The sequence below is a fragment of the Patagioenas fasciata genome, chromosome W, assembly GCF_037038585.1.
Source record: "Patagioenas fasciata isolate bPatFas1 chromosome W, bPatFas1.hap1, whole genome shotgun sequence".
Lineage (NCBI taxonomy): Eukaryota > Metazoa > Chordata > Aves > Columbiformes > Columbidae > Patagioenas > Patagioenas fasciata.
This window is the reverse complement of record NC_092559.1, coordinates 50,036,017-50,180,195: the sequence shown is the minus strand read 5'-3', so window position 1 is coordinate 50,180,195 and position 144,179 is coordinate 50,036,017. Positions and strand designations below refer to the sequence as shown.

Here is a 144,179-nt window from a genome sequence, read left to right as displayed (position 1 = left end):
TCAAATGATGGTGAACCCATATCAGCATCAGTTGCTGGTTGTAAGAAAGTCACTAGAAAGACTACCCGTGCAGCAGGTGATGGCACAGGGCCAACATCAACTCAAGAGGCATCATCATCAGGACAGGGTGGAGATGAAGTGACCACCACTCGGTCCTTTTCTCCAGGTGAGCTGAGAGATCTGCGAAAAGACTTTAGTCGTCGTGAAGGCGAGAATATTTTAACCTGGCTGCTGCGATGCTGGGACAATGGGGCAGAAACAATTGAATTAGAAGGTGGTGAAGCCAGGCAGCTGGGATCTCTGTCAAAAGATTCCACCATTGATAGGGCAATTTCAAGAGAGTCTAATGCCGCTACTCTCTGGACCCGACTCCTGGCAGCTATGAAAGTCAGATTTCCCTACAAGGAAGATTGTATATCCAAGTTAGGGAAATGGAATACTATGGAGAGAGGTATCCAGTTCCTGAGAGAATTAGCTGTGCGAGAGATCATCTATCTAGGACCAAACAGCCAAGAGGGGACAGACCCAGATAGAATCAATTGTACGAAATCTATGTGGCGCAGATTTGTACAAAGTGCACCACCTGCATATGCTAAGTCATTGGCAGGAATGGTCTGGTCGGTTAGAGGTATACAAGAAATTAATGAAGTGATTGAGCAGCTCCGGTACTTTGAGGACAGCCTTGCTGGTTCTCTACGGGCTTGTGTCTCTGCTGTGGAGAAACTGTGTGAAAAATCTGATGACCGGTTTGAAAAGCTGTTGCAAGAAATCAAAGAGCTCAGAGAAGACACGTACCGTTCACGACCTGCACAAACCTATGTTTCAGCTGTTAGGAGAAGGCGTTTCCAATCTTGAGAGAGAGGGCAGAGACAGCCCACAAAAAGAGGTTCACTGTGGTTCTTCCTACATGAGCAGGGAGAAAACATGAATAAGTGGCATGGAAGGCCTACCTCAGAACTTCAAGAACGAGTACGTGAGATAAAAGGAAAAACTCCTAGGAAGGTGGCTGCTCCAGTTTACAAAAGGAGCAGAAGAGATTCTGATGCTCTTGAAGGAACCTCTAATTCACACCCAGAGACTGTGCAAAACAGGAATTAGAGGGGCCCTGCCTCCAACCAGGTGGAGGAAAGGGATAACAGAGTTTATTGGACTGTACAAATACTATGGCCTGGTACAACACAACCCCAGGAGTACAAAGCTTTAGTGGACACTGGTGCTCAGTGCACAATAATTCCTTCTAATTATAAAGGAACACAATCCATCAATATTGTTGGAGTGACTGGGGGATCCCAGGAACTGACTGTTGTAGAGGCTGAAATGAGCCTAACTGGAAAAAACTGGCAAAAGCATCCCATTGTGACTGGTCCAGATGCTCCGTGCATCCTTAGTATAGACTACCTCAGGAGAGGGTATTTTAAGGACCCAAAAGGATATAGGTGGGCATTTGGTATAGCAGCTGTGGACACTGAGAAAATTGAACAGCTGTCTGATTTGCCTGGTCTTTCAGATGACCCTTCTGTTGTAGGACTGCTGAGGGTTGACGATCAGCAGGTGCCAATTGCTACCACGACGGTGCATCGCCGGCAATATCGCACCAATCGAGACTCTTTGATTCCTATCCAGAAGCTGATCCGTCAATTGGAAAGCCAGGGGGTGATCAGTAAGACTCGCTCACCTTTTAACAGCCCAATCTGGCCAGTGAGTAAGTCTAGTGACGAGTGGAGACTAACTGTAGACTATCGTGGCCTGAATGAAGTTACACCACCACTGAGTGCTGCTGTGCCTGACATGCTAGAATTGCAATTTGAACTGGAGTCAAAGGCAGCCAAGTGGTATGCTACAATTGACATTGCTAATGCATTTTTCTCTATTCCTGTAGCAGCAGAGTGCAGGCCGCAGTTTGCTTTCACCTGGAGGGGCATCCAGTATACATGGAATCGCTTGCCCCAGGGGTGGAAACACAGCCCTACCATCTGCCATGGACTAATCCAGACCACGCTGGAGCAAGGTGAAGCTCCAGAACACTTGCAATATATTGATGACATCATTGTATGGGGCGACACAGCGAAAGAAGTCTTCGAGAAAGGTGAGAGAATAATTCATATTCTTTTGGATGCTGGTTTTGCCATAAAACGAAGCAAGGTCAAGGGACCTGCACGAGAGATCCAGTTTTTAGGAATAAAAGGGCAAGATGGCCGTCGTCAGATCCCAATGGATGTGATCAACAAAATTGCAGCAATGTCTCCACCTACTAATAAAAAGGAGACACAGACTTTCTTGGGCGTTGTAGGTTTTTGGAGAATGCATATTCCTGACTACAGCCACATTGTGAGCCCTCTCTATCGAGTGACTCGTAAAAAGAACCAATTTGAGTGGGGGCCTGAACAACGACAAGCCTTTGAACAAATTAAGCGTGAGATAACTCATGCGGTGGCCCTTGGACCAGTCCGAACTGGACTAGATGTTAAAAATGTGCTCTACACCGCAGCCGGAGATAATGGACTTACCTGGAGCCTCTGGCAGAAAGCACCAGGAGAAACCCGAGGTCGACCCTTAGGTTTTTGGAGTCAAGGATACAAAGGATCTGAGGCCAACTATACTCCAACTGAAAAGGAGATACTAGCAGCATATGAAGGAGTTCGAGCTGCTTCAGAAGTGATCGGCACTGAAGCACAGCTCCTCCTGGCACCTCGACTGCCGGTGCTGAGCTGGATATTCAAAGGGACGGTTCCCTCTCCACATCATGCAACCGAAGTTACATGGAGTAAATGGATTGCACTGATCACACAACGAGCTCGAATTGGAAGTCCCAACCGTCCAGGGATATTAGAAGTGATTACAGACTGGCCAGAAAGGAAAGACTTTGGGATGTCTCCAGATGAGGAGGAAGTAAAACGTGCTGAAGAAGCACCACCATATAATACGCTTTCAGAGACTGATAAGCAGTATGCACTGTTCACAGATGGATCCTGTCGTCTTGTAGGAAAATATCGAAGGTGGAAAGCTGCTGTGTGGAGTCCCACACGACAAGTTACAGAAGCCACTGAAGGACAAGGTGAATCCAGTCAGTTTGCAGAAGTGAAAGCCATCCAGCTGGCTTTGGACATTGCTGAACAAGAGAAGTGGCCAATACTTTATCTCTATACTGACTCATGGATGGTAGCAAATGCCTTGTGGGGGTGGCTACAGCAATGGAAGAAAAGCAACTGGCAACGCAGAGGTAAACCCATTTGGGCTGCCACACTGTGGCAAGACATTGCTGCTCAGCTAGAGAGCCTGCCTGTGAAAGTTCGTCATGTAGATGCTCATGTGCCTAAAAGTCGAGCCACCGAGGAACATCTAAACAACCAACAAGCGGATCAAGCTGCTAAGATTAAAGTAGCTGAGGTGGACTTGGACTGGCAACATAAAGGTGAACTTTTCCTAGCTCGGTGGGCCCATGATGCTTCAGGGCATCAAGGTAGAGATGCAACATACAAATGGGCTCGTGATCGAGGGGTGGATTTAACTATGGACACTATTTCACAGGTTATTCATGAATGTGAAACTTGTGCCGAAATCAAACAAGCAAAACGGTTAAAACCTGTATGGTATGGGGGGCGATGGTTAAAGTATAAGTATGGAGAAGCTTGGCAGATTGATTATATTACACTTCCACAAACACGTCAAGGTAAGCGCTATGTACTTACAATGGTGAAAGCAACCACCGGATGGTTGGAAACATATGCCGTACCTCATGCTACAGCCCGAAATACTATCTTGGGCCTTGAGAAGCAAGTCCTTTGGCGGCACGGTACGCCAGAAAGAATTGAATCAGACAATGGTACTCATTTCAAAAACAGTATTATAGACAATTGGGCCAAAGAACATGGTATTGAGTGGGTATATCATATTCCATATCATGCACCAGCCTCTGGGAAAATTGAAAGGTACAATGGTTTGTTAAAAACTACACTAAAGGCACTTGGTGGCGGAACCTTTAAAAACTGGGATTCACATTTAGCAAAAGCCACTTGGTTGGTCAACACTAGGGGATCAACCAATCGAGCCGGGCCTGCCCAATCAGAAATTCTACGTACTGTAGAAGGAGATAAAGTCCCTGTAGTACACATGAAAAATATCTTAGGAAAGGCAGTCTGGGTTACTCCTGCCTCGGGCAAAGGCAAACCTATTCGTGGGATTGTTTTTGCCCAGGGACCTGGCAGCACCTGGTGGGTGATGCTTAAGGATGGAGAAGTTCGGTGTGTACCTCAAGGGGATTTGATTTTAGGTGAAAATATGCAATGCTGAACTGTATGATGTGAATTGCCACACTAACAATGTTTAATAAGTGTCTTTCAGATCAAGACAATGGTGATGAAACCAGAGCTAGCTTCTTCGAGTGGCGCCCGACACCTTCTTCGAAGTTGGTGTCCTTAACCCACAAACACTGGTCATGAGATGCACTTGTACCATTTTTCCTGCCCTGGGAGACTGTTGAGACAAAATGAACTTAATGAACTTTTCAAAGGATGGTCGACTGATTAATTACTCCTGTGTATATATGTACATATGTATATATATATATAGTAGTAGTGATTAATTAGATTGTATTGATAGATTGTATTGATAAGGTTTAAGTATTCAGTGAATGTCATATTATAAGGGGTGGAATGTCCTGGTTTTGTTAAAAAACAAGTTTCTCTTTTAGTGAATTTGCCTGTCAGCTAAGCCTTCATATTAGCTGCATTTTCCTGGAGAACCCAACACATGTTTTGGTTAAACCTAGCAATGGAATGCAAACTTATTGATAAGCACGGATGGACATCTCGTGAGAGGGGCAACGAGAAACTGGTGATCGAGAGACTGACCAACGGTGTATAACATTCCATTCACGTGAATACTTCATATAAAAGTGGGAGATCACGAGGATCTCGCCCCTTTTGCCTTTTTCCCTTTTTTTCCTCATGGCTGACATTAGGAGAGGACCTTGCTGGTCGTCCCTGCGAACTGAGGCCTAGTGAGAGACTGAATCCAGCTCTGGTTGGCTACAGAGTCTAATCCAGGACTTTGGGTGCTGGCTCTGCAGTTGCTGGGACTTACAATATTGGTTTTGTATATTTTGTATTATTTTCTCTATTCTTATTAGTAGCCTTAGTAAAACATCTTTAACTTTTCCAGCTCTCTTCTCTCTGTCCTTCTTTCCCTCCCGATCGCCCGTCCTGAGTGGGAAGAGGGGAGAGGGAGGGGCAAAAGGGGGAAGTTGGGGGGAGAGGAGGTTAACAATACATCTGCCAGGGTTTGATTGTCACCCAGCAATCTTAACCCTCGACATGGTCCAACTTTCATAGGTGCACCAACCTATATTATGGAATCGTTCTATCTTAATGAATTTTGCTCTTGGCAACTTTAAGCAATCCTCTTTTTTTTCCCTGGCGTTCTCCATTTTTCCTGTTTCTTTACCCATTGTTCAGCTGGCACTTGCTCTATTTTAGTGCGAGATTCACACACTATCTTACCAGTTTTGTTTATTTCTGGTAAGGTCGTAGATATTATTCCCTACTGTACTGGGTCTTCGTCTGATTTCAGGATGGGAAGGCAAGCAGTGATGCTACTGGTATTTTGAGTCAGTGCAAAGTCTCGAATTAGTCCTATCATCAGATTCTCTGCCTGATTCTGCACACTCTGCACTACCTGTGGCTTTTGAGTGCTTTTACTATCTCCTATAGCCCTTTGTGACCTACATAATCGTTCTCCAGCAACTTTGCAGACTAGAGTGGCACTCTCTCCCTCAGTCACCACATATGTTCCTCTTTTAAGGGGTATTTCCATGGAAGCAAGCAATTTAGATATATACGCTACCAAGAACACAACACGATAATAAAAATTAGACATCCTGCGGTGTGATCTTAAGCGTGGTAGGACCCACTATTTGTGATTGCCACACCCTTGGGACTCTTTTCACTCGGGTGTAGTGTATCCAGGAGTCTATTCCAACAACCTTAATTGCAGTAAATGTAGTTAAGAGTACTTGATAGGGTCCGTCTCAACGCTCTTTTAAGGGTTCTTCATTCCAAGTTCTTATATACACCGTGTCTCCAGGCTCTATATCATGTATCGGATTCTCAAGCGCTAGTGGGCGCTTCCACACTAGTGCGGATCTGAGTCGATTTAGTGTCCTGCCAAGAGACAACACATAATTGTATAAATCCTGATTACCTTTTACATGTACACTTGGATTTGGCTTAGGTGATTCATATGGTTTGCCATACAGAATTTCGTATGGACTTACTGACATTCCGCTCCTAGGTTTAATTCTAATACGCAACAACGTTATTTGTAAGGCCTGAGGCCACTGAATTTTTGCTTTCCTGACAAATCTTGCTAAGTTGCCTTTTTAGGGTTTGATTCATTTTCTCCACCTGTCCACTAGACTGGGGTCTCCATGGGGTATGTAACTCCCATTTAATTCCCAAACATCTGCTGACTTCCTTTACCAATTGTGCGACAAAGTGTTGTCCCCTATCAGATGATATTCCCAGTGGTACCCCAAATCTAGGGATTATTTCCTTTAGTAACCATTTTACAGTTTCTTTTGCCTGGTTGGTGCGACAAGGGAAAGTTTCTGGCCATCCTGAAAAGGTATCTACCCCAACTAGTAGATATCTAAATCTTCAAGTTCTGTGGAGTTCCGCATAATCTATTTGCCAATAATCTCCGGGTTGTATGCCTGTCTTAATTTTCTCCATTTCTATTTTTCTTTTTACTAAAGGATTATTTTTCAAGCAAATTTCACACTTAGCTGTAATAGACTTTGCCATTGTTAACATCTGGACCGAGATAATTCGTTTTCTCAGATATGTTACCAATGCTTCTGCACCCCAGTGACACTTCTGGTGTTCCGTCTGAAGTATTCCTCTCATAATAGTGATTGGCACCACTACTTGTCCATTGGTGGTTACATACCACCCAGAATTATTCTTGCTGGCTTTTACTAAACTTGCCAATCTCTCATCTTCTATAGAATATTTAGGTGGCTCTGAAGGTAATAAATCAATCGCTCTTACCTTCTGGAAGACAAGACCCACCATTGTCCAAACTTGTCGTGCCACTGATCGAGCTGTCTGATCAGCAAGCTGATTTCCCTCAATAATTTTCGATGTTCCACTTTGATGAGCTTTACAGTGCATTACAGCAACTCACAATGGTTTTTGAACGGCATTAATCAAGTTTAGTATTTCCTTCTGGTATTTGATCTTTGTTCCTTGAGAGGAGAGCAATCCACGCTCTTTCCAAAGGGCTCCATGCACATGAACAATACCAAACACATATTTTGAGTCAGTCCAATATTGACTTTCTTGTCTTCACTGAGCTCCAATGCCCTAGTTAGAGCAATCAACTCAGCTTTCTGTGCTGATGTGTTTGGTGGTAGGGATTTGGCTTCAATTACTGTTTTGACAGTAGTAATCGCATATCCTGTGTACCGCACCCCACTCTCCACAAAACTACTGCCATCAATAAAAAGTTCCCAATCAGTCCCTTCCAATGGGGTATCCTTCAAATCGGGACGACTTGCGTGGGTATATTCAATGACTTCCACACAACCATGTTCCAAATCCCCTTCTTCAGTTTCTGCGCTTAAAAACACAGCTGGATTCATTAGGTTAGTTGTTTTTAAGATTACATCATCTTGTTCTGTCAGAATCGCTTGATATTTCATCATTCTACTTGGGGAAAGTCAATGGCCCCCCTTTTGTTCCAATACCGTAGTCACCATGTGGGGTACAAATACTTTGATCTTTTTCCCCATGGTCAATTTCCGAACTTCTTGGATTAGTATTACTGTAGCAGCCACCACCCGCAAGCACGCCGGCCATCCAGCACTTACCGGATCAAGTTGTTTAGAGAAATACCCTATGGGCCTTTTCCAGGATCCCAGTCGTTGGGTCAATACTCCTAAGGCAAGTCTCTGTCGTTCATGTACGAATAACGGAAAATCTTTACTTAAATCAGGTAGGCCCAAAGCAGGTGCTTGCATTAAAGCTTGTTTCAATTTTTGGAAAGCTTCTTGTTGTGGCTTTCCCCACACTAAGGTCTTATTCTTCTGTGCCTCGTATAAAGGTTTGGCAATAAGTCCATAGTCCATGATCCAGAGCCTGCACCATCCTGTCATTCCTAGAAAAGATCTTAATTCATGTAAGTTTTGTGATTCTGAGATAGCACAGATAGCATGCACGCAGTTTATACCTAATTTTCGCTGTCCTTGAGAAATCTCACATCCTAGATAGATCACAGTCTCGGATGCAATCTGAGTTTTATTTTTCGACACTTTATATCCATTAATTCATAGTTGATTCAATATTTCAATTGTTACCTGGATGCAGAGTTCTTGTGTCTCAGCAGCAATCAGAATGTCATCCACATATCGCAGCAACAAATACCATTGTCAGGGAATTGTGATATGGCCTCTTGTAGTCCACTCCTCGAGCTCTTTGGCTAGTTGATTCCCAAAGATAGTCGGACTATTCTTAAATCCTTGTGGAAGGCGCATCCAGGTTAATTGGGTTTTTCTTCCATTGTGTGGATTTTCCCATTCGAAAGCAAATAACTTTTTACTTTCCTGGTCAAGGGGTATGCAGAAGAAGGCATCTTTTAAATCAAGTACTGTAAACCATTTATATTTCTCTTTCACAGATGTTAACAAGGTATATGGATTTGCAGCTACTGGATATATATCCTTAGTGATCTGATTTATTGCTCGTAAGTCATGAACTAATCGATAGCTACCATCAGGTTTCTTTACTGGAAAAATTGGAGTATTATATTCTGATTCACATTCTTCTAGAATTCCATATGTCAAGAATTTCTCAATCAAAGATACTATTCCTAGTCTAGCTTCTAATTTCAGTGGGTGCTGCCTCAACTGCACTGGTTTAGCATCTTCCTTCAGCTCCACTTTCACAGGTTGGGCTGTTTTTGACTTCCCGGGTATGTCAGTTTCCCATACTGTGGGAATCACAGCTTCTTCTACTGCCTGTGGTATTTTTACAATTGGATTTTCTTTTAATAATAAAATTTGTCCTACCTTTGACTCCAGAATTTTCATTACCAAATTTCCATCTTCAGATGTTATTATGGCATCTAATTTAGTCAGCAGATCTCGTCCTAAAAGAGAGACTGGACAATCTGGGACATATAAGAACTCATGGGTTAGTTCCTTTTCTCCAAAGCACAAGTCCAAGGGTTGTAAGAATGGCCGTACCTCTTCCTTCCCTGTGGCACCAACAATTGTTGTAGCTTTATGATCTACCGCTCCCTGTAAGGAATTCAGTACAGAGTAAGTAGCCCCTGTGTCTACTAAAAATTTTACATCCCGATCTCCCACTTGTATTGTCATTAAAGGTTCCTTGTTCTGGGTTTCCACTTTCGTACCTTCATATAGTCAGCTGTCATTACTGTATTCCCCCCACACCATAGTCTGTACTGCATTTCCTACTGCATTGGATACCTGACCTATGGGGTTCTTAAGGATTGGGCATTCATTCTTCCATTGCCCTTCCTGCTTACAATAAGCACATCGATTTAAGCCAAGTCTCACAAAGGGTCCCAGGGGAGTTCCTTGGGTATTCCATAAAGTGCATCCCCGACCTCCTCCTCGACCATTTCTAACTCCCCTACCACGGACCCCTACTCCCCTGCCTTGTCCCTGGATCAAAGCTAACAGATTTTGCTGGTGACATCTCGATTGCTCCTTTTCTCTATTATTGTAAACTTTCCAAGCTGTTTCTAACATTACATCTAAGTCTCTTAATTGTGCACCCTCTAGTTTCTGCAATTTCTTTCTAATGTCATCTTGAGACTGTCCCAAGAAAATTAAAGCTAACTGAGTTTTTGCCTGTTCTGTTTCTATATCTAAATCTGAATATCTTTTGGCAGTTTCTTTCAATCTTTCTAAAAAGGCTGAGGGAGACTCGTTCTTTTCCTGCCTTACATTATATAATTTTGACCAATTCATTTGCTTCGGCATAGCAGTTTGAACGCCATTCAATAACCAATCCTGATACCTCTGGAGATGGCATCCTGTATTATAATCCCATCGGGGATCTTCTTTTGGGAAGTTCTCATCAACATTGCCTTCTACTTTCCCATTCCAAATATCTTCTCTCACTTTATCCCTTGCAACCCATATAACCATATCCTTTTCTGTAGAGTCCATTAATGTATCCAAGATCACTTGTAAGTCATCCCAATCAGGATTCTAGATCTTAATTATCATCTTGATCACTCTTGCAACCCTATCTGGATTTTCCCGATAAGGGCCAGCTGATTGCTTCCAGATTACTAGATCCCCTGGTGAAAACGGGACTTTTACATAGACTGGTTCTCCCCCCACACCTACTGCCTGTCACAGGGGTGCTATTACATTTGAGGATCCACCCCCCTTTTGAGCTTCCTTTTCCCTGTTTCTAGTTCAGTGAGACACTGGTGTTACCGTTATACCTTTTACACCAGTCACTACCTCCTTGTCATCACTTGAATCATTATCACTATCAGTAAGAGGCATAGGCGCAGAGGGTCTAATTGATATCGTTTCCTCAGAAGGCGCAACATCGAGACACAGTAAATCCATCTTTAAATCATTACCACTGCTATTTTCCATAGCCAAACATGTCATGCATTTCTTTTCTGCTGTACATCCCATACATTTATTTTCATCGTTACTCTGCACTAACATCAGTTCGCAACCCTTCCTCCAACCATGCTTTTCTTCAAGGTAGAAAAAGAGATCAACATATTGTACCTCATCCCATTTTCCTTCCCGCTGACAAAACGGCATTAGCTCAACAATAATTTCATGATTCAGAGTGTCCTCCAGTGGCCACTGAACTTCATTAGGTAATTTATACTGGGGCCACCAATGGGTACAATATTCGATTAACTTCTTTTTATGCATAGACTGTCCAAACCCAACCTCCTTCCAATGTTTCAGTAAAAAATTCAATGGCGATACATTTGAATCAGACATATTATCAACACAAATACACAAACCAAACCAAACCAAATGCCGTGACTGCAAAGGTTTCCCTTTGTCTAATGGATGGCGCCTAGGCTTTACCTCGGGAGCTCCCTGCCCAACCGAGCGTGGCTTTCGCTGCATCTGACCGGCAGGCTACCAAACCAAATATTGGGTACCCAAATAATAAAAGCACCTTCTTACCAATCAGAGGTCCGTCAAGAGCAGCGGAGGGTCGGTCGCGTCCGATGCGCTCCCCAAGAATACCTCGGTGCTAGCCGGAGCAGGATCAAGACGCAATCTGCCTCAGCAGTGCTCACAAGGTCCCATCTGGGTCGCCAAAAATGTTATCAAACGAGACACATAACCACGGACGTAGTTATATGCGGTGCTTTTATTTCAGCGCTGGGAAACCAGGGGTTCGCACCCAAAGCTGGTTTCTACAACTGATTCAGACTACACCATATTTATACAATTTGGTCACATCCATATTCATTACAGTTCTTGACAACCATTAGCATATTCCACACCTGTTCTAACACAAGCTATCTATCTAAGTGATGCTAAGTAACATTCGCATGTTTATCAGTTATTTCTCAGTTACCTGTTTTAAAAGAATATGTCATAAATCTATCTCAATTTTAAGAATAGGGTATGGTTACTAAGTACAAAGATTCTATGGTTACAAGGTCTACTTATACAAAGATTCTATGGTTACAAGGTTGGTTGCTACCTTAATGTTCTCCTAAACTTAGTAAGAACCTTGGATACAGCATCTTAGATACAGCTTACAAAAATTAATTCAACTATAACAAGGAGGAAAGCTTCTCCCTATCTGGTAAGGTGATCAACCAACACTAGTATGTATTTAATTTGACCAGCTACAAGTAAATCAACTTGAATATTTTGAAAGAGTTGTAAACTTGGACTCTGCCCTCCTGCAGGCTGCTTTTAAAGTGCCTTTTTATTTATTCTTTTACAAACCACCCATATTTCACAAATTTGCTTGGCTATAGTATAAATTCCAGTACTATGTCACACATTGCTTGTGTTCCCCAATAACTCTCCTGATGTAAAATTGCTAATACCTCCCTCACGATTTGCTTATTTAACATTTCTCTACCATCTGGGAGTACCCATTTCCCACTCTGTTCCCTGGCTCCTAATTCTTGGAGGACTTCTTTTTATTTTTCATCAAAAACTGGAATTTCCTGCAGGGCCAGGACCTCAAGTGTGAGATAACTTAGAGTTATTACTTCAGGTTTTAAGGCTGCTTCTCAGGCCATTTCATCTGATAACCAATTTCCCCTGACACAAAAGGCGTTTCCCCTCTGATGTCCATTAACATGTACTACAGCCACTTCTATTGGTGATATCAGATTACGTAACACTTGTCCAACTTGGTTCTTCATGAACCAATCCTTTCCCTGTGCTATTAATTAGACCACATTCTTCCCAGATTTTCCCAAAGGTGTGCACTACTCCAAATGCATATCTAGAACCATTACAGATGGTACCTTCTTTTCCGTCTAACATTTGCAGTGCCTGATTCACAGCTTATAGCTGGCATGTTTGAGCTGACCAGTTATTAGGCAAACTTATTTCACTGCTCACACCTTCAGTGACGGCACACCCATTGTGTCTTTTCCCCTGAATTACCCTTGAAGACCCATCTATGAAGAGGTGCAGCCCATTGTCATCTCTCCACAGGAAAGCAGCAGGGTTTAATTTCCTGCTTTCTTTCACCAAAAGAGCGGTTACTGCTGCAGTTTGCACACACTCTGGCCAACTTCAAGACACTGTGTCTAAGAGCTTAGATAAGTGTGCCACTGGTTGTCGCTTCTCCCCCAAGCCCACTTGCTGGTGGAGCAGTGTGAGAGGCAGAACAGGCCTCCACTCTGTGCAAGCATTGCTCAACAATAACAAAAACATCTCTGTATTATCAACACTGTTTTTAGCACAAATCAAAAAACATAGTCCCATACTAGGTACCACAAAGAAAATTAACTCCACCCTGGCCAAAACCAACACAAACTTCCAGGTAATATAATAGCTTTCAAATTTTCTTGTCGCCCCCCAGGCAGTAACTGTGTTTCCACACCCAGAGCCTGTAAAATATTTTTCTCTAATAAATAAGCTGGAGAATCTTCCACTAATATATTCCTTCCCCATACACTTTTAATTCTTATTATCACAAATAGGAATTTATTCTTAATCGTCTCTCCTTCCCCCCGCTACCCCATGTATTACAACTCTTTCTTCAGTTTTAGATCTTTTTAGGGTAGAATTTAGAAGGGATAGGGTAGCTTCTGTTTCTACTAAAAACTAGACCTCATTACCTCCTACTTTACCAGTTATATGCCCTTTTGCGATTTAAACAAGTTTCCCCCCCAAAAAAAAGAAACACCAAAAACATTTTCAGCCCCTCTCCTTTAGTCATTTCTAACAGTTGCCGTCTTAGGGGTAAATATCCCAGATTTCCACGATAATAGCATTCAATTTTCTCTCATTCTCTCACTTTTATCACTGACTTCAGTCTAAATCTTCTGCATTTTTTTTTCCCTTCCAATCTTTATCTTTCACTTGCAAATTCCTAGCTAAAGCTGCTGCTAACAAATCCATCTCCTTCAACTTTTCGCTTCTCTTCCCGACCATCATACACAAACATGACCACACTCAGAATTTTTGCAAATTCTTCCTGCCAACCTGGCACATGCTCTCTGAAATACTTCCGTAGATCCACAAACACACTTGCTACCAGTTCATTACGAAGCCTTCCAAAAATCTTCCCCAGTCGGTGCTCCTCTGGCTTCTGTCTACATTCCTGCACTTCAGTTCAATTCACTCTTATCTCCTCAAAAGCTGGAAAGCTTTTATCAGATTTTTAACCACTGTTTGGCAATTCTCTCAATTTGTTTGATTATTAGAATCTCAATTAGAATCAAATTGGGGCCAGGTAGTTCCCCCCTGTCTGTAGGGTTAGTTCCGCATTCTTTTAAAGGACAGACCAACTCTCTCCATAACAGGTTAACATCATCTCAGGATGGATTATATCCTGAAAAAAATTAGAAAATAATGATGCACATCGATCCCCATCTTCCCTTAAGAGTTTGATTTCCTCACATAATCAAATCCCCAGGGTGCCAGGGGTGATGGGTGCACTCATGTAACACTGGAGGGCATTCACATGTACATCCCCCACCTTTCACACTTCTTCCCCTACACACACACACATCTGCTGCTGGCTGCACTGCAAAATAACTTTAGCAATCCCAGGGTAAAGCCCGGCAAAAGCAGTAAGGACAACAAAGACAGTTGGGGAGGGAATCAAGAGGTGATAAAGAGAGTGTTAGTAACAGAATCAATTTTACAAGATGTTCCCTTCTGGAACAGGTGCAAAACTGATCTATGCAATGCAAAACTGATTTATCCTTTGCATATTGTGTTTTACCTAATAAGGGATTTGAGTATATTCTTATCTTATCAACCTAGCATTTATCTTAGCCCAAATATGCCTAGAATGAGAAGAAATATACACAGTATCTCTGGAAATTAAGCTAGTCAGCAGTTATGCAATTATAGAGTAGTGCGCATGTGCAGTACCCAAAGGTGAAAAGGACAGAAGCGATGAAGACTACTTATTTCATCCTGAAGACCCCCTGAAAGACCACCAGGGGACACTGTGTATGATCAAAGTAATTCCAAGGTGTTGCAATCGATGTTGCAATAAACGTTGAGTAACTATTACATATTCTAATGATCCTAAATGAATATATGAATATGTATGTGAATGGACTGTATAAATACTGTGCAACTTAAACTGACCGCTGAAGCCAGCTTTGGGTGCGAACCCCTGGTTTCCCAGCACTGAAATAAAGCACCGCATATAACTACGCCCGTGGTTATGTGTCCTGATTGCTAACAAGAGCAGAGGACAGCTCTGCAAGCACCTTAGTTAAATTACTCTCAACTGTAGTTAAAATTCCCAATTTTGCAATACCTCGGCCCAGGGCATCCCCTTTTCTATGCTGAGTTTTATTTCCCATCACTAAAAAATTCAGGGAGACCCTCCCGTTGAGTCACGAGGTTCAGAAAGGACCCCCTTGCTTGCTAAACTCCTTCAGAGAGGAGTTTAGGTGTGGGTGGATCCAGTCCTGTTAGCAATCAGGACACATAACCACGGACGTAGTTATATGCGGTGCTTTATTTCAGCGCTGGGAAACCAGGGGTTCGCACCCAAAGCTGGCTTCGAACAGCTGATTCAGACCATACCTTATTATACAAGTTAGTCACATACATATTCATTACACCCCTGACAACCATTAGCATATTCCACACCTATTCTAACACAAACTTCCTATCTAAAAGATACTATGATTATCAGTTATTTTCTATGGTACCAACTTTAAAAGAATATATCGTAAATCTATGTCCACCTTAAGAATAAGGCTCGGTTACAGTTACCTGCCTTATAAGAATATACCATAAATCTATGTCAGCTTTAAGAACAGAGTTTGGTTACTGATTACAAGAGTTCTATGGCTACAGGGCTGGTTGTTATCCTAATATTAATTCAACTGTAACAGATCCAGCGATATTCAGGGAAGACCCATCCTGTCCTGTTCCATGGAAAAAACATCTTGTAAGGTTGATTACTATCAGTCCCAGTCTCAGATTTGGTCAACAGTTTATGTCTAAAGGATATTTTCCCATTCTCAGAAGAGACTTGAACCCCCTTTTATGTGCACTTTACACTGATCAGGCCACACACTTAACACTTATAAACATGCTGCAGCAAGGGGGGGACTTGAACCCACCCTGGTATAGAGGAAGATTTAAACCCCCTACAGTTTTGGTTTTTTGTTTGTTTGTTTGTTTTTTTAATGTACCAATTTAGATCTTTGCATAGCCAATTGTCATTGGATCCATATTTTGGCCAGAATACCACTCTATTATGGGCTATTTTGTCCAGACAAAACACAATACTTTATCATTTTCTATTTATCCTTCCTTTTTGTACATCACACATTTCCCCAATACCTTAACATCCTCCCTAAAGGACTGTATGGAGGAATGTTATCATTTTTCCTTTACATTTCCCATTCTGAGTCCCGAGGCTTCTCCTTCCGCCTCATCCCTCCTCTCAGAATGCCCCCGACCACCAAGGCAGTACTTAACAGTCTGTTTTCTTACCTTGGTCTGTGCACAGAGTTGTCTGGTCACTTGTATTGTGCCTACCACTTTTTCCTTTCCCCTATGGTTTGCAGAGATCCACCTTTTTCAATACAGCCTCAGGATTTCTGTCAGTCTCTCCTGGAGTCCCAACTGATGATCCACAGGGCCGTTGAAATCAACGGGGCACGCCTTCCTGTCCTTTGGCGATAGGGACCCTGAGATGATGACGTTTCTCCTGGACGAGCCCCCAAAATCTGTAGGAAACAATTATTTTGCAAATATAATAGGCCCAGGCAGGATCTCTCGGCAAAGCATATTTTAATAACGATTTTGCAAGACCGGGTGTTCTACCTAAAGGTAGGCACACCTAATAGGGCAAAAAGCCCCTGCTTATATCTCCCCAAAATCCCGGCCGCAATTTCCCTCCCCTGTTCCCCATTGGTTGGGTACTTCAGGGTTTACAGACTATCCCGACGCACACAATACCCTTCCCCTTATCAATCTGTTTAAGATATGGATTCCTGGTAGTTTGGCTACACTTCCCCCTAAATTATCTTATCAATACAGGTATCGATATGTACACAGGTGTCAGTACATATTCCGGGAAGAGATTGTGTATTACATTAAGGATTCATAGTCCGATGTCTCTCAGTCCTTCCCCCCTAAATTAACTTGTAAATACAGGTATCACTATGTAGACAGGTATCAGCATATATTCCGGGAAGAGACTGTGTATTACATTAAGAATTCATAGTCCGATCTCTCAGTCCTTCCCCCCTGCTGGGGTCAGGCGCCAGGTCCTCAGTTATGTAAAAACAACAGTTCTTCATTAAATGTTCCTTACATCAGGTAAAAATTATCAGCGACAGACAGGCTATTTTAGAGCACACTGCATGTACTCCAAAATTAAGGAAGATTTAATATTTTCCACCTTTGACTGATCTAGAATGCCATTATAACCTTAGCATTTTTCAGTTTCGTTCCCTTCAGATAGAGCAAAGTGTCGAGGGTTAAGATTGCGGGGTGACAATCAAACCCTGGCAGATGTATTGTTAACCTCCTCTCCCCCCCCACTTCCCCTTTTGCCCCTCCCTCTCCCCCCTTCCCACTCAGGACAGGCGATCGGGAGGGAAAGAAGGACAGAGAGAAGAGAGCTGGAAAAGTTAAAGATGTTTTACTAATGCTACTAATAAGAATAGAGAAAATAATACAAAATATACAAAACCAATCTTGTAAGTCTCAGCAACTGCAGAGCCAGCACCCAAAGTCCTGAATTAGACTCTGTAGCCAACCGGAGCTGGATTCAGTCTCTCACTAGGCCTCAGTTCGCAGGGACGACCAGCAAGGTCCTCTCCTAATGTTGGCCATAAGCAGAAGGGAAGGAAAAAAGGGATGAGATCCTCGTGATCTCCCACTTTTATATGAAGTATTCACGTGAATGGAATGTTATACACCATTCGTCAGTCTCTCGGTCATCAGTTTTCTCGTTGCCCCTCTCGCGAGATGTCCATCCGTGCTTATCAATAAGTTTGCATTCCATTGCTAGGTTTAACCAAAACATGTGTTGGGTTCTCCAGGAAAATGCAGCTAACATGAAGGCTTTAGCTGACAGGTAAATTCACTAAAAGAGAAACTTGTTTTTAACAAAACCAGGACAGCAAAGCCAGTTCCTATCCCAGTTCCCTTGAAGCCTCAGCTCTGGTAAGGCAAAATAGCTTCCCATGAACACAGATTGTGTAACACATACACAGACCTAATGTAATCAACATAATAGCACAGAAAGTGCAGCAAGAAGAATCTCCAGTTCAGGGAAGCACATATTTGCTACTAAAAACATTTTCTCAATAGGAATTCTCCTTGATTTGGATATAATTAGCTATTTTCTAACTTATGAAGTAGTTTACTTCACAGTCTTTCAACTGTTTAACATTATTAAGTTTTTCAGTTGTGTGAAATTTTACAGAGAAAAGTGTCACATTAACAGCAGAAGTTAAAAACTTTTATCAGATTTAGATCATAGAATATCTTGAGTTGGAAGTGACTCCTAAGGATCATTGAGTCCAACTCCCTACTCCTTGCAGGACTGCTTAAAACTAAACCATATGACTAAGAGATGCTCCTTGAACTCTGACAGGCTTGATACCATGACCATTTCCCTGGGGAGTCTGTTTCAGGGACCGACCACTCTCTCAGTGAAGAACCTTTTCCTAATTTCCAATCTGAACTTCCCTTGACACAGCTTAATTCCATTTCCTCGTGTCCTATTGCTGGTCACCAGAGAGAGGAGATCAGCACCTCCCCCTCTGCTGTCCCTGGGGCAGTTGCACATCCCCCCCTGAGAACTGGTGGGGCAGTTGCACATCCGCCTCTGAGAACTGGAGCCTTCTATGGGGCAGTTAATGGCTCTTTTGTGGGACCCAGAGTCGGTTGACAGGGTCGTTAGCAGAGGAGGGGCCCAGAGAAACTGAGCAGCTTCTGGAATGCCCACAGCCAAATCTGATCAGACTATAAAAAAAGGTTCCCGCAGAAGATTCCCTTTGTGTGATCTTCTCAGAGCAGCGGGTCTGCTGAGCTGGAGTTCTCCCCTTAGACGGGAATGCCGTTGTATGGGAGTTGCGGAAGATTGGGCGAGGAGGAGAAAGGTAAACACGCTCAAGTGACCCACAGCTGGAGTATAAAGAAAGCACATATATCACATTAATTGTTTTACTGACCTTGTGTGCTTGACAAGTAGAACCTCTGTGTGAGATAACATAGGCCTGAGAGAAACCCTACAGTACCTTATCATGTCTGAGATTCCTGCTTTGTTTTGAGAAAGAGCAGAGCACAGCAAGAAGCTGCGTCTGCTCTAAGCCTTTAAATATAGGTGAGTGTAGCCGGCCTAACGATCTTCCAGCAGGGCTAAACTTATCAGCGCCTGCGTCCCCGCTTACGTCACCTCTGCCTGGGAGCTTAGGTGAGGCTATGGAGATCCCCCAGTAGAGAGGTAACTAAAATAAAACTTGCTCTTTGCAATTGCATTTGTGGTCTCTGGCTCTTCTTGCGACGTGCCTATGCTTGTGCACACAGTCGTCTAAGGAAACTTCCCGGGATTGGGAGTGCCTCACCTCCTCGTTTGGGTGAGTGATAATTTACTGGATATATCCCTGAATAAGTCCTTGCCTGACCAGGCGAGTGATAGTTTACCCTGGAGTCAGAGGGCTCTGGTTTGTTTCTTGTGAGTGTGTGCATGCACGCTGTGGATCCTCATTATTCTCATTTTGTTGCACCCCAATAATCTCCTCAGCTGATATCCAGACCTTTATGTTATGTTGTCGGAGTGCTAACTAATTGTATAAACCCTGTTTCTAATCTGTTTAATGGCTGCACTTTTCCGGTCAGAATAAAGTCAGTTTTAGAACTTGTTGTCCACCTAAAACTAACTTTGGGGTGCCTCCGTGACAGCCCCCATTGAGGAAGTTGTAAACTGCTATGAGGTCACCCCTCAGCCTTCTCTTCTCCAAGCTGAACAAGCCAAGTGACCTCAGCTGCTCCTCATAAGTCTTGCCCTTGAGACCTTTCACCATCTTGATTGTTCTCCTCTGGACACACTCTAATAGTTTGACTGAGGTGCCCAGAACTGCACAGAGTACTCAAGGTGGGGCTGCACCAGTGCAGTGCAGAGTGGGACAATCACCTCTCTCGACCGGCTAGCTATGCTGTGCTTGATACACCCCAGGACACAGTTGGCCCTTTCGGCTGCCAGGGCACACTGTTGACCCATATCCAATTTGCCATCAACCCAAACCCCCAGATCTCTTTCTGCAGGGCTTCTCTCCAGCCTCTCTTCCTCCCATTTGTACAGATAACCAGGATTGCCCCATCCCAGGTGCAGAATCTAGCACTCGCTCTTGTTATATTTCACACAAAGGTAAGTTTTAAAATTATAATTCAAACAACTTTGTTAAAATAATATGAACTCATAGCTCTACCACAGCAGGTCATTAGGTGTGTTCCAGAGCTGTCATGTAAGTTGCAGCAAGGATTCTGGAAAAACTACAGTGTTCAGAGTTGTAGTGGACAGGGGGCTGCAAGACAGGGAAAAAAAAAAAAAAGTAAAACTTACCTGGTTCTAAAGTATATCAGTGATAAAAACAAGCATTTTATTTTCTTGTCTTTTCCTGAGATTGTTTTGCACTTGGAAATTGCAGCTATACAGAGAAACAAATATTTGCAGACTCCAATACCTACAAAAAAAGGTTGGTAGAAAACTGGATCCTGAAGATTTGAAAAGGACTGCTATCATCCTGTATCTGAGTTGGGGCTGGATTTTGATAGCAATATCTATAGTGCAATTATGTTCTATGCCATTACAACATCTTACCTCCTAGTGGTTTTCACTGAGTACAGATCAAGATAGAAGATGATGAAGTTACTACACTAAGTTTGTTTGAAGGGGATGGAAAGGAACAAGGATGTGATTGCACCACCTCTTTTCAATTAGCATTTTTCTCCAGAAACAGGAGTGAGAGCATGATGTGCTCTTAAAGTGTAGCTTGGAAACCAAACTACCTCATGCTTTTCTGGAGTCTGGTATGGAGCTGCATCATCAGGAACTTCCACTGGAGCCCAGTGCTTTCATGGGTGTGCTTCTGCTCTCTGCCTCTCTTCCCTGAGCAGAAGGGCAACATGAAATTGCTCTTTCATTTTACAGGGACTCTGAATTAGAGATGACTGAACAAAATATGTGTATGCATATATACAGTGAGTCAAATAGCTACATCAATGCAAATGCAGTTTTCCATAGCTGCTAGGCATACAAGAATGTATGGAGTTCTGTATTTCAAGGTGACTTTTCTCTTTAACTGTAATCAAGAAGATGGGACAAAAATCTGCCTAAACCGTTCCTTCTGAAGTAATGGAGAAAGATAAATGTTGTGTCTATATTTTAATATATTTTATAATCCAAGTTAATCTCAGATTAAAAAAGAAAAAACACAGAAAAATATTTTGAAACAATTAAAAAAAAAAGGAAATAACTAAAATGAATTAAAATATAAGAATATAGTATTTTAAAAATACCTCCAAACCAATAATGCAATGAAGCTGAACAGTTATAGATGAGGAGTTGTAAGATAAAGAGTGCAGAAGCTCTAGAAGAAAATTCCTTGAGATCTGTAGCATTTTTTTTCCTTTGCTCTTAAGGAATGATAAAATTAAGTATTAAGACTTTTACATTCTGCACTCTTAGGTATACACTGTCATGGATACATCCAACAGATGTATAGTGTTCAGAGAATACCAATAACCATGTTTGAAATCCTGATCTTGTATCTGGGTGGTGTAAATGTTGTGATACTTTTCAACTTCAGTCCATATTCCTCCAGCAAACCTGTTGCCCAAAGCCCTGGATTAATGGCCTCAAATAGCCCTTTTCTGTAGGCATAATAACAAAAAGTAAAGCCTGTTTCTTAAGGAAATTGAGCTGTTCTTAGACCCTTAGGCTGTATCTCTACTAGTGAATTAAATATGCTCAGGGATGTTTCCTAGACAGTAAACCCACCAAAAAGCACAGAACTGTGCACATCTCTGCTAGCAAAACCTTTACTTCCTTCAGAGATCACCTGCTGCAGATGGATCATTGAACAAAATAACTCCTGAAGGGTACTGAAGAGACAGGCTGGTGGGAGCAGGGCACAAAGCATGTGGGGCGATCCTAATAGTTTGACATTATGGATGACCATGTGCCAGCACCATTTAATTTACTGGAAAAGCAGAGAGTATGCTGTAAAAATATAAGTCACCATTTCCTACAAATCTATACTATTTGATCTTTGAGATGGTAAGAAGGAAGGAACCCCATCTGTGTATTACCGGCATCACTTACCACTGCTAATCACATTGCTTGTTCAGATACCATGGTTTTGAGGATTGTAGTCACAGAACAGACATGCAAAGTAAATTTTTAAATCCCCTAGTTTTATCTGTCTCCCTGTGCTTTAGTTTTCATGAGTCCAAGTAATACAGCTTTCTGCAGTACCGACTGGACTTCTGTATAATGTAAGAAAGTTAGACTTTTTTAAAATAGTCTTGGTTACTTGTTGGAACGATAAAGGACTCAGCACTCCGATTCAATGTGAATCACGCCAAAGCCCTTTATTACAGAAACATGTCTCCTTATATACGCAACTATTCTCTAATCACGAATCCACGCTCCAAGCATGGATTCGCTAAATGAGTATCATGGGCAGTCCACACGCTGGAGCCCCACCGATGATAGGTCCGACGACTCACGCCATGCTGAGGCCCTGTTAATGAAGAAACGCCCCTCTTTCTCACAGCAGATTCTGTTCTCAGCTTCTCGAAGTGGCCTTGAGATTCCTTTGGGCCTGACTAATTCAACAACATATCTCCTTCTATCGAAACCCCTTCACAATTCCCCCTTTTTGTTCTTGAACTAGTCAGGCCCCTTAAACAGCATGCTGAATCGTCTTTGAAATACACTGCAACATAGGACACGTGATTAACAACATAATTACAATTACATATAATGTAGCTAAACCTTACTTAATAAGATTAAACAACTATCTGCTTATACTCAAACCTTCATATCATATATAAAACCTTAATTCTACTTATGACAACCTTACCAATGCACTATTTTAGAATAGTCAGACAACTTAATACAATATATTCTCTTAAATTCCTAAAAGATCTATAACTGCGCAGTTTATAGAGTAACGTACTTAATACCATCAGCATATGCTAATTATTGACTTAATATCTTAAAACTTATATTAACCTATTCATATGCTAATTATTGAATTAATATCTTAAAACTTATATTAACCTATTCATATGCTAATTATTGACTTAATATCTTAAAACTTATATTAACCTATTTAAAAGATCTATAGCTTAATCTTGATATCTCTTTTAAAACCTTACCAGTTGCTAAATTAGGTTACCATGGTAGAAATATCTTATACTTTTACCTTATCTATGCATAGATTATCTAATTGTAATATCACCCTTTTGGAACTCTTACCGTCTGTTCAAATTAGCATTATCTATGGAAGGTACCTTATCTGTTTACTAATAAGCTTTTAGACCACTGGGTCTAAGAGCATCTATAACACTGAGTAAGAATTCATGGTTTACATTTGAGACAATTCTCACAACTTATCTCCCTCCTGTCCTTCTGCATCTGTCGAATCTTTGTTGTCTTTATTCAGCCATGGCTTGATCCATTTCGCAGGAATCCATTTTGATCCTTGGTCTGTAATGACACAAGCATAACCCTTTCCCCAAGTTATTAATTGGAAAGGACCCTCCCATTCACCAGTAACTCCACTGCGTATTTTGACCTGACATTTATTTTCTCTAAGGTCTGTCAAGTGTCCTTTTAAGCTTGTTCCATGACGAATCATAGGTGGAATGTCGAACCCTTGCGGAAGGCGTAAAAAGTTCAAGACATATAATGTTTTGCTTAGTCTGTCATGTGGAGTAGTACAGTCAGTTCCCCCTTTTTGTTTGTCAAGCTGATGCTTGAGAGTTCGATTCATCCTTTCTACCAAGGCCTGACCAGTAGGAGAATTTGGTATCCCTGTAATGTGCTTAACACCCCACAATTGAAAAAAGGTGGCAGTAGCTTTGGCAATATAACCAGGTGCGTTGTCTGTCTTGACCTGTGCAGGAACTCCCAAAGCTGCAAAAGCAGAACGTAAATGTCGTTGCACATGTGAACTAGTTTCACCAGTCTGAGCAGTGGCCCATATGGCAAAAGAATATGTATCAATAGACATATGCACATACTTCAGCCTGCCAAATTCAGGGACATGTGTAACGTCCATTTGCCACAATTCCAAGGCTCCTAATCCTCTTGGATTGACTCCTGCACCCAGCCCTACTGAGATGCGCTGACAATCTGCACAACTTTTAACAATACCTCGGGCTTCACTTTCGGACAATGAAAATTGCCGCTGTAAGACCTGAGCAGACTGATGGAGGAAACTATGAGAGCGTACTGCTTGCCCAAACCTATCTACTGGAGGTGGAACCCAGGCAGGAGATACAAGACAATCAGCTCGGCGGTTTCCTTCAGCTAAATCGCCTTGAATTGTCAGATGACTACGGATACGTGTTATGAAGTATCGGTGCTGTCTCTCTTCGACCAACAACCATAGTTGCTTGAACAAAGACATCAGTTGTGCATCCTGAACCTCTTTGAGCAATGATCTTTCAATGCGAGCTACCACACCTACCACATACAAAGAATCGCAAACAATATTCACTGGGCTATGAGCAAATCTGATAAACACTTCTATTACAGCCCTGAGTTCCAAATGCTGAGTTGATCCTTTCAGGTCAGTTAGTATCAAATCGTGCCATTTTCCATCTGTTTTCCCTGTAATTGCTGCTTTCTGCATTAAACCCCCTGCGTCAGTGAACACTGTGGGTCCTTTAACAGGAAATTCTGAGAGAAGAGGGGGACCCTCCTCCATCGATCCCATATTCAAAACTGACATTAACTTGTGTGGAGGGGAAAATGTCTTAATTAAAGCTTGAGAATCTAATAACGCAATCTGAAAAGGTAAGGAGTTCTGCAAAGCCCACTGTAAATATTCTGAAACGAGGGGAACAATGATATATGCAGGCTCAGCCCCTGAAATTTCAACTATTCTCTGCCTACCTTTCATTATAAGCTGAGCAAAGACCTCAACCCTGGTTGTAATGGTTCGTTTGAGTCGAAAATGCAAAAACACCCACTCTAAGATCTTTAACGGCTCCTTACCAGTTGTCCATTGCATTATGAGAGCAAAAGGATAGTTAGTATTGTTTACAATTAGTAGTCCAATTACATAATCTGGGTTCCACCTATGGCTGAAAGCTTTTACAAGTTTGGACATAATCTTTTTCAGAGCAGCTTCCGCCTCAGCAGTAAGCGTTCTAGGAGAGCTAATGTCACTATCCCCTTTTAGCAGTTTTACAATTGGAGCTAAATCCTCATTAGTGATCCCACAAATGCTCCGGACCCAATTCAGATCACCCACTAGTTTCTGTACATCATTTAGGGATTGAATGACAGGCCGACATACTATTTTCTGAGGTTTCACTGTGGACTGAGAAATTTCCCAACCAAGATATTTCCATGCTGGTTGAATTTGTACCTTTTATGGAGCAATTTGCAATCCTCTATGCTGCAATGTATCAGATACTTCATTTATCAACAAATCAGTCGAAAAAGTTTCCCCAGTTATTAATATGTCATCCATGTAGTGGTAAATCACTAATTCAGGATGAGATTTTCTGATTGATTGCAAGGCCCAAGCTACATAAATTTGACACATAGTTGGGGAATTTTTCATTCCCTGTGGCAAAACTACCCATTGATACCTTTTCGCAGGTTCAGCCTTATTTACAGAATTTATGGAAAATGCAAAACGTTTACAGTCATCAGGATGCAAAGCAATGGTGAAAAAACAATCTTTCAAGTCAATTATTAAGATCTGCCAGTTTTCTGGAATCATGACAGGGGATGGTAATCCCGGCTGTAATGCTCCCATGTCTTCCATGGTATTAATTTTTCGAAGATCATGTAACAACCTCCATTTCTTTGATTTTTTCTGAATAGTAAACACAGGAGTATTCCAGGGACTTGTAGACGGCTCTAAATGCCGTTTTTCAAGCTGTTCCTGTACTAGCTCTTCGACATGGGCGAGTTTTTCTTTACTGAGCGGCCATTGATTTACCCATACTGGATCATCATTTTTCCACTGTAATTTCAGTACTGGTCGCCCATCATCAATGGCCGCTTCTAGAAATTTTGTTGTTTTGTCACCAGAGTTGCTCCTAGTTGTCCTAACACATCCCGTCCTAATAGAGAAACAGGTATAGACATCACATAAGGTCGTACAGAGCATAGTGAGTCATCAGATAACTTCATTTGTAAATGATATTTGCTCACCTGAGTATTCTGCATACCCCCAACACCCATGACTGGTATTTGCGGAGACTCGAGAGGCCACCAAGGTGGCCAATTTGTTTTGCTGATAATAGTCACATCTGCACCTGTGTCTACCAGAATTTCAAAAGTCCGTGAACGACCAGTTTTATCTAAAAGAGTCACCTTTTCCATTGACTTTGCCTTACTAATGTCTAGAGCTAAATACAACTCTGCATTGTCTGTAGAAGCAAAGCTTCCTTCTGCACATTCTTTGATTGAAACTTTTGGAACGTGTGCTTTAAATGGAACCAATTGACCTATCTTTGAGCCTTTGGGAATATGGACTGGTGGACTAAGAGTCCATACCATGATAGTAACGATACCGGCAAAATCTGCACCAATTATATCTGGAAGTATAAAAATGCCATTTCTAGTAACAGATGATTTCCCTAGAATCAAAGCACTTAAACCATGCCCTAATGGTCCAGTCATGTTTGTTGGTATGCTTTGTACCTGTGAGTCAATTAATATTACATCTTTCACAGTTTCTACATCCACTCCGGCACGCCCTGAAGTGGCAGCGGTGACTGTGTCCAAGCAGCCTGAGACCTCACTTGTGTCGTTGCGCCAGGCCTCGGTGCGCTCGTTTCCCCGTTTCCTGGTAACTGCCCGATTTTACGAAGACTAGATTTACAATCCTTAGCTTTGTGCCCAAATTTTCCACAGTGGTGACATACATTATTGTCTATTGGGCCTGGAACTCTCTTATTTGATCTGCGGTAAATCTGATTGACACGACATTGGAACTTGTAATGCCCTGTTTTTCCACATTTGAAACAAATTGGGCCTGATCTATTTGGATTGTTAGCTAACAGGGGTTTAATAGCAGCCGCAAATGCAGAAGCCATAAGACCAAATTTTTCTTCGTCTGAGCCCACCCTGGCACACGCATCCATCATTTCAGCTATTGAGCTACGTTTTGGTAAAGCAAGCAAAATTTTCTTACAGATTGGGTTAGCATTTTCAACTGCGAGTGTCATAAACAAAGATTCTTTTGCATTGTTATCAATCGGTGCCCTATCCAAGGCTTCCCTTAAGCGGTCAAGAAAATCCATATACGATTCATTGTCCTTTTGCTTTACCTGAGTGTACGGAGGGACTGCTTTACCTTCTTCCGGCAGAGTTCGGAAAACATCTTTTGCAAGAGAGGAGCTCTGCCGCAAGATGGCAGTATGTAGCAGTGCTTGCTCTTGAGGGTCAGCAAATTGTCCTGTCCCCAACAGCTTATCTCTCGAAGCAAGTCGCAACGGGTCTCCCTCCTCACGGTCTAAATTAAGAATAGATGCTTCCTCACAAGCATCAATCCATCTACTTCTCCAGAGAACTTCTTGCATTGGTGTTAGTAGCAACGTAGCTAGCTGACGACAATCATAAGGAGTTAATATCTGCCCATCAAAAAGAGTATTAATAAAGCCTTGTGTATATTTTCCATGTAAGCCATACTGCTGCACCGCTTTTCTAGCCTCTTTAATCTCCTCCCAACGCAACCCAGCCCACCCAGCATTCTGATTACCCTGTGCGTCTCGCTGGTAAATGACTGGGTATGCACTTGTTATTTCACCTTCTATCATTGCATTTCTGATAATTCCTCGCCAATGTCTTCTAATGTCATAATTATTTGTAGAACCCGAGCCCCCCGACGCACCCCCCGACGCACCACCCTTCTCATCACCATCAAAACAATCGCCTTCCTGAATGCTGGATTCTTTCAACAATAACCGATCTATTTTTTCACACAGTTCCTTTTCCCAGTTCTTTTCTAGCGATTTCTTTTGTCCTGTTGTAATAGCTGGAGGGGTGGGAGGCGGTGAAGGCGGACCCGAGTCAGTAAAAGAATTGATATTACACTTATTTACGACTTTAGCATTCTCAACTTTCACCAGTCCTTTTGACAAATTATCTGACTCCAGTTCTTTGGACTTCTTGGTCTCTCCAGGGTCGTGTGATGGTACAGGAGGCCATCCACTCGGTAATTTTCCTCCCTCCGCCCCAGACTGTTGTATCATCGGGGGTGCCGAAGGCACAACAGGGGATGGAGTAAGGAGGGTATTGAAAACACGAACTGGGTAAGCTTCACAGTTATTTTTAGAGTTCTTATCAGGCTGTAACGCTGCAAAAATTCCAGTAACCGCAGCCCGCTCAGCCTTAAATTCTTTTAAGGTGGAAATTATAAGCTTCCATGTAGTCGCTAATGATTTAGCTTCATCTCCGTCGCTAACCTTATCCCATAATTTCTGCCCTATATCGTCCCAAAATTCAATTTTAAAAGCTTTCTCAGCTTCTGACGGGTAGCCGTTAGTTCTACAACAAACCAACAGTCTACGTATGTTACTTTCTTCATATTTAAGTCCTCTCATAGAGAGAATATGCAGGAGGATTTTAACTATAGCTTCTTCCTCTGAGGATATATTCTGCCCCATAACTTCACTCTTCCCTCCTCCTGCTCCCAGCCGCTCACCTTTCCCGGGGCCTTCTTCAACAAAATTTATCCGCGGAACGTCCGTACGTCTCCGCCCGGCTCTCAGTCCAGCTGAGCCGCCTCCGGCTGGGCCACTCCAGGCTTTTCCCCGACCTTAGTGAGACGCCGTTCAGAGTATCACGTCGGGGTCACCATTTGTTGGAACGATAAAGGACTCAGTACTCCGATTCAATGTGAATCACGCCAAAGCCCTTTATTACAGAAACATGTCTCCTTATATACGCAACTATTCTCTAATCACGAATCCACGCTCCAAGCATGGATTCGCTAAATGAGTATCATGGGCAGTCCACACGCTGGAGCCCCACCGATGATAGGTCCGACGACTCACGCCATGCTGAGGCCCTGTTAATGAAGAAACGCCCCTCTTTCTCACAGCAGATTCTGTTCTCAGCTTCTCGAAGTGGCCTTGAGATTCCTTTGGGCCTGACTAATTCAACAACATATCTCCTTCTAACGAAACCCCTTCACAGTTACTTATTTCTCATGACAAATTTTCAAAGGGAACAGTTTCCCTTACCTCCTTCCCAAGACACTTAGTATTCTGCTATTTTTATTTAAAAAGGAGTTTCATTTCACCCTGAAGAACATAGGGGAAAAGTTTTAATTTATTTGTTTTTCATAGTAATAATAACACAGAATCACACAGAGTGGTTGGGGTTGGAAGGGACCTCTGGAGATCATCTAGTCCAACTCACCTGCTAAAGCAGGTTCACCTAGAGCAGATCACACAGGAATGTGTCCAGGCAGGTTTTGAATGTCTCCAGAGAAGGAGACTCCACAACCTCTCCGAGCAGCCTGTTCCAGTGCTCTGTCACCCTCAGGGTAAAGAAGTTTCTCCTCATGTTTAAATGGAACCTCCTGTGCTTCAGTCTGTGCCCATTGCCCTTCATCCTATTATTGGGCACCACTGAAAGGAGTCTGGTCCCATCCTCTTGACACCTACCCTTGAGATATTTATAAGCATAAATAAGATCCCTTCTCGGCCTTCTCCAGGCTGAACAGACCCAGCTTTCTCAGTCTCTCCTCATAAGAAAGATGCTCTAGATCCCTAATAATCTTTGTAGCCCGCCACTGGACTCTTGCCAGTAATTCCTTGTCCTGGACACAGTACTCCAGATGTGACCTCACCAGGGCAGAGTAGAGGGGGAGGAGAACCTCCCTTGACCTGCTGGTCACACTTTTCCTAATACACCCTAGGTACCATTGGCCTTCTTGGCTACTAAGGCACACTGCTGACTCTTGGTCAACCTGTTGTCAACTAGAACTCTCAGGTCCTTCTCTGCAGTGCTGCTTTCCAGCAGGTTAACCCCTAACCTGTACTGGTGCCCGGGGTTATTCCTCCCCAGGTGCAGGACTCTGCACTTACCATTGTTGAATTTCATCAGATTCTTCTCTGCCAACTTCTCTAGTCTGTCCAGATCTCGCTGAATTTCCCTCTCGAGCTTAGCAAATTACTCACTTTTAATGCATTGGCACTGTTAATGGGCAGTCATTGAGACTCAAGAAATCTATCTTCACCCATGTCCTCATGAAATCAGACCTTTGGATCCTCATTAAATTGTCAGTAGACAATCATTAAATCTTTGCAAAATCATCTCTGTCATGCATCCCCATCAGAGGGAGGTACTGGGTCACAGCCTGCTGCAATCTAGGAGAACTCAAAGGGTCTTACTTTAGAATTGCTATTTATAGGGTCACAAGATCATTGACTTTAGTCAGTAAATTTCCACTCTGGACACACTTAGGATGAGGTAATTTCTGGTGGTTTCCACCATTTGTCTACATCCAGAACTTTTCAGATCTTAAAGTTCTGGTACCATCTTGCTCAGGATACAATCCAGGTAGCAGGTATGTTAGGTTGCCAGCAGTGAGTGACTGTTGCTACCTTTCTCAGGCAGAAGGGGGGTCTTTTCCCATATGGTAGGAACTTCAAGAGCTCTAAGAGAGTGCCTTAGTGCTTTGACTCACCACACTTGCATAATGGGAATTGTTCTCCCTGATATGCTTGGCTTGCCTGGGTATCAAGGCAGCCCAGGGGACACTGCAACAAACACAGAACCCCATGTTCCTTTGAGGGCCCAGCTTTCCCCAGGAAAGGCTTCTTGCTTAGAGAAAGCAGCTTTCTGATTGTCGTGGTTAGCACATCTCTGCACACTGAAATGTGACTTCACTTGCAATATAACTGAAAACAACTGTTAGCCAACTATGCTTAGAAAAACAGATGACCCAGTACCTCCTCTGTATGCCTTATTGTTAGGCAAGGAGGAGTGTAGGAGTTTTTTTTTTTAATGAAAGGGTATGTGTGTGATTAAATCATAAAAAATTAGTAGCATGATGAGAAACAATTTCTCCTAAGTATAGTATTACACCTTGCTAATTTCATTTTATAGCATCAGCAGATGTGTCACATTGTATGAAGGAAAAAACATTGTGCTTTTCAGTGTCTCTTAGAATATTTGAAACACATACATAATAGCTGTCATAATTTGAAAAATATTTGCAAGAAACTTGCTTTTACTTAGTAATGAGTACTTGTGTTATGAGAGTGTTTAACCTATTTCATTTGAGTCAATTTATAATAATTAGCAAGTTTATAAAAAGTATCATCATTATCTTCCAAAAAGTTCACAGAGAAACAAGCATTTATATTCTGCACACGTGGAAACTAAGGCACAGAAAAGTTAAAAAACTCAGCCAAAGTCTAAGGGCCAGGATTTCTGGCAGAAGTGAAAGTCAAAACAAGACAATTCTGATTTGAAGCTATTGCATCATCTTTGTAGACTGAAGTTTGTATTTCAGGTATTTAAAATTCTGAGTTATTTTCCACTTATTTACAAATACCAAGAGTTTCTTATAGCAACATGCAAAAATGCCACTATATAAGAGTATAAGTATTATGTTGGGTGAGTGGTCCAGTAGGAAGGAACCATATCTCTATGTGGAATAATTACTGAAAGGGCAAATTATTGAAACTAATTGTCAAGGATACACTTGTTGAGAATAAATCTATATCCACATCTTCAGCATATAAGGCAGCTGTGCAGAGGGGAAGAAATCTACTCTGTATGATTTCACCCCCCCACACACCTGGCCTGTATTCTTAACTGGTAGTGACTGAGGAAGCTCAGTGTAGTATCAATTAAAAGATGGGGGGGGGAGCAGAGTGATATGAAGGTATCATAGCCAGGCCCTATTAACAAGGCACAGGTACAATAACCAGATGGTGTAGCTGCTGTCGATTAAAAAGGATAAATGTTCATTTCCATCCAAAATGCTAGTTACTGAGCCAGAAATTTGTCTGATGGGTTAACTTTGCTCATTATAATCTCATTATAATACCAAAACATATCTCCATCTCAAAGGATTCCAGCCTACCTTAAAGCATGTGTAGTGAGGTTTTTACCTTGAAAGTCAAAGCGAGGATTTCTAAACCCATCAATAATAGAGGTATGTGTGACTAGAGTCACTCAAGCTCCACCTAAGCACAGGAAAATAATATAAAATACCCTAACAATAGAGGAAGGATGGGGTGGAAGACACCATCACTGAGAAGTCAAGGGAATAGCATAATAGGACTGTTGGGACCAGTTGATGGGTTGAGCCTATCTTCCCTGCCCTCAGGAGGATGCTCTTGGGTAAGATTTATGCACTTATACTAAGTTTAGACTTCAAGCTTGTATTTGAAATCATATTAATAGTGCTATATAGTTACCTTAGAATTTATATATATATATATATGCTACCAATACTTATTTCTTGCAACTAACATTTTATTTCAACTAAAGTGTATTTTTGCAACTAAACTGTGTTTTTGCAGACAGTGTATTTATCAATGGCATCTAAAAGAACTTGTACCTGTTACTTTAATAAATCTCATTATTTGTGGATCTAGTAATGAGCATTTCTCATTGAATGTGCCCAGACCTATAGTATATATTATACTATTCCTGAATCTGTGCAGTGTGTAGGTTCAATGTTCATGACTGCCCACTGCTATTTGTGAGTCTGATCATGCAAATTCAATATTAATGTGCTCAGACTTATAGCATATACTATACTATTTGTGAATCTGTGTGCCAGCCATTGAGCATGATCAGAATTATAGTGCTGACTTGAGGTTATTTGCATCACTCAGGAGTTCAACCTAGCCACCTTGCATGGGGCTTAACTTCTGCCAAATTAATTATCTTAATGCAACACTCTAACTTCCCAATTTTGAATTAATAAAGGAGGGCCTCTGAAACGTGTAGAGGGATCTGGAAAAGAGCATAACATAACTCCAGAAAGACAAGTTTGAGAAAATATTTTGTTTGCACTTGACCCTATTCACAGCCTTTCATTTTTGGGTTTTTTGTTTGTTTGTTTTTTGTTGTTGTTGTTTGTTTTTGTTTGTTTGTTTGTGGGTTTTTTTGCAAAGTTTCAGATGACAGAACCACACAACAGATGGGAGAAACTTCTGCTGCCCAGTTTTGTCCATAAAGAGAAAAACAGAGAAAGAGGAGCAGCCAAGAAAGAGGTAGATTACACTCTCTTTAACTTTTTGCATTTAACCTTCTTAGAATACTAGGGCTTTGCTGGGGTGTTTCAGCCTGATTTGAACATGTATTGAACTTTCTGCTAGCCAGAAAATTGGTATTAGTCTTTCTTGAAAATTCTTGTAGGTGAATCTTATTTGGATCATATGTGATACATTTTTTTCTCTCTAAGGCTGATTGGTAATAAAGGTAAGGAACTGCAAAAACTGAACCTACTGTATCAGTCTTGACAGTAGATCTTTTTGGAGATCATGTCAAAAAACTCATATGATCTTTGAACTGTGAGTTATATCCTGTGGCAATGAGAACAATGCATACAGACACACATACGGATACGCGGACAGAGATGCAGACAGAGTTCTTGTTAGCAGCAAGAGCGGAGACAGACAGAGCTGAGCCAAGCTGAACCTTCTTTAATTAGCCTTTCTCAATTTATAGCTTTACGGATATGGGCCTGGACCAAGAGGTTAAACAGGATGTTTTTTTTCAAAAAATGTTATTCCAAACACACATACCCAGGCCTGACACTCACAAGTCATACGTATGGGGGCAGTGTTCCAGCCCAAGATATCATTCTCACCAGCCTGGGCCCATCACTCCTTCACAAACACATAATCCTGTGTAACCTGTCAAGGCCACCTTGTTTTGGCTGATTGCTGTGATTTAATCATGTTAGTATTATTTCTTCTTTGACCATCCAGATGGTCGTGTTAGTATTGATCTTCCTTTATCGTCCAAGTGGCTGGACCCGCACATCCTGCTGTTCCCACAATATCCCATAGTGTTTAGTATATTTAACAATATCTAAGCTTCTAGTGGTTCTAGTAAACAGATCTAAAAAGCAGTTTGTGTCTTTTTTTTGGGGGGTGGTGTAGGGAGAGATTATTCTATTAGTTAGATCAGTTAATATAGCTGGGAAAACACTGACAGACTTTTTTACATGTAATTCCTTCATCAGGTCTGTCTGTGTAGAGAAACAACACATATGTTGGACCAGTTTCCTAAAGTAAGACTCTGTGGTAACTGCAGATACTTTTAAGAAACACCGTAGTTTGTACATTGTGGGCAAAACTTGCAGAAAATCCTTCAAAAATGGGTTTGTTTGCTTTACTTTGATGTGAAAAGTTTCTAAATTAATCTAGTAATTAAAAGTAGGGGAAATAAAATGTCAAGTTGGTGTCAATACAGACTTTTTTAAAGAAAAAGGAATAACACAAATAGAATTGGCCGTGAAATGAACCTGCGTTAAAACATTAGATCTGCTCACATATAAGTATGTGCAAAATTCTATCATCATGCTGGTCATCTGATCTCCTTATTTCAAAATTAACATTGTGTGCATAGGCACGTCGCAAGAAGAGCCAGAGGCCACAAATACAACTGCAAAGAGCAAGTTTTATTTTAGTTACCTCTCTACTGGGGGATCTCCTAAGTGGCACCTAAGCTCCCGTGCAGAGGTGAGACAAGTGGAGATGCAGGCGCTGCAGCGATTCAGTCCTGCTAGAAGATGACTAGGCTGGCTGCGCTTGCCTATATTTCAAGGCTTAGAGCAGACGCAGCCTCTTGCTGTGCTCTGCTCTTTCTCAAAACAAAGCAGGAATCTCAGACATGATGAGGTGCTGTAGAGTTTCTCTCAGGCCTATGTTATCTAACACAGAGGTTCTACTTGTCAAGCACACAAGGTCAATAAAACAATTAGTGTGATATATGTGCTTTCTTTATACCCCAGCTGCAGGTCACTTGAGCGTGTTTACATTTCTCCTCCTCACCCAATCTTCCACAATTCCCATACAATATGCTCTAAGTTGAGAAGTTAGCTAGGTGCATTTTAGGGAAAATATAGGAATTTAATTTTTATAGAGAAAAGAGTAGGGTAAAGATAAGTAGCTAATGAAAAATAGTAATTTAGTATTGTATGTTCTGTTCATAATTTCTTCAACTTGTTCCTTGTCATCCAAATTGTTCCTTGTGATTTACAGTTATTATTTTGAGTAGGTATTCACTTGCTGTTATTTCACTTTCTTGGATGGGACAGGGAAGAAGTTGAGTATATTTAGGATTTACTTATTATTTTAGAGAAGGTATATAGCATGACTTTATCCTTCAACAGAATAAATGTAACATAGACAGCATTCATTTGGGACATGAAGAACAGTTGCACCCTTTTAACATTAATTAATTAGCTGGATAACTTAGATGAAAGGAATACTGCTTAATGGAGGTAAACCATTACAAACAGTTTCATATAACCCTTGATTTAATACCACCTAATGTTTCTGAAACACCTTTTAGAGATGGATGCTTTTACTGTTAAAGGGGAAAAAGCTACTAGTCAGGCTATTTTCAGTTACAATATGGATGAAAAACTTAAATGAGAACCTGTTCTTTTAAAAGCTTGATTCTTAATAGGCTTTTTACCTTCCAATTAGTGTAACGAAAATGGATTCTGAGTTCTTATCCTGGCTTTTCACTACTGTCACCAAGATATCAATTCTTTCAGACAGAAACAGTCATTATCTTGAGAGACATAAAATGAGCAATTAATTTCAATAATATAGCTGAAATTTATACTTATGTATCATTCAAAATTAAAACCCAAGTATTGCTTCAAAATATGAACTATGTTGCTTTTCCATGCGAGAGATGGAACCTGACACACCAATGTGATGTTCACAGAGTTCACTTTATTGTCAGACCAAGGTAGCTTTACACCAAAGCGGCCCTGTCCACGCACCTTGCAACGATGTGATTTGTTGTAACACGTGCTATACAATAACGTGATATGCTGCATGTACTGTCCACGCGCTCTGCATGCACGTGTCTGGCGATTGCTCATTCATTCTTACCTTCTTATGGGGCTCCTTTTGTTTCTTTTGTCTCTGGCTTCACCTCTCAGCCAGGCTGGTGACAACCCCATCCCCCCGGTGGGGGAAGGGGGGGCTCTGCCACTACATGTCCCCCTCTTTTATTTAATATAATATTAACAATATGCTGTATCATGCTTTGAAGACAGTGCGAAATACAGGGTAAGAACATTAAGGCTAATACAATTACAATTAACAAGAACTGTCGCGGTTGAGACGGACAAACGACATAGACCAAGTTCTTTCAGGATGAAAGTAGTAGATGCCATTTATTGCCACAAGTGCATTTTTATACAGTTTTACCAATTCATGTGTCTCTTCACTATTGGTTACAAGTTACAGCAGTAACATCTCATTGGCTATTTTTTCTATCATCAATGTTACTCTTTTACTCCCTTCTCCCTCACGGGTTCATCCTTAATATCTCCAGATACTCCTTTACTCCCATCTTTTTCATGGGTAGGCCTTCATACCTTCAATGCTAATTTCTGTTCCCATGCCCTCCGTCAGGGAATCCACGGACCCACCGTAGTCCCCCACAATTCCCCCTTTTTGTTTTTGTGCTAAAAAAATTGCCTTCATTGTCTGCTGCAGGGTTCTTTGCAACAGAGAAATCATGCATGGCAACATTAGTATCACAACCACAGCAATCATCAAAACAACCATTCCTGTTTTCACTACTGATAACAACCACCCTGAAAGCCCCCAGACACTAAACAATTTATTTAATGAATCTCATCAAAATCTTCACACCCATGTCCTTGAACTAACAACAAAAAGTCTATTGAGGCTGTATTCTGCAGTGTAGCATGTCTTACAGAATCTACATCTAACAAAAGTCCTCTTAAAGCCTTAGAAGTTCTGTTAGTTTGCTTAGCTAGCCAGCATCCTAATTTTTCTAAAGTATTTAAAGCTTTAGCTGTGCCAACACCAGATACAAGAGATCCTAAAATCCTTAACCCTGATCCCCAAAAATCTACATTATCATCACATTTTGACTTATATACATGCAAAAAGTGTTTTTCCTGTCTTGCTCTTCTGTGATCTATTCTCGTAGATCCATTGGGCATTAAGAGAGTTAATCATTCCAAAATACACAGTCCTCCAACAGCATTAGAAGGAATTCCTGGCCAGGCTCTATCTCCACAGATCAAGAATACACCATACAAGAGGTTTTGGGGTCGCTGTCCCACATTATCAATGACACCCCTTGGATTCTTCTGCGAGGCATTGCACCATCGAGTTTTATTTCTATAGTCACCATGGGTAGCATTAACATTTTGCAGTTTTATCCATTCATGTTCTTGTATATTTTTCTGACACTTTACACAAACCAGCTGGGTACAAGCATACATGGGCATAGATGCATAGACTTTAGCAGGGCTAACTTTGGCCTTTTCAAGCAGTTGCTGGGGGAAATCCCATGGGCAAGGCTGCTTGAAGGTAAAGGGGCCCAAGATAGCTGGATGGCATTCAGGGATTGCTTCTTCCAAGCTCAGGATCAGAGCATCCCCACACGCAGGAAGTCAAGGAAGGGAGCCAGAAGACCTGTGTGGTTAAATAGGGATCTGTTGGGTATGCTCAAGCAGAAGAGGAGAGTTTACAGGTCATGGAAGCAGGGGCTGGCCACTTGGGAGGAATATAAGGCTGCTGTTAGAGGATGTAGGAAGGCAGCTAGGATAGCCAAGGCCTCCTTAGAATTAAACCTGGTGAAAGGAGTCAAGGACAGCAAAAAGAGCTTTTTCAAATACATAGCAGATAAAACTAACACCAGAGGCAATGTAGGCCCACTGATGAATGGGGTGGGTGCCCTGGTGACAGAACATACAGAGAAGGCAGAATTACTGAATGCCTTCTTTGTCTCTGTCTACTCTGCTGGAGGCTGTCCTGGGGAGACCTGTACCCCTGAGACCCTGGATAAAGCCAGGTCTGCGAGGGTAAAAACTCATGGACTCCACACAATTCAATATGAATTCAAGCAAAGCCATTTATTACAGAGACAAGCCTCCTTATATATGCAGTTATTTCTTGATCACGCGTCCACATGCAACTAAACAGAATTCTCAGAAAACATTATTTGAGCTTCCAATTTTCTTAATGAATCTTGACCCAAGAGAGGTATAGGGCTTTCTGGCAAATACAAGAATTCATGTATTAAAACTTTGTTCCAAATTTGGCATCCTATTGGTCTCAAAAAACGGCCTTTCTTTTGTTCTCTCCCATGACCTCAAAAACTAGCACAGTGAATTTACTAAGAAGTCTCTTACAACCAGTTACCACAGAATAAGTCTATTAAAAATAAATTTGTTTTAATTTCCCAGCTTCATTAGAACTATGGATCCACTGGCAATGCCTTTAAATTTCAACCCTCAGACTCCTTGATGCAGTATTACAGTTCTCCAGCAGTAACATTGCTGGGGGGGAATAAAACCTCCCTCTCACCCCCATCTGGGATGGCAGGATCTCCAGCCTAGCATGAAAACAAATCAGTTCGAACTCCACATCAAACCAACCTAGCTCCACTCCGCACCCAAATTAGTACCACTCTGACCCAGAGAAGCACTGAGCACTCTGACTTCCCTAAAGCTGACCAGTGTGAAAAGACTGACTTCAGCAAGGAGGTAAAATGATGAGCTCTCTTCCCAGATGTGCCAAAACCTAGGAAACAAGACAGAAGCAAAAAGAAACAACACCAACAACCCCTGGTTCAAAACTGAGAAGGAACACAGTGCCACAACAAGGATGGATGAAAATACTCCAGAGAAAAGCCCCCCTTTCTTCGCTTAGCAGCGGGAAAACAGGTTTTTTCCATTTTTTTTCCTTCTTTCTCTTCTTGCTGCAGTTCAGATGCAGCCAAGGCCACGCAACTGGCGTAATCGATGGTACGAAGCGGGAGGCTTTCGCAAACTCCTCGGTTACAATGAGCTGAGTTTTATACACAATTCCAATTAGCTCAACAGTTGTTACATTTTTCAGCCCCATTTACCTTTCACAATTTACAGATGTCAAAATCCAGAATATTAAACATCAGTCCATTATTCCATTTTCCTAGATCCAAATAGTTCACATTCCAGCAACTTTTGAATACAACTTTATACAATACCAAGTTCACATCCATCATTTAGATGGTTTTTGTTTGTTTTACTTGGAATAAAGCTAGCATGCTAGAAAGAAAAGTAACAGCTATTACACACAAAATCTTATCATCACATTCATGCAGTAAAGAACTGAATTACTCATGATCTTCTGTATTATCACAAAACGCACATTTTGAGTCAACGGATTCTCATGATTTAACAATCTGTGAACTTATTGTACCATATAACAGACAAAGACCTATTAAACTGTAATATTCTTAAACAGATACCTAGAAAGAAAACAGGTTAGTAAGGAAAGCATCTTGCAGACTTCAGCAAGTTTACTGTGATCTGTGTGTTATCAGTTAACTCTCTCTCAGCTTGTTGAAGTTCAAACCGTTCTGCCTGTAAATCTGTCTGAAATGATTTAATGATCTCTTGTAGGGATTTATTTTGTCCTACTCCTATCACCTTAAAAAACAACATTAATTGCAGGTGTTATACTTCAAGATTGTATTCTCTGGACACTTTTCCCAATCATTTAACTTAGACAGCAGCCACCATTAATTACAATATTTTACAAGATCTTCCTTCCTCATATTTCCAAGTGCTTTCCTATGTTTTAAAACACCTCCCAATACCGATTTCTTAGGAACACGACTGAAAACAGTCATTCCTGACCCCATCTCATAAGTAAAAACCATGAGAAGAGGGAGGGAGCGGGGGAAAGCACAGGGCTGTGTGCAGCGCAAGTGGGAAAAGTGGGGAGAAGGTTTTACGGTGTACTTATACCACAAATAAACAATTCTAACAACAACCAGTGAAACAATTAACTCACAATTCTGACAAGCTGCTTGATTTTCAGAGGGGCAATACACAGAAGCACGTAATATGTACTGTAAAACCCACAGATAACACGTTGATAGCAAACATTAGCATTCTCTACTGCTAATTTCAACACCAGTGCTTCCTTAACTTGTAAGTTTTCAACCTGCTTATTGATGGCCTCTTGAAGATGGTCAATAAATTGCATGTAATTCTCACTGGGACCCTTATAGCAGTTATAAAAGATTTGGTTGCTTTGTTGGTTTTAGACACCTCTACTATAGCTTGATATGTAAGGTCTGCTGACTGCCTCAGGATTTCAGAAACTAATAGCGCCTGTAATTGTGGTGTATCAATTAGTGTCTGTTCCAAGAACTGGGGGATACCTGCCCCTTTCAATGAATCCCCATCGTTCTGTCCTAAATGATCTATAGCTGTTACATTGCACAGGTCTAATTTTACTTGAGTCTTTCATAGTTTTTATCTGATCTCGGGGCAACATGTACACATATTCTTTTTCCTGTTAACTTTTGAAGAAAATGCGGTGTAGTGGCAGCGCCTCCCCTGCCCCAGGGGGATGGGGTTGTCGCCAACCTGGCTGAGAGGTGAAGCCAGAGACAAAAGAAACTAAAGGAGCACCATTAGAAGGTAATAATGAGTGAGCAATCCCCAGACACATGCGTGCAGAGCGCGTGGACAGTACATGCAGCCTATCATGTTATTGTATAACACGAGTTACAACCAATCACATTGTTGTAAGGCGTGTGGACAGGGCACCTTTGCTATAAAGCTAGCCCGGTCCGACAATAAAGCGAACTCTGTGAACATCATATTGGTGTGTCAGGTTCCGTGGCTCGCATGGATAAAGCAACACTTTGGTGACCCCGACGTGATACTTCGTATCGAAGCAAGATCGCCGGAAGTGAAGACGCGAGGACGCCACCTGGGGGCGACACCAGCCCGTCGCTCAATCATAGCGGAAAGTAGGCCTACGGGGAAGCAGGTGGCATGGGAAACACGGCATCCGTGGAAGAAAAAATAATAGTGAAAAGTATTCTGCAGCTGGCTGCAAGAACAGGAAGAATTTTGGAAAAAAACACGGTGGAGCGCCTTTTACTATTCGCCCAGCGTAAGGGCTGTGTTCGTTCGACGGACGAATTTTTTTCTCCCGGTACATGGGAGGACATAGGGACCGAACTATGGGAAGCGGTTACAAGGGGGAGCCGCGAGGCTTGCGACCTCACCGGACCCTGGCGGGAGGTCAGGCAGCTAATGCAGGAAGTCTCAGAGGAGCCGGAGCTGTGTGCCGTCCCTTCGGAGCCGCCCGCCGCGAGCTGCCCCCTCTCCGAGAACTCCGAAGAATCAACACCGCTGGTATGTCCCGTATCAGATCTGGAGTTCTGGGGCGGAGAGCAAATTATACCCTCTGCACCCGTTGAGCCATTGCCTGACTCCGACGACGAATGGCAGCAACCAGCAAGTTTCAACAAGCCAGGACAAGTTAATCCAGCCGACGTGCCTTTGCCGGAGGACCCGATGGAACACCAGGACCGAGCACCGAAGAATCGCCCTGACTTCCAGGAGGAGAGCCATGTGCAGAGCCTGAAGGACTTACTGAGACGTCAGGAGAACCAGATGCAAGAAGTTCTAAAAGCTATGAAACGACTAGATGGCGGTAACAGTAAAACTTCGCGGTTGATAGCATATAAAAAGGCGTCAGATGCAATTAAGGACGGGCTGGAGGCAATTGGCAGGGAATGTGAAAAACGGGGAAAACAGGAACGGGAGGGGGCGGAATTAGACCTCACTCCTGAGGAGCTCCGTATTAAAAGGGAGCGAATACAAAAATTGGCTAGACAATGTGTTGAAGATGGGATGTGGTCTGTAAGAGAAGCAGATGAATATTTGAGAGCGCGATATGGAAAAGGGCTGGAGACTGGGTTAGCAGATCGGTTTGCAAATATGTGTCGACTTACTGATCCACAGGGAAACACAAGGGAATTGTATAGCAGTGATAATAATGATAATTTGGGTGCTGCCCCTGTGCATCAGGGTAGAGATATTCCTCGAGATCATTCTTATAACGCAGGGCAACGTTGGCAAGGGGTAATCAGAGATGCAACTATTGAAGGGATCATGTTACCTGGTAGTATTACAGCAATGCCAGTGCACATAGATAATAGAGGACAAAGGCAGTGGTCGCCCTTTGATTGGAAAACGGTTAAGCAATTGCAAAGTGCAGTTATGCAATATGGTATGGATAATAAGCATGTGATGCAGCTAATCAATTCATTTTTCAAGGGGCAAGTACTAACTCAAACAGATATTAGGGCATTGATGGAGTTATTGCTTCCTCCAACGGGGTATTTGCTGTTCTTGGACAAGTGGCAGGGGAAAGTGGAATTGGCAGTATTAGAAAATGTTCGCTTACCAGCTGATGATCCATTGCGGTTAGCTAGCATGGACCAATTACTGGGTCGTGGGCAATATGCGGATGGTGCTACTCAGGCAGCACTTCATCCAAGGATTTTGCAGCAAATGCAAGGGCTTGCTCTGGCAGCAGTGAAAGAATTGCCAAATATAGGTAACCCTGTGCCACCCTATTCTACAATAAAGCAGGATCCTGGGGAACCATATATGAAGTTTGTAGATTGTTTGAAAGAAGCTATAGATGCCTCTCCTAACTTGATTCCAGAGGCAAAAGCTGCTGTGGGGAAAGATTTGGCTATGATGAATGCAAACACCCAATGCCAACAGATATTAGCCGGTTTGGGAAAAACTGCTTCTTTAGCAGAGGTGGTGGAAGCTTGCACACAGGTACCGATTATGCAACAGGAGGTAGAAAAAGCAAAAATACATGCTCAAGCCCACCCTGCGGCCTTGGCTGCAGCACTTAAGCCTGCAATGAAAGGTGGAAGCCCTTCTTCTTGTGGCCTAGCATGTTTTACTTGCGGACAGACAGGACATATTAAAAGAAACTGCTCTCAGTATGCTTAGCAGCATTACAAAAATGGCATAACTGTCCAGTTAATCTGGTAACAGATTCTCTTTATGTTGTGGGAATTGTACAAAGAATACATAGAGCGCTTTTGCAGCAAGTTTCCAATTCCTTATTGTTTGAAGCATTGTTAGATTTGTGGAACGTATTAGATTATAGGACAGCACCAGTATTTATCATGCATATAAAAAGCCATACTAACATACCAGGTGGTTTAGTAGAAGGAAACAGCATTATAGACAAACTTGTGGCAGTAACAGATATATCCCCTTTTGAACAAGCCAGACAAGCTCACGAATTCTTTCATCAATCCTCAGCAGCACTTGGAAAGCAGTTTACAATTACAAAGGAACAAGCTCGAGCCATTATTGCAGCTTGTCCTGATTGTGCCCGCATAGTGCCTCTCCAACAAGAGGGAGTAAATCCTCAGGGCTTGCAGCCAGGTCAGTTATGGCAAACTGATATTACTGAATTTCCACCATTTGGCTGACAAAAGTACATTCATGTCTCCATAGATACCTGTTCAGGACTGCTGTGGGCTACAGCTTTGACCTCAGCAAATGCAAAGGCAGTAAAACGTCATTTATTACAGGCTTTTGCTCTCATGGGTGTCCCTGCACAAATCAAAACAGATAATGATAGCAAATGATAGTAATCAACCTTACAAGATGTCTTCTTTCATGGAACAGAACAGGCACAGGCCTTCACTGGCCTTTTGGAACAGAACAGGCCTTAACTGAAGAACAGGACAAGGCCTTTACTGGCCGCTGAATTTGTTATAGTTGGTTTAACATTAGGATAGCAACCAGCCCTGTAGCCATAGAACTCTTGTAATCAGTAACCAAACTCTGTTCTTAAAGCTGACATAGATTTATGGTATATTCTTATAAGGCAGGTAACTGTAACCGAGCCTTATTCTTAAGGTGGACATAGATTTACGATATATTCTTTTAAAGTTGGTACCGTAGAAAATAACTGATAATTGTAGCATCTTTTAGATAGAAAGTTTGTGTTAGAATAGGTGTGGAATATGCTAATGGTTGTCAAGGGTGAAATGAATATGTATGTGACTAACTTGTATAATAAGGTATGGTCTGAATCAGCTGTTCGAAGCCAGCTTTGGGTGCGAACCCCTGGTTTCCCAGAGCTGAAATAAAGCACCGCATATAACTACGTCCGTGGTTATGTGTCCTGATTGCTAACATTTTGGCGACCCAGATAGGACCTCGCGGGCATTGTTGAGACGGATCGCGTCTCGATACTGCTCCGACTAGCACCGAGGTATTCTTGGGGAGTGCATCAGACGCGACCGGCTCTCCGCTGCTCACGACGGACCTCTGATTGGTAAGAAGGTGCTTTATCTGTTGTTTTACCTGGATTATTGGGTACCCATCTGGTCTGGTTCTGTTCTGGTCCCGTAGCCTGCTGGTCAGGCATCCGGTAGCCTGCCGGTCAGACGCGGCGAAAGCCATGCTCGGTTAGGCAGGGAGCTCCTGAGGTATTGCCTAGGCAGCCGTCCGTTAGACAGAGGGAAACCTTTGCGGGTTCGGCATCTGGTTCTGGTTCTGGTTCTGGTTATTTACGCCGCAGGCTCGGCACCTAGTTTGGTCTGGTTATTTGCGCTCACCTGATCTGGTTATCTATGCTGTTCAGGACCTCATCTACAGTTTTAGCGATTTGATCTGCATTTGCTGTTGAAACTGGTGATTTGATCCGTCTTTACTGTTGTTCTGGTAAAGTTATCTGTGTGTTACCTTTCTGTGTTAATCGTCTGTGTGTTACCCTTTTGTGTTGATATGAGTAATACAAAGATGTCACCATTAGACTGTTTGTTGAAACATTGGAAGGAGGCTGGATTTGGACAATCAATGAGTAAAAAGAAATTAATTGAATATTGTACTCACTGCTGGCCTAAATATGACTTGCCTAATGAAGTACGGTGGCCGCTGGAGGGTACTTTAGAACCTGGAACTATTAGTAAATTAATGAGATTTTGTCAAAGGGAAGATAAATGGGATGAGGTACAGTACGTGGATCTCTTTTTCTATCTTGTACAAAAACAGGACTGGAGGAAGGAATGTGGGTTAATGTTAGTCCGGAGGAGCGGTACTAATGATAAATGCATGGGCTGTACGGCAGAAAAGAAATGCTTGACGTGTTTGGCAATAGAAAGCAGCCGCGGTAATGCCTTAAATCTGCCGTGTTTAGACGTTGCGCCTTCAGAAACTGAACCCTCTGCACCTAAACCCCTTAAACCCTCGGCACCTGTGCGTCTTACTGAAAGTGATATCGATTCCAGTGGAGATGAGGGGGCAGCAACCGGTGTAAAAGGAGTAACAACCACACCAGTGTCCCACAGAACTAGGAACAGAGGAAAGGAAGCCCAAAAGGGGGGTGGACTGCCAAATGTAATAGCACCCCTGCGACAAGCGGTAGGAGTGGGAGGAGAGCCAGTTTATGTAAAAGTCCCGTTTTCGCCAGGAGATTTAATGATCTGGAAACAATCAGCCGGTCCTTACCGGGAAAACCCGGACAAAGTTGCAAGGATAATTAAAATGATAATTAAAACGCAGAATCCTGATTGGGATGATTTACAAGTGATTCTTGACACTTTGATGGATTCTACAGAAAAGGATATGGTTATACGGGTAGCAAGAGTTAAAGTAAGGGAGGATATTCGGAATGGAATAGTGGGTGGCAATGTTGATGAAAATTTTCCAAAGGAGGATCCTCGGTGGGATTATAATACTGGAGGTGGTCAGCTTCGCCTCCGGAGGTATCAGGACTGGCTATTGATCGGTGTTCAGACTGCTGTGCCAAAACAAATGAATTGGTCAAAATTGTATAATGTTAGGCAGGAAAAGAATGAATCCCCTTCAGCCTTTTTAGAAAGATTAAAATAAACTGCAAAGAGATATACAGATTTAGATATTGAAACAGAACAAGCAAGGGTTCAGTTGGCTTTAATCTTTTTGGGACAGTCTCAGGATAATATTCGGAAGAAATTACAGAAACTGGAGGGGGCACAATTACGAGATCTGGATGTTATGTTAGAAACAGCCTGGAAAGTTTATAATAATAGAGAAAAGGAACAATCGAGGCGTTCTCAGCAAGACTTGTTGGCCCTGGTCCAAGGGCAAGGTAGGGGAATAGGAATGGAAGTCAGTGGCAGAGGAACCAGAGGCGGCCGAGGGCGCAGTTTTCGGAATGTTCAGGGAACTCCTTTAAGACCACCTGTTGTAAAGCTTGGTATAAATCAATGTGCTTATTGTAAGGAGGAAGGACACTGGAAAAATGAATGCCCGAACCGTCCGGGCTCCACGAGTCAGGTACCAAGTGCAGCAGGGAATGCAATACAAACTATGGTGTTGGGGGAGTATAATAACAGCAGCTGACTATATGGCAGCACAAGAACAGATACCCAGAACAAGGAACTCCTGGTGACAATACAAATGGGGGACCAGGATGTGAGATTTTTAGTGGATACAGGGGCTACTTATTCTGTGCTAAATTCCTTACAGGGAACAATAGGTCATAAAACAACAACGATTGTTGGTGCCACAGGGAGGGAAGAAGTACAGCCATTCCTGCAACCCTTAGATCTGTGTTTTGGAGAAAAGGAATTAACCCATGAGTTCTTATATGTTCCAGATTGTCTAGTTTCCCTTCTAGGACGGGATTTATTGACCAAACTGGATGCTGTGATAACATTAGAGAATGGAAACCTGGTAATGAAAATTCCAGAATCCAAGGTAGGACAAATTCTGTTATTAAAAGAAAACCCGGTAGTGGAAATACCACAAGCTGTGGAGGAGGCGGTGATCCCCACGGTATGGGCGACTGACATACCTGGGAAATCGAAAACAGCCCAGCCCGTAGAAGTGGAATTAAAGGAAGATGCCAGGCCAGTACAGTTGAGGCAGTACCCACTGAAATTAGAAGCTAGGTTAGGAATAGTTCCTCTAATTGAAAAATTCTTGAGATATGGAATTCTAGAGGAATGTGAATCAGAATATAATACTCCAATTTTTCCAGTAAAGAAGCCCGATAGTAGTTACCGATTAGTCCAAGATTTGCGGGCTATAAACCAGATCACTAAGGACATTTATCCGGTAGTTGCAAACCCATATACCTTGTTAACATCTGTGAAGGAGAAATATAAATGGTTTACTGTACTTGATTTAAAAGATGCCTTCTTCTGCATACCCCTCGACCAGGAAAGCAAAAAGCTATTTGCCTTTGAATGGGAAAATCCACACAATGGAAGGAAAACTCAGTTAGCCTGGACACGTCTTCCACAAGGATTCAAGAATAGCCCAACTATTTTTGGAAATCAGTTGGCTAAGGAACTCGAGGAATGGACTACGAAAGGCCACATCGTGATCCCTCGACAGCGGTACCTGTTGCTACAATACGTAGATGACATTTTGATCGCGACTGAGACACGAGAACTCTGCATCCAAGTAACAATCGAAATACTGAACCAATTAGGAATGAATGGGTACAAAGTATCAAAAAGCAAAGCTCAAATTGCATCTGAGACTGTGATTTATTTAGGATGCGAGCTTTCTCAAGGACAGCGGAAATTAGGTACAAACCGTGTGCATGTTATCTGTGCTATTTCAGAACCACGAAACTTACATGAATTAAGATCCTTTTTAGGAATGACAGGATGGTGCAGGCTCTGGATCATGGACTATGGACTTATTGCCAAACCTCTATATGAGGCACAGAAGAATAAGACCCTAGTGTGGGGAAAGCCACAACAAGAGGCTTTCCAGAAAATGAAACAAGCTTTGATGCAGGCACCTGCTTTGGGCCTGCCGGACTTGAGCAAAGATTTCCAGTTGTTTGTACACGAGCGACAGAGACTTGCCTTGGGGGTATTAACCCAACGACTGGGATCCTGGAAAAGACCTGTTGGTTATTTTTCTAAACAGCTAGATCCGGTAAGTGCTGGGTGGCGGGTGTGCTTACGGGCGGTAGCTGCTACAGTAATACTGATCCAGGAGGTCCGAAAATTAACTATGGGAAAAAGGATAGAAGTGTTTGTATCCCATATGGTGACACCAGTACTGGAACAAAAGGGGGGCCATTGGCTGTCCCCAAGCAGAATGATGAAATACCAGGTAATTCTGACAGAACAGGATGATGTTGTTCTAAAAACTACTAACCTAATGAATCCTGCTGAGTTTTTGGGTGCAGGTACTGAAGAAAGAGACCTGGAACATGATTGTGTGGAAGTCATCGAATATACCCACGCAAGTCGCCCTGATTTGAAAGACACTCCGCTGGCAGAAACTGACTGGGAACTCTTTACTGATGGCAGTAGCTTTGTGGAGAACGGAATGCGGCATGCAGGATATGCGATCACTACTGCCAAGACAGTAATTGAGGCTAAACCCTTACCGTCAAACACCTCAGCACAAAAAGTGGAGTTAATCGCCTTAACCAGGGCATTAGAACTCAGCGAAAACAAGGAAGTTAATATATGGACTGATTCAAAATATGCTTTCGGAGTTGTTCATGTGCATGGAGCCCTTTGGAAAGAGCGGGGACTGCTCTCTTCACAAGGAACAAACATTAAGTACCAGGAGGAGATACTGAACCTGATTAAGGCCATTCAAAAACCATCACAAGTTGCTGTAATGCACTGTAAAGCTCATCAAAGTGGAACATCAAAAATCATCGAGGGAAATCGGCTTGCTGATCAAACAGCTCGGACATTGAATCGACTCAGATCCGCACTAGTGTGGAATCGCCCACTAGCGCTCGAGAATCCGGTACATGATATAGAGCCTGGAGACACGGTGTATATAAGAACTTGGGACTGCCAACCCTATGTCCTATTTGGAAAAAGTCTCCCTTGAAAAATGGGCAAGAACTTCTACATGTTAGGCACAAACGAGAAATAGATGAAGATGATGTGTGGCACGAACCATCAAGCAGTGTTAAATTCGGCTGGGCACTAGAATCTTTCTTTGCACCAATTGCGGCATACAGAAACAGAGAAATGATTGATAAACTGATCGGGCAAATGGATCGATTGGCCAGAATAACTAAAAAGGGTTTTCGGGAACTTAATATACAATTACAGGCTACAACTAAAATGACCTTGCAGAATAGAATGGCACTCGACATAATGTTATTAAAAGAAAATGGCGTCTGTGGATATTTGAAAGACAGAATTGATCATTGCTGCATCCATATTCCAAAAGTAACTTTGGAGATCGAGAAGGACATTTCTCAACTGACCCAAACAGAGATGGAGCTGCAAAAGGAAAAACAGGATGCAGAACAGAGCTGGATAGGAGCTCTGTTGGATTCATTTGGTTTAAATTTAGGAGGATGGGTACATTCATTACTAGAAAGCTTAGTTGTACTTACAATTGTGATTATATTTCTTTGTTTATTATATGTAGGTATTAAACGCATGATTAGTCAAACAGATGCTAAGAATAATCGCATTTTCAGTGTCCTGAGTAGGAATTATGCTAATCCTGTATTTGACAGCCATCCAGCTAGCCCTCCAGCTTATGAACTGTCACATTTGCCAAATCATCAATCAAATCAATAATCGAAGAAGATGATTAAAGTGAGAATCCATTGTCTAAAGAAAAGGATTCTCAAAGGGGGGAAGAACAGTGTGAATGGAGTTCATGAGTAACTGCATTGAGTATCTTTTAATTTATATTCTATATTCTATATTTATATTTACTAGTAGTGTCTTAGTATTTTGTTATTTTATTAAATTGTATTTATCTCAATCCAAGTTTCTCCCTTCCCTTTTGATTCGCTCCCCTATTTGGGGGGTGGGGGAGGGGAGTGAGCGAGTGGCTATTGTGGTTTTATTGCTAGCTCGAGTTAAACCACAACACTTTGTTACTTAAAATATTTCATATTGTGAACATGCAGCTGAAAGATATTTAAAACTTTGCAACAAGGACTTTTTATTTGAACCATGTTTGTAGTGAGGAATTCTCACTGTGTTTGGGATCTGAATGTACAAATACTACTTTGTTGAGAAGAACATACATTAGAATTGGGATTTTATTATTAATATTAGGTGGCCTTTTTCTTTCTAGCTTTTAAATATTGGGCTCATTGCATCTGAAGCTTTCTGGATCAAATCTGTATTATTCAGATTTTAAACCTGTTATATGAAAATTTTGATTTTTGTCCTTCTGCCTGGTCTCATACTTCATCCTGTCATCCAAGTTGGTGCAGTAAATAATTTACTTTTAAATTCATTATACATTTTTCATATTAAAATGAGTTCTAAGACTTGTATTTAAATATTAATGGTTAGTATTTGGTGGGAGATAAAATGTTTCTGGTTTTATTTCTTCTACCTCAACAGTTCCCATACATTTTTCAGTGTATTTATTCGATGCTTTCATATAGTGATATAGACAGTCCCTGAATGTGGAATGAGATATATTGCTTCACATATCTCATAGTCTGTAGTCTGATCTACACCAAACTGAACCTTTAAATTGCATATATTATTCGAGAATACTAAATTTGGATGAAAGTGCTAAATTAGTTTTTCTTCTCTTCAAACTACTCAGAGTAATTCTTAGCTTTATGGTTAAATCTCGACTGTTCTCTAAATTCTGTGTGTTACCCTTTGCTTATACTACAGTTCACTGAAAGGACTTTTAAAAACAAGTGAGCATCTGTGGGAAAAATCTTGGACTACTTTTCCATGTTTGCTTAACAGAAGAGAGCTGTTCATATGGAGACTTCTTTTTTTTTCTATATTAAATTCCAACTTAAATGTTACCATAATCTCCTATAGTAGTTTTCTACAACAGACATGTTCTGCTCAGCCTACCTGGTTTCAGTAGCTGGTTTAGTTCAATTTAGATAGCTTTAATGCTCTCACCCTCTTCTGTGTTCTACATACTTCTGAAGATCCATGTACAGTTTGGGGTCAGAGGACCAAATAACACAGTTTACAACAAAAATAGCTTTAGCTGTGCCAATACCAGGTACAAGAGATCCCAAAACTATTAACCCTGATCCCCAAAAATCTACATAATCATCACATTTTGACTCATATACATGCAAAAAAGTGTTTTTCTCGTCTTGCTCTTCTTTGATCTATTATCATAGATACATTGGGCATTAAGAGAGTTAATCATCCCAAAATACACAGTCCTCCAACAGCATTAGAAGGAATTCCAGGCCAGGCTCTATCTCCACAGATCAAGAATACACCATACAAGAGGTTTTGGGGTCGCTGTCCCACATTATCAATGACACCCCTCGGATCCTTCTGTGAGGCATTACACCATCGAGTTTTGTTTCTATAGTCATAAAGGGTAGCATTAATATTTTGCACTTTTATCCATTCATGCTCTTGTATATTGTTCTGACACTTTTCACAAACCAGCTGGATATATATGATGTTGGTATTATTACAGTTCATTGCAATGCCTTTGCACCGACTGCTATCTTGAAACAGTTGTGTGATGCTGCTGTAGTCATCAAGGGCCATGTCAACCAAGCACGTATGGAATGGGTTTTCCAGAGATGCCATAGCTAGGCATATGGAGTCCTGGCCAGTCATGTTGGCTAAAGTAATCCACATGTTAGTCTTTGTCTGTGCAGCCATCCAAAATGCAGAAGCTGCAGCAATCGTTTTCAGGAAGATAACACAAGTTTCACATTTCGTGCTGGCAACCATTGCGGCCCTTGATCTGTAAAGACACAAGCATAGCCTCTCCCCCAGGTTATCAATTGATGTGGCCTTTTCCATTGACCATTAACTAGTGATTTGACCATAACTAACGTAGGTTCTTTCTAATTTAGCATGGTTTTGGCTCATATTTGCAAAGTGTTTCATCACAGGGCAAATTTGAGCTGCACCACTTAGATATAAATGTTTCATCACATACAATGCTTTTGACAATTGGTTTTATGGTGTTTTCCCTATTTCTCCCCCCTTTTTGTTTAAACAAACAAACACACAAAAAACAAGTTCAGAATCAGATACGTGCATTGGACCTTGACTACGTACTCAGAATCACACATCAAATTTAGAGGTTCCTCCTTAAAAAGCTCTAAGTAATGTAAAGCTGCGCCAAGTTCTGCTAATTGGGTTGAACCTTCAGTAATTTATACAGAATGATGCCAATTGTTATCTTCACGTCAGACCACTACAGCTTTATGAGACTTCCCAGAACCATCAACAAAAACTGTGCAAGTATGTAGGATCAGACCAACTACAAGTATGGTCTGTGACCTGATGTTAAAGACTTGCAGGTTCTGCATCAATTTACATTTAGGCATGCCAAAAGCTGTGCTGTTAAGAAAATCAGCTAGTGCAATTTACAAGGATGTAGATTGCAAATAAAAAATCAAAATTAAATTTCACAAATGGTACATGTATGACAAAAGGATCATACCCTATTAAGACTTAAATTAATTCCCTGCATTTCTTGATCAGAGTAACAATTGGTATATCAGTCTGTTAGCATTCTCATCATACTGTCCCACAATAGCCACAGGTTGTTTCTGTGTTGTAGCTATAAATAGACAAGTCCGCAAGTCCAATTGAATGCAGTCAGTCTGTAAGGTTGTCATAAATTTATTCCTCAAAGTTTCCAACTCCGTTTTAGCTGTCATATTTATTGGATATTGTTTTCCCTTACTGGATCTAAGTCCTGTTTCAGATCTATCAGTGTAGTATTTGCGTTATCGAAACATCGGCTGTTGATACTGGTGGAAATACAGCATTTGAAATTTCCTTGGAGATTTCTCACTTGCACAAGCAGATCTGCACCATCCAAGCAGCTTCTTGTAGGACATGCAACTAAACAGAATTCTCAGAAAATCCAGAATTAAATGTAGGCTCTAAAAACATTTGCCAGTACCCTTTTTAATGATATTTAGACATAATTTTGTATATTTAATTTTTTGTGTAATTAACTGCAAAATAATTTGACTTGCAATGGAAATAAGATTTCAAAATTGTGAAATATTAGTTCAGAAATTTAATTCCCAGGCTGCAAAAATCCATCATTTCTTTCAAAAAAACATATGTTGAATGACTGCACATACAAATGTAAGAGTGGAAATATGTTTAATATAAGTTGAAGCTGTTTTTATCATTTCACTGAAGATGCCTTTTTTGTTGTTGAATGGTGGTTATAGACTCTCTTACTCTCTTTAGGCCCTGCTAGCGCGTGATTTATTTCTGTTGCATTTACAAGCTCTGTTCAGCATCACTGAGGTGCAGATGACCTTTGGTCTCTGCTCTGCCTGCAGCTGCAAGCCTGCTATACCCCCACTGCCTATGCACCTCGCTCACGGGGGCAGCGTCGCTCTCAAAGCCTGTGGAATCAGGGTCACACTCATCGGCCGTTCCTGCCCATGCCCACAGTCAGAGGCCCGCAGAGGTGCCGACACCTGGCCATACGCTGCACACGGCCCTTCCAGCGGCCAGCTAGGGCCTCGCGGCGCCCTCCCAGGCTGGTTTGTACGACCACGCCCTGGGCCCGCGTCTCGGTGACCCGTTTCAGCAATGCAGTGCTCAGCTCGGGCCGCAGCGGCTCATACTGCCAGCCGAGGCTGCCGCTACCTCCCGAGTGCCCACCTTCTCCTAAGACTCTTCTCCTGAGTATCTGCTAGTGCCGGTAAGAGTAACGTTGTAGAGCTGCTCCACCACACTGTTAATTACGGCGGCGCCAGGGATTTCAGCAGGCAGTGCGTGCGCTGGGGATTCCCCTGTAGCCCCCGCGCGGAATGTTCGGGATTGTTCCCGTGACGTCACGGCAAGGGGGTTCCCGCCAGCAGGGAGGGGTCGCACCCTCGGTGGTGGCTGAGAAGCTCCGCCCCGGACGTTCACGGGGTCGCGCCGCTGATCTTGTGAGGCTTGTGCGCGCAGAGGATTGCGGTTCGGAGCGGCGCCATTTTGAGAGTGAGACAAGGGGAAGGGGAGTGTGCGCGTGTGCGCGTGCGTGTGTGCCGCTCTCGCGTCTGGGGCTCTCACGGTTTTTGGGGGGCAGGAGAGGGGTAGTCTGTGTTAAGGGTGGTCTGGCTGTGGCGGGCTCGGGGAGGTGGCGGCGGCGGCGGCGGCGGCGGCGGCGGCGGCGGCGGCGGCGGCGGCGGCGGCGGCAGCAACAACAACAACAACAACAACAACATCATCAGCATCATGAAGAGGCCGCCCAGTTCCTTTCCTCGCCGCGCGGTGAGGCCCGCCCTTGGGGAGGGCAAGGGTAGCTGCCCATGGCGCGGCGGCGGCGGCGGCGGCTGCTGCTGCTGCTGCTGCTGTTGTGTGGGGGTGGCGTGGCTGGTGAGTGCTTGAACGCGGGCCGCGGCCTCCCTGGAAGTCAGGGCAAGCGCTCAGTGCGGGCCGGTGGAGCCTTTCCTGAGGCCCGCCGCGGCGCTGCAAGAGAAAGCCTTTTTTGGGGCCGAGGAGTTGGGGGGTCTGTCCGCACACTTCACAAGCAGGCAGCCCCGAAGCGGTGAGGCTTTCTCCAGGGCTGCACTGGAGGGTTCCCCAGGTGGCTCCCACCGCCTCCCGGGCTTGTTTTCTACTTAAACTCGGTGTCTCTGGCCCAGGTTAGCACCTTCTTCCCCAGGTGCCTTCTGCCGATCTATTTATCTTTTTCCAATAAAATGATAAATGCTCCTTTCTGGTTGTTTTTTATTCTCGGAAATTGGAGACAGGAATACGTTTTCACTGATAGGCTGTTTTCTTCGATAAATATGCATGCTACTTTTTCCAGGATGTGAGTGAATGTTTAACTGAGATGTTTGTACTCAGGTTTGGCTGCCTGGTTGCATGTGTGTTTGTTTTTTAAGATTCAGCTTTATGTACTTGTCTATTTCAATTCAGATTTCAAAAGGCAAAACTGATTTTTCTGGTTCTTTTTCCCGTAGGCAATTTAGGTTACAAATAGGGTCCTGGACATTTGGAACCTTTTGCTTCAGCTGGTAGGAAGGAAAAAAGGGAAACCATCCTGCACCAGTTGCTTCTTGTGAAAGGGGAGAAATATCGGACACTGATCTGGGATTATTTGTCCAAGTGCTTCTTCCTGAAAAGGCTTCTGAAACGATCGTTAGGCATATGAGAAGTGAATTGGAAGTTTGAAGTCATGAGCTTTTTCTTTCTAGAAGTGTAGAGCACCTCACCCTTGGATGCTTTTGTCCATGTGGCATGTATACACGGCTAAATTTATAAAGTTCTGAATACTTGGGCTGCCAAAGTAAAGTGCTGTTTTGTTTTCAATTACTTTTTCCTTCCAGGCAATGTTCTTTCTGAGCCAGAGGTATAACCAGTTTTGTGAACTGGCTCCAAATTAAATGCAGACTGAGTCACTGCGTAGACATTGCTGAAAAGTTTCATGGTGGATATTTTTACCCTTATTTTTTAGATTTTCTGATATAGCCGCCTGTCATTTTGTAGTGAGACCTATTTTCTAAATTAAGTGTTTAATATTAATTTATTTATAATTTTTCTTTTATATTTTAATATTTTTTGTTGAGAAATGTTGTTGCCAATAAGCAATATGGTGGTATCGAGAGAGCTGTTATTTACAAATGCCTCTGTTACCCAAAGCTAGGAAATGTTCCTCAGTTTAGATGTGAAATTTGGATTTTTTTACTTCACAGTTTGTGGTGTGAAAAGTGTATTTATTTCACCTGTAACTGATGCTTCTTATAGTGAATGTACATGGAATAGATGAGAAGAAGCTGTCAGAGGAAAAAAAAAAAAACAAAAAACAAACCAAACTTCTTAAGGCAGAGACTTGGCAGATTTTGGAAATAGCCTTGTGTAATCTGTAAGCAACAAGGATGGGTAGCTGATTTCTGTGAGATCAAATCTATGTCAAACAGCTATAAATGTAGTATTGATAAGAACTCTGGATATTATCTCAACGAAAACAAACTGGAAAATTATAAGTCACGCAGTACTAACACCTTGTGCAGTCCTCTTGGATTAGGTAAGTGTTGTAGTGTTCATAAATCAATTTACACTTCACTAAACATTTTATCAGTAGAATGGTTAAACCAGTAACTTACTGTCTAGAGGATGTTGGTTTTTTTTTTTTTTTTTTTTTTGGAGAATGTTGAAGTGAGCTTGCAGAATCTAATTTTTACTTGCTGTTTTTAATAATTAATGGAATATTTTGAAGAATTTGAAGAATACATGTATAACTACAAAGATAAATTTGTACGTATGAGTGTGATTTTTTTTTTTTTTTTTTTCTTTGGGGGGGGGGGGGTGATTAAAAATATGTACATCTAGACTAAAATCTGTAGGTAACTTATCCTTCATGTTAGTATTGTGATTTTAACAGTGAGTCGTTATACTTATTGAACAAGTCTGCTGGTTGGCTTATGCATCCGTCTTTCCATTTGCATTAGACATGATAATGTAGCACTGTTTTTTCTTTCCACTGTTCTTTGTCTTTTATGGGAGCCAGATATTTATTACCAAAATTAATGTACTACCTATGCAAACTGGCTTTTTAATGTATTGATATTTTAAGGTTGGGTTCAGAGTAACTTCCTGTTCTGTAATGGGAATGAATGAGTCTGATTGGTCTGAAAATATACCATAATACTCCCCCCTCCCCTTTTTTGGAAGGATTCAAAACAAAATATAGTGGTGAGCCAACCAATTTTACGTGTTATTGTTAGATATATTGCTTCTCCTTTCCCCCTGTAGTGGTTAAATGTTTCTGAAGATATAGTTTAAAGGTTGAAATTAATATATTTACAATATATTTTTTTCTAGGTTTGCTTTTAGCTGAATTACTCCCGCCTCAAAGAAAATTAAGATGGACAGAACAACTTAATTCAGAAGTCTGTGGTAATTTTAATAAGTTCTCTCTCCACTATTTTACCATTATTCTTAAAGTTTTAAATAATTTAATAATTATTTGGTAAACTGTAAACTGAGTGTCTGGTAAAGGTGACGCTTTTACCTTAGTCGTGACCTTTTCCAAAATTTTTCAGAGCTTCTGCAATACTGAAGTATTAGTGTAATAGTGAACTAATGAAAAAAATGGTTTTCTGTAAGGGCACTGCAAAGATGTTTGGGAAGATGGCTTGTGTTAAAGCCTTGTAGAAAAGTAATTTTAAGCATGTGAAACTGTGTCTAAAGATTACTACAGTTTGTTGTCTGTTTTTTTTTCTTCCCCTCCCCTGTAACTTTTTATTTTGACCATAAATTAAAGACTTACACCTAAATAAGTATTTTTAAATTCTTGGGTTCACTGAAGAAGTTCTATTCTTTGTGTTGTCTTGTCAGTACATAAAAGTTGACCTGGCTTCAGTATTTTGCTTTCTTTGAATGGCTTTGCTGTTTTGTTATTTTAACTTTTACTTCAGTTTTGTTGTTTTGAAAACATGGAAACTGTGCGATGTGAATAGGAGTCTGTTTCTCTAAACCAGGGGTGTCAAACTAATTTTCAACAGGGGGGCACATCAGCCTTGCGGTTGCCTTCAAAGGTCCAAATGTAATTCTAGGACTGTAGGAGTAGTTACATTTATAGTCCTAAAATTACATTCGGCCCTTTAAAGGCAACCGCGAGGCTGATGTGTCTCCCAGTGAAAAAGAGTTTGACACCTGTGTTCTAAACTCTTGTGGCTGTGGCTCTTCTACATGGAATCTGAGTGTGACTGGGATTGACTGAATGAACTGAGCCACATGTGAAGGAACCAAACTAACAGAAAAATCTTCCTTGTTCTTTTAGTTGCATTAGTCTGTTTTGCTTGAAAACACTTGGTGAATGGGAAGAATTCCGGTGTGTCTATTTTATCAGATTTTGTCTATTATATGGCCATAAACATAGTAATACAAGTACTACTAAAATCACAGAGAAAGTGATGTCTGTCTTTTTTCAAGCTATTAGCTTTCAGTGCTATGAGACACTTTTACCTCTTGACAAGAGATTCTCACTGAAATCAAGGAACTGTATTCCTTCCACTTACTGTTTTGGGTGACATCTTTATCTGGACTGTTTATCTTCTGGATGTTTTGAAGACTTTGCTTTTTAGCTTTATTAAATTAACTCTTTACATCTTTCTGGTTGCTGGTAGGATAATTTTTTTCTTTTTGCCATGTTTGCGCTAGGCAAGTGCAATTGTTCTGATTTGTATGTGTATTTATTTGACACAGATTCAGGCATGTTTTACAGCTGTGCCCTGAGGAAAATACGTACTTGGGTGAAGACCACTGAGGAGAAAATGCCTAGCATGCTGGTCCACTTCAATTCTGTCATCAGTTTTTTATTTGTATAATGCTGACAGTCTGCTAAGTTTGCAGACAACTATGAAGATAAGCTCCTGAGATCTTATACTTTAAGCCTTGATGTAAACATAGTTTTTGTACTGGAATAACTGGCAGCAGCTTGGCTCTTTTACTGATGCGCTTATTCTGTTAGAATCCTAAAATGGGTACATTTGTACTGAAAAATTGCCTTGAATGGTGTAGCCTGCTCTGCTGTGTGAAAAAACTGCTGGTGGAATCTTCTAAGTGCAAGCAGAGTTCAAACTTGCAGCAAAGCTTAAATGGAATTAAATCTGTAAAATTATATAAAGAATTTAGCTTTGTTAGCACTTCACAAGCTGATGTAGAATCACAGAATCATTTCAGTTGGAAGAAACCCTCAGGATCATGAAGTCCAACCATAACCTAACTATAGCACTAAACCATGTCCCTAAGAACCTTGTCTAAATGCCTTTTAAACACCTCCAAGGATGATGACTCCACCACTTCCCTGGGCAGCCTGTTCCAATGCCCGACAACCCCTTCTGTGAAGAACTTTTTCCTAATATCCAATCTAAATCTCCCTTGGCACAACTTGAGGCCATTTCTTCTTGTTCTGTCAATTGTTACTTGGGAAAAGAGACTGACATCCACCTTGCTACAACCTCCTTTCAAGTAGTCGTAGACAGCAATAACGTCTCCCCTCAGCCTCCTTTTCTCAAGGCTAAACAGCTCCAGCTCCCTCAACCACTCCTCGTAAGACTTGTGCTCCAGGCCCCTCACCAGCTTCATTGCCCTCCTCTGAATTCTCTCTAGTACCTCAATGTCCTTCTTATGATGAGGGGCCCAAAACTGAACACAAAATTCAAGGTGGGACCTCACCAGTGCCGAGTACAGTGGCACAATCACTTCTCTAGTCCTGCTGGCCACACTATTTCTGATACAAGCCAGGATGCTGTTGGCCTTTTTGGCCACCTGGGCATACTGCTGGCTCATATTTGGACAACTGTCAATCAACACCCCCAGATCCCTTTCTGCCAGGCAGCTTTCTAGCCCTCTACCCTGAGCCTGTAGCATTGCCTGGGGTTGTTATGACCCAAGTGCAGGATCCAGCACTTGGCCTTGTTAAGCCTCATCCAATTGGCCTTAGTCCAATGATCTAGCTGGCCTAGATCCCTCTGTATGGCCTTCCTACCCTTCAGCAGATCAACACTCCCACCCAATTTGGTGTCATCTGCAAACTTACTAAGGGTGCACTCAATCCCCTCATTCAGATCATTGATAAAGAGATGAAACAGAACTGGTCCCAATACTGACCCCTGGGGAACACCACTCATGACCAACCATCAACTGGGTTTGGCTCCATTCACAACAACTCTTTATCCATCTCAGAGTACACCATCCAGGCCATGAGCTGCCAGCTTTTCCAGGAGAATGCTGTGGAATATGGTTTCAAAGGCTTTATTGAAGTCTACACAACATCCACAGCCTTTTCCTCATCTACTAGTTGGGTCCATTTGTAGGAGATCAGGTTGGTTAAACATGACCTGCCTTTCATAAACCCATGTTGATTGGGCTTGATCATATGGTTCTCTTGTATGTGCCATGTGATGTTACTCAGGATGATCTGCTCCATGACCTTCCCTGGCACCGAGGTTAGACTGATAGGTCTGACAAGTTGCCCACAGATCCAGCGGGGCTCCTTCCTTGGTAGGCTCACTAACCAGCTGCGTCAGGAAGTTGTCTTCCATGCACTCCAGGAGCCTCCTAGACTGTTTTCTCTGCTGTGTTTTACTTCCAGCAGACATGTGGTAAGTTGAAGTCCCCCATAAAAACAAGGGCTAGTGATTGGGAGACTTCTCCCAGCTGCCTGCAAAATATTTCATCTGCCTTTTCATCCTGGTTGTGTGGTCTGTAACAGACCTCCACAAGGATGTCCACCTTGTTGTCCTTTCCCTTGATTCTCACCCATAGACACTATCATCACTCTCATCAAGTTCCAGACAATCAAAGTCCTCCCTAACATACGTGGCTACCCCACCTCCTCTCCTTCCTTGCCTATCCCTTCTGAAGAGTTTATAGCCATCTATTGCAGCGCTCCACTTATGAGAGTCATCCCACTGTGTTTCTGAGATGGCAATTATATAATAGTTTTTCTGCCTCACAATGGCTTCCAGCTCCTCCTGCTTGTTGCCCATGCTGCATGCATTCCTGTAGATGCACTTCTGCCAGGCCATTGATTCCGCCACCTTTTTCTGGTGAGAAGCCCTAGATCCTTTGTGGCCAACATTAAGTGTTTCCACGGTTTCTGACACATCAACAACCCTCGTCTTTCTCTTACTGCGTGGTTCTCCATCCTCTGCCTCCACTGGGACGGCAGATGGAAGGGCCTTGCTAGCACTACCCTCAAATGCTGGCATGTCGCCCTTGGGTATGCCTCTGCCACACCTGGTTTCCTTCCCCCTTCAAATCTAGTTAAAAGCCTTCTCAATAAGTCCTGCTAACTCCTGCCCCAGGATCGTTTTCACCCTTTGAGACAGTTGCATCCCATTTGTCGCTAGCAGGCCAGGTGCCGTGTAAGCTGGCTCATGATCAAAAAACCCAAAATTCTGACAGTGACACCAGTCCCACAGCCAGATATTGATCTGGTGTGTCTTCCTGCATCTTTCCTCATTCTACCCAGCAACTGCGGGGATAGAGGAGAACACTACTTGTGTTCCTGATCCCTTGACCATGCGTCCCAAGATCCTCAAGTCTCCTGATTGTCTTTAGTTTTCCCTTTTCAGTTTTGTCACTGCCTACCTGAAAAATTATTAAGGGATAATAGTGTGAGGGCCTAACCAGGGCAGGAAATTTCCTTTTTATGTCTTTAACCCTGGCCCCAGGGGGGCAGCAGATTTCCGTAAGAAGTGGATCAGGCCTGCATATGGGGCCTTCTGTTCCCTTTAGAAGGGAGTCTCCTATGATGAGAACCCACCTTTTTTTCTTTGTGGGAGCTGTTTTGATGGAGGGTGCAGGTCTGCGGCACCTTCAACTTAGCGGAACCACCTCCTTCAGTGTTGTTGTTTGGTTCCACTTGCAAGGCCTTATGCCTGTTTTGCAAGGGAACTTGGGAGGATGGGGTGGTCACAGTAGGGACTCTCCTTCTGTGCCAGGCAGGAACTTGCTGCCATTTCCTCTTATTCCTCAAGTCGATGCATTCCACATCCTGAGCCTCATGCCTGTTGACCAGAGGCACCTGATAAGGTGAGGTGGGTAAGAGGGTGTTTCTCCTGCCACCCCAAGTGTGGACTTTCTTCTGTTCATCCTTTTCCCTTGACCTGCCTTCTTCAGTCAGGCAGGGGAAGGATACAGGAATTCCTTGATCTTTGTTTCTTGCTGGTGGTCTTACCTGCCCCTGGGAGGCCAGAGCTTGATGCCACCAGTTGATTTCCTTTTCCAGCTCCCTGATGCTTTTCAACCTTTCCACCTCCTCTCTCAGCTCTACTATCAGGCTCAGCAGGTCATCCACCTCACACAACTGTTTTCTTTATTGCCACTCCATACCAGTGAGAGGCTCTGGCATTCTCTGCAGCCTGAGGTCTGGGTGGCTGCATGTTCTCATGGCAGCTCTTTCTGAGTTGCTGCCTCCTTCCTGTTGAGTACAGAGTACTTATCTTTGCCCCGAGTGGATACCATAGTTGGCTCCTTCTGTGAGGGCAACAACAACCAAGTGAGGTAAATAATTTGAGCTTGACGAGCTTCCTTGCCCTGCCTGCGTGAACTGCTTCATCCCTGTTTGCTGCGCTTCTGGTCATTTGTGCTCCTTAGGAAGGTGTTTAAATGTCCCCCAGTTGTTCCTGGCAATGCCCCTTCCAGGTCAGCCTCTCTCATGAGATCAGCTGCTTTCATGGTGATTCTCTCAGCATGACCGTGGCTCTGCGATCTCCTCCTTGTCTTTTCAATCCATGCCCAGCCTCAGCTCTTACTGTAGCCCCTGCTGTGCACATCGATGTCACGGTCCATTCGGTGATGGACTCGTGATGGTTCACTTACCTTGATCTCGAGGCGCAAAATTAAGACAACCAAAATGCCAAGGGGTTATTATTCAATCAGTGTTACTTTATTATTTTGCCTGTAAAGCGGCATGCGATAGCGAGAGAGAGTAAGAAAAGGGAAAAGAAATGGGGAAAGAAAAAAGGAAAACAAAGTGGGAATGAGGATTGCTTTACCACCAGATGAGTTCCAGAGGCGTCCCTCTGGTCTCCGGTCCCGTGGAGTCCTGCCGGTCCTCCGTCGTGGGTCGGGATCCTCTGGTGGGGAGATCTCAACAGTATCCATTTGGGAGTCATCTCTTATGCATCTTCACCCCCCCTCGCTTCCATTGTTTGAGGCCACTCTCCACCTTGATTTCGCAACCCAGGCTTAAACTGCGCAGGCTTGAAAGATCCATACTTTCTTTTGCCAGCACTTACGTGGCCAGCATTCAGGGGTCTTTCTCTGGTCCATTGGGTGACCTCAGGACCTCTGGTGAGCTTCTGGGCATGTTGGAGCCATAAAGGACTCAGCACTCCGATTCAATGTGAATCACGCAAAGCCATTTATTACAGAAACAAGCCTCCTTATATACGCAACTATTCTCTAATCACGCGTCCATGCTTCAAGCATGGATTCACTAAATGAGTATCACGGGCAGTCCACATGCTGGAGCCCCACCGATGATAGGTCCGACGACTCACGCCATGCTGAGGCCCTGTTAATGAAGAAATGCCCTTCTTTCTCACAGCAGATTCTGTTCTCAGCTTCTCAAAGTGGCCTTGAGATTCCTTTGGGCCTGACTAATTCAACAACATATCTCCATCTAATGAAATCCCTCCACATGGGCATGCTCCTTTTCCTTGGCCATTGTTTGAGGGAGCAGGTGGGGGACAGGTGTGACTGAGGCTGCAGGTGAGAACACATCTTCTGGACAGCAGCTATTGTCCCTGGGTCGAATAGATCCTCATAACAATCCTTTTCAGGAGGCGGGGACTGGTTTGGACGAAGCAGCAGGCGAAGTCCATACAGCAGCCATTGTAAGCAGCAGCCCCCCCAAACTGGAGAAACCAGTGCAACACAATGTTTCTCCTCAGGCCTCTCTCCAAGTCATTGTCCATGTGTTCTTTCTGTCAGGGCCTCAGTTCTCTCAGTTCCTGATGGCGACGGTCAGGCAAATCTTCAGACTGACTCTTACAGTCAGTTCACCACATTTGAATCTCTTGCGGTTGCTTTGTAGTTGCTGCTCTGTTCGTCTCTTGCCACTGACTGTACTTTAAGCCCTTTTTTTTCCCCCCCCCCTCTCCATTCTTGTGAGATTTTTCTGTTTAACATATATGGATAAAACAGTTTGACAGGGATAGTTCATCAATAACGTCTGGGGAAGTTGCTCTTAGTTCTTAATTTTATTTTAGAACTAGGTGTAAATTCTGTCCTGCAAGGAGAACTATTGGCAGACCTTATTATAAACAAACTTGAAAGAGAATTTGCATGCTTTTTGGTTTGTTTTTTGTTACTTTGTGGTCTTGAGCATTAGTATTACACAGTGACTGATGTGATGATGCCCGATGTTGTGCTATCAACTCTTCCACAATCATCTCCTTTCATATTTTGGGTAAACGTATTCTGGGAAACAGCTGAAATTATATAGAATTGTTTTTCTGCTTTGCGTCAGTCTTTAATAGTAAGACCAGTTGCGCTTCAGGTACCCAGCCCCCTGAGCTGGAAGAAAGAGATGGGGAGCAGAATGAAGCCCCAATAATCCAAGGGGAAATGGTTAGCGACCTGTGACATCACTTAGACAGACACAAGTCTTTGGGCTCAGATGCGATCCACCCAAGGGTTCTCGCAGAGGTGCTCACCAAGTCACATTCAATTATTTATAAGCAGTCCTGGTTAACCAGGGAGGTCCCAGTTGCCTGGAAGTTGGCAAATGTGATGCCTATCTACATGAAGGGCCAGAAGGAGGATCTAGGGAACTACAGGCCTGTCAGTCTGACCTTGGTGCTTGGGAAGATTATGGAGCAGATTATCTTTAGTGTCATCACATGGCATGTACAGGACAAGCAGGTGATCAGGCTCAGTCAGCATGGGTTTATGAAAGGCAGGTCCTGCTTGACTAACCTGATATCCTTCTATGACAAGATGACCCACTTAGAGGATGAGGGGAAGGCTGTGGATGTTGCCTACCTAGACTTCAGTAAAGCCTTTGATACTGTTTCCCCTCAGTATTCTCCTGGAGAAACTGTTTGCTCATGGCTTGGATGGGCATACTCTTTGCTGAGTAAAAAACTGGCTGGTAGACCGGGCCCAAAGAGTTGTGGTAAATAGAGTTAAATCCATTTGGTGGCTGGTCACAAGTGATGTTCCCCAGGGCTCAGTATTGGGGCTGGTTCTGTTTAATATCTTCATCAGTGATCTGGATGAGGGGATCAAGTAAGTTTGCAGATGACACAAAGTTGAGTAGGAGTGTTGATCTGCTGGAGGGTAAGAAGTCTCTACAGAGAATGTGGGCTGAGGGCAACTGTATGAGGTTCAACAAGGTTCCTGCACTTGTCATAACAACCCCATGCAATGCTATATGTTTGGGGAAGAGTAACTGGAAAGCTGCTGGGTGGAAAAGGACCTAGGGGCATTGGTGACAGCCAGCAGTGTTCCCAGGTGGCTAAAAAGACCAATAGCATCCTGGCTTGTACCAGAACTAGCATGGCCAGCAGGACTAGGGAAGTGATCATCCCTCTCTAATCAGCACTGGTGAGGCTGCACCTCAAATCCTGTGTTCAGTTTTGGACATCTCACTACAAGAAAGACATTGAGGTGCTGGAGTGAGTTCAGAGAAGGGCAACTAAGCTGGTGAAGGGTCTGGAGCACAAGTCTTATGAGGAGCAGCTGAGGGAACTGGAGGTGTTTAGCCTGGAGAAAAGGAGGCTGAAAGGAAGTTGTAGCAAAGTGGATGTCAGTCTCTTTTCCCAAGTAACAAGTGATAGGACAAGAGGAAATGGTCTCAAGTTGTGCCACGGAAGGTTTAGATTAGATATTAGGAAAAACATCTTCACTCGAAGGGTTGTCAGTCATTGGAACAGGCTGCTGTCCTGTCCCACCAGGTGGGATTAGGGATGAGTTAACTCTGAACGCGCTACGCATCCTGTCTCACCAGGTGAGATCAGGTGTGAGTTAACTCTGGGTATTTCTGCATGATAATGCAAAGTGAATGACAGACAGTCAATTGAGAGGTCCAATTCAATTATGAATTTACTAAAAGCACTTGGTGGAATACAAATTACAGCTATTAGTGGCTTGGCAAAAGTATATTATTATATCACAAAACTCAGCAAGGCTTTAGCAGCAGAACTTAAAATGATATTACCTTTATATGGTCAAAAAGAAGGAAAAGAGAGAGAGTGAAGGAAAATTAAGATATCAGAGAGAGAGGGGGAGAGTAAGATATCACCGCTCCACAGGTCCGTTGGTCCTGTGATGTCCTCTGGAAGGAGGTGGACGCGTTAAATATTTTGGTACACGCCACCACCTCATGTCACATGTAAGGTTGTTTTATAACCTAGTTCACAGTACTGACCAGAAATGAGTTGTTTGGCCCATCAGAGGTAGCTGTTGGTTCATGGTTTCTTCTAGTAATTGGTTGTCTGAAAGGTGGTTCATCTCTGTCATCCCAGTTAGGCCATGAGGCCTTCACAGTGACACTGTTAATTGCCTCCATCTTAAAAATCTATGTTTCATTTCACAAAACCTTGGGAAAGAAAAGATAAGGTGTCTGTCTCCACAACCATCTATCTTTTCTGCTCAAAGTATCAAAAAGTAGATGTTTAAGGCATAACATAATCCTTTGTTTTAATTGGGATGGGGGGAGTGCTTCAAGGTTGTCACAGCTGCCCAGGGAAGTGGTTGAGTCACCACCCCTGGAAGTTTTCAAAAGACATGTAGATGAGGTTCTTAGGAACGTGGCTTAGTAGTGGACTTGGCAGTGCTAGGTTAACAGTTGGAACTGGTGATCAAGGTATTCTAAGACCTCTCATTAACTTTGGCTCTTTGTAAAACATTTTCTGAAAGATCTTTTGATTTTTGTTACAATAATATTTGATTCACAGAAGTGATATAAACCCTATTGCTTGTGAACCATATCTATATACAGAAAGGCGAGCATATGATAAGGATCAGGGGTTGAGATGTTTAGAACACCAGTGTCCCACCAAGTCTGCTGACATTCTAGATCCTTATGCAAAACAAAAGTAGTGAGTGCACTTTAGTTGATTCATCTTTACATAAGGAACTTGAGCCCTAAGTAGAAATGAAGGTGGTTTTTTTCTTAGGTATTTTGGTTTGTTTTTGGTCAGTCACTGTAAAGCTAGGTTTTAGGGCTGTGTCTGTACTAGAGAACGTGTTGGCTTTTTATGGTTAAAAAATTGACTGTTACAGTTTGATTCCATACACTTCTCATACCCTGTCATATTGTCACAGAGGCACCCCAAAGTCAGTTTTAGGCAGAAAACAAGTTCCAAAACAGACTTTATTCTAGCCAGAAAAGTGCAGCCAATAAACCGACTAGAAACAGGGTTTATACAGTTAGCACTCCAACAACGTAAAATACAGGTTCAGATATCAATTGAGGATATTATTGGGGTACAACAACATAAGAATAATGAAGATCCACAGCGTGCATGCATACACTCACAAGAAACAAAACCAGAGCTCTCTGACTCCAGGGTACCCACAAGAAATAATCATTCGCCTGGGTTAGGCAAGGACTCATTCAAGGATATATCCAGTCAATAACCACTCACCCAAACAAGGAGGTGAGGCACTCTCAGTCCCGGGAATTCTCCTTAGATGGCATCCCAGTCTAAGGAGAGGGCTCCAGTTCACAGACCTGCTGCTCCGAGATCACTCCAAGTAGTGGGGGGGAGGTGGCTTTGGTGGGAACCCGGTTTTATAGTCTAGTCAGATCTGGCTGTGGGCACTACAGCATGGTCCAGAAGCTTTGCAGCTACTCTGGGCACCTCCTCTGCTAACGACCCTGTCAATTGACTGAGGGTCCTACCCCTCCTGTCTCACCAGCTGGTGGAGGTGAAGTCACCCTGCCCCGGGGTAGGGGAGGATGCGACTATCAACGCCTTGGTACCACCCTAGGTGTGTAAGTGGGGACAGGCACAGTGGGGCACAAAAGGTGTTAAAAGAGCCATCAACTGCCCCATTGAAGGCTCCAGATCTCAGGGGGATGTGCAACTGCCACACATACTCATGTCATAAGAGTTTTGGAGGTATTCGAATTTTCAAATTTAGTGGAGGACTTTGTCCCATCCTGAGTGTTCTGCAGGAAGCCTTAGTTCTCATACTTTTTTTTTTTTGAGGATGAGGCAAGAAGATAAATTAAAGAAAAATGAATGGATATTTTATTATTCCTGATTTTCCACTGTTAGAATACTCATCAGAACAGTTCTGTATTGGATGGTGGAGACAGTGAGACTAAAACTGGAGATTTTACTTGTTCTGCAGTAGCACAAGTTGAGAAAGAAGAGGCTTCAGCTTAATTGTTTGGAACTTGAACCAGTGGGAGAGAAGACGTTCAAAGGTTCAGCTCCCTTTCCTTTTACTGGAGGTGTGAGTCTTTGACAATAAATTTTAGAGAACCAAAGTACTCAAGAGAATTACCCAATCCAAACTTAACCTTGTTTGTAAATTATCATATGTCTGTAAACCCTCTTCTACATTGAAATGTAGTGGGGGGATGACATACACATTTTCCCTTTAAAAGTGTTAAAATGTTCGTTATAAAGATTGAAGCTTATTCTTTTGTTATGGCTGTGCATTTACATGGAGAGAAAATAAGGGAAATAAATAATCTTTAGCTCGAGTAGTTGTCACACTTTTGCAGCAATTTGTGATCAGTAGAAATGTTTCCATTTTCAAAACCTCCTTAAAGGTTGGGTTATAGATTGAATATTTTTTTCTCTTTTATTAACATACAAATTATGGATAGCAAAATAACAACTTGAAATTAACTTGTTTTGCTTTGTTCAAACTAAGTGAATGACAGAGTAAGGAAGATCTCTATTATGCTGTGTTTTTGAAGGGGAATAAAAATTGACATGTATAGGGTTTAAACAAAAGTATTATTTAAAGCTTACACTTATCAACTTCAAATTAGCACTATTCTTGACTAGAGATAACAGGGAAGGATATTTTATCACAAGCAATTTTCAGTTTAAAAGAAAAGGTGGGTTTTTTTGTGGCAGAAGGAAAAACTTGTGATTGAGTAGATTATCATAGTGGTCTGCTTGGTTGAGAAAAATCCTGAACATTTCTGTTTATGAAGAAGAGAGACTGTGTAGTCTGATGGTTAGGATTTTAGCATATCGTTTCTTTGCCTAATTCAGAGCAAAGCTTTGTAGTTCTATGGCTGATGCAAAATAGGTGAAGTCAGCTTTTGAAGCTGGCCCAAGATGGGAGAACTGAAGGGTCAATTTATTCTGTACCTCCATTATTCCAGAGTTGCTCTGTTTTAGTGCGAACTTTGCCTGCTGATGATGCTTCTTCAGGAAAAAAAAAATGACCTTGGCAAATGGCTTTTTCTTTTAGTTGTTGTGAAACGCAGTAATTGGTATTTGGCATATCTCTGATAGTGAACATTCAGTTTTAATCTCCCCACAGAAAATTGTGTGCTTCCCTTCTTGTAGGTGGCTGCTCTTTTTCTAAGATGTCATACAGACTTGTTTATTGAGCCTCTCTGAAATTTATATATGTTTGGTTTGTCTTCCTGACTTAATGAGGATGCCATACACTTGCTGTAGCTCATTACCAAGGAAGCAATGCAGGAGTAGCAACAGCCTTGAGACACTGAGTACTTTATAACCTTTTATTTTTTCACTGTCATAACAACACTCTATTATATTTTGATTCTGATGGCTTACAACACCATTGTTAGGGAAGTTTATTTTCCCTTGTGTTGCTTTTTCCATGCGAGAGACGGAACATGACACACCAATGTGATGTTCACAGAGTTCACTTTATTGTCGACCGGGCTAGCTTTATAGCAAAGCTGCCTTGTCCACGCACGTTGCAACAATGTGATTGGTTGTAACTCGTGCTATACAATAATGTGATAGACTGCATGTACTGTCCACGGGCTCTGCACGCCCCTGTCTGGGGATTGCTCATTCATTGTTACCTTCTAATGGGGCTCCTTTCGTTTCTTTTGTCTCTGGCTTCACCTCTCAGCCAGGCTGGTGCAACCCCATCCCCCCGGGGCAGGGGGGGGCTCTGCCACTACATCTCCCCCTCTTTTATTTAATATAATATTAACAATACACCGTGTCATGCTTTAAAGACAGTGTGAAATACAGGGTAAGAACATTAAGGCTAATACAATTACAATTAACAATAACAGACCTCTTTTCAATATTCCTTTTAACCAAACAAGGCATCCAACCCAAAAAACCCAACATCTTCTGTTATATTCATGTTCTGCATATCTTTTATCGTTTTATCTTTTAAGTTCAAACGACACATACAATCAAACTCTTCATAACTGTGACCATGGCCAATAACAAAAAATTAATTGCTGTTCTGTTTTACAAAGTGGTATTCTCCACATTGACTACATCTGTTGCTAAAAGTGATAACACCTCTGCGGTTAAGGGTTATCATCATTGCAATCGGTTTCTTCTTTGTTAGCTAGCCAAGGTCTCACCCACTTTGCTGGGATCCATGAATTTTTATGGTTACCTGTGGAAACACAAGCATATCCCCTTCCCCAGGTTATTAGTGACATAGGACCTTCCCATTGTTGTGTTGTCGGATTAAACACACTAACCTTAGGTACATTTTCGGAAAAATCTTTGACGTTTTTGATATGGTGCATAACAACAGGTTCCATTTCAGTCTCACTTTTAGGATTAAGCCAGTTCAGCACATACAATGCCTTCATCAAAACCTCTTCTGGACTCACACGAGTTCTCGCTTGTTTTTTCAAAACAGACAAAAGATTTTTCAAGGTGCGGTGTGTTGGAACGATAAAGGACTCAGCATTCTGATTCAGTGTGAATCACGCAAAGCCATTTGTTACAGAAACAAGCCCCCTTATATATGCAACTGTTCTGTGTCCACGCTCCAAGCATGCATTCACTAATTGTACATCGTCTGTGTTCATGAGCTGTCCACTCACTGGAGTCTCACTGATGATAGGTCCATTGATTTACGTCATGTTGAGGCCTTGTTATTGTAGAAATGCCTCTCTCCCACAGCAGGTCCTGTTTTCAGCTTTTGACTTGGCCTTGAAATTCCTGGCTGGTTCAGTAACAAATCTCCATCTAACAGACACCCCTCCACAGCGGTGTGCACGCTCAATAATTGCATGGCCAGTAGAATTATAAGGGACTCCAAACCGGTGTTGTACCTTCCAGTGGACGAAGAAGGTTGCAAGTGTGTCAGAATGTTATGCGGGACCATTATCTGTTTTGATTTGTGTAGGGACACCCATGACAGCAAAGGTTGTAATAAATGACGTTTTACTGCTTTTGCATTTACTGAGGTCAAAGCTGTAGCCCGCAGCAGTCCTGAACAGGTATCTATGGAGACATGAATGTACTTTTGTTGGCCAAATGGTGGAAATTCAGTAATATCAGTTTGCCAAAACTGACTTGGCTGCAAGCCCTGAGGATTTACTCCCTTTTGTTGGAGAGGCACTATGCGGGCACAATCAGGACAAGCTGCAATAATGGCTCGAGCTTGTTCCTTGGTAAGTGCAAACTGTTTTCGGATTGATGCTGAGGATTGGTGAAAGAATACATGAGCTTGTCTGGCTTGTTCAAAAGAAGATATATCTGTTACTGCCAGAAGTTTGTCTATAATGTTGTTTCCCTCAACTAGACCACCTGGTAGGTTAGAATGGCTTTTTATATGCATTATAAATACTGGTGCTGTCCTATAATCTAACACGTTCCACAAATCTAATAATGCTTCAGACGAGGAGTTGGAAACTCGCTGCAAAAGTGCTCTATGTATTCTTTGTACAACTCCCACAAGATAAAGAGAATCTGCTACCAGATTAATTGGGTAGTTATGCCATTTTTGCGATGCTGCTAAGCGTACTGAGGGCAGTTTATTTTAAGATGTCCTGTCTGTCCGCGAGTAAAACATGCTAGGCCGTGAGAAGAAGGGCTTTGGCCTTTCATTGCAGGCTTAAGTGCTGTAGCCAAGGCCACAGCGTGGGCTTGAGCATGTATTTTTGCCTTTTCTACCTCCTGTTGCAAAATCAGTACCCATGTACAAGCTTCCACCATCTCTGCCAGAGAAGCAGTTTTTCCCAAACCGGCTAATATCCATTGGCATTGGGTGTTTGCATTCATCATGGCCAAGTCTTTCTCCACAGCAGCTTTTGCCTCTGGAGTCAGGTTAGGAGAAGCATCTATAGCTTCTTTTAAACGGTCCACAAACTTCATATATGGTTCCCCAGGATCCTGCTTTATTGTAGAATAGGGTGGCACAGGGTTACCTATATTTGGCAATTCTTTCACTGCTGCCAGAGCAAGCCCTTGTGTTTGCTGCAAAATCCTTGGATGAAGTGCTGCCTGAGTAGCACCATCCGCATATTGTCCATGACCCAGTAATTGGTCCATGCTAGCTAACCGCAATGGATCATCAGCTGGTAAATAAACATTTTCTAATACTGCCAATTCCACCTTCCCCTGCCACTTGTCCAAGAACAGCAGATACCCCGTTGGGGGAAGCAATAACTCCATCAATGCCTTAATATCTGTCGGAGTTAGTACTTGCCCCTTGAAAAATGAATTGATTAGCTGCATCACATGCTTATTATCCATACCATATTGCATAACTGCACTTTGCAATTGCTTAACCATTTTCCAGTCAAAGGGCGCCCACTGCCTTTGTCCTCTGTTATCTATGTGCACTGGCATTGCTGTAATACTACCAGGTAACATGATCCCTTCAATGGTTGCATCCCTGATTACCCCTTGCCAGCGTTGCCCTGCATTATAAGAGTGATCTCGAGGAATATTACTACCCTGATGCACGGGGACAGTACCCAAATTATCATTACTATCACTGCTATACAATTCCCTTGTGTTTCCCTGTGGATCAGTGAGTCGACGCATATTCGCAAACCAATTTTCTTACCCAGTCTCCAGCCCTTTTCCATATCGTGATCTCAAATATTCATCTGCTTCTCTTACAGACCACATCCCATCTTCAACACATTGTCTAGCCAATTTTTGTATTTGCTCCCTTTTAATACAGAGCTCCTCAGGAGTGAGGTCCAATTCCGCCCCCTCCCTTTCCTGTTTTCCCCATTTTTCACATTCCCGGCCAATTGCTTCCAACCCATCCTTAATTGCATCTGACGCCTTTTTATATGCTATCAACCGCGAAGTTTTACTGTTACTGCCATTTAGTCACTTTATAGCTTTTAGAACTTCTTGCATCTGGCTCTCCTGCCGTCTCAGTAAGTCCTTCAGGCTCTGCACGTGGCTCTCCTCCTGGAAGTCAGGGCGATTCTGTGGTGCTCCCTCCTGGTGTTCCATCGGGTCCTCCGGCAAAGGCACGTCAGCTGGATTAACTTGTCCTGGCTTGTTGAAACTTGCTGATTGCTGCCATTCGTCATCGGAGGCAGGCAATGGCTCAAAGGGTGCAGAGCGTATAATTTGCTCTCCGCTCCAGAACTTCAGGTCTAATATGGGACATACCAGCGGTGTTGATTTTTCGGAGTTCTCAGAGAGGGGGCAGCTCGCGGTGGGTGGCTCCGGGGGGACGGCACACACCTCTGGCTCCCCTGAGACTTCCTCCATCACCTGCCTGACCTCCCGCCACGGTCCCCCTTGTGACCGCTTCCCATAGTTCAGTCCCTATGTTCTCCCATGTACCGGGAGAAAAAAATTCGTCCGTTGATTGGACACACCCCTTCCGCTGGGCAAAACGGAGCAGACACTTTAGCGCGTCTTTTTCAAAATACCTTCCTGTTCGTGCAGCCAGCTGCAGAATACTTTTAATTATTATTTTTTTCTTCCGCAGTTGCCGCGTTTCCCATGCTACCTGATTCCCCGTAGGCCTACTTTCTGCTATTCTTCAAGCGCGGGGCTAATCCTCGCCCTCCAGGTGGCTTTTCCTCGCATCTTCACTTCCGGCGATTCTCTTCAATATGAAGTATCATGTCGGGGTCACCAAAATGTTGCTTTTTCCATGCGAGAGACGGAACCTGACACACCAGTGCGATGTTCACAGGGTTCACTTTATTATCGGACCGGGCTAGCTTTATAGCAAAGCTGCCCTGTCCACGCGCCTTGCAACGTAATTGGTTGTAACTCGTGCTATACAATAACATGATAGGCGCGTGTGTCTGGCCATTGCTCATTCATTGTTACCTTCTAATGGGGCTCCTTTTGTTTCTTTTGTCTCTGGCTTCACCTCTCAGCCAGGCTGGGGACAACCCCATCCCCCCGGGGTGGGGGTGGGGGGGCTCTGCCACTACACCCTTGGTTTCCCATAGTAGAGACTCAGGCATGGATTCCAGAAATTCTTCTTAAAGAATTTATTTGCTAGATACAGCATAGAGCAGCTTGAGCTGGGCGCCTCCTGAAGAGGGACCCTCAGCAGAAAGAAAAAAACCAAACTTTAGCAATTTTAGCCCCACAATACAAGCCCCCATGTCTGTAACTCTGGGCCAATTGCAAAATTAGAGTCTGGAGTCTCCATTCTTCATTGGATCTCTTCATTTTCATCAGGTGGGCTGCCAATTAAAGTTCTGACCTTCAGTTGCTATTTTTCACGTGCAGCTGGAGAAAATAAGTTCTTGGTAATAGCCAAATCATTCTTCTGTTAGATGCTGTTCTGTTCCTTTACTCTTCTCCAGGGATGCAGCTCCCCTTATCTTTTAGCTTGAAGACTCTGAGGCCTCTTCTACTTAATGAAGCAGAAAGTTCAAAGGTTTACAACTTGTAGAAGGTATGCTAAGCAAACTTACTTATGCTAATCCAATTCTATATAAGCAGTTTCTAACCAAGTTCTATGAGAAGCAGTGTAATCAATAATTCAGTACGCTAAGGCAGTCTATTTCCGAACACCCATTTATAAATTTTATGCTAAAAATTTTGACAGGGTGAGGGTGGGTTATCAAACAAGTGTGTAGCTGAGGGGTGGAGTTAAGGTTCCACATGCAGTTTGTAGTGTGCTGTACTTATGCTAATAATAATCTGTGAGGCATTAGGTAAAAGATCATAGGGTATATGTCACTTAGATATGCATATGAGTTAATTTTAGATTTTCTGTAAACTGTGCATATATCCATGTGCTTTTAACATGTATTCTATTCAAGGATTTCTCTATGCAAATCAATAGACTGAAGTCTTAAACTGATCTTCAGGGAGCATCAAGAAATTTGAATTTGTATTTCTTTTCTAACTTTGGGAATTCATGTCTTGAAGCTTCTTAAATTTTTTTTTTTTTTTCTGTTAATAACTTCTCCACTCACAAACTTTAAGTATTCCTACCTAGTTGTGTTAGCAATCAGGACACATAACCACGGACGTAGTTATATGCGGTGCTTTATTTCAGCGCTGGGAAACCAAGGGTTCGCACCTGAAGCTGGCTTCGAACAGCTGATTCAGACTATACCTTTTTATACAAGTTAGTCACATACATATTCATTATAACCCCTGGCAACCATTAGCATATTCCACACCTATTCTAACACAAACTTTCTATCTAAAGATGCTATGATTATCAGTTATTTTCTAAGGTACCAACTTTAAAAGAAAATATCGTAAATCTATGTCCACCTTAAGAATAAGCTCGGTTACAGTTACCTGCCTTATAAAAATATACCATAAATCTGTGTCAATTTTAAGAAGAGTTTGGTTACTGAATACAAGAATTCTATGGTTACAAGGTTGGTTGCTATCTTAATGTTAATCCAACTGTAACAGATCCAGCAATATCCAGGGCAGAGCCAGCGAAGGCCCATCCTGACCTGTTCCAGAAGGGAACATAGAAGGAAACATCTTGTAAAGTTGATTCTGTTACTAACATTTCCCCCATTTGAAAATGCTTTTCTTTAGACAATGCGTTTTCACTTCTATCAACTTCTTCAATTATTGATTTGATTGGTGTTTAGGCAAATGTGACACTTCATAAGCTGGAGGGCTGTCAAATATAGGATTAACATAATTCCTACTCAGGACACTGAAAATGCGATTATTCTTAGCATTTGTTTGACTAATCACTCGTTTAATACCTACATATAATAAACAAAGAAGTATAATCACAATTGTAAGTACAACTACACTTTCTAGTAGTGAATGTACCCATCCTCCCAAATTTAAACCAAATGAATCCAACAGAGCTCCTATCCAGCTCTGTTCTGCATCCTGCCTTTCCTTTTGCAGCTCCATCTCTGTTTGGGTCAGTTGAGAAATGTCCTTCTCGACCTCCGAAGTTACATTTGGAATGTGGATGCAGCAATGATCAATTCTGTCTTTCAAATATCCACAGACACCATTTTCTTTCAATAATATTATGTCAAGTGCCATTCTATTCTGCAAGGTCATTTTAGTCGTAGCCTGTAATTGTATATTAAGTTCCCAAAAACCTTTCTTAGTTATTCTAGCCAATCGATCCATTTGCCCGATCAATTTATCAATCATTTCTCTGTTTCTGTATGCCACAATTGGTGCAAAGAAAGACTCTAGTGCCCAGCCGAATTTAACACTGCTTGATGGTTCGTGCCACACATCATCTTCATCTGTTTCTCGTTTGTGCCTAACATGTAGAAGTTCTTGCCCATTTTTCAAGGGTGACTTTTTCCAAATAGGACATAGGGTTGGCAGTCCCAAAGTAATTTCCCTTACTGGTCCTGCTATCGGTAAATGTGTTGTCCAGGTCCCATCACTTAAGGCCCAAACCAGATGTCCCACACTACCTATAATGCCTCTACAATCAATTCTATTTCCATCAATGCCTATCTTGGTTCCTTCCTTTAGATCCAATTGTTTCTGACAAATGCAACCTGCAATTACCGCAACTTTAACGATGGATATAGGTATCTCTTTCATATCTGTCTGACAAGTTATTACTTGTGAACAATTCCACCATGGTACTGTTGTTCCTCCTGTTACATTGGACCACCGTACACACCATGGAAATGCTTCACTATATTGATATTGTTGTACAATACTCAATGTCCACATGTTACTCCATGATTCAGTTATATTTTTGTTATCCTGATCTTTGCATTGCCAGTAAGTCTGTTCAACCGTTTGGTTTACTACTTTGGTGGTCCATGTGTCATAATAACACCAACCTATATTTTTGAATGGTCTAGTCGTTCCTATTTTAACCCATTTCGCCCCAGGTAATTTTAAACAATCCTCCCTTGGCCCTGGTGTTTTCCATTTTCCTTGTTCTTTTACCCTTTGTTCTGTTGGGACGACTTCTTTTCTAGTGCGAGATTCGCATGCTATTTTACCTGTTTTATTTATTTCTGGTAAGGTGGTAGATATTATTCCCCACTGTATTGGGTCTTCGGCTGATTTTGGAATTGGAAGGCAAGCAGTGATGCTACTGGTATTCTGAGTCAGTGCGATATCTCGAATTAATCCTATAATCAGATTCTCTGCCTGATTCTGTACACTTCGTACCACCTGTGGTATCTGAGTACTTTCGTTATTCTCTACTGCTCTTTGTGGCCTAATTTGCAATTTCGTTTGAATAGTCTCATTTTTCCACTGTTTATCAGAGGCCTTGTGGAATAGAGTGGCACTTCCCCCTCCAATTTTCAAAAGTACAAACACTCTAACCAAAATCACAATTCGGTAATGCAAACCAGACATTATTGCGATGTAATCTTGAGCGTGGTAGGACCCACTATTTGTGATTGCCACAGCCTTGGGACTCTTTTCACTCGGGTATAGTGTATCCAGGAGTCTACTCCAGCAACTTTGACTGTGGTGAATATAGTTAGGAGTACTTGATAGGGTCCGTCTCAACGCTCTTTTAAGGGTTCTTCATTCTAAGTTCTTATATACACCGTGTCTCCAGGCTCTGTATCATGTACCGGATTCTCAAGCGCTAGTGGGCGATTCCACACTAGTGTGGACCTGAGTTGATTCAATGTCCTGCCAAGAGACAACACATAATTGTACAAGTCCTGATTTCCTTTCACATGTACTTCTGGGTTTGGTGCTTCATATGGTTTGCTATACAAAACCTCGTATGGACTTACTGACATTCCACTCCTAGGTTTAATCCTAATACGCAACAATGCTATTGGCAATGCCTGAGGCCATTGAACTTTTGCTTCCTGACAGATCTTGCTAAGTTGCCTCTTTAGGGTTTGATTCATTTTTTCCACTTGTCCACTAGACTGGGGTCTCCATGGGATATGTAACTCCCACTTAATTCCCAAAGATCTGCTGACTTCTTTTACCAATTGTGCAACAAAGTGTGGTCCCCTATCGGATGACCCCAAATCTAGGGATTATTTCCTTTAGTAACCATTTTACAGTTTCTTTTGCCTGGTTGGTGTGACAAGGGAAAGCTTCCGGCCATCCTGAAAAGGTATCTGCCCCAACTAGTAGATATCTAAATCCTCGGGTTCTGGGGAGTTCCGCATAATCTATTTGCCAATAATCCCCAGGTTGTATGCCTGTCTTAATTTTCCCCATTTCTATTTTTCTTTTTACTAAAGGATTATTTTTCAAGCAAATTTCACACTTAGCTGTAATAGACTTTGCCATTGTTAACATCTGGACCGAGATAATTTGTTTTCTTAGGTAAGTTACCAATGCTTCTGCACCCCAGTGACACTTCTGGTGTTCTGTCTGAAGTATTCCTCTCATAATAGTGGTTGGCATCACAACTTGTCTATTGGTGGTTACATACTACCCAGAATTATTCTTACTGGCTCTTACTAGACTTGCCTATTTTTCATCTTCTGTAGAATATTTAGGTGGTTCTGAAGGTAATAAATCAATTGCTCTTACCTTTTGGGAGACAAGACCCACCATTGTCCTCACTTGCTGTGCTACTGACCAAGCTGTTTGATCAGCAAGCTGATTTTCCTCAATATTTTTCGATGTTCCACTTTGATGAGCTTTACAGTGCATTACAGCAACTTGCGATGGTTTTTGAATGGCATTAATCAGGTTCAGTATCTCCTCCTGGTACTTAATGTTTGTTCCTTGTGAAGAGAGCAGTCCCCGCTCTTTCCAAAGGGCTCCATGCACATGAACAACTCCGAAAGCATATTTTGAGTCAGTCCATATGTTAACTTTCTTATTTTCGCTGAGTTCCAATGCCCTGGTTAAGGCGATTAACTCCGCTTTTTGTGCTGAGGTGTTTGGTGGTAAGGGTTTAACCTCAATTACTGTCTTGGCAGTAGTGATCGCATATCCTGCATACCGTATTCCACTCTCCACAAAGCTACTGCCATCAGTAAAGAGTTCCCAGTCAGTTTCTACCAGTGGAGTGTCTTTCAAATCAGGGCGACTTGCGTGGGTGTATTCGATGACTTCCACGCAATCATGTTCCAGGTCTCTTTCTTCAGTACCTGCACCCAAAAACTCAGCAGGATTCATTAGGTTAGTAGTTTTTAGAACAACATCATCTTGTTCTGTCAGAATTACCTGGTATTTCATCATTCTGCTTGGGGAAAGCTAATGGCCCCCCTTTTGTTCCAGTACTGTTGTCACCATATGGGATACAAACACTTCTATCCTTTTTCCCATAGTTAATTTTCAGACCTCCTGGATCAGTATTACTGTAGCAGCTACCGCCCGTAAGCACACCCGCCACCCAGCACTTACCGGATCTAGCTGTTTAGAAAAATAGCCAACAGGTCTTTTCCAGGATCCCAGTCGTTGGGTTAATACCCCCAAGGCAAGTCTTTGTCGCTCGTGTACAAACAACTGGAAATCTTTGCTCAGGTCCGGCAGGCCCAAGGCAGGTGCCTGCATCAAAGCCTGTTTTAGCTTTTGGAAGGCTTCACGTTGTGGTTTTACCCACATGAACGTCTTATTCCCTTGTGCTTCGTATAAGGGTTTAGCAATCAACCCATAGTCCATAATCCAAAGTCTGCACCATCCTGTCATTCCTAAAAAGGATCTTAATTCATGTAAGTTTCGTGGTTCTAAAATAGCACAGATAGCATGCACATGGTTTGTACCTAATTTCCGCTGTCCTTGAGAAAGCTCGCATCCTAAATAAATCACAGTCTCGGATGCAATTTGAGCTTTACTTTTCGATACTTTGTACCCATTCATTCCCAATTGGTTCAGTATTTCAATCGTTACCTGGATGCAGAGTTCTCGTGTCTCGATCGCAATCAAAACGTATTGTAGCAACAAGTACCATTGTCGAGGGGTCACGATGTGACCTTTCGTAGTCCATTCCTCGAGTTCCTTGGCCATCTGATTTCCAGAAATTGTTGGGCTATTCTTGAATCCTTGCGGAAGACGTGTCCAGGTTAACTGAGTTTTCCTTCCATTGTGTGGATTTTCCCATTCAAAGGCAAATAGCTTTTTGCTTTCCTGGTCGAGGGGTATGCAGAAGAAGACATCTTTTAAATCAAGTACAATAAACCATTTATATTTCTCCTTCACAGATGTTAACAAGGTATATGGATTTGCAACTACCGGATAAATGTCCTTAGTGATCTGGTTTACAGCCCGCAAATCTTGGACTAATCGATAACTACCATCAGGTTTCTTTACTGGAAAAATTGGAGTATTATATTCTGATTCACATTCCTCTAGAATTCCATATCTCAAGAATTTTACAATTAAAGGAACTATTCCTAATCTAGCTTCTAACTTCAGTGGGTACTGTCTCAACTGTACTGGCCTGGCATCTTCCTTTAATTCCACTTTTACGGGCTGGGCTGTTTTTGATTTCCCAGGTATGTCAGTCTCCCATACCATGGGGATCACATCCTCCTCCACAGCTTGTGGTATTTCCACTACTGGGTTTTCTTTTAATAATGGAACTTGTCCTACCTTAGATTCTGGAATTTTCATTACCAGGTTTCCATCCTCGAATGTTATTACAGCATCTAATTTGGTCAATAAATCCTACCCTAAAAGGGAAACTGGACAATCTGGAACATATAAGAACTCATGGGTTAATTCCTTTTCTCCAAAACACAGATCTAAGGGTTGCAGGAATGGCCGTACTTCTTCCTTCCCTGTGGCACCAACAATCGTTGTTGTTTTATGACCCACTGTTCCCTGTAAGGAATTTAGCACAGAATAAGTAGCCCCTGTATCCACTAAAAATCTCACATCCTGGTCCCCCACTTGTATTGTCACCAGGGGTTCCTTATTCTGGGCATCCGTTCTTGTGCTGCCATATAGTCAGCTGTTGTTATTATACTCTCCCAACACTATAGTTTGTACTGCATTTCCTGCTGCACTTGGTACCTGACTCTTGGAACCCGGACGGTTCGGGCATTTATTTTTCCAGTGTCCTTCCTCCTTACAATAAGCACATTGATTTATACCAAGCTTTACAACAAGTCTTAAAGGAGTTCCCTGAACATTCCGAAAACCGCGCCCTCGACCGCCTCTAGTTCCTCTGCCACGGACTTCCATTCCTATTCCCCTGCCTTGTCCTTGGACCAGGGCCAACAAGTCTTGCTGAGAACGCCTCGACTGTTCCTTTTCTCTATTGTTATAAACTTTCCAGGCTGTTTCTAACATAACATCCAGATCTCGTAATTGTGCCCCCTCCAGTTTCTGTAATTTCTTCCGAATATTATCCTGAGACTGTCCCAAAAAGATTAAAGCCAACTGAACCCTTGCTTGTTCTGTTTCAATATCTAAATCCGTATATCTCTTTGCAGTTTCCTTTAATCTTTTTAAAAAGGCTGAAGGGGATTCATTCTTTTCCTGCCTAACATTATACAATTTTGACCAATTAATTTGTTTTGGCATAGCAGTCTGAACACCGATCAATAGCCAGTCCTGATACCTCCGGAGGCGAAGCTGACCACCTCCTGTATTATAATCCCACCGAGGATCCTCCTTTGGAAAATTTTCATCAACATTGCCACCCACTATTCCATTCCGAACATCCTCCCTTACTTTATCTCTTGCTACCCATATAACCATATCTTTTTTTGTAGAATCCATTAATGTGTCAAGAATCACTTGTAAATCATCCCAATCAGGATTCTGCGTTTTAATTATCATTTTAATTATCCTTGCAACCTTGTCCGGGTTTTCCCAGTAAGGACCAGCTGATTGTTTCCAGATCATTAAATCTCCTGGCGAAAACGGGATTTTTACATAAACCGGCTCTCCCTCCACTCCTACTGCTTGTCTCAGGGGTGCTATTACATTTGGCAGTCCACCCCCCTTTTGGGCTTCCTTTTCACTGTTCCTAGTCCTGTGGGATATTGGTGTAGTTGTTACTCCTTTTACACCGGTTGCTGCCCCCTCATCCCCACTGGAATCGATATCACTTTCAGTAAGACGCACAGGTGCCGAGGGTTTAAGGGGTTTAGGTGCAGAGGGTTCAGTTTCTGGAGGTGCAACATCAAGACACAGCAGATCTAATTTTAAAGCGTTACCGCAACTGTTTTTTATTGCCAAACATGTCATGCATTTCTTTTCTGCCGTACATCCCATACATTTATCATTAGTACCGCTCCTCCGGACTAACATTAACCCACATTCCTTCCTCCAGTCCTGTTTTTGTACAAGATAGAAAAAGAGATCTACGTACTGTACCTCATCCCATTTACCTTCCCTTTGACAAAACCTCATTAATTCACTAATAGTTCCAGGTTCTAAAGTACCCTCCGGTGGCCACCGTACTCCATTAGGCAAGTCATATTCAGGCCAGCAGTGAGTACAATATTCAATTAATTTCTTTTTACTCATTGATTGTCCAAATTCAGCCTCCTTCCAGTGTTTCAACAAACAATCTAATGGTGACATCTTTGTATTGCTCATATCAACACAAAAGGGTAACACACAGACGATTAACACAGAAAGATAACACACAGATAACTTTACCAGAACAACAGTAAAGGTGGATCAAATCACCAGTTTCAACAGCAAATAGAGATCAAATTACCAAAATTACAGACCAGGTCCTGAACAGCATAGATAACCAGATCAGGTGAGTGCAAATAACCAGACCAGACCAGGTGCCGAACCTGCGGCTTAAAGAACCAGAACCAGATGCCGAACCTGCAGAGGTTTCCCTCTGTCTAACGGACGGCTGCCTAGGCAATACCTCGGGAGCTCCCTGCCCAACCGAGCGTGGCTTTCGCCGCGTCTGACCGGCAGGCTACCAGACCAGAACCAGACCAGATGGGTACCCAATAATCCAGATAAAACAACAGATAAAGCACCTTCTTACCAGTCAGAGGTCCGTTGTGAGCAGCGGAGAGCTGATCATGTCCGATACACTCCCCAAGAATACCTCAGTGCTAGCCGGAGCAGGATCGAGACGCGATCTGTCTCAGCAATGCCCGTGAGGTCCCACCTGGGTCGCCAAAATGTTAGCAATCAGGACACATAACCACGGACGTAGTTATATGTGGTGCTTTATTTCAGCACTGGGAAACCAGGGGTTCGCACCCAAAGCTGGCTTCGAACAGCTGATTCAGACTATACCTTTTTATACGAGTTAGTCACATACATATTCATTATAACCCCTGGCAACCATTAGCATATTCCACACCTATTCTAACACAAACTTTCTATCTAAAGATGCTATGATTATCAGTTATTTTCTAAGGTACCAACTTTAAAAGAATATATCATAAATCTATGTCCACCTTAAGAATAAGCTCGGTTACAGTTACCTGCCTTATAAGAATATACCATAAATCTATGTCAACTTTAAGAATAGAGTTTGGTTACTGAATATAAGAATTCTATAGTTACAAGGTTGGTTGCTATCTTAATGTTAATCCAACTGTAACAGATCCAGCGATATCCAGGGCAGAGCCAGCGAAGGCCCATCCTGACCTGTTCCAGAAGGGAACATAGAAGGAAACATCTTGTAAAGTTGATTCTGTTACTAACAGTTGAGTTTATATTGCCTCTTATTTTAGTTTTCTTCTAACATTCTCTGAAATACCTGGTATCACAGAAACTGCTTCCTGTAAAATAATTTAGGCCATCCACAGAATATGAGAAGTATAGAAGCTAAAAATGCAAAACTATTTTTCCTTTTCTCTGGTTTCTGATGAGATGGGTTCAACTGACAGGGTTTTTTTTTTTTCTAATTTTAGCATTATTTTAAAATTTGTTAGACAAATTAGTGTAGGTAGTTTCAGACAAATAGTGTTATCAAATGTATCTTGCTAACAGTAGTGAAATGTCTTAAATACTGAAGGCAGCTTTCTGGGCTAGGGAAATATTTTTATTTTGTATGCTGAAGAGACCTTCCTGAAGTTGGATCTGTTCAATAGCAATGGGACTTTCTTCTGCCAGCTAAATACTGGTTAGACAAGTTAAACAACATGCCCATAAAACTGGGTGGGGATGATTGCTCATCTAATGTCCTTGTCATCTTAAAGTTCTGCTGTGCTTTTTTTCTCCACCCTCAGTGGAAAAGGATCAGATTAGGGAACACTTAAATAAGATATACATAAGTCCATGGGACCTGACAAGATGCACCCATGAGTGCAGAGGGAGTTGGCTGATGTCATTGCAAGGCCATTCTTGATTATCTTTGAGAGGTCATGGTGATTGGGAGAGGCTCTTGAGTACTAGAAGAGAACAAATTTCAATCCTGTCGTCAAGAAGGGTAAGAAGGAGCATCCAGGGAACTACAGGTTGGTCAGTCTCACTTCAGTCCATGGGAAAGTAGAAACCATTTCCAAACACATGAAGGACAAGAAGGTGAGTGGGAGCAGTCAGCATGGCTTTATGAAGGGGAAATCATGTTTAACCAAGCTAGTAGCCTTCTACAGTGAGGTGTGTAGCTTGGTAGATGAAGGGAGCAATGGATGTTGTTTATCTTGACTTCAGTAAGGCTTTTGATATAGTCTTCTGTGACACTCTCATAGAGAAGCTGACAAAGTATGTGTCAGAGAAGTGAACAATGAGGTATATCAAAAACTAGCTGAATAGCCAGGCCCAACCTGTCAGGGTTGTGATCAGTGGCACAAAGGCCATTTGAAGGAAGTCATTAGTGTTGGACCACCAGGGTCCAATACTGGAGGATGAGTCAGAGTTTACCCTCAGCAAGTTTGCAGATAATACAAAATGGAGAGGAGTGGATAATACATTAGATGTGCTGCCATTCAGAGGAACCTGGACAGGCTAGAGAACCATACAGAGTATCCTCATGAAGTTTGGCAAGGGGGAAAATGCTAAGGCCTGTGTCTGGGGAGTAGTAGCTACATATGCCAGTACATGCTGAGGGCTGATCAGCTGGGAAGCAGCTCTGCAGAGAAGGACCTGGGGGTCCTGTTGGACAGCAAGCTGACCATGAGCCAGCAATGCATCTTCACAACAAAGGTGGCCAACAGCACCCTGGGCTACATTAGGATGAGTGTTGTAAGCAGGTCGAGGGGAGTTCATCCTTCTCTACTTAGCACTGATGATGCTACATGTTGAGTGCTGTGCCCAGTTATAGGCTCCCTGGTACAAGAAAGATATGGACTTAGTGGAGTGAGTCCAGTAAAGGGTCACAAAGTTGATTAAGGGACCGGAGCATCTTTCCTATGGAGAGAAGCTGATATTCTTTTTGATCTTGATTTGATTCTCAGTCTTTCAGAACACTCTATGGATGTTATATTTTAATTTTTCAGAAGATACTTTCCAGATTTAGAATTAGTAAGCCATCAAAATAATTTTTCTTCCAGACATGCTGTTTGGATATTTTTAGTGTTGTGTGAATAGACAAATAGAGAGAGAGAGAGAGAGAGAGGATTTCTAACGCTAGAAAGATCTGATGAATGGAAGTGAAGCTAGAAGAAATTCTGGATGAAAGATCATATTTATAATGGAGCAGGAGTGATCACTTAAATTATTTTTTGTGTAACCAGTTTATTCCAGACCTCAGTATCCTTTGTTTTCTTGATATGTTTAAAGGCCAGGATGGAGACATTTGTAAAGGAAATTACTATTGTTCCACTATGTTAGCAGGAGCAGTGCAGGAGACATATGAATTTCTAGTATATGAAGGAAGTCATGTTAGATCAAAAGGGTTCCAGTGTTTTGAGTTGGAGACTTGGGTGCTTTTTTTGTTTGTTTTAAGGCTTTGTCAGTTTTAATTGTTTCCAGCATTTTATAAATGCCAGGCATGGAAACAAAAAAGTCTATGTCTGTCTGCTTGCCTTATCTTTTTGCTCCATGGCTTTTGCCAACACAACTACTTCCTGGTTGAGAGCTGCAGGTGGGTTAATAAATGCACCTGATTCTGTCTGTAGTGATTCTACTGTTACCTTGTTTGTAATTAGTCTGGTATGTGCCTGCACTGTATTTCTATTTTTTTAATTTGCTACGCAGAGATATGAGCTGGACTAACAGCTGCTTGCTAGGATTCTGCAGTATACTTAGCCTATAATGCCCTCTCTCACGCTTCTCTAATGGTTAGAAACTACTACCATGTATTGCCAGTCTGCCTATTTGGTGAAATTGTTCAGGAGTGAAGGAGGGTGAAATCTGTAACTGGCATAGTTGTGATGGCAGGAGTCCCTAATTTAGGACAAATGGTATGAGAATGAGTAAGCATTGTATGTGGTCTGGTGTTTTTTCTTCCCCTTTCTCTCCTGGTAAACGTAGGGGGGGGAAAAAGAGTTTTTTAAAACATATATATTTACTGCAAGAAACTACACAAATTGTATTAAAACATGAGAAATTGTGTTCGTTAAACCTGAGATGTATTCCGTAACACTGTTTTGGATAGTTTGGTTGACTGGATTTCCTTGATCTATGTATTTCATGCCCCTGTTTTATGTGCTAACTGCATGGAGATTTTTAGATTGCATACAAAACTTAAATGTTAGTCATTTTGGCTGTTGCACGTTTTTTCCCAGTAATAGTGAATTAAAGGTTGCAGATAATGTGAAAATTGTAACACAAGATGAAGCTTCAAGAAGCACTTTGCTAAAGTAATCTGAAAGTAAATTAATCTGAAAGTTCATGAATATAGGGTGTTTTCTGCTTTTGTACCATGTTGAATTCTATCTGTGTTATTACAGGAAAAAAAATGATTTATATGTTGGTTGTAGTGCATGGTCTTCACATTTTAAAACTTTGGGTCTTAAACACTCAATTTAAAGTAGCAGGGGAGAGGAAAAAAAACTTGCTGAGGGAATAGTATTCTCACATGGTTACCACTTAAGATGGGAAAAACTGGATCAATTATTACAATGTTGTCTTTGTGTACATGTGTTGTCTTACATGTTAAACTCTTTAGTTACAATTATTAGCTTCTGACTCATAATCATAATAGGAATTGACAGTTCAAATATTTGTGTTAAGTCTTAAAGTTCTTCCAGAATTTTGTTCTTCTGATCTTTAAAACTGTGTGTCTGGCCTAAATGTATTACGACCAGCATCTTCTTGTGATTCTTACAGTGTTTTAGATTAAAACACCTCTTTTCTTGGTGGAATTTACTCCTTCAGATGTTTATAACCAGTGTTAAAAAACATCTTAGGTCCTAATTTTGTGAGGTAAAGCAAACCCAAGTACTTTTCTTAGATATTTCTTGTCCCTGATCACTGAAAAAGTTCATTATTGCACTAAGTAAAATTTTAAATTTCTGTGCTGTTATTCTAAGTGTGATTTTACTTGTATCTTTTCCTGTGATGATTTATAAATGAAAAATGCAGTGCAGGGAAAATTGACTATACTGTTTAAGGTTTGATTTCTTAATTTAATTTAATAAGCAGAAGCTGAAGTAATAATAGTTGGCTTAGTGCCATCATTTTTGATGTTTTTATAGAGTTTTGGGAGTTGACTCTAGCTGTTTTATCTTAGCCTTTTTGCAGTAGTCTTGACTTCTGATTCATGCAGTGGCTTTTTGCTTCCCTTTTCTCAGCATGTTACTACTACTTCTAAAACAGAGTCAATATATTAAATTTTCCTGAATGCTCTTCAGATGAGTCAAATAAGTTTCTTGAAAAAGTCAGTGTTTCCAGATCCTTTAAAACTGGTGAAAAATACTTTCTGTCACAAAAGGACCTTATTGATTCAACCATAAAAAACACCCAACAAACCAAAAATACCGCCCCCCCCCCCCCCCAATCAAACAAAAAACCCCAAAACAGATAAAAAAAACCCTACCTAGTCCAACCTTTTTGGATGTTGGTTAAGCATACTTGTTTCAGTGTGCAGTGTTCTTATTTCAGCTGCTCATGTGGCTCAAAGTGGGCGACTGAGTTATATTTATGACAAATTTCTTCAATGTACATCATTTGGAACTAGCCGTTCATTATTCCTTGGCATTCATTGCCTTATAATTGAAGATCATACTTCACAAAACCGTAGACTTAAATTTTATGGGATTGAATATTGGAATAATTGTTGCATGTTACCTGAAACAAAATGCTTTACAGACTTCTCTCAGATATGCCTCACAAGAAGTAAAATTTAAGAACAGGTTTTTTTCTTTTCTGTAAACTATTCTGCTATCCATAAAACAGCAACATATAAATTTTATCTAAAGTTATGGGCTATGAAAGACTTTATTTTCTGAAGTCGCTACACAGTACTTGTATCAGACACCACAGACTGTTGCTGAGATTAGACTATTTTGACCAAATGTAATTTAAAAAAAATATATTAATTTTTGTCCTTTCCTGATCTGCTGTGTGTTTCCCAATTTAATTATGGATAGGGTATTTGTGCCTTTTAGAAGTTAGTGAGTAAATAAGGTTTAATAATGAAAATACTTGATTTTCCTGTGTCTAATTGCCAGACCAATAGTATGTACAATCAAATGAGAGAAAACGTTTTCTTCAGTAGTTGCTTTTCTTGGTAGTCTTTTCTTCATCAAAAGTCTTTGTGGGCTTATTGAAGTTTACAGGTATTCTACTGCTGAATTTGACTTCTGAGAATTGTTTAGTTTTGGCCCAGACTTCGTTCTTTGTCACTTCACTATACTGTTTAGGAGTAAAGAGACTGACTCATCTGGTTCAGCATCACTATCAAAAACCTTTTTAGAGCTTTTAGTTGGAGAACTGAGAACATGGGGAAGACTTGAATCTGTTTCTAGAATAATTTTTTGTGGGAAGAAATATACACCCAGTATCAGTGAGCTGTGGACAAAGTTTGGTTAAAAACCCCTTTCCAATCCTTAGATACTTGGTGATCACCAAGTCTCACCCCAACCATTGATTTATGTGCAAAGGTAAAAGGTTGGGATGTTAGTAAGTTAAGAATAAACTGTTTTCATGGCAGTTGGATAAATAGTAGTGTTAGGAAGCTTGACTAGTTTTCTAAAAACAGTAAGGCTAGTTTATTAAGAAATCACATTGTTAGTGCTTTTGTTGTCCCCTACCTAATGGCCGATTCACCAATAACTTGGTAATACTTTTTGGATCTTTTGTTATGTTCTTATTTGGTAAAAATCTAATATCTCACTTTGTATTTTAGACTGTAAGTGTATTGGTCTAAAGATTTTGTTGTTGTGCTCATCTTCCAGTATTGATACCGTTCTTGGTCCTTTCTAAAAGTTTCATGATTCTCTTGCTTGGAGATGAGAACTGTATCTGAGGGAAGGAGAAAAAAATATTTTTCTTACTGTAGTCTGTTCACATTTAATTTGCCATCAGTAAAAGTGAACTTGGTTCCTGTTAGAAAGAGAAGCCATTTTTGTGACAGTTCTGTGACTTTAGAACATCCTTCTTTTTTCTTTTTTTTAACTGGTCCGACATAATTGGATTCTTTAGAAAATTTCTCTGGAGTTTTTTTTTATTTAAGTTAATTTAGAGAAAAGTGTTGGATGACTTCAGTAGAGTTATTTGGGTGGCACATACTTTTAAAATGGTCTCTATTTAAGGATAAAGAATTTTGTGCATCTTGCCTTATAGTTTAAGTCTGGTATCAGAGATACCTAAAAACTTTAGTATGAGCTCGCTGCATACAAAAGAACCAGCAGCCCAACTAAGTAGCACAGTTTAATGCTTACAGATGTGCTATACTTCTTTTTAAAAAATTGAACATTCTCCTCTGTCAGTGGAATTCTTCATTAGTCTGGTTCAGGCCAGAATACAACAACAATTATCAGTTATCAAGTTCACATTCCACAGCTCTTAGTAAAACTTACTGAAATTACAGCAGCTTTAAAGTGAACTATATCTGTGTTAACTGACTAAAAGATCTGCTCTCTGTTGTGCAGAGGTGTGGAATATACATTTATTTGAGTCTCCCTGTAAGATGCACATGGATGTTAATTATGTTTTCACTAGTTTAATTTCTAATAGTGTGTATATCATACTTAGGATACTTTTGAGTCATTGACAATTTTGCAGTACCTAGCTGCAGAGCATGACAGACACGTAGAGCATCCCGACATGTAGGAAGTCAAGGAATGGAGCCAGGAGACCTGCGTGGTTAAACAGGGAACTGCTGGGCAAGCTCAAGTGGAAAAGGAGAGTTTACAGACCATGGAAGGAGGGGCTGGCCACTTGAGAAGAAAATAAGGCTGTTGTCAGAGGGTGTAGGAGGCAACTAGGAAAGCTAAGGCCTCCTTAGAATCAAACCTGTCAGGGGAGGTCAAGGACAACAGAAAGAACTTCTTCAAATACATGGCAGATAAAACTAACACCAGAGGCAATCAAGGCCCACTGATGAATGAGGTGGGTGCCCTGGTGACAGAAGATACAGAGAAGGCAGACATACTGAATACCTTCTTTGTCTACTCTGCCGGAGGCTGTCCTGAGGAGCCCCTTACCGCTGAGGCCCCAGAGGAAGGCAGGACAATGGAGGAGTCTGCCTTGATTGGTGAGGACTGGGTTAGGGAGCAATTAAGCAATCTGGACATCCATAAATCCATGGGTCCAGATGGGATGCACCCACAGGTGCTGAGGGAACTGTCTGAGGTCATTGTTGGACCGCTCTCCATCATCTTTGCCAAGTCTTGGGAAATGGGAGAGGTGCCTGAGGACTGGAGGAAAGCAAATGTCACTCCAGTCTTCAAAAAGGGCAAGAAGGAGGACCCAGGTAACTATAGACCGGTCAGCCTCACGTCCATCCCTGGGAAAATGATGGAACAACTTATCCTTGGTGCCATCTCAAAGCATATCAGGGATAAGAGGGTCATTAGGGGCAGTCAACATGGCTTCACCAAGGGGACGTCATGCTTGACCAAACTCATAGCCTTTTATGAGGACATAACCAGGTGGATAGATGATGGCAAAGCAGTGGATGTGGTCTACCTTGACTTCAGTAAAGCATTTGTCACAATCCCCCACAGCATCCTTACAGCTAAACTGAGGAAGTATGGTCTGCATGATTGGGTAGTGTGGTGGACTCTGAACTGGCTGAAGGAAAGAAGCCAGAGAGTTGTGGTCAATGGGGTGGAGTCTAGTTGGAGGCCTGTATCTAGTGGAGTGCCTCAGGGGTCAGTACTAGGACCAGTACTATTCAACGTATTCATCAATGACTTGGATGAGGGCATAGAGTGTACTGTCAGCAAGTTTGCTGATGACACCAAGCTGGGAGTCTTTAGCTGCCGGTGTGTGGGGTGAGTATTTTTGATGTTTCTAAATATAAAAATGTAGCTGAGATCTGAAGTTGTTTTATTTGAAACATAAGAATTTTTTTAGAATATTAAAAAGGTATAGATTGAAATTGAGGAAACTGGGAGGAGTGGCTGATACGTCAGAAGGCTGTGCTGCCACCCAGCGAGACCTGGACAGGCTGGAGAGTTGGGCAGGGAAAAATTTAATGAAATATAACAAGGGCAAGTGTAGAGTCTTACATCTGGGTAGGAACAACCCCAGGTTCCAGTATAAGTTGGGGAATGACCTATTGGAGAGCAGTGTAGGGGAAAGGGACCTGGGGGTCCTGGTGGACAACAGGATGACCATGAGCCAGTACTGTGCTCTTTGTGGCCAGGAAGGCCAATGGCATCCTGGGGTGTATTAGAAGGGGGCTGGTCAGTAGGTCCAGAGAGGTTCTCCTTCCCCTCTACTCTGCCCTGGTGAGACCACACCTGGAATATTGTGTCCAGTTCTGGGCCCCTCAGTTCAAGAAGGACAAGGAACTGCTGGAGAGAGTCCAGCGCAGGGCAACAAAGATGATAAAGGGAGTGGAGCGTCTCCCTTATGAGGAAAGGCTGATGGAGCTGGGTCTCTTTAGCTTGGAGAAGAGGAGACTGAGGGGTGACCTCATTAATATTTACAAATATATAAAGGGTGAGTGTCATGAGGATGGAGCCAGGCTTTTCTCGGTGACAACCAATGATAGGACAAGGGGTAATGGGTACAAACTGGAACACAGGGCATTCCACTTAAATTTGAGAAGAAACTTCTTCTCAGTGAGGGTAACAGAGCACTGGAACAGGCTGCCCAGGGGGGTTGTGGAGTCTCCTTCTCTGGAGAAATTCAAACCTGCCTGGACACGTTCCTGCGTAACCTCATCTGGGTGTTCCTGCTCCGGCGGAGTGATTGGACTAGATGGTCTTTTGAGGTCCCTTCCAGTCCCTAACATTCTGTGATTCTGTGATGATTCACATAGCCTTGCAATTCAGATGGTTTCATCCATTTCTTTGCTTTCTGTGCTGTTGTTCAGCTTCAAGTAATCTAATTTGCATTTTCTTACATTCTCTTGCTTACCGAGAGATATTTTCCCACCTGTGGAGAGAGCATGGGGTAGAAAAAGTGCTCTTGGGTTTTATCTTAAGCATTTGTCTTTTCTTGCCCATTTTCAAACTAGAGAATTTTACTGGATTTTGACAGTATTTCTGGACATGTAAGCACTGTTTTCATTAAATGTAGAGAAAATATGGGGCTTGTGGTGGTCCTGAGCATCTAGTCTTTTATTAAGGAACTTTAATATGGCCTCTAAGATTGACTTTTAGGTACTAATTTGAAAAATCAGCTGCTTCTAGGAAGGTAATGAAATAGCTCCTGCAATCCATTTTAGATAGTACAGGAAAATATTTCAACAAGCTAATTTTGCCACAGCTTTCTGATCAGACCTTACGCATCCCATTTATAAGAGGATACAAAGGAGTGAATGTCACAGTTGTGTTTTCATGATACCTGTGATATATTTGATTAGTGTGACACTTGGGTAATAAAAGTGCATATGTGATTATATAAATGAGATGAAGCTTAGATTCTAAAACCAGATCTGTGTGAGAAAATAATACCAGAAAACAGAAGGGAAATAGTGATCAATACACCACAAGTGTGATCCTCTTGTAAGATAAGCATCTGAAAAGCACTAATGTATTGTTTTTTACAATTACAGGGACTTGCCATGAGGTGCTGAAGCCTTGTTTCAGTGATTTGGAGAGACTGGACCTAAATGGCGCAGCATGACTTTGCTCCAGCCTGGCTTAATTTTCCTACTCCTCCATCAACAAAGGTATGTTCTTTGCTGTTCTTTTGAACAGGCAGTCTAATTATTAGAGAAGTCTAGATGTCATAACTTCAATCACAGTAAAAATGCAAATCACTTTATGAATATGTGAAGGGTGATAACATGATATCTAGCAAGTCTTGCTGTCATGATTTAAATAGTTGGACTTTGGTTGTCAGGCTCCTACCTCTGGTAGGGGTTTTTGCTTGAACATCTGAGTTCATGCGAAGAAGTATGTGCCTGGACACATTGTCAGAGCTGTTGTTGAATTGATTGCCTTCATCAGGAGTTTGAAATGAATTATAGTATTTTGTGCTAGAAGAACTGAGACAGAGGCATGTGCTTAATGTTCTTGCTTGTGATTTTGTTCTGTGTCCTATACATTTTACAGAAGTGTTATTCTGTCATCCAAGTGATTTTAAAAAATGCTTTTGAAATAGACCTGAAATGGCTCTTCAGTTGCTGATGGGATGCTTGTTACTACTGGTAGGGTGTGGCAAATAGTTGTGCATTCTTTTCATCTAGACTACTGTTACTTTATACAATGGGACAGCATGGAAACAAGAAATAGCAATTTCTGAATCATTAGGATTTGTAAGTATTGTAGGAAGTCTTGAATATATCTGTCTCATATAAATGTTTATTTTTTTCTGTCCTATCCTTCTGCTCTTTCGTGACTTGTATGAATGCAAAAACAGGCAGCACTGAATATTTCAAACTCCTGTCATCTGTTTTATTTTCCCCCTGCTGTGGGCAGGGACACCTTCCACTAGACCAGGTTGCTCAAAGCCCTATCCGACCTGGCCTTGAACACTTCCAGGCATGGGGCATCCAGAACTTCTCTGGGCAGCCTGTTCCAGTGCCTCACCACCCTCATAGTGAAGAATTTCTTCCTTATATCTAATCTAAATCTACCCTCTTTCAGTTTAAAGCCATTGCCTCTTGTCCCATCACTACATGCCCTTGTAAAAAGTCTCTCTCCAGCTTTCTTGTAGGTCCCCTTATGGTACTGGAAGGATGCTAAAAGGTCTCCCGAGAGTTTTCTCTCCTCCAGGCAGAACAACCCCAACTCTCTCAGACTGTCTTCATAGGAGATTTGCTCCAACCCTCTGATCATCTTCATGGCCCTTCTCTGGACTTGCTCCAACAGGTCCATGTCCTTCTCTTGGGAGCCCCAGAGCTGAACACAGTACTCCAGGTGGGGTCTCATGAGAGTGGAATAGAGGGGAATCGCCACCCTTGACCTGCTGGCCATGCTTCTTTTGATGCATCCCAGGATATGGTTGGCTTTCTGGGCTGCAAGTGCACATTGCTGGCTCATGTTTAGCTTTTTGTCATCCAACATCCCCAAGTCCTTCTCAGGGCTGCTCTCAATCCATTATCCTCCACTCAGCCTGTATTTGTGCTTGGGATTGCCCTGATCCACGTGCAGGACCTTGCACTTGGCCTTGTTGAACTTTATGAGGTTCACACAGGCCCACCTCTCAAGCCTGCCAAGGTCCCTCTGGATGGTATCCCCTCCCTCCAGCATGTTGACTGCACCACACAGCTTGGTGTTGTTGGCAAACTTGCTGGAGGTGCACTCAGCCCCACTGTCCATGTTGCCAACAAAGATGTTACACAGCGCTGGTCCCAATACCGACCCCTGAGGAATGCCACTAGTCACTGGTCTCCACTTGGACATTGAGCCGTTGACTGCAACTCTTTGAGTATGATCATCCAGCCAATTCCTTATCCACCTAGTGGTCTATCTATCAAATTAGACTGGTAAACTCAGTAGTTTTTGAAAGCTTACTATTACTTCATGTTAAGCAATAAGACTTCTTATACATCAACACAAATCTGTGTTGTTTTATTTCTTGGCTGGTTGAATCAAGTCATATAATTTCTCAACTTCCAGAAATTGCCACTTTCCTGCTGATTACAAAGATTACTGTTGTCTTTGCCACAAGAGACTTGATAGATTGATAACTCCATCATGTGGTGAAAATGCATACTGCATGATCTTTGCATGCAATTTAGAGACTGAAGATGCATTATGTCAAGTACAACTCAAACAAAATATACAAAGCATTGTCAGTTATAGTTTGTAAACATGTGATTGCTCTTCAAAGTTCATACAAAAAACAAGAGTAAGTTAAACTCCAAAGGCAATATTAGAAGGTTGTTGTATGTAAATGACCACATGAAGCTATTTTCTAAAATTTCATGTATGATCAACAGATTTGGAGCCTTTGGAAATTTTGCCAGCTTATTCAAAGTTTGTTTATAAGGAATTATTTTTTTATTTAAATATTGAGATCCATTATGATAATCATAGAATCACAGAATTGTTTTGGTTGGAAAAGACCTTTAAGATCATTGAGTCCAACTGTTAACCTAGTACTGTCCCTAAACTGTGTCCCTAAGAACCTCATCTACACATCTTTTGAACACAAGTAGGGATGGTGACTCAACCACTTCCCTTGGCAGCCTGTTCTCATGCCTGACAACCCTTTAAGTGAAGAAGTTTTTCCTAATATCCAATCTGGTGCAACTTGAGGCCATTTCCTCTTGTCTTATCACTTGTTACTTGGAAAGAGAGACTGACACCCTCCTTGCTACAACCTCCTTTCAGGTAGTTGTAGAGAGTGATAAGATCTCCCCTCAGCCTCCTTTTCTCCAGGCTAAACAGCCCCAGTTCCCTCAGCTGTTCCTCGTAAGACTTGTGCTCCAGACCATCAGCTTCGTTACCCTTCTCTGAAATTTCTCCAGCACCTCAATGTCTTTCTTGTAGTGAGGGGCCCAAAACTGAACACAGGATTCAAGGTGCGGCCTCAGCAGTGCCAAGTACCAAGGGACAATCAGTTCCCTAGTCCTGCTGGCCACACTAATTCTGATACAACCCAGAATGCTGTTGGCCTTTTTGGCCACCTGGGCACGCTGCTGGCTCATATTCAGCTGGGTGTCGACCAATACCCCCAGGTCCTTTACCACCCAGCAGCTTTCCAGCCAATCTTCTGCAAGCCCATTGCATGGGGTTGTTGTGACCAAAGTGCAGGACCCAGCACTTGGCCTTGTTGAACTTCATGCAGTTGGTTTCAGCCCATCGATCCAGCCTGTCCAGATCCCTCAGGCAGATCAGTGCTCCCACCCAACTTGGTGACATTCACAAACTTACTGAGGGTGCATTCAATCCCCTCATCCAGATCACTGATAAAGAGATTAAACAGAACTGGCCCCAATACTGAGCCCTGGGGAACACCACTTGTGACCAGTTGCCAACTGGATTTAACTCCATTCACCACAACTCTTTGGGCCCAGCCATCCAACCAGTTTTTTACTCCAAGCCATGAGCAACCAGTTTCCCTAGGAGAATGCTCTGGGAAATGGTGTCAAAGGCTTTACTAAAGTCTAGGTGGAAAACATCCACAGCCTTTCCCTCCCGTTACCTAGGAGTGCTGATAAATGATGGAAAGTGGCTTGGTGAGCACTTCCACCAGCTCTGTCACAACTCTTGTGTGGATCCCATCTGGCCCCATACACTTGTGCGTGTCCAAGTGGTGTAGCAGGCTGCTAACCATTTCGCCTTGCATTATGGGAGCTTCATTCTGCTCCCCCTCTTTGTGTTCCAGCTCAGGAGGCTGAGTACCTGTAGCACAACTGGTCTTATTATTAAAGACTGAGGTAAAGAAGGCATTAAGTACCTCAGCCTTTCCCTCATCTTTAACTGTGTTTTCCCCTGCATCCACTAAAGGATGGAGATTCTCCTTAGCTCTCCTTTTGTTGGTCATGTATTTATAGCAACTTTTTTTTTTTTTTTTTTGGTCTTTTACTGTAGTAGCCAGATTAAGTTCTAGTTGGGCTTTGGTCCTTCTAATTGTCTCCCTGTATAACTTAGTGATATCCTTGTAGTCCTCCTGTGTTGCCTGCCCCTTCATCCAAAGGTCATAAACTCTCCTTTTTTTTTCCTGAGTTCCAGCCAAAGCTCTCTGTTCAGCCAGGCCAGTCTTCTTCCTGCCAACTTGTCTTTTGGCACATGAGGATGGCCTGCTCCTGCACCTTTAAGATTTATATCTTAAAGATTGACCAGCTTTCCTGGGCTCTTTTGCCCTTCAGGACTGCCTCCCAAGGGACTCTGTCAACCAGGCTCCTAAAAAGGTAAAAGTCTGCCCTCCAGAAGTCCAAGATAGCAGTTCTGCTGACCCCATTCCTTCTTCAGCAATCAAAACCCCTATTGTTTCATAATTGCTGTGCCCAAGATGGCTTCCAACCATGACATCATCCACACACAAGTCCTTCTCTGTTTGTAAACAACAGGTCCAGTGGGACACCTTTGTTAACTACTTAGATATTTTGATAATTTCTTGTAATTTTCTGGTTTTTTTTCTCTCTTTCCAAGTATGTCAAGGAAATAATTCACTTCCCAGGTCTCAAGTTGAGAAGGAATCCCTTTTCATTTGACTTCTATACAGTTTGGAAATACCTATCTATTGCTTACTTGAGTTTGAATTTTAAGCAGTAGATTTTGAACAGCACCTTGAGCTCTGCTGAGGCATTGTTAGTAGAACTTAGATGTCATTTTTTTGTGTGATTGTCTTGTAGTTGTGGAGGAGAAGGAAATAATTCTCTTCAACATATTTTATGAAGTAGTTTAACCTATTACTGTGACTTTTTTGTTTGGTTGTTTTTTGTTTTTCTACTCACTTTGACCAGTGGAGTACTTTAAATATTAATATGGCTTGTTTAGATGTTAATGGATAATAACTATTGAAATAAACTTGGGGCTTTCATTTTCAAACAATGCACCATTACTGGGTTTTTTTTTTGTTGTTTTTTTTTTTTTTGTTGTTGGTGGTGGTTTTTTTTGTTTGTTTGTGTTGTTTTGTTTTGTTTTTCCCTGAATGTTACTCAGTCTGGAGAGGGAGAGAGCTTCAGTCAGGAAAACTGATATTTTTGGTACAGTAAAATTGATACTCCCTGGAATCACTAAACTTACTTTGCTCACATAGTACAATTCCACATTTAGGTGCATTTATGCATTTGTAGATAATATGGTCCTGGGAAGTGTTGGATCTCTTGTACATGTGCAATACAATGGGAATATACATGCACAATATGTGCTAGAGGGAAGGGGGCTTTGCTTCATCTGTATCAAAGGTTGACTGTGTGGCAGGGAAGTACCAGGTAACACAGCTCTCTGCTGTCACTCACTGGTATATGTGGCATGTATAACACTAAGGCTAAGCGCTACCTGTACAGAAAGAAATTTTATTCTTGATTTTTTAAGGTCTAACAGTGAAAGAAATATTATAGTGTTAAAATGGTAAAGCCAGATAGAAGCCATAGAGAAGACAGCTACTCTAAGACATGATCTTTTTTGGTTAGGTATGAGTTCTAGTCAGAATATGTTTTGACTTCTGAGTGCTGTTCTCAACATAAGATTTTATTTCATAAAGTACTTCCTACTGGTATATTAAAGATTTACTACTTTAAAATTTCTATAATACCTACTTTATAAGGTGATAATGTGAAGTATATTTGTGAATCTGTACACTTTTGACTCTAGGTTTTACTCGTATTTCATAACTAGTTACATTTGCGTTATTAAGTTATAATGACAAGGCTAATAAACTGGGCCTTTTTTGGGTAGAGCTGCCTCCGGTCGAAGCAACTCCTTGCTTTCTATGTAATGCACATGTGTAGTCTAACCACTCAAATTAAGATCCCAGATTTCTTTCCTGCTTTCCAAACTGTGATCTCATATCCTTTGTTACCTTTTTTATTTTTCCTCTGCTGCCACACATCACTTGTGCTCTGTTCTGTTGACAAACCAAAATAAACACTTGGGTTTTTAATTTGTGTCACAAGCATGGTCCTCAGCACTGTTTGAGTGTCCTGGAGTGGAAGATACAGCTTCTGCTACCATGGGAGATAATGACATAACTCTGAACATATGCATACTTGAGAACTACTGTATTATCTGCCATTCATAGTCCTTTTAAAAATTGATTGTATATACCACAAGTAATGTACATATTACAGTTTGGATAATTCAGCTTTGTTATTAATCAGATATCTCAGGTCTACCACTTGTACTCCTTTACAGTCATCACTGAACTTAGAGAAACATTCTGAAAACTTTTTGTGGACAGAGAATCATTATGAAGCAAATCACAGAAGATACAACTCTTCAGATGGGTGTGATTCTAACATTGGATGGCCTAATGGAGGTATAATTTAACTTTCATGGAACATTTAAAATAAGTTTACACCATTGCTTTTTAGCTCTTTGGCTAGGAAAAAAGTCTGATGATAATAGCTGTCCTATGCCAAATGCTGTATTCTGTAGTAGAATAGAGGTAATGGGAAGACATCTTCTGGGAGACAATGTGATGACTAAGTTCTAAGTAGTGTGATTCCAAGTGTACTTTTCCCTTAAGAAGGTGGTCAAGTTAATTCTCTAGCCAGCAACATATAAGTGAGCAGCCAGAAAAAGGGTTTGACTTCTTAATGTTGGACTATTGTCATCTTTCTTTGGCACTGTTTTATGAGATTTTTCCCTGCTGCTTATATGAATGAAAACTAAATTTACTATGCTATCACATCTCAGAGTATAGAGCTGCTTGCTTAATTCCTCTACCAAATTTTTTCAAGAGTAGAATGTTCTTTCAAAACTGTTAATTATATTTCTTTAAAATTTACAAATCTAAGGGCATTTTGGGAGAAAAGAGAAGAAGGGTTGGCGTTCACAAGGCAGAAATGATACAGAAAATATAAACCATCGTGGGGGATACCATGGTGGAGGTTCCTGCACTGGTACCAGCACTTTCCACTATGGAAAAGGCCAAGGACTGCGCGAAAACAATGTATCTGATAATGAAATTGGGAAAAAGGAAGACAAGGAAGTACCCAAACAGTTTGAGGCTGAAGATTTTGTAAGTTAATTGTAATTATAATAAACAAGGTTTCATTGTTTCTGCAAGTGCCATTTTGTTAATTACAAGCTACTTGATGAGATTTCACCGGTTTCAGATTATCATATAAAGGGATCACATTTCCCATAGGTAAGAGGGTGTTAGTCATTTGTCCACAAACTTGTTTCTCTTTTTATATCCAGTTTTTATCATTATGTTTTTATTATTGTCACTTATAATTTCATAATATCTTACCACAGTTTACTGTGGCATGTGTATGTATTAAATTCTACACAAGTAGAATTCTGAGGTACTAACAAAATGATCTTTCTGCTACCAGCTGTTTGAGGTCCCATGCTTCAACCTAAAATTGTAGGATGTAAGGGGAAGGGTGAGCTTTCTCTTTGAAGAACCATACATCACTGTGTTTTGCTTTCTCTGGACAGTTCATATAACGGTATTAACTGCTGCTTGAGGTGTTTTGTTGGAGAAGAGGAAACAAGTGAGTGTTGATCTATTTGGATTGCAGGGGGAAGTGTCTAGTCTTTCTCCATTTAAAAATCTTTGACAGCAGAGGTCATACTTCTGATATTATTGTGATTCTTTATTTCATTGGTCCCACAATTAAAACTTATTATTAAATTTTGGTTTTAATAATAATAAATTTTCCTTTCAGCCATCTTTGAATCCTGAATATGAGAAAACACCAAACCAGAATAAGTCTTTAGCTGCCGGTGTGTGGGGTGAGTATTTTTGATGTTTCTAAATATAAAAATGTAGCTGAGATCTGAAGTTGTTTTATTTGAAACATAAGAATTTTTTTAGAATATTAAAAAGGTATAGATTGAAATTGAGGAAACTGGGAGGAGTGGCTGATACGTCAGAAGGCTGTGCTGCCACCCAGCGAGACCTGGACAGGCTGGAGAGTTGGGCAGGGAAAAATTTAATGAAATATAACAAGGGCAAGTGTAGAGTCTTACATCTGGGTAGGAACAACCCCAGGTTCCAGTATAAGTTGGGGAATGACCTATTGGAGAGCAGTGTAGGGGAAAGGGACCTGGGGGTCCTGGTGGACAGCAGGATGACCATGAGCCAGCACTGTGCCCTTGTGGCCAGGAAGGCCAGTGGCATCCTGGGGTGTATTAGAAGGGGGGTGGTTAGTAGGTCCAGAGAGGTTCTCCTTCCCCTCTACTCTGCCCTGGTGAGACCACACCTGGAATATTATGTCCAGTTCTGGGCCCCTCAGTTCAAGAAGGACAAGGAACTGCTGGAGAGAGTCCAGCGTAGGGCAACGAAGATGATTAAGGGAGTGGAGCGTCTCCCTTATGAGGAAAGGCTGATGGAGCTGGGTCTCTTTAGCTTGGAGAAGAGGAGACTGAGGGGTGACCTCATTAATGTTTACAGATATAAAGGGTGAGTGTCATGAGGATGGAGCCAGGCTTTTCTCGGTGACAACCAATGATAGGACAAGGGGTAATGGGTACAAACTGGAACACAAAAGATATCACTTAAATTTGGGAAGAAACTTCTTCTCAGTGAGGGTAATAGAACACTGGAACAGACTGCCCAGGGAGGTTGTGGAGTCTCCTACTCTGGAGGCATTCAAGACCTGCCTGGACGCCTTCCTGTGTAGCCTCATCTAGGTGTTTTACTCCGGCAGGGGGATTGGACTAGATGGTCTTTCGAGGTCCTTTCCAGTCCCTAACATTCTGTGATTCTGTGTGATTCTGTGAAACTTGAATACTATTACAATGTAAGTATCTTTTTGTTAGAGAGGTGACAATTCTGTTTGGATATCAGTCTGTTGGTCTGTAGATGCAGGCACAACTTGGAATCTTTCCAAGAACAAGTGTACGTCTTCTTGTAAAGATGTTAAGAATCTGTCTCCCAAGAGGAAATGTGGTGAAGGTGGGTCAGCTAAACTAGTGATGTGATTTCTAGCTGAAGACTTTGTAAGAGTACTCCTGACTGATTAAAGCTGTTGAAAGATCTTGGAGAAAAACCTAGGAGGGCTGGAAAGAGCAGGTTAGTTTGCAGAAAACCATAGAATAATTTAGGTTGGAAAAGACCCTTAAGATCATTGATTCCAACCATTAACCTAACACTACCAAGACCACCACTAAACCATGTCCCTAAGCGCCATGTCTACATGTCTTTTAAATACCTCCAGGGACAGTGACTCAACCACTTCCCTGGGCAGCCTGTTCTTATGCCTGACAACTCTTTCCATGAAGAAGTTTTTCCTAATATCCAGTCTAAACCTCCCCTGGCACAACTTGAGGCCATTTCTTCTTGTCCTGTCAATTGTTACTTGGGAGAAGAGACTGACATCCACCTTGCTACAGCTTCCTTTCAGGTAGTTGTAGAGAGTGATAAGGTCTCCCCTCAACCTCCTTTTCTCCAGGCTCAACAGCCCCAGTTCTCTCAACTGCTCCTCATAAGACTTGTGCTCCAGACCCTTCACCAGCTTTGTTGCCCTGCATTGAGGTACTGGAGCACATCCAAAGTCTGTCTTGTAGTGAGGGACCCAAAACTGAACACAGTATTCGAGGTGCAATTCAAGATTTAAGGTGTCATCCTGGAAGCAGATGTCTTAAGCTGTTGGCTATGTTTATGAATTAGTTGTAAGAAAGCTGATCCTGAGAGTATTTTTTCTCATCTCCACCTGCTAAATTTGACTAATGCTTTACGGTTCTATGGGCTTTAAGTAATGAATTGTTCATTCTAGGAAGGCGGCAACTTTAGACTTCACAGGTTTTAAAGTAATAAATGTACTCAAAATAAGAACTTTTCTCATTGAGGAAATAAGTTTAATTAAACATAAAAGCTGCAACTTAAACTGTTGTTAATACCAAGTTCTGAAACTTATTACTTATTTTAAATGGTACTTTAATTTGTTGTTTCTTTTTCTTATACTTCCTCAGTATGTTTTGCATTCTTAGGTAATACTAGGTGTAGGCCAACCCCTCAATATAAATATCTAATTGCTAAGAACTTTTGAGGAGCTGAAACAATTGGACTGCTTTCCATTTTTGTGTATTTAGCAGCTTTCATGTGAAAGTCAGGAAATATAGTTATCTTTCAATAAAAGAGTAACAATAGCTTAATTTTTTTCTTAACCAAATTGTTGAAAATTATATAGCACCTTGAGTGTTTTAAAACATTTGCAGCACTCTGGCTGTGTCTGCTGCATGATGTGACTCAATTTGATCCGAAGGAGGGCAAGTTTTTTAGGCTTTCTAGGTATCGCTCTTCACAAGCAAAGGAAGGAACAATTCTGTTAGCTACATAGATCTGTAACGTACAGTGGCTTGTTACAGCTTACAGCTTCGTATCTTTCTTTATTACAGCTCTGCTATTGCAAGCCTTGTTTTGTAATTGAAAAACTGAAATTAAGGCTATTTTTATTTCCTATTAAAGGAAAATTAATATTTAGGACAAGAGGAATGTTACCATCCCCTTTTAATGACCGTTAAAAACATATGCTTCTGTTAGATTCCATTTTACCTCGTATATGTGGGATGGGAGCATGTGAGTATTATGAAAAATCTTTTCATAAAGTTTAATGAGAGCTAAGTATACAGTTATCACAAATGTTTTGTAACACGTACCTGCTAAACAAAGCTAAAATCACTTATGCTTTTAAGATGGGGTTTTTTTAAATGTAGGATATGGTAACTCTGCCTGTGAAGTAGAAATACTTGCAGAGAGAGGATATAATCTTGGAAAAGGTTGTTAAAGCAACCTTGGAATGCAAGTGAAAAAAAAAAAGTGTGGTGCGGGGTTGTTTTTATTATTTTTTTTATTTATTTTGTTTTTCAAAACTTTAGAACTGTTTTTAATAGGTGTTCTTTCAAACTGTTAAATGTCAGTTACTCACTAAGTATGACAGCTGACTGTATGTCTCCAATTAGTATTCTCTTGAACCTGGAAATGGTGTAAGTTTCAGATGTTCTATTATCCCCATCTGAGGCATAGAGATAAACTGGGCATTACCATGGTCTACAGGAGTATACATCTCTCTTCTCATGTTCATAGAGCCTCAGTGTGGAACATTTGGTTCTAAAATAAGTCGTTAATATACGAGTAATTATTCTTTAATAAACTTAAAGGGAAATATGAAAACCATAATCTCTTTTGAAGATTAGGTAACTCTTAACAGCTAATAATATTTGGATTTTAGATTTGCAAACAAGAACTGTGTAGCTAGCTTCTTTGACTGAAGGATGTATTTATTTTGTGAAAGTAAAATTCCTGCATTGCCAAGTGAAATATTTTTATAAAAGATGGTTGTGGAAAATGGAACAGAACTTGTATTTACCTAAGTTTGTACAGTGTGTTATTTGTGGAACTAATACTAGACCAAGTTCCTGATTTATGGCTATTTGCTCTGGACTATATGGCTATCCAGTACCCTATGAACTAGGAACTTAAGAATGTATACACATGCATATATATATATACACACACACTGTTTCCCCCCCCCCCCTCTTCCCCTCCAGAGTACCCTTTGAATCCTAAATCTATATCTCCAAGAATGCTGGTCATTAAAAAGGGCAGTACAAAAGAACTGCAGATATCTAGATTCCCTGTAGTAGGAAGTCTTCATTCACAGCCAGTAAAGAATGGAACTGGCACGAGTGTTTATCAAGGATTAGTCCCTAAACCTGCTACTCCACCTGCAAAGGTGAGTCTTGGATACTGGTGAATATGCTGAAAAAAATCATGCTCTAATTCTGAATGTGCTCATTTCACCCCTGAGAGTACTGTTCCTAGAGTATTATGCTTTCAAATCTTGCTAAGTGCAAAATATCCTGAAAGTGAACAGAAACATTTTTTTTTCATTTTTTCTTTTTAAACTATACTGTAATTGGATCTCTCTTTGTTTCTCATTTACCTTTTTTTGAGAAGTGCAAGAGCTGTCCAAGGGAGAGTGAAAAGGATGCTTCTAACTTAGAGAATAGCAATGCCTTTTGTATAAATGTTTTTAACAGAAAAATATATACCTAGTAGAGAGCTAGTACCTCCAGAATTTATCTCAGTTATTGATATAATGTGCTTAGTGTCATTCTGGTCCATCTCATATGCAACTTTCTGTGTTCATCTTTTCATTTTGTTTCAGGATTTTTTCTGTGCTCCTGAGAGCATCTGATGGAGCTGTTCTTAACTCTCTTAACATACTACATTAAAAACACTAATTTCAACCATTTAGACTCATGGTTTTGATTCTTAATACTTCAAATATGAGGGTTTTAATTGTTTGTAAATATAACTCTATATAAAAAGTGTAAACAGTATTTGTGAGCGAGGATGAATTGCTCATAAACAGTCTCTTTTCCACAATAAAACAGGTATTTGCTCTAAATTATGATTGTAGTTATGATTTGCTTTTGCTTAATCATTTCTCTAAATATTCCTGAAAATAACCCTATTGCAGTTAATGACTCTAAATTTTTGTTTAGCCTACACAGTGGAAAAACCAAGCAAAAGAAAATAAACTTGGGAATCCATTTTCTCATGAATCTGCATATGGTATTAGCAATTTCAGTCCTTTCAAATCAACTGCCAAGGCATTTACTGCATCACAGAATTCAGTGAAAGAGGTAAAGAAATGTCTGTATTTTTTATCAACTCTATCAAATTTTAAATTTATTTGGTTGTATAACTGGATCAGTAAGCTTTATGCAGAACTCTGTTAAATAAGTTTATTTTTGTGAAAGTTAATGTGAGAGAGAAAAATATGGAATCTACATCACATCACTGGCTTTTAAGTACTGCAATAATTACTTCGTATGTTTGGAGTAAAAATGGTGCATTAGGAAGTATAACCTGGTAGGTCTAAACTTCAAAACTGTGTAATGCACTTCAGAAGGTCCACTGTTTGTTAGTAGGGCTCCATAAGCCTTCATCTCTAGGATTACATATAAGAACTATATATACTGAAATAGAAATATCTTCCATATGCTTTTTACTGTTGATATACATGAAACCTGAAACTACAGGTGCCTGTGAGTCTTTGTCTTTAATTCAAAGTTTCCTCAATGAATAAACTTCTAATATTTTTTCTTTTTTTGACCCCCCCCCCCCACATTAGAGTAATCAGTCAAATTCATCATCCCTTATTGACAAAGTTGGTCAGCCTCGTTTAACAAAATTGACAAGAATGCGGACTGATAAGAAGAGTGAATTTTTGAAAGCATTGAAACAAGATACAGTGGAAGAGGAACATGAAGACGATAATCATGCTGGGCAAGAGAAGGTAGTTTTGTTCATACCTATCGTAGATCCAGCAGTGACAGTTCTCAGACTGAACATAAACTACTTTTTATTTGGCTGTAAACAGCTGTTAAATCATGGTCTTGATCTCTAAATGAAGGAAAGGAATTACCTTTTGATGAATTTTAAAAAGTTGCTCCAAGTACTGTTCTTTCTCCAGTGCTTCTTAGTCTTTTGTTTTTTTTCTTTCTGCAGTATCTGTTCATACATGTTATAGACAAATGTACCTGAGTTATTAGCAACAATAAAAAGAATAAATAAGCTTAGTATGCTAACCTAATCTTTGGGAGAAGAGTGTTTCACACCTTGGACATTAGTTATCCTATACAAAACAATGGAAAAACTTGATTCTGCTTCTCAAACCATTTCCTTTCTAATTATAGTGTTTAGATAGCCAGAAGTTGGTCTAGTCATAGGGGCAGTACTTTGATTTATGCATATATAAAGAACCTGTTTTCACTTCTTAATTGAGAACTTGGAGGCCTATTCTGTATATATTATGTGTCAGTTTTCTTTCAATCTGGATCAGCTTATGCAGTACTTAGCTGGCACCTGAGAATATTTCCTTCAGTGCTACCAGCCACCAACAAGCCATAAGTGTAGTTATCCTATGTAGTCCAAGTGAAGATAAGTAATGTATTATTCAGGATGAGGCAATTAAAAGCCTATATTTTCTGTAAATTAGTGGTTTAAAGTGTAAACAAAAAACCCAACCCAAAACCAAACCAAAACAAACAAACCAAAACCAGCAAAAATTACAAATCAGCCATAGCTTCACCTAAAATCAAATCCCCTTGAGGTACACACCAGACTTCTCCATCCTTAAGCATCACCCACCAGGTGCTGCCAGGTCCCTGGGCAAAAACAGTCCCACAAATGGGCTTGCCTTTGCCTGAGGCAGGAGTAACCCAGACTGCCTTTCCTAACATATTTTTCATGTGTACTACAGGGACTTTATCTCCTTCTACAGTCCGTAGAATTTCTGATTGGGCAGGCCCGGCTCGATTCGCTGATCCCCTAGTGTTGATCAACCAAGTGGCTTTTGCTAAATGTGAATCCCAGTTTTTAAAGGTTCCACCACTCAGTGCCTTTAGTGTAGTTTTTAACAAACCATTGTACCTTTCAATTTTCCCAGAGGCTGGTGCATGATATGGAATATGATATACCCACTCAATACCATGTTCTTTGGCCCAATTGTCTATAATACTGTTTTTGAAATGAGTACCATTGTCTGATTCAATTCTTTCTGGCATACTGTGTCGCCAAAGGACTTGCTTTTCAAGGCCCAAGATAGCATTTCGGGCTGTAGCATGAGGTACGGCATATGTTTCCAACCATACAGTGGTTGCTTCCACCATTGTAAGTACATGGACGACAGGGAACTGCTGGAGAGGGTGCAGCATAGGGCAACAAAGATGATTAAGGGAGTGGAGCATCTCCCTTATGAGGAAAGGCTGAGGGAGCTGGGTCTCTTTAGTTTAGAGAAGAGGAGACTGAGGGGTGACCTTATTAATGTTTATAAATATATAAAGGGTGAGTGCCACGAGGATGGAGTCAGGCTCTTCTCAGTGGCAAACAATGATAGGACAAGGGGCAATGGGATCAAGCTGGAACACAAGAGGTTCCACTTAAATTTGAGAAAGAACTTCTTCTCAGTGAGGGTGACAGAGCACTGGAACAGGCTGCCCAGGGAGGTTGTGGAGTCTCCTTCCCTGGAGGCATTCAAAACCCGCCTGGACATGTTCCTGTGTGACCTCACCTAGGCGTTCCTGCTCCAGCAGGGGGATTGGACTAGATGATCTTTTGAGGTCCCTTCCAATCCCAAACATACTGTGATTCTGTGATACATAATGCTTACCTTGACGTGTTTGTGGAAGTGTAATATAATCAATCTGCCAAGCTTCTCCATACTTATACTTTAACCATCGCCCCCCATACCATACAGGCTTTAAGTGTTTCGCTTGTTTGATTTCGGCGCAAGTTTCACATTCATGAATAACCTGTGAAATAGTGTCCATAGTTAAATCTACCACTCGATCGCAAGCCCATTTAAATGTTGCATCCCTACCTTGATGCCCTGAAGCATCATGGGCCCACCGAGCTAGGAAAAGTGCACCTTTATGTTGCCAGTCCAAGTCCACCTTAGCTACTTGAATCTTAGCAGCTTGATCCGCTTGTTGGTTGTTTAGGTGTTCCTCAGTGGCTCGACGTTTAGGCACATGAGCATCTACATGACAAACTTTCACAGGCAGGCTCTCTAGCTGAGCAGCAATGTCTTGCCACAGTGTGGCAGCCCAAATGGGTTTACCTCTGCGCTGCCAGTTGCTTTTCTTCCATTGCTGTAGCAACCCCCACAAGGCATTTGCTACCATACATGAGTCAGTATAAAGTATTGGCCACTTCTCATTCAGCAATGTCCAAAGCCAGCTACATGGCTTTCACTTCTGCAAACTGACTGGATTCACCTTGTCCTTCAGTGGCTTCTGTAACTTGTCATGTGGGACTCTACACAGCAGCTTTCCACCTTCGATGTTTTCCTACAAGATGACAGGATCCATCTGTGAACAGTGCATACTGCTTATCAGTCTCTGAAAGCGTATTATACACTGGTGCTTCTTCACCACGTGTTACTTCCTCCTCATCTGGCAACATCCCGAAGTCTTTGCTTTCTGACCAGTCTGTAATCACTTCTAAGATCCCTGGGCGATCGGGATTTCCAATTCGAGCTCGTTGCGTGATCAGTGCAATACATTTACTCCATGTAACTTCGGTTGCATGATGTGGAGAGGGAACCGTCCCTTTGAACATCCAGCTCAGCACCGGGAGTCGAGGTGCCAGGAGGAGCTGTGCTTCAGTACCGATCACTTCTGAAGCAGCTCGAACTCCTTCATATTCTGCTGGTATCTCTTTTTCAGTTGGAGTACAGTTGGCCTCAGATCCTTTGTATCCTCGACTCCAAAAACCTAAGGGTCAACCTCAGGTTTCTCCTGGTGCTTTCTGCCAGAGGCTCCAGGTAAGTCCATTATCTCCGGCTGCGGTGTAGAGCACATTTTTAACATCTAGTCCAGGCTGAACTGGTCCAAGGGCCACTGCATGAGTTATCTCACATTTAATTTGTTCAAAGTCTTGTCGTTGTTCCGGGCCCCACTCAGATTGGTTCTTTTTCTGAGTCACTCAATAGAGAGGGCTCACAATGTGGCTGTAGTCAGGAATATGCATTCTCTAAAAACCTACAATGCCCAAGAAAGTCTGTGTCTCCTTTTTATTAGTAGGTGGAGACATTGCTGCAATTTTGTTGATCAGATCCATTGGGATCTGATGACGGCCATCTTGCCGTTTTATTCCTAAAAACTGGATCTCTTGTGTAGGTCCCTTGACCTTGCTTCGTTTTATGGCAAAACCAGCATCCAAAAGAATATGAATTATTCTCTCACCTTTCTCGAAGACTTCTTTCGCTGTGTCACCCCATATGATGATGTCAGCAATATACTGTAAGTGCTCTGGAGCTTTACCTTGCTCCAGCGTGGTCTGGATCAGTCCATGGTAGATGGTAGGACTGTGTTTCCACCCCTGGGGCAAGTGATTCCACGTGTACTGGATACCCCTCCAGGTGAAAACAAACTGCGACCTTCATTCTGCTGCTAAAGGAATAGAGAAAAATGCATTAGCAATGTCAATTGTAGCATACCACTTGGCTGCCTTTGACTGCAGTTCAAATTGCAGTTCTAGCATGTCAGGCACAGCAGCACTCAGTGGTGGTGTAACTTCATTCAGGCCACGATAGTCTACAGTTAGTCTCCACTCGTCACTAGACTTACGCACTGGCCAGATTGGGCTGTTAAAAGGTGAGCGAGTCTTACTGATCATGCCCTGGCTTTCCAATTGACGGATCAACTTCTGGATAGGAATCCAAGAGTCGCGATGGGTGCGATATTGCCGGCGATGCACCTTTGTGGTAGCAATTGGCACTTGCTGATCGTCAGCCATCAGCAGTCCTACAACAGAAGGGTCATCTGAAAGACCAGGCAAATCAGACAGCTGTTCAATTTTCTCAGTGTCCACAGCTGCTATACCAAATGCCCACCTATACCCTTTTGGGTCCTTAAAATACCCTCTCCTGAGGTAGTCTATGCCAAGGATGCATGGAGCATCTGGACCAGTCACAATGGGATGCTTTTGCCATTTTTTTCCAGTTAGGCTCATTTCAGCCTCTACAACAGTCAGCTCCTGGGATCCCCCAGTCACTCCAACAATTTTGATCGATTGTGTCCCTTTATAATTAGAAGGAATTATTGTGCACTGAGCACCAGTGTCCACTAAAGCTTTGTACTCCTGGGGTTGTGTTGTACCAGACCATCATATTTGTACAGTCCAGTAAACTCTGTTATCCCTTTCCTCCACCTGGTTGGAGGCAGGGCCCCTCTAATTTCTGTTTTGCACAGTCTCTGGGTATGAATTAGAGGTTCCTTCAAGAGCATCAGAATCTCTTCTGCTCCTTTTGTAAACTGGAGCAGCTACCTTCCTAGGAGTTTTTCCTTTTATCTCACGTACTCATTACTGAAGTTCTGAGATAGGTCTTCCATGCCACTTATTCATGTTTTTTCCCTGCTCATGTAGGAAGAAACATAGTGAACCTCTTTTTGTAGGCTGCTCTGTCCTCTCTCTAGAGACTGGAAACACCTTCTCCTAATAGCTGAAACATAGGTTTGTGCAGGTCGTGAATGGTACGTGTCTTCTCTGAGCTCTTTGATTTCTTGCAACAGCTTTTCAAACCGGTCATCAGATTTTTCACACAGTTTCTCCACAGCAGAGACACAAGCCCATAGAGAACCAGCAAGGCTGTCCTCAAAGTCCCAAAGCTTCTCAGTCACTTCAGTAATATTTTGTACACCTCCAGATGACCAGACCATTCCTGCCAATGACTTAGGATATGCAGGTGGTGCACTTTGTACGAATCTGCGCCACAGAGGTCGTGTACAGTTGATTCTATCTGGGTCTGTCCCCTCTTGGCTGTTTGGTCCAAAACAGATGATCTCTTGCACAGCTAATTCTCTCAGGAACTGAATATGGCTCTCCATACTATTCCATTTCCCTAACCTGGATATACAATTTTCCTTGTAAGGAAATTTTACTTTCATAGCTGCCAGGAGTCGGGTCCAGAGAGTAGTGGCATTAGACTCTCTTGAAATTGCCCTATCAATGGTGGAATCTTTTGACAGAGATCCCAGCTGCCTGGCTTCACCACCTTCCAATTCAATTGTTTCTGCCCCATTATCCCAGCATTGGAGCAGCCAGATTAAAATATTCTCGCCTTCACGATGACTGAAGTCTTTTCGCAGATCTCTCAGCTCACCTGGAGAAAAAGACCGAGTGGTGGTCACTTCATCTCCTCCCTGTGCTGATGATGACCCTTGGGCTGATGTTGGCCCTGTGCCATCACCTGCTGCACAGGTAGTCTTTATAGTGACTTTCTTACAACCGGCAACTGATGCTCATATGGGTTCACCATCATTTGATTAATTTCCAGAGTCTGAATGACTGTCACAGTGATTGCTATGGTTACAGCAGCAACAGTGCCCAGTGTGTGAAGAAGGGGGGGCTGCCTTGTTAGCCTTTGAGGCTGGAGAAGTAACGTTATCTGCAGCGACCTTGGCAGAGGAACTCTGCGTAGGAGCTGTAGCTTCAGCCTGTGAAACTGCGATTGTTGGGGCAGTGGCTGCAGTGGCAGCTTTCACTGTTTTGCTTTTTCTCGAGTGGCTAGGAGTGCTTTTTGCTAAAGCTTCCGAAGACGCACCACAAATCTCAGGACTAAAAAGACACAAACCTCCTATTGAACCTCATTTCTCTTAACAGTAGCACAAACTGACACACATTCAGCAAACCAGATAACACCATCACAGTTCTATCAAAGCTCCAAGGATATTCAAAGTTCTCTAAAACTGTCCTAGCGAGAAAATGAAAGTATTGTTAGTCAGCCTTTCTAAAGATTCACTCGACCAATTAGCAAACACATAGCTGTACTGCTCTTTAATCTCTCCTGGAGGTTTTTCAAGGTAAAGCAGAAGCGAGTAGAATTTCATTAGCGGCTGCAGTATAATGAAATAAACCAGTGCTAAAGCACACAGTATCATCATAACCATTGTCCAGTTTCTTGTTGTTATGTAAGAAATACTTCAGTTCAAAAAGAAAGCCCAACACAGATATGGGATCACCGAGCACGATGTAGAAAATAATTGATACAACTTATGCCATAACATCTTTAAATCAATGTAATTCACTTTGCCCTAATACCACTAAATAATATCCAAAGCAAATAGACCCATGAATATCACAACTCTATGAGTTGGGACTGTGCCAAGAAAATTGAAAGGTACGTCAGAGCAGTAGAAAAGCCAAAAATCTCCAAATTTACCCCTTTCTCGAGCCCCACATTGGGCGCCAATTATCTGTCGAGGGTTTTGATTGTGGGGTGACAATAAAACCCTGGCAGATATATTGTTAACGTCCTCTTCCCCCCCACTTCCCCCTTTTGCCCCTGCCTCTCCCTGCTTCCCACTAAGGACAGGCGATCAGGAGGAAAAGAAGGACAGAGAGAAGAGAGTTGGAAAAATTAAAAATTTTTTACTAATGCTACTAATAAGAATAGAGAAAATAATACAAAATATACAAAACCAATCTTGAAAGTCTCAGCAACTGCAGAGCCTGCACCCGAAGTCCTGGACTGGACTCTGCAGCCAACCGGAGCTGGATTCAGTCTCTCACTAGGCCTCAGTTTGCAGGGACAACTAGCAAGGTCCTCTCCTAATGTTGGCCATAAGCAGAAGGAAAAAGGGAAAAAGGTAAGAAGGGATGAGATCCTCGTGATCTCCCACTTTTATATGAAGTATTCACGTGAATGGAATGTTATACACAGTTGGTCAGTTTCTTGGTCACCGGTTTCTCGTTGCCCCTCTCGCGAGATGTCCATCCGTGCTCATCAATATGTTTGCATTCCATTGCTAAGTTTACCAAAACATGTATCTGGTTCTCCAGGAAAATGCAGCTAATATGAAGACTTTAGCTGACAGGCAAAATTCACTAAAAGAGAAACTTGTTTTTTAACAAAACCAGGACAGCATGGCTCTGATATTTCATTAGGAACCTTGTTTGTAAGTTCAACAGATAACTTATTTAAGCTGCCTTTGATACTTATCTTAAAATTCAAACTTATTATTTCTATATGTTTGAAACTTTGTAGAAAAAAATTTGAGGCTGAGCATGAGTGTTGCTTTCTACATTACTTGATCAGTGGCATAACTTAAGATTTCTGTAGTATCCAGGTATTGCAAACTCTAGAAGTATGAACAGAATTACCCCTGAAGTAGTATAGAGTATCTCCATTTAAGCTTAATTTAATAGAATCACTGAATTGCAGCATTTGCAGACATTTACTTGTGAATGGAATTTACTTTTAAACTTTATTTGTAATGTGTAATTATTTTTAACAGGGTGATGAGTCCTTCAACTTGCATAACAGCAACAGTCCTCATAATGAGAGAGATATAAACAAAAACTTTGAAAATGAAATTCTGCAAGAGAACGGCAATGCTCCAATTACATCTCAACAGATCATTCAATCTTCAGCTTTCCCTCGGGCAGATGTTCTTTCAAGCTCACTTGAGGCAGAGCATAGGTATGTACTTTATTATAATATAAAGAGTGTTCCTTCATGGTAAGTGAGCATGTTTTAAATTCTTACTAGTTCAGAAGTCGGAATCTGAAAACTAAGAACACATAAAATGTTTAATGAGTACTGTCGAAGTCTAACTTTTAGACGTACTAATTTAACATGGAATATACTTTGCCTCTACTAGACTTGTGTACTGACATTTTAAACTTGCTTTACTAAAAATGTGTATTTCATTATAAAGAAATAAAGCAAACTACATAGTGACTTCATCCCTCTTATTTTGGTCTGCATGTCTAAGAAAAACAATGCATGTAACTGTTATTTGTATTAATAATACTTTAAATGCTGCATCTTATGTAAAACTCCAGTGAGTTTTTCCTCATTAAAGAAATGAATTATTTCTGTAGCTGATATTGAGGCGTGGAATGACCTTACAACCCTTGAAGTTATAAGGAAGGTATGCATTTATTTCCGACGCCGGACACATGGGGAATCATTTCACCTAATGCGTGTGTAAAATTACAGTAGCTGTGAACTTGGTTAAATGCAGTAAAGTGTTACATATTCATGAAAGTTTTAGGAACGCCTGTACATATTCATAACCTGTCCCCGAGAAGGCGGTTCTTATTATAATGAGTTCCGGGAGACCATTTCCATAGTCTCCGGCTCCTCCTGGTTGCAGCTGCGCAGTGATCGTGAACCCGGGTCCTCTTTCTCTGTACACGGTCACCTTTGGTCCAGTGTGATGAGTTGGTTAGGTCTCAGACTGCTGAGTTGGTTAAAACTGGCATATCTCCTGTCCTGTGCCCAAGTTTCTGTTATCTAGTTCACCCAAGGATGCACCCAAGGATTATCATCTTTGCAAGGCATCAGTGAAGTCCTGTTTCTCGTACAATAAGTTACACAGAGTTAAGCAAGGCTAGGCAATAGTGATGTGGGTTAAAGGGTTAGCTCTCTAAGTGTCTTTAGTGATGTGGGGTAGGGTTAGTTCCTTAAGTGTCAAGTGTTAGTTTTTAAGTGTTAATTAGTTAATTGTCAGTTCCCTGTATCAATATCAGTGATATCACAAGACAGTGCACTGAAAAGGGAGAAAGTAACTTCAAAAAAGAATGGAAACAATTTTAGTATATCATTAAAGTAACTGCAGTAGCAACTGTTAGATACTGCTGGGAAATCACAGCTCAGTCTGGAGGTGAGCTTGTCATGAGCTCTGTTAAATTCTTACTGTTCCTGGCAACTACAGAAATGTAGTGATAGATTTTTTTTTTTTTTTTTAGTGATAGATTCTACATATACATTGGACTAGAGAACTTTTCCTTTTCCTAGTACCTACAAAGGAAACTTTCATGATCTTTTATCCCTCATGAGTATGAAAAGTGAAATGCACCCTGCTCTGTTACTTTTTTTCACCATTGGCTATGGAGACAGAAATCTTTGGCTGCTAGAGACTGCTGATAAATATTTTTGACTAGAAGACAGAGGCAAATCTAACTCTCATTTGTCAATTCAAGTTACTTTGAATGACCTTCATAGTGTTTCTGGGCAAGCATCTTTCATTGTGGTATCCCAGAGATGCTGTGTCTCTGTATTATACCAACCCTTTAGCTGAGATCTCTGCATGTGTGTAGTCAGATGTTATGATAAGCCTTTTTGTGGTAAATTGGACTTGAAGTGACCAGCTTAACTCACAGGATACTTGTGCATACCTAATAACTGTATAGGCACATCTTATATAAAATAATGTCTTGGGCTTCCTTTCTGTTGGGAGAGTTTCCAATATGCAGTGATCATGTACTCATCCTGTTGGTGTCAAGTTTGCTAATCTGAACCTTAATTTTTTTAGGTAGTTCACACTTTTAACCATTCTGCAAACCTAATTTTGCTTTAAAGGTGTTACGGTTTAAGGCAAGGCAGCAATAAACCGTGGCAGACGCTCCCTGTTATCCCCTCACTTCCCGCCACCCCTTTCCTTTAGATCGGAAAGATGATAAGAAAGAGGAAAGGAAGAGAGACTTAGACTTCAGGTTGGAAAGTTTAAAAGGGGTTTTACTAATGCTACTAATAAATTGAGAATATATACAAAATATACAAAACAACTCTCAAGTGCTTGATGTGGAGTTGGCATCACTCCAGCAGCAGCGGAGCCATGTGTGCAGAGCTGGCATGGCTCCAGCAGGTCCAGCTCAGGCCCCCAGAAGTCATGGGCGGGACTTCACAGCAAACTGGAAACTGGTTGCAGGGATGCAGGGCCTGAGGACGGTAGATCACAGGCAGACAGACAGGGTCCTCTCTAGATGCCGGCCATGGTCGAAGAGAGCTTGACCCTCGTGATCACCCTCTTATATAGGGGGTATGATGATTATGGGATGGAATACTTCCGTTGGTCATTTCTAGTCACCTGTTCCATCCATCCACCCCTCCTCAGACACGCCCCTCTCACAACGGAATGTGGGAAAACTTCTCAGTCTTTCTTGGCTACCATAGTAATAAATCTAAACATGAGCTTCTTCAGCATTCCGTTGGTCTCTTATCAGCACCAAGTACAGCATCCTAGGAAACATATGCAGGCTAAAACTCAGAAAAGTGCAGCCACCTAGAAGAACTTAGCTGAAAGAAAAATCACTAAAAGAGAATCGGTCTTGTTTTTAACAAAACCAGGACAATCTTTTTTAAGGCTTTTAACCTACTATTACATAAGAGTTTGTTTAAAAAAAATATGGACTGATTAATTTGTTTATTACAGATCTTTACACATCTACGTAGGCAGAGCTTGAGATGTCTGAGTGTGTGTAGCAAATTCCTTAATGTTGTCCTTTTTATTTTAAAGGTTGTTAAAAGAGATGGGCTGGCAAGAAGACAGTGAAAATGATGAAACATGTGCTCCACTAACAGAGGATGAGATGAGGGAATTCCAAGTCATTAGTGAACAGGTAATGCTAAGTTAATGTTAAATTATGAACTTGTAGGTGCCTACCCTAAATGCCTACCTTTGAGGGGGATCTCCAGTAATTTTGATGGTTAGGGATACTGCCATTTCAGTCCCCTTTTTCTTTCTTTTCTCTTACCTCCTTGTGCTTTTGGAAGAATAGTTGCTTTAAAAAGATAGGGGACCAGTACTTATTGTAGATAAGGCCTATTCTCAAAATATCAATGGAAAGGTAGGGGAGTGGTTCTGAGTAGTTTCAGCATTGCTGGTAGTAGGATTGCACAAGCTTTCCATCTCCTCAGTGTAGACTGAGGAAAGGGAATTTTCTTTCAAGGTTTTCATGCAGCTTCCTTGGCTTTCCAAAATCTGAATTTTCTCTCTTGAAAATTAAGAGACGCTTAATTCACTGGTAACAAAGTCTGAAAAGGCAATCTAGACTTGAATATATATATATTTTTAATTAGGAGTGTTTTAGATACCTGATAGGGGTTGGGGTGGGGGGGAGGAGAGGCGCTAGAAGGGAGAACCTTGCATAATGTTACATCTAAATAGTTGATATTTCCATAAATCTAGCCATGCAGGTGCTAATTAGAGTATTTGGAATATTAAACTATTAAATGCTTGCCTTATTGCCCAGCTTCTGTACTATGTCTGGAAATGCAGTACTTCCTTTCTTGTAGAATAAGTTGTTTCCTTCTCTCCATTGTCTTTGACTTTCCAACTGTATCAGGTTGACAGACTGGAGTATCCATTCCTCGTTGCTGCTTCTCTTTCTGGGCCCTTTCCTCACTGCAGACCCTGCCCTTCTTAGCACAGGTGTTTGCAGCAGACTGTGGGGAAAAGGGACTGCATCACAGGAGGGATCACTGGGGGAAAATGTCTGAGGAAGTGGGTGAGAAGACAGTAAGCTCTTGTTCACTGCAGGAGCATAGTTTAGCACAGTTGGAGGTTCTTGGATGCAGATGGCTGGCCTGGAAGTGAAGGCTTTCAGATGAATTTTCATTTGTGGGTATATATAAAATGGATTGTGAAGTGGATCTAATGTAACCCATAGATGATGCTGAGAATGCTGAAATGTTGTGGTTGTGTTTAGCTTTTTCTTTCTCTGAATACATCTTGTTTTCTCATTTCAGTTACAAAAAAATGGCCTTCGGAAAAATGGCATTTTGAAAAATGGCTTAATCTGTGACTTTAAATTTAGCCCCTGGAAAAACAGTACTTTCAAACCTGCTCTGGAGAATGAGGATTCTGAGACAAGCAGCAGTGATACATCAGATGATGATGTGTGAAGATTTCTGTAACATGTGTAGAAACTTGTTTCGATCTCATGAAAATTTGAGGATGTCTTGTCCAAAAAAAAAAACCCCACAAAACTAATTTATGTAGTAACATACCCCATTAGAGGAAGAATAATGAGACTTCTCTCTGAAGAATGCGAGGAATGTTGTGTTGAACATTACTATAATATCTTTGCAAACAAATGTTGTAGAATGAGGACTTGGGTTGACCCAGCATTGACTTTGTTCATCAGTGCAGCATTTCTGACTAGCAATGTGACAATGTAACTTTCTCATTTAATAATAAAAACAAAAGGAATTGTGTAATGTCTTGGAAAGCTTCTGTCTTAATATGTCTATTAGGAAAAAAAGGGCATCTTGATGCAGTGTTTTGCTTGCCAAGTCAATTTCTTACAATGGAAATCCTTGAGTCCGCTTTGTATGTAAAAAGGGCAATGTAGCATGTTGGCTAAAATAAGCAAAGTGCACTAAAACTCTTTTTCTTAATTGAGCTGTTGTACTGTTCTACTTTTTCCACACATAACTGTTCTTTAGCCATTTGTAGTGTAGTCATAGTTATTAATGGGGTAAAAAAAAACAACCAACCAACCAAACAAACAAAAACAACAAAAAACCACCAAACCCCAAACCAAACCAACCAAACAAAAAACCCAAACATCTGATGTTTTGGTTCCAAATTTCTAGAATTAAACTTTAAAATGAAAGCTTTGTGGGGTATTGCAAGACCCAGTATTCTCACAGTGAACACGTTTCTTGTGGGAAAATAAGCTTTTAGATTTTATTATTCATGTGCAGAAAAAATAATTACACTGACTGAATTTGTCCACTACATGGAAAATAAACTGATTTACAGAGTGTTGTCTTAGTGCATAGCATCAAGGGTGGTCTTTTAAAATCTACTAAGTTTTGTTTGCATTTATATTAAATGTTCTCTGGCAGCAGTGACTGCATTTCAGAATTGATTAAAAATATTTTTATCACCAGATCTTTTATAGCAGCAGAAGTATATCTATGCAATAAGTACCTGTTTTACTTACTTTATGTCAAACTTTTTATTTATAATCACACATTTAAAAACTAATGTTATATTATAGTTTTATTTGGTTCATTTTAGTTCTTTAAATATTTTCCACAGGGTTGTACAAACTAAGTAGCATTAGTTCATAAGCACAAAAGCTCTTAGTGATGTCACATACATTTATAACATTGTTTATATATAGACATTCCACCTTCAAAATATTTTGGAATTGCACTACTTCTTAAGTAATTTGTAATTTAAAACTCTAAAGCAAAAATGTTTATAAAACTGAGATTTTGTCCTTGTTTAACTTCTTTAGGAAAAGACATTTTTATAAGGTGGCATCTAACAATTTTGGGATTTTTTGGTTTTGGGGACACACACGTCTAGGGTGTTTTGGTGATATTTGTTTTTTTGTTTTTAAAGACAAAAAAAAAGCTTTCTATTTTGGCACAATGTATTGAAATATGCCATTTTCTTGTCTAAATTTAAAAGGATAAAAATGTCTATTTTTTAAAGAGAAAACTGCTGTATTGGTAATGAAGTATTTCCTACTTGTATACCTTATTTTTTTCTTTCCCCTCTCCTGCAGATTTTTTACTAACTTGGACATCTTGGTGTAGTTTATTCTCTTTTTGGTTGTCACATGCTATCAACAGGATCTTCTGCCTATCATAGTTACTTAGTGGTATGTGAATACACTATTTTTACTACTAAGTGAAAAATTATTGCCTTGGTGTTTCTCAAACCAGGACATAGACAATTTTTTTTCCTCTGTCTTCAATTTAATGACAAGTATCAGCTCTGTAATTAACCCTTTGGGAAGATACTATAATTATAGAAGAATTGTGTTATACTAAGTGTATAGACTTCAGAAATGTACAGGTTGTAACTGAGAAAATTTTCTTTAGAGACAGTAGAAATAATAGTTATACTTGGTACTTCTGTTTCTCTAGTTCACATCCTGAAACGGGTAACAGAAGCACAGAATCACAGAATGGTTAGGGTTGGAAGGGACCTCTGGAGATCATCTAGTCCAACCCACCTGCTAAAGCAGGTACACCTAGAGTAGATTGCACAGGAATGCGTCCAGGTGGGTTTTGAATGCGTCCAGAGAAGGAGACTCCACACCCACTCTGGGCAGCCTGTTCCAGTGCTCTGGCACCCTCAAAGTGAAGAAGTTTCTCCTCATGTTTAGACAGAACCTCCTATGTTTCAGTCTGTGCCCATTCCCCCGAATCCTATCATTGGGCACCACTGAAAAGTCTGGTCCCATTCTCTTGACATTCACCCTTGAGATATTTATAAGCATTGATAAGATCCCTTCTCAGCCTTCTCTTCAGGCTATACAGACCCAGCTCTCTCAGTCTCTCCTCATAAGAAAGATGCTGCAGGCCCCTAATCATCTTTGTAGCCTATTGCTGGACTCCCTCCAGGAATTAATTTTCCTTCTTAAACTGGGGAGCCCAGAACTGGACGCAGTACTCCAGATGTGGCCTCACCAGGACAGAGTAGAGGGAGAGGAGAACCTCCCTTGACCTACTGGTTACACTTTTCTTAATGCACCCCAGGATACCATTGGTCTTCTTGGCCATAAGGGCACACTGTTGACTCATGGTCAACCTGTTGTTGACCAGAACTTCCAGATCCTTCTCTGCAGAGCTGCTTGCTAGCAGGTCCACCCTTAACCTGTACTGGTGCCTGGGGTTATTCCTTTCCAGGTGCAGGACCCTACACTTGCCCTTGTTGAATTTCATGCCCAGTCCTTCTCTGAACTTCTCTGCCCAGTCCTCCAGCCTGTCCAGGTCTCACTGAATGGCAGCACAGCCTTCTGGTGTGTCAGCCCTTTCTCCCTAACATTAACCCCTGGGAAACCCCACTAACTACAAGCCTCCAACCAGACCCTGCATCATTGATCACAACACTCTGAGCTCTGCCGTCCAGCCAGTTCATGATCTATCTCACCATGCATTCATCCAGCCCGTACTTCCTGAGCTTGCCTATGAGGATGTTGTGACAGATGTTGTCAAAAGCTTTGCTGAAGTCAAGGTAGACAACATCCACTGCTCTTCCCCCATCTACCCAGCCAGTCATACCATCACAGAAGGCTATCAGGTTGGTCAAACATGATTTCCCTTTGGTGAACCCATGCTGACTACTCCTGATAACCTTCTTTTCCTCCACATGCTTGGAGATGATGTCCAGAATGAGCTGTTCAATTACCTTTCCAGGGATGGAGGTGAGGCTGGCTGGACTGTAGTTTTCTGGGTCATCCTTCTTGCCCTTTTTGAAGACTGGAGTGACGTTGGCTTTCTTTCAGTCTTCAGGCACCTCTCCTGTTATCCAAGACCTTCAAAGATGATGGAGAATGGCTTAGCATTAACATCCGCCAACTCTCTCAGCGCTCGTGGATGCATCCCATCGGGGCCCATGAATTTGTGGATATCCAGATGTCTAACCTGATCCTCCTCAACCAAGAAAAAGTCTTCCTTTTGCCAGACTCTTCTATCTGGGATTCCTGAGGGCTGGTCTTAGCAGTAAAGACAGAAGTGAAGAAGGCATTCAGTAACTCTGCCTTCTCTGTATCATCCGTCACCAGGGTACCCTCATTGTTCAGCAACAGACCTACATTTTCCCTAGCCTTCCTTTTGCTGCTGATGTACGTAAAAAAGCCCTTCTTGTTGTTCTTGACCTCCCTGGCCAGATTTTTTTCCAAGTGGAGCTTGGCCTTCCTCACTGCATCCTAACAGCTCCTTTATATTCCTCTCAGGTGGTCCGTCCCTTTTTCCACATTACATAAACATCCTTCTTCCACCTGTGTTTTGACAGAAGCTCCTTACTCATCCATGCTGGCCTCTTACTCCCTTTTCTTGATTTCTTCCTCATAGGGATGCATTGGTCTTGGGCTTGTAGGAAGTGATGTTTGAATATTAGCCAGCTCTCTTGGACTCTCTTACCTTCTAGAGCCCTAACCCATGGGATTCTTCCAAGCAGGACCTTGAAGAGGCCAAAGTTCGACCTCCCGAAGTCCATGGTTTTAGTCCTACTTATTGTCCTGCTTCCTCCACACAGGATCCTGAACTCTACCATCTTATGGTTGCTGCAGCCGAGGCTGCCCCCCTACACGTTTTATTTATAGAATCGTAGAATCGTTTTGGTTGGAAAACACCTTTAAGATCATCACGTCCAACTGTTAACACTGTTTCTAAAACATGTCCCTAAGAACCTCATCTGCTCATCTTTTAAACACCTCCAGGGATGGTGACTCAACCACTTCCCTGGGCAGCCTTCTCCAGTGCCTGACAACCCTTTTGTTGACCCTTTATTATTTTAGGGCATCCATTTACCCCCCCACCTGTCATTTACGCCTGTGACAGCTTGCCACAGATGAGTATCCCAATTACCCTCATGAGGTCTCAAAAACCGTTTCAAGAGACCGTTTGTTCTTTCCATTAGCTTATGGGTAATATGGGGTGTGAAAAATCCATTTAATCCCTTCACTTTGTACCCAATCTTGTACGATTTTAGCAGTGAAATAGGAACTGTTGTCAGACTGTATTTCTTGTGGCTTTGGAAAAGTTCCAAACCATTCTTGCAATGCTTTCACAGTGTTTTCACCTGTAGCTTTGCCAAAATCTTCAGCTTGGACTAATCCTGATGTTATTTCCACCCCCACCAGCACGAAATGTTTACCTCCTGATTTCTTAAAGGGGCAAATATAATCCACCTGCCAGACATCCCACAAACCTTTACCCTCCCTTAAATGTAGAAGGTTATCTTCTAAAGGGTGCCTTTCAAGCCATCTCTGACATTGTTCGCAGGCTGATACGCAGGTTTTACACATTTCTCTGGTGACGAGCCAGCCTCGGGACAGAGCTTCACGATACAAGTCTTTATGCTCTGGTGTGTTTGCGTTTTACATGTAAACATTCTAACAAGCATTCCCAATCTTCTGAAATTTGATCCTTTTGTACAGGGGCCAGTCTTTCTAATTCATCAGCCCGGTTATTCCATTCACCCGCGGATCCCCCATCTACCTGATGAGAAGCCACCCAGCCCACAGCAAAGTTCCCCTTTCTAGCAATACTTAAGATTTCTTGCCATTTTTCTTTTTGCCACACTGGAATCCTATTAACTTCCCATCCATTCTGTTCCCAGAAAGGAAACCACTCAGTACACCCCTTAAACACAGCATAAGAGTCAGTATAAATGTGTACAGAAGAAGCAGTTTGTGCTTCATGTTGGAAAACACTCCATATTGCAATTAATTCACCTACTTGTGCACTACCCGCTCCCTCTGTTATAATCTGTTCATCGGAAGAGGTATGGAGTGCTACTGCCCTGTATTTCCACACCTTTCCTTCTCTTTTAGCAGAAGTGTCAGTAAACCAAGCACTAACTGACTGATCATGAGAAAAGGGAGGTGTAACTTGAATTACTGAGGCAGATTTATCTTGGTCCTTGTCCAAACTCTCAATTTCTTGTCTAGCTAGATTTTTTAAAACTCCTTCAGATACCGAGAAAATGTTACAATAGTGTTCAATCTGAGCATACCACTTTCGTAACTGAGGCCTTTTGGGCTACCCCATCAGGAGGAGGGGTCCCAGAAGTGACTGTTTTTATGACTTTAAATGGGCCTCTTAATACGATTGGCTGCTGTCATGCAATCTTCTCTACTTCTGCCAGAACCAGACTAACAACAAACCAACCTTTCTCCCAGGCAGTGTCTCTCTTTTCTGCATCCCTAAAACCCCGGGAGAAAAATCCCACAGGTCGGGTTAGACCTTCAGGGCCTCTCTGCCATATATGAACTGACAAGCCTGATAAAGCAAACCCTCATTCAACCTGAAAAGGGTCTGTAGGGTGAATAGGACCAAGGGCTTGATGAGCTGCTGCTTCAAAAATTAGTAATCGCATAGCTTCTTCCTGAGAAGCTGTCCATTCCCATTTGACCCCCTTTCTTAGAAAGTCATAAAGAGGTCTAGCAATGATGGAAAAGTCTGAGATGTGTTTCCTCCCAAAAACCAACAACTCTAAAACATGCTGTAAATCCTTTTTTGACTCAGGCATTTTGATCTGATCTAAGGAAGCAAGAGTGTCCGGCGGGATGCAGGTCCCCCTTCCACCAGATTCCTAAGAATTTTACTTCTTGTGAGGGCTTTTGAAACTTTTCAGGGGGAATTTGCAAACCCAGATTTTCTAAATGTGTAATTATTTCTTGTTGGGTTGCCCCTACTTCTGTCACTTCATTTCCACCCACAAGAAAATCATCAATGTACTGATAAACAGCTGTGCCTTCGGGTTTGGGTATTTTTTCTAGCTCTTGGGCTAAAGCATGATGAGCTAATGTGGGAGAATGTTTGTACCCCTGGGGAAGTTGAGTGAAAGTGTATTGTTGTCCTTCCCAGGTGAAAGCAAAACGATCTCTGTCTTCTGGTCGCAATGGTATCATAAAAAACATGTCTTTAACATCTCTTGTTGCCATGATTGGATGAGCTTTTTCCTGTATCATGGTTCAGCCAGATTGGGGACTGCGGCAGTTAAAGGATCAGTGTTGACATTTAGCCACCAAAAATCTATTGTAAGTCGCCACGTCCCGTTGGGTTTTCTAACTGGCCACACTGGAGAGTTAAAAGGAGACTGGGTATTTATTATTACTCCTTGTTCTCACATTTCTTGTATAACTGGTTTGATACCTTCTTTGGGAAAGAGGATATTGTTTCACGTTTGTGACCTGGCTATATGGGAGTGCCAGCGCAGTTTGCAATAGACTTAGATGTGATAATGGCAGCATTCCAAAAGTCCACAATAATCCTTTTGAATCCTTCCACTGTGTCCCTTTGAGGGTATCCATACCTAACAAACTGTTCGGAATGTCTCCAATCACCATCTTGATAGTGACTGTGCGCTCATTCCCTGGCAATAACAATTTTACCCAGGCAACTTTCATAACTTCTGCTGACCCTAAAGCGTTAAGGATGGAAAAATGTCGCCTCTACACCTTTCAGCATCTACTTTGTTTAGAGCAGAAATCTGTGCACCGGTGTCAATCAAAAAAGTTACAGGTGCATGCTTAGGACCCACTATAGCCATGATTAATAAATCTCCCCCTCTGGTATGTGTGAGCTGTCGGATATAAATCCATCCCCCATTCCCCCACTCACTACTAAGGAATGGAGGTTCTAGTTTTCCTGTTTCTGGGAGAGACTTTTATCCTCGGTGGGGGAGGGAGCTGAAGGTATAACAGATAGGATTTCTTTTACATTCTGTTAATGTTCTTTTGGATTTCGCCACCTTGATACTAGTTTACTAAGTTTATCAAGGGGTAAGCCTTCCATTATATCTCTGGGAACTCCCTTTTTAATTCCCAAAACCCACCATTGTTGTTGAACCTTAGGCTGTTCTCCCTTTCCTGTTTTAATGGACGGATGCTCCTTTCTTGGGGCACTGATAGCAGCAGCAGTACTGGCAGAGAGGGGCAGCTTCTTGACTTCAGTATAACAGATTCCTCTTGACCTTTCTTCTAGGATTTTTACTGGGCCATATTTCCTATTATAATCTATCAATTCTTGTGCTACTTCCCCCCACATCTACACCTTTTGAGTATTTGGTTGGTTGGGGGAAGTCAGGGCAGGGGCAAAGGGGGAATCTATGCTAGTATCAGCTACATCTCTCTGGCTCCCACTTCTGTTACCCTGGCTTCTAATCACACTTTCCAACCTTTCTACTGGGCTCATGAATGTGATTGTCCTTTGAAGGTTAATCCCAGTAGATTTAAGTGACTCTGGAAGTCCCCTTATCAAGGGAGTCATCATGTCTGGATTCACTGGCAACATCATTGGGGATTCACATTCAGGAATTAATTTCCTTTCATGTATCATTTGCAAGCAGGCTGCTTTGTGTACACTCTCTAACAATTGATCAGGTGTGCCAGTGATTGCCAAGGGCTCTCCCCTGTCTAAAGGGTTTAGCCCTCCAGCCCAGTAAGCAGCTCGCTGGGTTAGAGACCATGGGACACGTCTGTCACCAGTTGTTAAGAAAACTCCATGCCCCCAGTATCCATTAGCTTCTTGTTCACTTAACTGAATTTGGTCTCCTCCAGTTAGGGATATGTGCCATACATATTCAGTTTCAGATTCTTTAGGGAGGCAACTATACTCTTTCTTTAGTTTGACCAACTCCGTGGCAGTGTAAGGTGTTTGCTTAGTTGTAATGTGAGGGTCAGCATCCCCCTCATTTGCATAAAAATATTCTGTTTTCACTAAAGATCTCACGTGTGGGTATTCGTCATAACGTTTTCCCGTGTCCTCCAATTCTTTCTGAGGGTAAATTTGATTTATTTGTTGGATATTTTTCTCCTCTAACTCCCTCTCCCTCAGCACTCCCATGTTTTTTAAACATTCTTCCTTTAGAGAAACCTTTAATGAGCAGTTTTCTTCCCTCTCCTTTTCTAATTGTTTAAAACAATTTTCTAATTGTTGTTCTAAATTGGAGGTTGTTTTCTGCAAAATCTGCACCAGATTTTCAAGGTATTCTATAATTTTACTTTTGTTACTACATCGCCTGAAGCGATCTTCAATTGCTGCTACTAGGCTGGCTCCTAGGACAGCACAGACTACAGCTTTATCTTTATTTGATCTAAACTTAGTCTGTAAAGAAATCACTCAGTCTACTACACTCTGTAAATTAGCCCAATTATCACGAGCTCAGTCTTCTCCGGGTACGGTGGGTCGAGCCCCATACTTTGCTAAAAGTGTGTAGAATGAGTCTCGATCTCTCTGACCCAGGGGGCTACCAGTAACAATGGCTGCTGTATGGACTTTGCCTGCTGCCTCAGCCAAACTAGCCCCCACCTCCTAAAAGGGATTGTGTTATACGGGTCTCTCTGACCTGGGGATAATAGCTGCCGTCCAGAAGATGGATTCTCACCTGCTACCTCAGTCACACCTGCCCCCCAACTCCTCCCTCGAACAAAGGCCAACGAAGAAGAGCATGCCCAGAAGCTCGCCAAGGGTCCTGAGGTCACCCAATGGACCAGAAAGAGACCCCTGAATGTGAGGCCACGCAGGCACAGATGGGTCCTGGCAAGCAGAGCAGGGATTTTTCGGGCCTGCACAGTTAAGCCTGGATTGCGAAACAAAGGCAGAGATTGGCCTCAAACAACGGAAGTGAGGAGGGGCGAAGAAGCATAAAAGATGACTCCTGAATGGATCTTCCCACCAGAGGATCCCGGATCACAATGCAAGACCGGCAGGACTCTACAGGACCAGAGACCAGAGGGACGCCTTTGGAACTTGTCTGGTGGTAACCAAATCCTCATTTCCACCTTTTTTCTTTTCTTTTTTTTTTTCCCTTTTTCTTTTTTTTTCTTTCCCCTTTTCTGTACTCTCTCTCTCTCACGTGCCGCTTTACGGGCAAAATAATAAAGTAACACTGTTTGATTGAATTATAACCCCTTGGCATTTTGGTTGCCTTAATTTTGCGTTTCGAGATCAAGGTAAACGAACCATCACGAGTCCATCACCGAATGGACCATGACACCTTTCCATGAAGAAATTTTTCCTAATGATGGGGACCTCAACTTTAGTGTTTCTTCTTTAAAGAATGCCTGTTTTTCAGTAAATACATTTAAACTGCTGGCTGCTGGAAACTGGAAGGAGAGCTTAGTCAAGGATGCTTTTTTCCCCTCTTTTCTGTTTGCTGCTAAGCAGTGTCTGAAGCAGTTTGCTGCATGGAACTTTTGGTATGATTAGGGATTGTTGCTGTTGCACACCAAGAATTATTGGCTCATTAGAATGATAAATGTGATGACTAGCTGGTCAGTTTTCCTTGTGCTGTTATTCATAGTCATTAGTGAACTTTATTGCAAATTGAATGAGGCTTGTTTCATTCCCTGGATATCAGTATTCAGCCTTCGCTAGATGTATCCGGCAATGCATTTGCTAGATCGGCACTGGCAGTGATTTGCAAGGCAGTCTGGCTGTGTGAAGCATAGGTGTGTATTGAAAACTTTCTTCTTTCTCAGGAGGTTTGTACTTCCTCAGAGATTTGAAAGCAACCTTGAGGGCCTGTCCTCTGTGTGTTGCCACCTAGGAAGGACCTTCAGACAGACTAAAGAAAAATTCATACCTTTGACCAGTTGGTCAATAGAGTGTACTGCTCTTTTACTAAATTCATTATCTGCCAAAGCCTGTTTCCATCACATTTTCTTGTGCAAATCTGATAGAGATGCAAGATCTTATAGGGTCTATAGTGGCATGCATTTCTTAAATCCTTACGAAGATACCTGAGAGTATGCTTGCTAATTAGGCTTTTTTTTCTGTATACATCTTCCTTGGACATCCTCTTAGTATGTAGCTATTTATTCCCTTGGAAATAGCATCATTCCTATAGAGGAATGACTTTCTCTACTTGCAGGACAAATGCTCATTTACTTTCCTGTCCTATCTTTGTCCTGTCCCAAAGAATACAGCCTTGAAGTGGAAGAGAACATTTTTGGCAATGGTATGATTGCTGATTTCCAGAGAAGCATATCCACATCAGGCTGATGGAGCCTGGGTCAATATGAGAGAACTTGAGTTTCCCTTAGGAGGTGTGGGGAGGTATCTAGTTTAGGTGCTACCAAGCAAGGCACTACAGAATTTCAGCTTGGGAAGCAAAGGAGTGCAAATTCCTTTCATTCTGCTAGGAAGCAGTCAGATTTGAGAACTGATGCAACAAATTCTGAATGCTTGAAAGATTGACTTGGAGCAGCCTGGTGGCCTGAGCTATTGTGTTTTGGTAGGCTACCAGGCTGGCTATGTGCTGTCCTGAATTATCATGTATGTCTACAGATTCTGAAACAGACTTCTTTGCATCAGGTACCAAAAGACAGATCCTGATCTGTATGGTCACACTTAGGTCGAGGGAGGTGATGTAGCTTTTTCCTCAAATCTGTTATTCACTATAGAAAATAGCAGGAAATGATGTGCAGCTTTGATCCTGCTTATTCTATTATGGTGGCTTTGGTACAGTGGCTTCCTTTTGATTCTTATTCCTTCCTCTGTATGATAGCTTGGTGTCTGGGATCTCTGTGCTATCCTAATCTTTGCATCTTCCATCTCACATTGCTTTCTGTTGCAAGACTGCTGAAGTGAAATCATCTTTAGCAAGTTATGGAGCATCCTAACTGAACTTGTGTATCTGCATTCTTGCAGTCTCCAGGTTTATTTACACCTTCACCAAATGCCACATGACTGGAGTAGCCTTTAGAGCCACACTCTCACATGATAGTGCAGTTCTGCAATTGCTGTTTGTGTGAAGGACTCCGCCTTGTTCCTCTAGCTGTGGCTATATGGTATTTCTTCTTTAAGTTACCCAGAGAAAATACACATAAAATCACACAAAGAGTTTTTTATGAGCATGTTCTTTAAGAAGTATTATCTACATGCATGTTCATCTTCTGCCTTTTCCCGTTCCCCAGTGTCTGCAGTTAGCTGTTGATTTACAATTCTGCATTTGGGGAAACAAATGGAAAGGTATAAGTTGTAGTCTTGCCTATGTACAGATGAAAAATGATCTAGCTTTGAATCATGTGGTGTACATGTGCACAAACGTGCACACACGCAATCTGAATGTAATAGAAAGATAAACTGTAGAATTGTTAGCAATAACTTATTTTCTGTGTTTGCTATTTGTACTTGTTGGTGTTACTGGTAGTTCTTGTCATGAGTATCATGGGATTTTTTTACCCAGAACATACAGAACTGAAATTATATATAGGCTGAAGGGCCTCTTCATCAATTACCAAGTTTGCTTATTTTCTGGTAACATTGCTTTAGATAACAAGAGATACTGTTTGAATGGATAATGTTTGAAATCGATGCTGGGATAGGAATTAGCAGGGCTCATTTGGAGAGCTTTAAACTAGATTCGAAGGGGGATGGGATTGTAGCTGAGCTTGCATCAGTGGGGCAGCACTCTAGAGCTGATGAAGGCTGGGAAGCCTCCCATACCCCTAGGATGAAATAAGTGTGCTCAGCTCACTCTCTGAAATGCCTGTACACCAGTGCACGCAGCATGGGGAATAAGCAGGAGGAGTTAGAAACCAGTGTTCAGGCAGGAGATTATGACCTGGTGGCAATTACAGAGACATGGTGGGACAGCTCACATGACTGAAATGTGGTCATGGATGGCTATGTCCTTTTCAGGAAAGACAGGCCAACCAGGCGTGGTGGTGGAGTTGTTCTTTACGTGAGAGAGCAACTACAATGTATTGAGTATTGTCCAGGCACGGATGAGGAGCGAGTTGAGAGTCTATGGGTGAGAATTAAGGGACAGGCTGGCAGGGGTGATACTGTTGTGGGTGTCTATTACAGGCCACCAGATCAGGGTGAGGAAGTTGATGAGGCCTTCTACAGGCAGCTGAGAGCAGCCTCACAGTCACAGGCCCTGGTTGTTGTGGGGGATTTTAACTACTGTCCTGGTTTTGTTAAAAAACAAGTTTCTCTTTTAGTGAATTTTGCCTGTCAACTAAAGCCTTCATATTAGCTACATTTTCCTGGAGAACCAGACACATGTTTTGGTAAACCTAGCAATGGAATGCAAACTTATTGATAAGCACGGATGGACATCTCGCGAGAGGGGCAACGAGAAACCGGTGACCAAGAAACTGACCAACTGTGTATAACATTCCATTCACGTGAATACTTCATATAAAAGTGGGAGATCACGAGGATCTCGCCCCTTTTTACCTTTTTCCCTTTTTCCTTTTCCCTTCTGCTTATGGGCGACATTAGGAGAGGACCTTGCTAGTTGTCCCTGCAAACTGAGGCCTAGTGAGAGACTCAATCCAGCTCCAGGTTGGCTACAGAGTCTAATCCAGGACGTTGGGTGCCGGCTCTGCAGTTGTTGAGACTTTCAAGATTGGTTTTGTATATTTTGTATTATTTTCTCTATTCTTATTAGTAGCATTAGTAAAACATCTTTAATTTTTCCAACTCTCTTCTCTCTGTCCTTCTTTCCCTCTCGATCACCTGTCCTTAGTGGGAAGGGGGGAGAGGGAGGGGCAAAAGGGGGAAGTGGCGGGGGGGGAGGAGGTTAACAATACATCTGCCAGGGTTTGATTGTCACCCCGCAATCTTAATCCTCAACAACTACCCTGATGTTTGCTGGAAGGACCGTTCAACCAGCCAGCCACAGTCTAGGAGGTTCCTCCAGTGCCTTGATGATAATTTTCTTCTGCAAATGGTGGAGGAGCCGACTAGGAGAGGTGCACTGCTGGACTTCATCCTCACTAAAAAGGAGGGTCTGGTTGAAGCAGTAAAGGCTGAGGGCTGCCTTGGTTGCAGTGACCATGAGATGGTGGAGTTCAGGATCTCGTGTGGCAGGAACAGAACAGCAAGCAGAATTGCAACCCTGGACTTCAGTAGGGCAAACTTTGGCGTTTTCAAACAATTGCTAGGGGAAATCCCATGGGCAAGGCTGCTTGAAGGTAAAGGGGCTGAAGACAGTTGGTTAGTGTTCAGGGACTGCTTCTACCAAGCTCAAGATCAGAGCATCCTGACATGTACAAAGTCAAGGAAGGGAGCCAGGAGACCTGCATGGTTAAACAGGGAACTGCTGGGTAAGTTCAAGTGGCAGAGGAGAGTTTATAGATCATGGAAGGAGGGGCTGGCCACTTGAGAAGAATATAAGGCTGTTGTCAGAGGATGTAGGGAGGCAACTAGGAAAGCTAAGGCCTCCTTAGAATTAAACCTGGCGAGAGGAGTCAAGGACAAGAGAAAGAGCTTCTTCAAATACGTGACAGATAAAACTAACACCAGAGGCAATGTATCACACAGTATCACAGTATCACAGTATGTTTGGTATTGGAAGGGACCTCAAAAGATCATCTAGTCCAATCCCCCTGCTGGAGCAGGAACGCCTAGGTGAGGTCGCACAGGAATGTGTCCAGGCGGGCTTTGAATGTCTCCAGGGAAGGAGACTCCACAACCTCCCTGGGTAGCCTGTTCCAGTGCTCTGTTACCCTCACTGAGAAGAAGTTCTTTCTCAAATTTAAGTGGAACCTCTTGTGTTCCAGCTTGATCCCATTGCCCCTTGTCCTGTCATTGTTTGCCACTGAGAAGAGCCTGACTCCATCCTCATGGCACTCACCCTTTATATATTTATAAACATTAATAAGGTCACCCCTCAGTCTCCTCTTCTCCAAACTAAAGAGCCCCAGCTCCCTCAGCCTTTCTTCATAAGGGAGATGCTCCACTCCCTTAATCATCTTTGTTGCCCTACGCTGGACCCTCTCCAGCAGTTCCCTGTCCTTCTTGAACTGAGTGGCCCAGAACTGGACACAATATTCCAGATGGGGTCTCACCAGGGCGGAGTAGAGGGGAAGGAGGACCTCTCTCGATCTACTGACCACCCCCCTTGCAATACACCCAAGGATGCCATTAGCCTTCCTGGCCACAAGGGCACAGTGCTGGCTCATGGTCATCCTGTTGTCCACCAGGACCCCCAGGTCCCTTTCCCCTACACTGCTCTCTAATAGGTCATGCCCCAACCTATACTGGAACTTGGGATTGTTCCTGCCCAGATGCAGGACTCTACACTTTCCCTTGTTAAATTCCATCAGGTTATCCCCCGCCCAACTCTCCAGCCTGTCCAGGTCCCGCTGGATGGCAGCACAGCCTTCTGGCGTGTCAGCCACTCCTCCCAGCTTAGTGTCATCAGCAAACTTGCCGATAGTACACTCAATTCCCTCGTCTAAATCATTAATGAATATATTGAATAATATTGGCCCCAGTACTGACCCCTGAGGCACTCCACTAGATACTGGCCTCCAACTGGACTCCACACCATTGACCACCACTCTCTGGCTTCTCTCTTTAAGCCAGTTTGCAACCCACCTCACTACTCTATTGTCTAGACCACACCTCCTCAATTTAGCTGTGAGGATGCTGTGAGGGACTGTGTCAAAGGCTTTACTGAAGTCAAGGTAGACCACATCCACCGCTCTGCCATCATCCATCCACCTTGTTACATTCTCATAAAAGTCTATGAGGTTGGTCAAGCATGACTTACCCTTGGTAAAGCCATGCTGACTGCCCCTAATGACCCTCTTATCCCTGATGTGCCTTGAGATGACACCAAGGATAAGCTGTTCCATTACTTTCCCAGGGACAGAGGTGAGGCTGACCGGTCTATAATTACCCAGGTCCTCCTTCTTGCCCTTTTTAAAGACTGGAGCGACATTTGCTTTTCTCCAATCCTCGGGCACCTCTCCCGTTTCCCAAGACTTGGCAAAAATGATGGAGAGCGGTCTAGCAATGACTTCAGCCAGCTCCCTCAGCACCCGCGGATGCATCCCATCTGGACCCATGGATTTATGGACGTCCAGACTACTTAATTGTTCCCTAACCCAGTCCTCATCGACTAAAGCAAACTCCTCCATTAACCTGGCTTCATCCGGGGTCTCAGGGGTACAGGGTTCCCCAGGACAGCCTCCAGCGGAGTAGACAGAGACAAAGAAGGCATTCAGCAATTCTGCCTTCTCTGTGTCTTCTGCCACCAGGGCACCCACCTCATTCATCAGTGGGCCTACATTGCCTCTGGTATTAGTTTTATCTGCTATGTATTTGAAAAAGTTCTTCTTGCTGTCCTTGACCCCTCTCGCCAGCTGTAATTCTGAGGCCTTGGCTACCCTAGCTGCCTTCCTGCATCCTCTAACAGCAGCCTTATATTCCTCCGAAGTGGCCAGTCCCTGCTTCCATGACCTGTAAACTCGCCTCTTCTGCTTGAGCATACCCAACAGATCCCTATTCAACCATGCAGGCCTTCTGGCTCCCTTCCTCGACTTCCTACGTGTGGGGATGCTCTGATCCTGAGCATGGAAGAAGCAATCTCTGAATGCAATCCAGCTCTCTTGGCCCCCTTTTCCTTCAAGCAGTCTTGCCCATGGGATTTCCCCCAGCAATTGCTTGAAAAGGCCGAAATTAGCCCTGCCAAAGTCCAGGGTTGCAATTCTACTTGCTTTTCTGTTCCTGCCACACGAGATGCTGAACTCCACCATCTCGTGGTCACTGCAACCCAGGCAGCCCTCAACCTTTACTGCTTCGACCAGACCCTCTTTGTTAGTGAGGATGAGATCCAGCAGTGTACCTCTCCTGGTCGGCTCCTCCACCATCTGCATGAGGAAGTTATCATCAATGCACTGGAGGAACCTCCTGGACTGTGGCTGGCTGGCTGAATGGTCCTTCCAGCAAACATCAGGGAAGTTAAAATCACCCACAACAACCAGGGCCTGTGACTGTGAAGCCACTCTCAGCTGCGTAGGCCCACTGATGAACGAGGTGGGTGCCCTGGTGACAGAAGATACAGAGAAGGCAGAGTTACTGAATGCCTTCTTTGTCTACTCTGCTGGAGGCTGTCCTGAGGAGCCCCGTACCGCTGAGGCCCCAGAGAAAGTCAGGACAATGGAGGAGTTTGCCTCAGGTGATGAGGACTGGGTTAGGGAGCAATTAAGCAATCTGGACATCCATAAATCCATGGCTCCAGATAGGTGCTGAGGGAGCTGTCTGAGGTCATTTCTAGACCACTCTCCATCATCTTTGCCAAGTCTTGGGAAATGGGAGAGGTGCCTGAGGACTGGAGGAAAGCAAATGTCACTCCAGTCTTCAAAAAGGGCAAGAAGGAGGACCCGGGTAATTATAGACCGGTCAGCCTCACGTCCATCCCTGGGAAAATGATGGAATAACTTATCCTTGGTGCCATCTCAAGGCATATCAAGGAGAAGACGGTCATTAGGGGCAGTCAACATGGCTTCACCAAAGGGAAGTCGTGCTTGACCAACCTCATTGATTTTTATGAGCACATAACGAGGTGGATAGATGATGGTAGAGCGGTGGATGTGGTCTACCTTGACTTCAGTAAAGCCTTTGATACAGTCTCCCTTGCTGCTAAACTGAAGGTGTGCAGTCTGGACAATCGGGTAGTGAGGTGGACTGCGTACTGGCTGAAGGAAAGAAGCCAGAGAGTCATGGTCAATGGGGCGGAGTTCTGGTTGGAGGCCTGTATCTAGTGGAGTTCCTCAAAGGTCAGTACTGGGACCAGTACTATTCAATATGTTCTTCAGTGACTTGGATGGGGGAATAGAGTGTACTGTCAAAAAGTTTGCTGATGACACCAAGCTGAGAGGAGTGACTGACACGCCAGAAGTCTGTGCTGCCATCCAGCGAGACCCGGACAGGCTGGAGAGTTGGGCGGAGAAAAATGTAATTAAATATAACAAGGGCAAATGTAGAGTGTTGCATCTGGGCAGGAATAACCCCAGGTTCCAGTATAAGTTGGGAAATGACCTATTGGAGAACAGTGTAGGGGAAAGGGACCTGGGAGTCCTGGTGGACAGCAGGATGATCATGAGCCAGCACTGTGCCCTTGTGGCCAGGAAGGCCAATGGCATCCTTGGGTATATTAGAAGGGGGGTGGTTAGTAGGCTGAGAGAGGTTCTCCTTCCCCTCTCCTCTGCCCTGGTGACACCCCATCTGGAATATTGTGTCCAGTTCTGGGCCCCTCAGTTCAAGAAGGACAGGGAACTGCTAGAGAGAGTCCAGCACAGGGCAACAAAGATGATTAAGGGAGTGGAGCATCTCCCTTATGAGGAAAGACTGAGGGAGCTGGGTCTCTTTAACTTGGAGAAGAGGAGACTGAGGGGTGACCTCATTAATATTTACAAATATATAAAGGGTGAGTGTCACGAGGATGGAGCCAGGCTCTTCTCGGTGACAACCAATGATAGGACAAGGGGTAATGGGTTCAAATTGGAACACAAGAGGTTCCACTTAAATTTGAGAAGAACCTTCTCAATAAGAGTAACAGAACACTGGAACAGGCTGCCCAGGGTCTTGTGGGGTCTCCTTCTCTGGAGACATTAAAAACCCCCCTGGACACATTCCTATGTGACCTCATCTAGGTGTTCCTGCTCCGGCAGAGGGACTGGACTAGATGATCTTTTGAGGTCCCTTCCAATCCTAACATTCTGTGATTCTGTGATTGTGTGAAATGAGCTGGTCTGTAAGGAACTGGCATTTACTGTAAGCAGCCTTCTGAATCAAGCTGCTGTTTATTTTTAAGCTATCAACACTTGATTAGCAAAAGCTGGGAAATATAGAATAGTTTGAGTTGGAAGGGACCTTCAAAGCTCATCTAGTCCAACCCCCCTCCAACGAGCAGGGACATCTTCAACTAGATCAGGTTGCTCAGAGCCTTGTCCTTGAATGTCTCCAGGGATGTGGCCTCTACCGCCACTCTGGGTAACCTGTTCCAGTATTTTACCACCATCATTGTAAAAAATTTCTTCTTCGTGTCTAGCCTGAATCTTCCCTCCTTTAGTTGAAAACAATTACCCTTTGTCCTGTTGCAACAGGCCCTGCTAAAAATTCTGTCCCCATCTTTCTTATAGGCCCCTTTTAAGTACTGAAAGGCCACAAAAATGTCTCCCCAGAGCCTTCTCTTCTCCAGGCTGAAACAAACCATACTCTCTCAGCCTGTCCTCATAGGACAGGTGTTCCATCCCTCTGATCATCTTGGTCACCCTCTCCAACAGGTTCATGTCTTTCCTGTACTGAGGGCTGGATGCAGTTCTCCAGGTGAGGTCTCACCAGATCAGAGTAGAGGGGCAGAATCACCTCCCTTGACCTGCTGGCCATGCTCCTTTTGGTGCAGCCCAAGATACGATTTGCCTTCTGGACTGCAAGTGCACATTACTGGCTCATGTCCAATCTTTCATCCACCAGTGCCCCCAAGTCCTTCTCCACAGGGCTACTTTCAATCCCTTCATCCCCCAACCTGTATTGGTACCAAGGATTGCCCTGACCCAGGTGCAGGACCTTGCACTTGGCTTTGTTGAACCTCATGAGGTTCACATGGGCACACTTCTCGAGCTTGTCTAGGTTCCTCTGGATGGCATCCCATCCCTAAGGCACATCAACTGCACCACTCAGCTTGGTGTCACCCACAAACTTGCTGAGGATACACTCAATTCCACTGTCCATGTCATGGATGAAGATATTAAACAGTACCAGTCCCAGTATGAACCCCTGAGGGACACCACTTGTTGCTGTTGTCCATCCAGACATTGTGCCATTGACCACTACTCTCTGGGTGCAACCATCCAGCCAGTTCCTTATCCACTGAACAGTCCACCCATCAAATCCATATCTTTCCAATTTAGAGAGAAGGAAGTCGTGAGGGACTGTGTCAAAGGCTTTACAAAATTTCAGATGTCATCTGTAGCCCTCCCTTTGTCCACTGATGTAGTTAATCCATCATAGAAGGCCACTAGGTTGGTCAGGCAGGACTTGCCCTTGGTGAAGCCATGCTGGGTGTCTCAAATCACCTCCCTGTCTTCCATGTGCCTTAGCATAGCTTCTAGGAGGATCTGTTCCATGATCTTCCCAGGCACAGAGGTGAAGCTGACAGGTGGGTGGTTCCTGGGTCCTCCTTTCTACCCTTTTTAAAAATGGGTGTGATGTTTCCCTTTTTCCAGTCATGGGGGACTTCACCTGACTGCCATGACTTCTTAAATATCATGGAGAGAGGCTTAGCAACTGCATCAGCCAATTGCCTCAGGACTCTGGGATGCACCTCCTCAGGTCCCATAGACTTATGTATGTTCAGGTTCCTTAAGTGGTCACAAACCTGATCACTTACAGTGGGAGGGACTTTGTTCCCCCAGTCCCTGTCTTGTTCACAGTCCACTCAAAAAGTGTGGGAAGAGAGCTTGCCAGTGAAGACTGAGGCAAAGAAGTTGTTGAGTACCTCAACCTTCTCCTTGTCCATTGTTACCAGTTTACCAGTCTTGCTCGTTGGGAGGGGAGGGGCACGCTTCCTATGACCTTCCTTTTCTGGTTGACATACCTGTAGAAGCCCTTCTTGTTATTCTTTCCTTCCCTTGCCAAGTTCAGCTCCAGCCACACCTTGGCCTTCCTGACCCCATCTCTGTATAACCGACCAGTGTCCCTATACTCTTCCCAGGATACCTGTCCCTGCTTTCACTGCCTGTGCATCAAGGCTGCCTCTCCAACATTTCCCCCTCACCAGTAGGCTGGGGGTGGGCAAGATCTTAGGAGGGGACATAGCCAAGATAGCTGACCCAAACTGATCAAAGGGATATTCCATACCATATGACATCTACTCAGCAATAAAATATAAGGAAAAGAGTGGGGGAGTGGCATTCATTACTAAGGCATTTGTCTTCTGGAGCAACCACTACACCTACTGAAGCCCTGCTTCCCAGGAAGTGGCCGGACATCACCTGCTGATGGAAAGTAGAGAATAAAATATTTCGTTTTCCTTTGCTTCCGCATGCAGACTTTGCTTTTGCTTTATTAAACCTCTTTTATCTTGACCCATGAGTTGTTTTCCATCTTATTTTCTCCCTGTCCTGCTGAGGAGTGAAGTGATAGAGTGGCTTAGTGGGCACCTGGTGACCAGCCAAGGTCAACCCGCCACAGTCCTTCTTTGGCACCCAATGTGGTACACGAGAAAACAGCAGTTTTGTATTAAGCATGCTAGAGCTATAGTAGTTATTAAGTGGCAAGCTTCCGTACAGGTCACAGAGTTTGTTGGCTGTGCTGCTTAACTCTTTATTTTGCTGAGATTGGGAACATGTTAATACAAGCAATGCCTGTGACCTTTGCCCTGGCATTGATGGCCTTACTGTGCTAGGGGAGCTATCTTTTGGAGAGGATGAGGGAATGCATCTCCCTCTTCCTACCCGGGATTGATGTGTGTGGTTTTATTATGCAGGCTTCCAAGGTCCTTGTTCACCCTTACGTGAGCTGTCTAATACTATTAATGAACACAGTTGGTATTATATATTGTTTGGTTTGTGGAATCTAGTGTCGTCCTGTTGTAAGAGGAGAAAACTGGGTGGCAGGGTGTGTGGAAGGATTTGGGCAGGTTCCTAGCACAGTTAGCACATCCCATAGCCTGGGACTTTACACCTGAACAGGCAAGTAACACTGGGAAACTGACACACCACATGATAGAAGAGTACCTTGCCTACCCCAATGAAAACCAGCAGCTTCTAGCACTGTACTGAGGCCTGTGCCTACCGAACCACAGTTCAGTACTATAGGAAGACTGTGGTTAAGGCAGGCACCCAAACCACCTCTGAGAATGTCATGACTGAGACCAGGATACAAACTACATCTAAAAATAAAATCGTTGAGATAGGGATCCAAACTGCATCTGAGAACAGCATGGTTGAGTTAGGGACCCAAACAACCACAAGTACAGTAATTGCCCCAGTAGTGAAAAAGAAACAGTGGACAAGGAGATCAATGGGTCCATATCATCCATCAGTAAGGGAGGGGGAGGAGGAGGAGGAAGGGTTTGATCAGGAAGCCAGTCCTTCAGCAAAGAAATTGGAGGAAGGAGTGAGAGAAATCAGACAAGAGGCAGAAACCACCTAGTCCCTGACTTCGTCAGAACTGCTGTGCAGATTTCCACATCAAGTCATTGAAACCCCTGAAGGTGTGAGTCAAGTCAGTTTGCAGAAGTGAAAACCATCCAACTAGCCTGAGAAATTTCTGAATGAGAAAAATTGCTTGTACTCTATACTGACTTCTAGATGGTGGCTAATGCCCTATGGGAGTGGCTACAGCAGTGGAAGCAGACCAATTGGCAGAGCAGAGGTAAACCTATCCGAGATGCTGCATTGTGGCAGGCTTGTCCTTCCGCCTCGTCTCTCCTCTCAAAATGTCCCCAACCACCCAGATAGTACTTAACAGTCTGTTTTCTTACCTTGGTCCACGCACGGACTTGTCTGTTCGCTTGTATTGTGCCTACCACTTTTTCCTTTATCCTTTCCCCTATGGTTTGCAGGGATACGCTTTCTTCAATACAACCTTGGGTTTCTGTCAGTCGCTTCTGGAGTCCCCACCGATGATACACAGGACCACTGAAATCAACAGGGTGCACCTTCCCATCCTTCAGCAATAGGGACCCCCAAGATGACAACATCGAATCCTGGACAAGCTCCCAAATTTGTAGGAAATGATCATTTTGTCAATATAATAGGTTCAGGCAGGATCTTTCAGCAAAGCATATTTTATTAATGATTTTGCAATACCAGGTGTTCTACCTAATCGTAGGCACACGGAATAGGGCAAAAAGCCCCTGCTTATATCCCCCCCAAATCCCGGCCACAAATTCCCTCCCTTGTTCCCCATTGGTTGGGTACTGCAGGGTTTACAGACTACCAGACGCCTACTTCAGTTTGCATATTTCATTCATCTAATTCTAACAACCCTCTTCTCCTTATTGATTTATTTAAAATATGGATTCCTGGCTCTTTGGCTACCCTTTCCCCTAGATTAACTTTTTAAAATATAGGAATCAGTATGCATTCCGGGATTAGTTCAAAGAGACTTTGTTTTACATCAAGGATTCATAGTCTGATGTCTCTCAGTCCTTCCCCCCTGCTGGGGTCAGGTGCCAGATCAGTTGTAAAAACAACATTCCTCCTTCAGTGTCTCCTTACAGTTAGAAAAGAGTATACACAATACTCAAGGTCCGTAAACAAAAAAAAAAACAACACCTTTTATTTTACATCTTGGCCCAGTTAGCAGATGATTCAGTGGCAGAAAGATTTACGTTACTTAAGCCTAATTGGTGAACAGTTTAACAGCAAAATTGTTTACATAAAACAGTTTTGTGGCACATGTGGGGCTGTAAGCTTTATGTTATACTACTCATAGAGGGAGAGGCAAAGAAATGAGGATATAGGAAAGGAAAAGAGAAGGAAAGAGGAAGGAAGGAAGGAAGGAAGGAAGGAAGGAAGGAAGGAAGGAAGGAAGGAAGGAAGGAAGGAAGGAAGGAAACGTGAGGGATGCCACCCTTATGGCTCCGAAGTGTGGATGATGGGACTTGTACTCTGGGTCCAGTGACGTGTGGCCTCTGGTGTCCTGCAACATGGATTCTGGGGTTTGTAGTTTGGAAGTGCAGCGTCCTTAGGTGTCTAGTTCAGTTCCTGCAACGAGACTGGTGGGCGAAGTGGTCCTCAGGACGGCGGACTCCCTTCCAATGCTGGTCTAGGTGAGCCTTTTTATAGCCCTCTGGATTGCCTGTTTGCATAATTTTTGGTCTTTTGTGCAGGTTTTATTATGAAAAAAAAAAAGTCTCCGGCCATCATGAAGGGTCTCAGCTTTTCCCTTTGTGCCATGCTGGACCTATCAGAAGATGGAGCTACATTCCCTCTGGCACATGACCCACCTTCTGCTATCATCAGCCAACTGGCCTTTGTCTGAGGCTCCTTAGCTTGTAGTTGGTATGTAATCGCAATTCACCTTATCCTGAATGTCCCATTCCTTGCTACTAGACCACAATGTTTGAGGCATGATTCTTTTCAGTCTCTGATACTGGCTTATGGGACAGAAGAATAGAATCATAGAATCATTTCAATTAAAAAAAAAGACATTGAAACCAGACAAGGGTAGCAAGTCCATTCCTAATTCCTAGAATGTTACTATGGGGGACTTGTCGTGGTTGAGACGGACAAACAACATAGACCAAGTTCTTCCAGGATGAAAGTAGTAGATGCCATTTATTGCCACAAGTGCATTTTTATACAGTTTTACCAATTCATGTGTCTCTTCACTATTGGTTACAAGTTACAGCAGTAACATCTCATTGGCTATTTTTGCTGTCATCAATGCTACTCTTTTACTCCCCTCTCTCTCACAGGTACATCCTTAACATCTCCGGATACTCCTTTACTCCTATCTTTCTCACGGGTAGGCCTTAATATCTTCAAGGCTAATTTCTGTTCCCATGCCCTCTGTCATGGAATCCACGAAACCACCGTAGTCCCCCACAATTCCCCCTTTTTGTATTTGTGCTAAAAAAATTGCCTTCTTTTTCAGCTGCAGGGTTCTTTGCAGCAGAGAAATCATGCATGGCAACATTAGTATCACAACCACAACAATCATCAAAACAATCAGTCCCGTTTTCACTACTGATAACAACCACCCAGAAAGCCCCCAATCACTAAACAATTTATTTAACCAATCCCATTAAAATCTTCACACCCATATCCTTGAGCTAATAACAAAAAGTCTATTGTGGCTCTATTCTGCAGTATAGCATGTCTTACAGAATCTACATCTAACAAAAGTCCACTTAAAGCCTTAGAAGTTCTGTTAGTTTGCTTAGCTAAATAGCATCCTAATTTTTCTAAAGTATTTAAAGCTTTAGCTCTGCCAACACCAGATACAAGAGATCCTAAAACTCTTAACCCTGATCCCCAAAAATCTACATTATCATCACATTTTGATTCATATACATGCAAAAAAGTGTTTTTCTCATCTTGCTCTTCTGTGATCTATTATCATAAATACATTGGGCATTAAGAGAGTTAATCATCCCAAAATACACAGTCCTCCAAAAGCATTAGAAGGAATTCCTGGCAAGGCTCTATCTCCACAGATCAAGAATACACCATGCAGGAGGTTTGTGGGTCACTGTCCCACATTATTAATGACACCCTTTGGATTCTTCTGCGAGGCGTTACACCATCGAGTTTCATTGCTGCAGTCACCAAGGGTAGCATTAACATTTTGCAGTTTATCCATTCATGCTCTTGTATATTGTTCTGATGCTTTTCACAAACCGCCTGGATACAAGCATCCATGGGCATAGATGCCAGCAATTCCAGTTCCTGTGGTTCAATATCTGCTTCCGGGAGGCAATTAATCCAAAGTGCCATGTTGGTATTGTTACAGTTTGTTGCAATACCTTTGCACCGACCACTATTTTGAAACAGTTGTGTGATGCTGCTGTAGTCATCAAGGAGGATGTCAACCAAGAATGTGTGGAACGGATTTTCCGGAGATGCCATAGCTAGGCATTTGGAGTCCTGGTCAGTCATGTTGGTTAAAGTAATCCACATGTTAGTTTTTGTCTGTGCAGGCATCCAAAATGCAGCAGCTGCAGCAATCATCGTCAGGAAGACAGCACAGGTTTCACGTTTCGTGCACATTGCGGCCCTTGATCTGTAAAGACACAAGCATAGGCTCTCCCCCAGGTTATCAATTGATGTGGCCTTTTCCATTGACCATTAACTAGTGATTTGACCATAACTAATGTAGGTTCTTTCTGATTTAGCATGTTTTTGGGTCATACTTGCAAAGTGTTTTATCACAGGGCAAATTTGAGCTGCACCACTTAGATATAAGTGATTTATCACGTACAATGCTTTTGACAATTGGTTTTGTGGTGTTTTCCCTCATTCTCCCCCCTTTTTGTTTAAAAAACAAAAACAAAACATTGGCTGTTAATTCTAGTGGAAATACAGTATTTGAAATTTCCTTGGAGATTTGTTACTTGAAGCAAGCAGATCTGCACCTTCCAAACAGCTTCTTGTAGGACATGCAACTAAACAGAATTCTCAGAAAACATTATTTGAGATTACAATTTACTTAACAAATCTTGACCCACGAGAAGTATAGGGCTTTCTGGCAAATACAAGAATTCATATGGTAAAACTTTGTTCCAAATTTGGCATTCCATTGTCCTCAAAAAACAGCCTTCCTTTCATTCTCTCTCATGACCTCAAACTAGCACAGTGAATTTACTAAGACATCTCTTACAACCAGTTAACACAGAATAAGTCTATTAAAAAAATTTTTTTTTTTTAATTTCCCAGCTTCATTAGAACTATGGATCCACTGGCGATGCCTTTAAATTTCACCCTCAGACTCCTTCATGCAGTATTACAGTTCACTAGCAGTAACATTGCTGGGGGGAGGATGGGGCGGAGGGGAATAAAACCTCCCTCTCGCCCCCATCTGAGATGGCAAGACTTCCGGCCCAGCAAGAAAACAAATCAGTTCAAACTCCACATCAAACCAACCTGACTCCACTCGATATGCAAATCAGTACCAGTCTGACCCAGAGAAGCACTGAGCACTCTGACCCCCCCAAAGCTGACCAGTGTGAAAAGACCGACTTCAGCAAGGAGGTAAAATGATGAGCTCTCTCCCCAGATGTGCCAGAACCTAAGAAACCAGACTGAAGCAAAAAGAAACAGCACCAACAACCCCTGATTCAACGCTGAGAAGCAAAGCAGTGCCACAACAAGGATGGATGACAGCACTCCAGGAAAAAAAAAAACAGAGCGGGGGGAATAAAGCATCCCTTTCTCCGCTTAGCAGCAGGCAACCAGGTTTTTCCATTTTTTTTTTTTTCTTTCTCTTCTTGCTGCAGTTCAGATGTAGCCAAGGCCACGCAGTTGGCGTAATCGCTGGTACGAAGTGGAAGCATCTGGCAAACTCCTCTGTTACAATGAGCTGAGTTTATCTTGCAGCTCGAGACAGGCCTGAAATTTATATTCAAACTGTACAACACAGGCCCGGGAT

At 42.2% G+C, this 144,179-nt stretch overlaps 1 protein-coding gene across 4 annotated transcripts; it reads left to right on the top strand.

Annotated features, from left to right (window-relative positions):
• The first annotated feature begins 53,762 nt into the window (after nt 1-53,762).
• Nucleotides 53,763-117,905, top strand: LOC136114500 (vasculin-like). 4 transcript variants are annotated; one of them, XM_065859855.2, is made up of 13 exons: nt 53,763-53,861; nt 54,830-55,893; nt 56,691-56,765; nt 92,595-92,711; nt 98,760-98,917; nt 99,399-99,622; nt 100,278-100,344; nt 104,104-104,288; nt 105,064-105,204; nt 105,696-105,860; nt 113,365-113,549; nt 116,374-116,476; nt 117,606-117,905. In XM_065859855.2, the coding sequence occupies exons 4-13, from the start codon at nt 92,662-92,664 to the stop codon at nt 117,759-117,761; spliced, it is 1,434 nt and encodes a 477-aa protein (XP_065715927.1). In that variant the 5' UTR covers nt 53,763-53,861; nt 54,830-55,893; nt 56,691-56,765; nt 92,595-92,661; the 3' UTR covers nt 117,762-117,905. The 4 variants fall into 4 exon arrangements, with proteins under 4 accessions (XP_065715927.1, XP_065715928.1, XP_065715925.1 ...); XM_065859854.1 differs by lacking the exon at nt 53,763-53,861 and adding an exon at nt 54,018-54,134; XM_065859856.1 differs by lacking the exon at nt 53,763-53,861 and having other exon boundaries at nt 53,878-55,893; nt 98,794-98,917.
• Nucleotides 117,906-144,179: the final 26,274 nt, after the last annotated feature.

Bases quoted from the DNA above. Each gene is read 5' to 3' on its own strand.
- LOC136114500 (XM_065859855.2), top strand. From the start codon at position 92,662: ATGACTTTGCTCCAGCCTGGCTTAATTTTCCTACTCCTCCATCAACAA. The intron at 92,712-98,759 runs GTATGTTCTTTG...GTTATTAATCAG, and splicing joins CTACTCCTCCATCAACAAAG to ATATCTCAGGTCTACCACTT. The intron at 113,550-116,373 runs GTATGTACTTTA...TTTATTTTAAAG, and splicing joins TCACTTGAGGCAGAGCATAG to GTTGTTAAAAGAGATGGGCT.